The sequence below is a fragment of the Myxine glutinosa genome, chromosome 11 (assembly GCF_964187855.1).
Source record: "Myxine glutinosa chromosome 11, kmMyxGlut1.1, whole genome shotgun sequence".
NCBI classification, from domain to species: Eukaryota; Metazoa; Chordata; class Myxini; order Myxiniformes; family Myxinidae; genus Myxine; species Myxine glutinosa.
In genome coordinates this window covers 95,854,517-95,998,695 of record NC_136271.1, presented here as the reverse complement: position 1 = coordinate 95,998,695, position 144,179 = coordinate 95,854,517, and the positions used below count along the sequence as shown (strand labels likewise).

General features: G+C 45.3%; 2 protein-coding genes across 3 annotated transcripts in view; both read right to left on the bottom strand.

Moving 5' to 3' along the window:
- Positions 1-28,602: 28,602 nt before the first annotated feature.
- On the bottom strand, positions 28,603-125,105 carry MSH6 (mutS homolog 6). 2 transcript variants are annotated; one of them, XM_068131454.2, is made up of 21 exons: positions 124,840-125,105; positions 123,439-123,632; positions 123,089-123,330; positions 113,198-113,401; positions 105,575-105,857; positions 105,023-105,228; positions 103,099-103,338; positions 101,756-102,037; positions 98,749-98,874; positions 92,546-92,807; positions 82,232-82,497; positions 81,724-81,933; positions 81,335-81,562; positions 75,014-75,148; positions 67,088-67,268; positions 58,883-59,157; positions 51,015-51,132; positions 50,580-50,669; positions 50,200-50,354; positions 36,859-37,061; positions 28,603-29,288 (listed from the first exon to the last, which is right to left on the bottom strand). In XM_068131454.2, the coding sequence occupies exons 1-21, from the start codon at positions 125,031-125,033 to the stop codon at positions 29,216-29,218; spliced, it is 4,167 nt and encodes a 1,388-aa protein (XP_067987555.2). In that variant the 5' UTR covers positions 125,034-125,105; the 3' UTR covers positions 28,603-29,215. The 2 variants fall into 2 exon arrangements, with proteins under 2 accessions (XP_067987555.2, XP_067987558.2); XM_068131457.2 differs by lacking the exons at positions 28,603-29,288; positions 36,859-37,061; positions 50,200-50,354 and having other exon boundaries at positions 50,619-50,727; positions 124,840-125,087.
- A 6,103-nt stretch (positions 125,106-131,208) lies between these two features.
- LOC144894200 (uncharacterized) overlaps positions 131,209-144,179 on the bottom strand; it is a 147,864-nt gene continuing 134,893 nt past the window's right edge. Inside the window, exons 10-11 of the mRNA XM_078786297.1 lie at positions 136,220-136,280; positions 131,209-131,382 (exon numbers count right to left, since the gene is read on the bottom strand). Coding sequence (XP_078642423.1) covers positions 131,209-131,382; positions 136,220-136,280 — 235 coding nt within the window. The remainder of the gene's footprint in view (positions 131,383-136,219; positions 136,281-144,179) is intronic.

Sequence of the window (144,179 nt, the reverse complement as noted above, 5' to 3'; positions counted from 1 at the left end):
CATGGTGAATTTCTACCACCGTTTCGTGCCCCGCGCTGCTCAGCTCATGCGGCCCCTTTAGGAAGCCCTCCGGGGCAAGCCGGCCAAGCATGACGTCGTCTGGTCCGCAGCCATGGACGCGGCATTCACAGGCGCAAAGCTGGCCCTCGCCGACGCAACGCTGCTGGCTCACCCAGTGCTCGACGCTCCAATCGCCCTCACTACGGACGCCTCCGACTATGCGGTGGGCGCCGTACACGAACAATGGGTGAATGGGGTTTGGCAGCCACTCGCTTTTTTTAGCCGGCAACTCCGGCCGAACGAGCTAAAATACAGCACTTTTGACCGCGAGCTCCTCGGTCTATACCTGGCCGTTCCCCATTTCCGCCACCTCCTGGAGGGCCGCCCACTCACGGCTTTCGTCGACCACAAGCCATTGGTTTACGCGATGGCCAAAGTCACGGAGCCGTGGTCGGCCCGCCAGCAGTGCCACCTCTCCGCCGTGTCAGAATTTACCACGGACATCCGACACGTCGCCGGAAAAGACAACGCCGTGGCCGACTGTCTTTCTCGGGCCAGCGCGAACGCGGTCCACCTCGGCGTGGACTTCGCGCTTATGGCGGCCGACCAGACCACCGACACCAAGGTGCAAGCCCTCCGGGCGGCGGACACGGGCCTCCGCCTGGCCGACGTCCCCTTCACGGACACTGTCCTGCTCTGCGACGTCTCCCAAGGCCAGCCTCGCCCCATCGTGCCCGTTACCTGGCAGCGCCGCGTTTTCGCCTCCCTCCACGGCCTTTCCCACCCGGGCCGGAAAGCTTCCCAGAAGCTGGTGTCGGCGCGTTTTGTCTGGCACGGACTTCGACGGGACGTCCGCGATTGGGCCAACGCCTGCACGGCCTGCCAGCGGGCCAAGGTCCACCGCTACACCCAGGCCCCGCTGGCACCTTTCACCATGCCCGAACGGCGTTTCAACCACGTCAACGTGGACCTGGTGGGCCCCCTTCCCCCATCACGAGGTTTCACACACCTGCTCACCATGGTGGACAGGACCACCAGGTGGCCGGAGGCCGTTCCCCTCGTTTCCACCACCACCGCCGACGTGGCGCAGGCTTTCATCGCCACCTGGGTCGCCCGCTTCGGCGCGCCGGCGGACATCTCTTCGGACCGCGGTCCGCAGTTCACCTCCGAGCTGTGGGGCGCGGTCGCCCGCAACCTGGGGGTCAAGCTCCACCATACCACGGCCTACCACCCCCAAGCCAATGGGTTGTGCGAGCGTTTTCACCGCTCTATGAAGGCCGCGCTCATGGCCGGCCTTGAGGACGGCGGTTGGGCCGACCGACTGCCGTGGGTCCTTTTGGGCCTCCGCACGGCCCCCAAGGAGGACCTCCGGGCGTCCACCGCCGAGCTCGTCCACGGCCAGCCGCTACGCGTCCCGGGCGAGTTCGTGCCCGACGCTACCAGTCCCTGGTCCGTGGCTCGCCAGCGCTCGGAACTCCAGGAGGCCGCCCAACGGTTTGCCCCCGTGCCAACGTCCCACCACGGTGGCCCCCAGTCCTACGTCCCCCCAGCGCTTCGCACAGCGGAGTACATTTTTGTGCGTCATGACGCACACCGGGGGCCACTCTGGCCGCCGTACGACGGACCCTTCCGGGTCCTGCGACGGGACGACAAGTCTTTCGTCATCGACGTCGGCGGCAGGTCGGACCGGATTTAGGTGGACCGCCTCAAGCCGGCGCACGTGGACGTCGACCAACCACCACGGTTGGCCTTTCCTCCGCGGTGAGGCCGCCCCCATGCACGGTTCCCCCCGCTCGACCACCCACCACCACACCATACCCCCCCTCCCCCCACGACCCTCCAGGGGTCGCTTCGGCCGGGTCATCAGGACCCCCCTTAAATTGACCCTGCCGGTGCAAGTCGATTCTGGGGGGGCGCGTGTTGCGGTTGCCGCTGAACATACACAATCGCCTTGCACCTGCCGGGGATGCAACCGGGGAGTGATCGCTGTGCCGGGCTCACCCAGACCGCCCGGAGACGCTCAGTCTCGCCTTTCCCGGGCATGTCCGGACTCACCTTTCCCGGGCTCGCCCAGACACGTTCAGTCTCGCCTTTCCCGGGCATGTCCAGACTTGCCTTTCCCGGGCTCGCCGGGCCGCCCGGAGACGCTCAGTCTCGCCTTTCCCGGGCATGTCCAGACTTGCCTTTCCCGGGCTCGCCCGGGCACGCCCACTCTCGCCGCGTTTGATTGCATGTATATATTGCCGCCCGATAAACGGGCTTTTCAGAGTACCCGAGTTTGGTTTTGTGGAATAAAGAAACTCGGATGAATTTCCGTGTTTTATCGCGTCAATCCTTTTAACTCGCAGAGGAGCACAGCTCCTTCAGTACAAGCTAATGCGACCACTCATTCTTCTGGGAAGAATCCCGTGCACATGCTGGTCACACTTATAACTCACCTAAGTCTTTATAAGTTCATCAAATACTGACACCGCGATTGACATTCGCTGAGGTAAATGTTGATATCTCTTCTGAGTTAAAAATATATATATATATATATATAAAACAGTTTTAAAGCATTATACGTATCAATCGATACATTTTATGAAACGGGGAAACCGAATACACACTTTGGTGGTTTAAAAATGACAGAATGTCTTTTTTAGAAAAGAAAAAAAAAGAACCTTGAAGACGATGCTGCTTAAAAAATACACCGCTCTAACGCATAACCACGAGTTTAAACTACATTTACAACAAATATGAAAACTATTTTCATATCACAATGTTAAATATAGAATATATAGAAGATAATGTAAAAAAAAAATGAGCCCTATCTTCCAATGGTAAACAATCCTTCAAAAAATTCCTGGATCCGGAATAATATCCTGAGCTTCACCAAAAACTAATCAATTCTTCCTTATCCCAAGGGCAATCATCCCACCAACTTTCATCCAAATCCGTTCAGAACTTTTCCAGATATCTTGTTCACAAACACACGAACACACACACACGGACACGATCGAATGCATTACTCCCTGGCGGGAGTAATTAAATAATAAAAATAAAATAAACAAATAATAATATCTTGAATATATATATATATATCTGTATATATAAATAAATAAAATATATATATTATATTGACAAATAATAATTTTAATAAAGACCTGGCGCTTCTGTGAGTATTGTGAGCGTCAGATTCCTGTGGATCTTGTGAACATCCCTCGTAAATCCAGGATCTTATCACTTCATCCAAAGCAACCTTTCGCCCTTGCAGACTGTTCGCCAAAAATACCGACGGAGGAGTCTGTCGTCAGCTTATTGCATCAGAGTCATCAATCTATAACTTCTGCAAACATCATTACACCGCATTGGTGACACCTCCCTAAAATCGTGAGACAGAGATTGATATAATGTGCTGCTGATGATTTATATGTCCTGTAAACCATGCACATTATTTCAACGTTTGATTGCTACTGTGCGACGGTTTCTGCCCGACGCCAAAGCAGCAGAAAGTTGGAAACACCACGCGTGGGGAAAAGTGCGGTTAACACGGGTAACACAGTGAGAGCCTCCAATTAGGGATAACATGGACCGTGAGATCAACGAGCAAGCGTGTTCGCTCTCAAAACTTGGCCTCGTGTTAATGTCTCAAGCACTTACTCTGCCGCACCCGTGGGTATGCTCCGGAGCCAATAAGCACCTGTCCTTCGTGCCTCCAAAATTCACTCGATCAGCCAGGTGCCCTCCAGGCACAGCGATGCCTCTTTCGCTCGTTCACGTGAAAACGCATCAATCGAGCTCATCGAGTGCAGATTAAAAACCTATTGGCACTTGCTGGTGCCAAACTGCGTGCTCGTGCTCTGTGTGAAAACGAAGCCACCTCCGGCTCCTTCGACGTCACACTGCAGCGTTGCAGCAAAATCACCTGCAGAGAGAGAGGGAGAGAGGGAGAGACGGAGAGAGAGCAAACTTGGCCTTTTCATTCTTCTGCCCTGGCTATCCAAATATTTACTATTAGCCATTAGGTAGCTGTGGGTCCTGAAGCTCACCTGAATCAGGAGCAATAATCACTCAAACCCCCCAGTCTCCCTTCGACCTTGATTTTTTTTATTTTAATGCCGTGAACAAACCTTGTTACATCATAGGAACAAACTTTGGTACAATATGGGAACAAACTTTGGTATAATATATGAACAAACTTTGGTACAATATGGGAACAAACTTTGGTATAATATATGAACAAACTTTGGTACAATATGGGAACAAACTTTGGTATAATATGGGAACAAACTTTGGTACAATATGGGAACAAACTTTGGTATAATATATGAACAAACTTTGGTACAATATGGGAACAAACTTTGGTACATCATGGGAACAAACTTTGGTACAATATGGGAACAAACTTTGGTACAATATGGGAACAAACTTTGGTATAATATGTGAACAAACTTTGGTATAATATGTGAACAAACTTTGGTACAATATGGGAACAAACTTTGGTATAATATATGAACAAACTTTGGTACAATATGGGAACAAACTTTGGTACATCATGGGAACAAACTTTGGTACAATATGGGAACAAACTTTGGTACAATATGGGAACAAACTTTGGTACAATATGGGAACAAACTTTGGTATAATATATGAACAAACTTTGGTACAATATGGGAACAAACTTTGGTATAATATGTGAACAAACTTTGGTACAATATGGGAACAAACTTTGGTATAATATATGAACAAACTTTGGTACAATATGGGAACAAACTTTGGTACAATATGGGAACAAACTTTGGTACATCATGGGAACAAACTTTGGTACATCATGGGATCAAACTTTGGTACATCATGGGCACAAACTTTGGTACAATATGGGAACAAACTTTGGTACATCATGGGATCAAACTTTGGTACATCATGGGCACAAACTTTGGTACAATATGGGAACAAACTTTGGTACATCATTGGAACAAACTTTGGTGCATCATGGGCACAAACTTTGGTACAATAATGGAACAAACATTGGTACATCATGGGAACAAACTTTGGTACAATATGGGAACAAACTTTGGTACATCATGGGAACAAACTTTGGTACAATATGGGAACAAACTTTGGTATAATATGGGAACAAACTTTGGTACATCATGGGAACAAACTTTGGTACAATATGGGAACAAACTTTGGTATAATATGGGAACAAACTTTGGTACATCAAGGGAACAAACTTTGGTACAATATGGGAACAAACTTTGGTATAATATGGGAACAAACTTTGGTACATCATGGGCACAAACTTTGGTAGATGAAGGTTGTGGTCAAGCTTCATCAACATTGTGTGTGTAGTTTTGGAGAAGAGAGTACATACCAATTTGGGGGGTCGAAAACCCCCTGTAGACCCTCTCAATGAGTGAAGATTTTGATGGGGTCAATAAACCTTTGTTAGACATCAGATATGAAGCTTTTGGCCAAGTCTTCAAGCAGCCATCAATCATCTGGACTGGTCTCCCATCTCTACTGCCTCTGACATCAACTCATCCTGGGAATTCTTCCAAAGTAAATTGCTCTCTCTCTCATGCACAGATTTATCCCATCTCGTCTTCAGTTGTCATACCCTTCCTCTCGTCCATGGTACACGGAATCTTGTGGTGAGGCTGTTGCCCAGAAACAACTTGCCTTCGCCTCCTGGAAAGCAAATCCAACGGAAGGAAATCTCATTTCCTTTCACAAAGCCCGGAGCAAGTGTGTGTCCACCCTCAGGAGAGCCAGGAAACAATATCTCTCCACACTCAAGACCGAACTCTCTTACCTGTGTGGAAATGTAACTCATTGATTGTAACTCAGTATAACTCATTGGTTGGAAGCAGGTACTAGCAGGTGGTTGTAAGAATGTCAGGAATGTATCTCGCTCTGTCGAAGCTGGGAGTCCTTTTGTCCACCTTTATTACGACCCCGGGCTAACACACATTCCCAAGCCCGCACTATTTGTTTTTGGACATCGGGATGCAAAGAGGGTGAAGAACCTCCCCAGCAGGGAGGCGGTTGTGGATGACCAAGGAGCTTCAGCGCACGGAGGATTAACATTCAGCGCACGGAGGATTAACTCCAATTTGCCCATATAACCAAGAGCAAACTTTGAGTCAGGAGGACTTGCCACGAGAACATCTGCCGGACGGACGAACGAGTATGCAACGGGAAAGCAGCGCCAGGAGAGCACCGGCCAATGAGGAAGAACCAACGACTTGAATTACTAAATTCGTTATGGTATTGTAGTTCCTTATTATATTGAAACAAGTGAACTAGTAGTTAATAAAGTCTTGATCTTTTGTAAACCTGTTTCCGGTCATTGGAGTCCTGTGAGTCATACACGAAATTCTTCCACAATATGGAGGCACCGCTGAAATTTCGAGTGGACGTCGCCAAGGTGAGCATGTAAGCATGACGTCTTGGGGATCTGTCCATTATGAAATATGAATTCTGAAGATGGAGGATTTGGTGTGTGGGACTTGCATTCCGTAGGTAATCCAAGGAGTGTAAAAGTATTTTTGTCACGACCGTCCAAGGTAAAAGTCACGGATGGAACGGTTTAAATGATTCTATTATTCGTGTGCTTGCATATGCGTACGGTATACGCTGGGTGTTAAGAGCCTTACTCTGGTCTGCGGGCAAGTCGGCTCATGAAGTGCACCATGAGGCGATTTGTTTGCCGGGTCGGTAAGGTTCAGTAAGGTCCGTACACGTGTACAATCGTGTACACCCGTTTTAAATAGAGAATTTTTTTTTCAGTTTTCCCGCCATAACTAAAACTCGTTCGATTTTTTTTTGACGAAATTTGCTAGATAAATAGCATGGGTGACACGGATTAAATGATTTTATGATTATGAATTAATGAGAAAATGATTTTATATTTAAATATAAAAATTGATCTGCTTGGTGTTAGTTTAAGGGCTGTTCCAAATTTATCTTGATTATGAGACAAAAACAGCAGAATGGGAATCAACAGACAATGGAACAGCTCGCGACGAGTGTTTGTGGGTGACAACCACCCTCTGGTCGAGGCTCATAGAAGGGGTGATGCTTACTGATTCGGCACGCTTAAAATAGGTGTTAATGGTTTAGGAATGTTTAGAGGTCATTGCAATGTGATAATAACTTGCTGTTGGAACTTGTTGGAACTTGTTGTTGGAACTTGTTGTTGGAACTTGTTGTTGGAACTTGCTGTTGGAACTTGTTGTTGGAACTTGCTGTTGGAACTTGTTGTTGGAACTTGCTGTTGGAACTTGCTGTTGGAACTTGCTGTTGGAACTTGTTGGAACTTGTTGTTGGAACTTGTTGTTGGAACTTGTTGTTGGAACTTGCTGTTGGAACTTGTTGGAACTTGTTGTTGGAACTTGTTGTTGGAACTTGTTGTTGGAACTTGCTGTTGGAACTTGTTGTTGGAACTTGTTGGAACTTGTTGTTGGAACTTGTTGTTGGAACTTGTTGTTGGAACTTGTTGTTGGAACTTGTTGTTGGAACTTGCTGTTGGAACTTGCTGTTGGAACTTGCTGTTGGAACTTGTTGGAACTTGTTGTTGGAACTTGTTGTTGGAACTTGTTGTTGGAACTTGTTGTTGGAACTTGTTGTTGGAACTTGCTGTTGGAACTTGCTGTTGGAACTTGTTGGAACTTGTTGTTGGACCTTGTTGTTGGAACTTGTTGTTGGAACTTGTTGTTGGAACTTGTTGTTGGAACTTGCTGTTGGAACTTGTTGGAACTTGTTGTTGGAACTTGTTGTTGGAACTTGCTGTTGGAACTTGTTGTTGGAACTTGTTGTTGGAACTTGTTGTTGGAACTTGTTGTTGGAACTTGTTGTTGGAACTTGCTGTTGGAACTTGTTGGAACTTGCTGTTGGAACTTGCTGTTGGAACTTGTTGGAACTTGTTGTTGGAACTTGTTGTTGGAACTTGTTGTTGGAACTTGTTGTTGGAACTTGTTGTTGGAACTTGTTGTTGGAACTTGCTGTTGGAACTTGTTGGAACTTGTTGTTGGAACTTGTTGTTGGAACTTGTTGTTGGAACTTGCTGTTGGAACTTGTTGTTGGAACTTGTTGGAACTTGTTGTTGGAACTTGTTGTTGGAACTTGTTGTTGGAACTTGTTGTTGGAACTTGCTGTTGGAACTTGCTGTTGGAACTTGTTGGAACTTGTTGTTGGAACTTGTTGTTGGAACTTGTTGGAACTTGTTGGAACTTGTTGTTGGAACTTGTTGTTGGAACTTGCTGTTGGAACTTGCTGTTGGAACTTGTTGTTGGAACTTGTTGTTGGAACTTGCTGTTGGAACTTGTTGTTGGAACTTGTTGTTGGAACTTGTTGTTGGAACTTGTTGTTGGAACTTGCTGTTGGAACTTGTTGTTGGAACTTGTTGGAACTTGTTGTTGGAACTTGTTGTTGGAACTTGTTGTTGGAACTTGTTGTTGGAACTTGCTGTTGGAACTTGTTGTTGGAACTTGTTGTTGGAACTTGTTGTTGGAACTTGTTGTTGGAACTTGTTGTTGGAACTTGCTGTTGGAACTTGTTGTTGGAACTTGCTGTTGGAACTTGTTGTTGGAACTTGTTGTTGGAACTTGCTGTTGGAACTTGTTGTTGGAACTTGTTGTTGGAACTTGTTGTTGGAACTTGTTGTTGGAACTTGCTGTTGGAACTTGTTGTTGGAACTTGTTGGAACTTGCTGTTGGAACTTGTTGTTGGAACTTGTTGGAACTTGCTGTTGGAACTTGTTGTTGGAACTTGTTGTTGGAACTTGTTGTTGGAACTTGTTGTTGGAACTTGCTGTTGGAACTTGTTGTTGGAACTTGTTGGAACTTGTTGTTGGAACTTGTTGTTGGAACTTGTTGTTGGAACTTGCTGTTGGAACTTGTTGTTGGAACTTGCTGTTGGAACTTGTTGTTGGAACTTGTTGGAACTTGCTGTTGGAACTTGTTGTTGGAACTTGTTGTTGGAACTTGTTGTTGGAACTTGTTGTTGGAACTTGCTGTTGGAACTTGTTGTTGGAACTTGTTGGAACTTGTTGTTGGAACTTGTTGTTGGAACTTGTTGTTGGAACTTGCTGTTGGAACTTGTTGTTGGAACTTGTTGTTGGAACTTGTTGTTGGAACTTGTTGTTGGAACTTGCTGTTGGAACTTGTTGGAACTTGTTGTTGGAACTTGTTGTTGGAACTTGTTGTTGGAACTTGCTGTTGGAACTTGTTGTTGGAACTTGTTGGAACTTGCTGTTGGAACTTGTTGTTGGAACTTGTTGTTGGAACTTGTTGTTGGAACTTGTTGTTGGAACTTGTTGTTGGAACTTGTTGGAACTTGTTGTTGGAACTTGTTGTTGGAACTTGTTGTTGGAACTTGCTGTTGGAACTTGTTGTTGGAACTTGTTGTTGGAACTTGCTGTTGGAACTTGTTGTTGGAACTTGTTGTTGGAACTTGTTGTTGGAACTTGTTGTTGGAACTTGCTGTTGGAACTTGTTGTTGGAACTTGTTGTTGGAATGTTTTGGGGACATTCGAATGTCAAGTGAATCGAATGAGAATTCAGGAATTATTTCATTATTAACGATTAATGAAGTACTTATTTAATTAATTACATTTCTTATTACATTACAGTAATTACATTACAGTAATTACCTGAGGTAATTACAGTAATTACAGTTCCGGTAATTACAGTAATTACAGTAATCATTACAGTAATTGCAGTAATCTTATTACAGTAATTACATTACATTAACTCAGGCACCTTTTGAGTAAGGAAGCTGATATTTGGACATGACACTGACCGAGTGATATGGCTGTCAAGGAAAAATTTGATTTATTGATTAATCATTTAATAAATTAACTCGTTGATTTATAAATGACTTATTTAATTAAAAGTCCTCAGAGACACATCTTCGGATGAAATACTTGCAGATTGGTTATGCTATGAGCCAATTGATTAAGGAAAATATTTTGTGATGGCCATATTGGCAATTTCATGGCCATATTCGTGGCAATTCAGTTAGTGCCACTGCACCTTTAAAATGCATCCCTGCGTTCATTTTTCGATCGATTGAGTTGAAATTTTGAACAATCGGATCTGGACTGTCGTTGTTAACGACTCTAGCACGCACTCGTCCAATCAGGATGGAGCGGTATGGTCCCCGGATCATCACTGCCCGCAGTTTTAATTAATTTTACTTTTTCTCTTGGGCATATAATTTTGAAGACATGCATGTCATGATAGAGGAAATGTTTGTTCTGTTAAACGGAATAAATGTTGTTTATTTGTGTGGGTGTCTATTTTTGAGTATTTTGGATATATTTTCACGACTAATTCCAGTTATCGTCCTGCAAAAGGTCTGCTCGTTCTTTTCCTTTGAGTCGTAAATTCCTGTTGAATTCTCATTAAAAAGCGGAATTAAGTACGCTGTGTGATGATGGAGATCCTTGATGACGAATCAGGAATAGTGAATGAGCAGACAAATATCACGGATGGTACACCAGATAGGGAAAATGTAGATGAAACCCCTTTTGCTCAGGTGCTGTGTAGCGCTGCACAAAGATCCATATGAGCGGGGCCTGTGTGCTGTGTAATTAGTACACAAAGAACCAATTACTAGGGTGCTGAATAAACACAAAGATCCATTTTTGGAGCTGGTTCTCCCGGTGCTGTGATTTATTCAAAGAACCAAAATCTTGTAAGAATTAAGATATGATTTGTCGACATCATAAATACTTTAATATATGTAACGATTTTTGTCACGATCATCCTGCAAAAGGTCTGCTCGTTCTTTTCCTTTGAGTCGTAAAATCCTGTTGAATTCTCATTAGAATGCGGAATTAAGTACGCTGTGTGATGATGGAGATCCTTGATGACGAATCAGGAATAGTGAATGAGCAAACAAATATCACGGATGCTGCGGCTGGAGCAGGGGAAGCGATTTTTGAATTGTTCAGTGATTATTCGATATTGTTATGACTTATTGTCAATAGGTATACTAAGTGGCCATGAGGTAGCCTGTTGCTATGTACAGTTTTATTCTATTGTTGATTATACCACATAGCTGTGGTGATAAAGGAAATGTTCGTTTTAAATAGATGATTTATGATAGGACCATGACTATAAAATCATGATGATTATTATGAATGATATCATAGGGTTCAAATGCAGAATGCTGCATGAACTTGGGAAAGAACTTTCAAGCCCTATGGGATAAATTGGGTATTACAAGCGATGGAGTTTCAAAATTTAGCATGATTGAAGAAATTTTACAGTCTTATTTCAGGAGTTTTACGAAATTTATATTGCCAAGAGATTTTGGGTACTATTAAAAGAAAAATGATGAGATATTTTTCCCAATGAACTTTAATATCTGCCATCCATTTTGGCTGTCTCACGAATGAAGGATGAGTTGCCTTTAGTGGTTGCAAAGAAAATTTGTGGAGACCAGGCAAAATGGGGAAATATGTCAGATATGACCCTAGGACAGGACGGTGATTCATCAATTGACATGAGGTACGAACCAGAGGTGACGACCGATGAGTCGATCTCAGTCAATGGATGGACCTGTCCTGACATCATTGGGGAAAGGGCTTATGCAAGGAGTCATTCAAAATGATTAATTTGATTTATTGATGAATATTGATGAATTAATTGAAATTGAATAATTGATTGAATTGTTAATTGATTGAATCTAATTGATTGAATTTAATTGCATAAATTGAACTGAATAAATTGAATTGAATATATTGATTGTTTGATTGATGAAAATGCGGTCTCAAGAAAGAAGCTTTGATATCTTTGCGAGATATTATCAATGTGGAGACAACCTGGGAAAATTGAGCAAGGTGGTGAGTTTATATACAGATATATATGTGCGGTTACCATTGTGTGATTTCCCCGTCAAACAGAGCGGACACCTGAGGATTCACCCACTTCATACTGACCCTCCGGCTCATCTGCAAATACTGATCTGTGAGATTGGATTGTGCAAAAGCCACAGCTGAGGGAGATTCTCTGGAAATCACCGTGCGAACAGGTGGAGAGATCCTTCCTGGAGGTACGAGTGAAGCTTTAGAGGAACCTGGAACAAGCTACAACACATCCAAAGCTACTTTGATAAAAGGCAGAATGGGAAATGGAGCCTGCAAGAACACACAAGGACAACCAGAGATTCCACAAAAAGTTACTTGTACACATCATATGTACGACCGTTATGGTGCCGAAGCTATAAGGCAGGTCGAGAATTGGTATTTGTGGACAAAGGGACATGATGAGGAGTTTCCAAGAGATGGTACATTTGAGCGAAGTCGATTGGAAAGATTGGAACAAAGATTGAAAGCCAGGAAGAGACAGAATCTAACGGTAGACTGGCTTGCATTCCATCTTTGGGATGGTGAATCCAGACAACGGGAACAGCAAGAACGGATAACGGAACTAGAACTTAAAATAAAAAGGATACAGGATACAGTGGAGGAGACAAATGCACAACTGCCCTCGAAATTAGGAATGAAAGTCACAGTTGTCCCATCTGATTTCCAGTTGTCTCCCCAAAAAGGACGGTACAGAGAATTTTTTCGTGTTTCAGGAGATAACGAGAGATTGCAGTGGCAACTCAGGGATGTAGAGATGCAGCCCAGCAATACAAGTGCACAGGCGCACAGATCAGACAACGACAGAAACCGGTGTTTCGAGTGTGGAAAGATGGGACATTGGAGAAGAAGATGTCCGTATGTCAACAGGAAGACAAGGTCATGGGGCAAACCAAGATCAAGGGTACCAGTGCTTACCGGTACCTCAGACAATGATTAGGCCTTCATTGCTGCAAATCCCAAATGATGATTGGCCTCAACAGATTCGATTACTGGACAAACATGAACAACTGTCAATGATTCTTGTGTCTGAAAAGTTTTCAGAGCAAGAATGATTCATTTTTCTTTTTGCTTGTTAACAAATTAATAATTAATTGATCAAATGCCAAAATTGGATCTTCTATTTTGGGCACAGCAATTTTAAATTTACAAAGTTTGGAACAATTGCGTTGCAATTGTTGGCAAACCAAGTAACAAGAGTCACATGATGATCAGGTGGGAATTTCGGACTATTGTTCCGCACGATTGATAGGTCAATGGTCGACTGACATGCAAATGGGTGTGTAGTCAAAATTTGGATAGATTATTGTGAAGGCAGAAAGGGTAATTTCAATTTGACATCATAAGGGTTTTCTAAGAATGGACTTTTGGTTTATTTGTCTATAAGCATTTTGAATTTGATTGACAAATTTTATGAAATTGAAATAAAATTGACACCCATCTGATCTGTAAATAATGGTTCCAACGCAAACAAATATGCATAATGCATGTGTGTGTGTGTTTTTGTGTATCAATCTTACAAGATTGTTGACACCGACAGTGTGCCTGTCTGGAAATGGATAGTTATATGTGGATGGGATTGGGATATGTGGATGGGATTGAATATCCAGAGAATCCGTAAAATAAAATAGAAATATAATTTGATTATGAACATTATCTCTTTTGTCAAGGGAAATGGAATATAAAAAAATTTGATGTGCTGGGTTATGAGCAGCCATTAATTAATAGTAAAATTGTGAGTAATTTTGGGATTCCATTTTTGATAGAATGTATATGAGAATAACATCTATTTATGGATATGAGCTTCATAAAAGGAAATGAGGAAGTACAAAATCATCCAAATTTGGGAGAGGTCTTACACTGACTTCCCAGAATACTCTGCTCATGGATTTTATATATAAAAACTTGAATTTTATCAGCATATAAATTGTGCTGTATGTATGGATGTGTTTTAGGCATAGATGATATGGGAAAAGAGTAAAGAAAATTTTGCTGGTTTGAACTATTGTGGGTTTTTCAGTTCTGGAGTTTAAACAAAGTCACTGGTTAACAGATGAGAAAGGATAGTAAATAAATTATTCTCTGCTGGGCAAATTAAGTACGATATTACTAAGACTTATGAGAGCTATTGTTCCGCCTTACAGCAGTGGAAAATTATTGGAAAAAATTAGATCCAACATAATGAATCTATAAAAGAATGTGATAGGGATAATATCCTCAATTTGTACTAATTATTTGATTGTGGGTAAAGGAATTAAGTCATCGTAGTGGATTGTTAACAGCAGCCTGAAAATGTCCTGAGAGTGTGCATCCATGTAATCAGAAATCCCAGATTTGTTTTTACAAACAACATTTTGGTAGAGGTCTTGTGTGGAACACTTCCTTGGTAGATAAAAACGGTACTGCATGCTGGCAGCCACTTTTGCGGCCAGTTAGGCCAAACAAATTGAGAGGAAATTGTAGTTAAATACGTAAGTTACACATGGCTATTTGTAAAAAAGGAAATTTGTTGAGATGGGAAACATTTTTTCGAAGGTTTATTAAGGTGTTATAATATGACATGTGGCAAGGCAAACTATTGGATGGGAAAATTAGATCTGGCTATAGAATAAATTTATTGACCCCTTGAAGTTAATCCTTCGAGTCATTGTTTCACTGGCATTTTTGTTCAAATTGGAAATAGTTTGGTAGAGCTTTGGTTAAAACCTTTGGTTGCGGTATCTTGGAACGAATTGATAAACCATAGGAGATTGATAAGAATAGAAACAAATATGGACCCAAAATAGAAAGTTGGATTCATGCCTCTCATTGCAAGCAAGCACATGGGGCTAAGGTGGACGATCCCACAGAAAATGAGGCTGCACCTAGCAGCCCAGCAGAACATTCAGTGGTAGAAAAATGATAGTCATGATTTACAGTCATTTGAATTACATTTTAACACCCCTTGCATTGATAAACATTACATTTTCAACATGTGATATTCCTACTTGGAATAGTGACATTTATTTGCCTACATGACATACAATTACCTGCTGATATTAATACAGCATGAGTGAAAAAAAAAAAAAATGTATCACAACTACACTCATGATCAGGGGATTGAGTTCAACCCCGGGAGATCGGGGGATCAGGGTAAGACAAATAATCTGATTATGTTACATATTAAGGGATTTTCTTTATTTACCTTTTAGGAAGCTTGTTAGTTTGGTATATAATGTTAAATGTCATCGACATATAACTATGTCATAGATATGAATATATACAAGGAGTAGCAGACTTGTTTGTTGGTTTAGTAGTTATATTGGCAATTGTTTTAGTGGTGGCTTGCTTGAAAGCCTTAGTGACGGTGTGTTTGAATAAGGTAACCAACAACACGATGATAACACATGAAGTGACAAATGAGGAAAGAAATGTGGAACCAGAAAAGGAAGACTTTTATGGCGACATAAACAGTAGAATTAAGATAATGGCATAACGACAATGTTATGAGTTGTGTCAATTACAATATCAATGAACTCATATCACCACGAGTGACACACTGTTAAAAAAAAAAAAAAAAAAAAAAAAAAAAAAGAGAGAAAAGAAAAAGTGGAGAGGAATTATGGTAATAATACATTATGCTTAATTTGTTGGTTTGGGAAAATTGTTGTTGGGAATTAGGTATTCCCGTTTGTGATTGTAATCATATACAATGCTATTCTTAGTTTAGTAATAAAATACATACCTGATTGAATATTATTTGTGTGACGCATATAAATGAATATAACTTTTTGTGTTAAGGAAAAACAACAAATTGTTGAATGTGAAACTGTCGGAAGATATACATGATTATGCTGATTTCATGGTAAGATGTACCCTATCTGATTCAGTGTGTGCGGAAAGCAGATTCAGATATGACTGAGCATAAGGATAAGACGAGATCACATTTTGGAGGGATTGCTAACGGAATTGGGAAGAAGAAAGAAAGAAAATTTGTGGCTAAAAAATGAAGTTAATCGTGGCATACACCCTCTTTCTCAAAGAATGATGAAGACATTCTCCCGTGTAACTTGGAGATGAATGCTTACCTTCACCAAGGAAATGTATGTGACCATCTGCCTGGATCACACTGCAACATATGAAAGAAAGGCGATCACTTACTCTTGTTCGAAGGCTTGGAACATTCATCACATCAGAAGTTGCAGGACAACGACATTTTACCTGCAACCTCTGTGAAATGCGGGAACATATGTTATTACTTCACCAACTTGCGGGGAGCCAGCATGGAGCTGCAAACAAATGGCTGTGCCTTTTCACAACAGCTGTGCACAATTCCGCTGGTTGCTCATGGTATGGACCATGGATGACCTGAACACCATGGTCCCAACATCATTGTGGATGCATCCGGCATCCCTGTTCCACATCTTGCTGGCCAATCAACGTCACACCAATACTTGCTGCCCACTCATAATGAGGGAAGAGGCAAGTCGACTACAACTGGGCGAAGGCCTTGTTCAGGAATTACTATGGTTTACAGCAAAAGTGGCAAGAATGCTACATGGAGAGCAGGGTCAGTCTATGACTCCGCACTGTTACCACAACAGCGAAATCCTACACGAAGTAGTGCAGGTGTTATGAAGACAGAAAATGTTTCATACCTGGATTCAAACACAAGTGATCAGCCCTTCCTTTCAAACAAAGAGTCAACATTTGTGTGGAGGCAAACGTTTTTGCCAGATGTTGCAGATGCTTTATGAAGTGAAATTGTTGTATCTTGGTGATGGTGAAGTGTTGTTTTGAAAAGATATTTGGGATGCAAATGCAATAGATTGAACAATATGGAAGGAGTCAATGACCAACGAAATGTTTTGTGATTCTTGCAGGATGACGGTGTATGCCCAAGGGAATGTAATTACCAAAGTTGTGGTTTGAGTACTTGTATTGATATTTACTTATACTTGTATTGATATTTACTTGTAGTGATTGATATTTACTTATACTTGTATTGATATTTACTTGTAGTGATTGATTATTTACTTATACTTGTATTGATATTTACTTGTAGTGATTGATTATTTACTTATACTTGTATTGATGTTTACTTTTAGTGATTGATTGTTTACTTTTATTGATGTTTAGATTAATGGTTAATATAAACAAAAACAAAAAGATGAGGGAATTGTGGAAATGTAACTCATTGATTGTAACTCAGTATAACTCATTGGTTGGAAGCAGGTACTAGCAGGTGGTTGTAAGAATGTCAGGAATGTATCTCGCTCTGTCGAAGCTGGGAGTCCTTTTGTCCACCTTTATTACGACCCCGGGCTAACACACATTCCCAAGCCCGCACTATTTGTTTTTGGACATCGGGATGCAAAGAGGGTGAAGAACCTCCCCAGCAGGGAGGCGGTTGTGGATGACCAAGGAGCTTCAGCGCACGGAGGATTAACATTCAGCGCACGGAGGATTAACTCCAATTTGCCCATATAACCAAGAGCAAACTTTGAGTCAGGAGGACTTGCCACGAGAACATCTGCCGGACGGACGAACGAGTATGCAACGGGAAAGCAGCGCCAGGAGAGCACCGGCCAATGAGGAAGAACCAACGACTTGAATTACTAAATTCGTTATGGTATTGTAGTTCCTTATTATATTGAAACAAGTGAACTAGTAGTTAATAAAGTCTTGATCTTTTGTAAACCTGTTTCCGGTCATTGGAGTCCTGTGAGTCATACACGAAATTCTTCCACACCTGTCTCCCTCTTCCAAATCCTGGTGGCGTCTGGTCAAATCTGGTTCTGGTGTTTGTTCCCCCTCCATCCCCTCCCTTACCTCAAACGGCTACACGGCTGAATCCGCTCGTGAAAAAGCTGAATGCCTCAACTCTGTGTTTGCCTCTAAATCTTGTGTCCCAAACCCATCCCTCTCTGTACCCACTGTTATTCTGACTAGTTATGCTGACTAGTTATGCTGACTGTTATGCTGACTAGTTGTGCTGACTAGTTATGCTGATTGTTATGCTGACTAGTTATGCTGACTGTTATGCTGACTAGTTATGCTGACTAGTTATGATGACTGGTTATGCTGACTAGTTATGCTGACTAGTTATGCTGACTAGTTATGTTAGTTATTCTTATATCCAGCCCCAAATCGAATCAATTCTTCCTTGTCACACACTCAACCTGTCTACCAAGTTGCGTCCAAATCTGTCCACAACTTTTTGAGATATCCTGTTCACAGACCATACAAACAGACACTGGTAATTACATTATCAATTTCACATGTTTTTTGTGGCAGAAAATGTTAGTTGTTAGGGTTAGCCTAACAGGTAACTAACAGGTAGCTCAAAACCTTGCACGAATTCTCAAGTACCTACACCCAAAATTTAGGACCTCCAGCAGCTACCGTTCAGCCGCGAAAGATTAACGTACAAACAAACAAAAACACACAAAAATACTTTTAAAATATTTCAAACAGTTGTTGACGGATTATGACAAAACTTGGTGGATGAGTTGGTCAGGTGACAAGAACAAGCCAAGCCAAGGTAGATTTTGGTTTAGGTCCAGATCCAGATCCGGCCTATCAGTGGATACAAACTGTAAACTATTCAATACGGTGGAGGTATGCTCTCTTCCGAGTGCCTTACTAGTTTCTCCCGTGAATACATGGCTACCTTAAAGACGTGTAGCCTGTAAAGGTCATTCAATCAAAATTGAATTCTCATCATCGAATAAAGCGCATGGAATTACTTTCCATCCATCAAGATGTCTGCACCATGGAACAAGCCAGTGCTTTCTGTGCTAACAAGTGCATCATTAACTATTTATATCTACTGATGCAAGTGTTGGTGGAATGTTTTCCACTCAGGTCTGTGATGATGCAGATGCTCAGAGGAAACTTCCCTTCAAACATTTGACTGGGCCTGTCATTTTCACGATTGCACAATTGTAGCTCAACTTAATGAAGATGATAAAGTGAAGATTGGTTCAGGTCCAGATCCAGATCCGGCCTATCAGTGGAATACAAGACGTAAACTGTTCACCTGGTGGAGGTATGCGCTCCACCCAATGCCATTCCAGTTATTACGTAACATTAAGAGATATCAGTGCACTTTTACATGACCAATAAGCCTCCGTCCACATTAAGTCTTTGCTTACTCAAAATTTTACCTAAAACCTCAAGACCATTTGACCTCAATATCTAATCTGGACATATGTATCATGATACGTGCACTTAGTTTTGTTAAAATCCCATAACCAATGGTATCACATTAACAGGAGTTTTCGTGCGGCCTCTGACCCTTGGCCTTTTAGTAACACTAGCAGGGTACCTTTTCAACGCTCATAGATGTCTCACCTCAAATGAGCAATTTTTAGGACTATGTATTGGGAGAAACCTGGTGTTGGCTTAGCGGTTAGGGTGCCGGCTTGGGGATCCTGGGTTCGAAACCTGGTCGATCGCTGAATTAACACCAGGGGGGTTGACCCAGCCTGTCATCCCTCCGAGGTCGGCAAATTGAGTACCAGTTCACTGGTAATTCCCTGTGTGTCGCAAGAGGTGACTAACAGGGTTGGCGGCAGTAAGGGCATCCGGCCATAAAACATTGCTTCAAAAAGGGGACGACGGTGCCCGAAAAAGGCCAACCCCTGCTCTGCAGGGAAAAATGGCCTCTAAAGGTGGTATTGGGAGAAACATGAATAATAATAATAATAATAATAATGCATTTATTTTATATAGCGCTTTTCAGGGAGCCCAAAGACGCTTTGACAGAGTGCAAAACATAATGCATAGCATAATGCATAGCAATGCAATACAACATAAAGTTATGATGTGGATCGTGGTACATGTTTACCTGAAAGACAATGGCGGTCCTCTTAGATTAGAAGAAGAACTATTGTTAGTGATTTAAAATGTATTTGTCTGCACAGCATGATACTTGTGAAATCCAAAAACAATGGTTGCCATGGAAACGATGGTTGCACAATGGTTGCAAATCATTTGGTAATTTTGAAATTTGACCTATCAAGTGTTTTATATGATTGAATACTGTGCATAACAAATTTTGTTTATACATTTTCTAATTGTGGCCGACAGTCGTGGCCAAAAATATTGGCACCCTTGCACTTTTTTCAAATAACTCACAATTTTCTCGAAAAATAAGTTGAAATTAACAAAAGTATTTGGTCTCCACAATTCTTTATTTCACTGTTAATATTACAGAACCTTTGTTTTTGATTCAGAGTTTAATATATCCTTTTAAATCAGAAAATAAAAAGAAATGGCATTGACAACATTATTGACAGCCTCGACTTAATATTTGGTAGCAAAGACTTTGGACAAAATAACTGCAGTCAAGCGCTTCCTGTAGCCATGAATGAGTTTCCTGCACCTCTCTACTGGCAGTTTGGCCTACTCTTCGTGTGCAAACTGCTCCAGTTCCCCCAGATTTGAAGGGTGCCTTCTCCCAACTGCTGCTTTCAGATCTCCCCACAGATGGTCAATGGGATTTAGATTTGGACTCATTGCTGGTCACTTCAGAACAGTCCAGTGTTTTGTCTTGAACCATTCCTGGTTGCTTGTTGAAGTGTGTTTGGGGTCATTGTCCTTCTGCAAGACCCATGACCTTCGACGGAGACCCAGCTTTCTGACACTGGGTTCAACATTGTGCTCCAAAATGCCTTGGTAATCTCCTGATCTCATGATGCCATGCACACATTCAAGGTACCCAGTGCCAGAGGCAGCACAACAACCCCAAAACATGACTGAACCTCCTCCATCTTTGACTGCAGGGAAGGTGTTATTTTCTTTGAAGGCTTCATTTTGTTTTCTGTAAACATAGAGATGATGTGCTTTACTAAAAGCTCTAATTTGGTCTCATCTGTCCACTGGACATTCTCACAGAAGGATTTTGGATTGTTCAGGTGTGTTTTGGCAAACTCCAGTTGGGCTTTCTTAGCAGTGGGGTCCTCCTGGGTCTCCTACCATTGAACCCCCTTTCATTGAGCTGGCAACAGATGGTGCGAGTTGAAACTGTGTTACCTTGTGTCTGAAGGTCAGCTTGAATCTGTTTGGCAGTTGATCAAGGTGCTTTCCCCACAATTCTAACAAGCCTTTGCTGCAATCTTCGATCAAGTTTTCTCTTGCGGCCACGTCCAGGGAAATTGGCTATAGTGCCATGGGCCTTAAACTTCCTGATACCATTGGGTACGGTGAACACATGAACATCAGGGTTTCTGGAGATGGACTTGTAGCCTTGAGATTGTCCATGCTTGACTACAATCTTGTGTCTGACCTCCTCAGACAATTCTCTAGTTTTCTTTCTTTTCTCCATGCTCATTGTGTTACACACAGTGACACGAAACAGCAGAATGACTCCTTTTCTCTGTTCAAACTGGTTGAATGAGTGATTTTTTTTATATTGCAGGCACCTGCAACTCACCACAGGTGAGTTCAATTCCAAAGTAAAGGAGAATCACCTGCTTTAAATCGAATTATTTCTAACAACTTCTAAAAGGTGCCAATAATATTGTTACGTTTGTGGGGGGCGGGGGGGGGGGGTAGGCAATACCTTAATCCAGGTAGAATTGTACAAGTGGTGTGCTCCGACTGTCATGAAGAAGAAGAAGAAGAAACCTCATGTATCACAGGTAGGAAATTTGGTTAGCACACAACATATGTCCTGCACACAACATATGTCCACTCTACTTCTGACCAATACTTCCACCACTTCTCCTGATCTCCGTCATTGTCCCTACATTCCACGTCCCAAACCTCAGAAACCGATCTCCACGTCGGGCATCAGACGTTTCATCGTCATAAATGGAGTGATTTCCACCCTTGCTTCGATCGGGTTCCCCACCTTGAGTTTTGACGAGAGGGAGTGGGGTCCCCCACGGGGTACTTCGGGCTGCACCCTGCCCATATGTAGTTGTAATTGTCCTGGTTCTCTTTTTGAGGCAATGCTTTTATGAGGGGATGCCCTTCCTGACGCCAACCCTTTTAGTCGCCTCTTACGACATGCAGGGATACTGTGTACCTATTCTAAACCGGGGTACACACGTTTGTTGTGGTGAGCATACAATACAAAATAGTATAATTACATACAATTATATAATAATGTTATAATTACATTATTATGTCCATACATATTACATAACAAACTGCAACGTAGATGAATATAATCTGATTAATAATTCATGAACTTCAAAAATAATGAACATAAATCACTGGCAACTATTGTTGCCAGTTGGCTTCAATGGGTTAAGATGGAAAAAAAACAAAAAAAAACGTACCCTATTATTAATAGTTATTATTATTCGGGAGCGCGGTGGCCGAGTGAGTTCGACCACACGTGTTGGGTTGACCACGCCAGGAGAGAAACTTTAGAGGCCATGAGCAACCTCTAAATATGATTTGATCACTGAAAATTTACCAAGAGTGTTTTCTGATGGGATCAAAGAAAACCAGACCCTAAGACCTAAAATTATGAAACATTCGGTTTTTAGTGCCACCCTAATGTACACAAATGCATTACACAAAGCCACGCGTGCCAGCCTCCAAGAGAGTTTTCCTTTCAAAGCTCATGTTTGCTCATGTTCGACGGAGCAGTCAAAATGCGTGGAACGCTCTGCAACAAATACAGTATTGATAATCATGGCGAGAGGTGATATTGCATCGCTGTGACAATTGCACGTTTGTTGGCCGTTATTTTCACGGCCTATGCCTGTAAATCGTCGGGCAAAATGTACGACAAATCGATGGATGAAACACAGTCCCCGCGATCCAATTAAATGCGTTGATTTGAAATCGCCGTTAATGCTGCAAATGCGCGAAAATGAAAATTTACGCGCGTGGTGGACGGTCGTTAAAATGGATTTGCACGGACGTCCATTGTGACGATCCTGGATCCAGATCGCTGGAAAACGACCGTGACCTTTTCCTGCACCACGAGAGCAAACTCGCCAATCGGGTAACGGAATTAAAAAACCAAAAAAAAAAAAAAAAAAAACTGGAGGCAAAACCAGCCGGAGCAAGCTCGCGCTTTCAATTACCAAAAGTCCATTTAAAATCTTCCGCGAACAGAGAACCTCAAACAGACCGCAATAGTAATTGGAGTTGTGCGAGGTAATACATCACCAAGGCCAACAAAAGCAGGAGGGTGCTGATAAACTGTTTCTACTACATCACCTGGTGATTCCGAATTCCCGCCCTTCCATTGAAAGTGTTAATTGTACCGTGGCTCAATAAAGTCAGGCCGTTCCTTTCTGGCAACTGCGACACAAGTGGGGGGGACGGAAAAAACTTCAAGATTAATGTGGACAATTCAAGACTCGTTTCTTTATGGACTCTTTCAATGCACCATGGATTTCGGGGCACCGTGGGCTCCTCGGAACCTTATCAGCCGTATGCTCGACATCTCGCTTACATTTGGTGATGTGCGACAAGTATCAATTCGCTCCTAAAGACGCCTTTTCCAGGACAATACATTTCCATTGATCGAGTGCATCTTTGTAGTTGGTGAGTCTTATTTGCTGGACTCCTTTATATTCACTTCGCAGTTGAAGGCCTTTGTAGCGGTTGTTTCGTTCCCAGAGCGTCTGTGCTTCTGCCAATGACACTGGAAACAAATCCACTGCTCGTGTCAATTATAAATCGTTGCTAACCCGTAATTCACCATGTTAAAGCTATACCAAGGTGTGATAATTAACTAGGAAGAAAAGATGTTTCGTGTTGTACGGTTCATTAAACTCAAATAGCATGTTAGCTGTTTGGTCAGATGGTAAAAAGACTCGTCTCTTCACCGGTTGATATGGGTTCCATCACCATGGCTGCTCATTCTCACCGACCCGTACAAGTTGAATGTGGTGAGCATGCCAAACACCACTCAGAATAACTTAAGAAAGGCCTTCATCTGGCAGTGGAGTGGTTCAAGCCGAGTTACGTTTTTTTATCCCCACACATATTGAGAAAAATGGGGGCATTGTAATCGGCTCCGTACGTCTGTCTGTCTGTCTGTCGTGCCATCTCTCTTGAATAGTTGTGCAGAAATTCACCAAACTTGGTCATGATGATCACCATATGGCACGAAATTGCAAGAGCAGTATCATTTTTGGCCCCGCACCCTGGAACAAGCTTAAAAGGTCAAAAACAGAAAAATGCAATTTCAGGCACATTTTGAAGCGATTTAAGTGAAAATTTGCATATGCAATCAACATTGGAAGACGCATGAAATATCTGACGGTTTTTAAAAAAAAAATTTGGATACAGGATCGAGGCTCGTGAAAGAGCTAACATTAATCACACAAAAAGTCAAACCGACACATAAAACACAAAATAAGAGGAGCGGTAGACAAGATGGGGAGAGAGGGGGAAGGACAAAAACACATTTGAGAGCAGGGACATCGAGAGAACTGTGGGAGAGAGAGGGCTTGGGGGGAGGTGGGAGGGGTATAAAACATATGGACACTGCAAGGACTTCCAGGAACGAAGTTGGAATTTCAAAAAAGTGGATCTGGGGTGAATTAGCGGGGGTAGAGAAGATCAAGGTTTTGGATGGGGGAAAATAAGAGATGGTGGTGAACAGCTGTTTTAAAGACCTGGAGGGAGGAGTTGAATTGAAGGGAGTGGGGGAGTTTGTTCCAGAGGCGGGAGAAAAGGGGAATGAAAGAGTGAAAGTCACCAGAGAGTCTTGATTTTGGCAGTTTAACCAGAAGAGGGTTGCTGGCAGATCTTGTGCGACCTGAAGGAATATTTGGGGGACAGAGCACAGAGAGAGCTGGGTGAGCAAGGCCGGAGAGGAGTCGGTAGAAGACAGAAAGACCACCAACCTGCCTGCGGTGAGTGAGTGAAAGGCCCTCGGAGTTAGCTTCATTGCAGGAGATTCCAATGATTCTGAAAGCTTTTGTTTCAACAGCGTGAAGCCGAGTTAGGTGTGAGGCAGGAGCACCGGCCGAGAGAGGGGAACAGTATTCCATTGAGCTGCGGATGAAAGCCTTGTATGTGGTGAGGAGCTCAGGTGTGCCAAGGAAGGACTTCGCATGACGGAGGATGCCCAGTCGGCGACTGGCTTTGGAGGCCAGCTTGGAAATGTGGTTTTCCCAAGAAAGATCATGGCAGATACTGAGACCCAAAAGCTTGAGCGACAGAACTTCTTGGAGAGGATTGTTGAGAAAGTAGATGGGAGGGTTTCACAGTCGGTCTTTTTGGAGAGACATTGTAAGAGTGTGAGATTTGTCAGGATTGAAAGACATGTTCCACTTGTTTGACCAGTCTGTGATTTTGTCCAGATCTGTAGCGAGTGAGGAGGCTGCAGACTGCCGATCTGAGGGATGAGGAATGGAGCGGCAGAGAGTGGAGTCATCAGCAAAGAGATAGAGAGGATTTTCCAGAGAGTCGGAGAAATCATAAATTAAGACCAGAAAAAGCACAGGGCCCAGAACACTACCTTGTGGAACTCCAGCCAGAACAGGAAGGGGAGATGAGAGAAATCCATTCAGGGCCACACGTTGACTATGACCAGAGAGGAAGTCTGCAAGCCATGCATGGAGATTTCCATGGATACCATAGGAGGAGAGTTTGGTGAGCAGAGCTGGGTGCCAGCCCATATCGAAGGCACATGATATGTCAAGGGAGATGGGTCTGATTTCCTGTTTGACATTGAGGACCTCCATCCATTGTTGAGACAGCAGAAGCAGCATGTCCAGAGTAGAATGACCTGGTCTGAATCCAAATTGATGATCGGAGATCAAGCCATTGGAGAAGAGAAAGGATTTGATATCCGAAGTAATTATGGATTCCATGACTTTGCTGATAATTGGGAGCAGGTTGATTGGTCTGTAGTTGCAAGGATCTGATTTTGCACCTTTTTGTGTAAAGTGGTAATGTTTGCTGATTTCCAAGATGATGGCAGATGACCTTGAACAAAAGAGTGTGAAAAGAACAGAGAGAGGGTGAGACAGAGCGGAAGAGCAGGATTTTAGGACCCGTGGGCTGATGCCGTCAGGTCCAGTTGCAGAATCAGAGTCGAGGTTTGACAAAAACTTCTCCACCTTGTCAGGAGAGAAGGACACAGAGTCCAGGAGCAGTTGGGGGAGGTGGGAACAGAGAGAGATGGGTTGGGGACACAAGATTTTGAGGCAAACACGGAGTTTAGGCATTCAGCTTTGTCACGTGCGGTGTCACGTGCGGTGTCAACTGTGTAGCCATTTGAGGTGAGTGAGAGGATGGAGGGGGAACAAACACCAGAAACGGATTTGACCAGACGCCACCAGGATTTGGAGGAAGGAGACAGGTTTGAGAGGTCATTCTTGAGTGTGGAGAGAGTGCTTCCTGACACTCCTGAGGGTAGACACACACTTGTTCCGAGCTTGGTGGAAGGAACTGAGATTGCCTTCAGTTGGATTTGCCTTCCAAGAGGCAAAGGCAAGTTGTTTCAGGGCAACTGCCTCACCACAAGATTCAGTGTACCATGGCTGGGAGGAAGAGTAAACATATGGACACTGAGGGATTTTTTTGATTTTTTGAATTCATGCCCCCGGGGGGATGGGGACTTAAGATTACAGGGATCAAAACGAAAAAAAGATTTAACAAACTCAAAATTCAATGTTGGGTTAATACTGGTGACACTTTTTGCAATCTTTCAACTTTGCTTTTGGTGGAAGCGTGGGGATTTGCGATGGTGCGCCATCAACTTCGCTCTCGTTATCTTTTTACCTGCGACATGTCGCAGGTCGACAAGAGCTCCACATGGCTGTTGTTGTTGTGGTTCTTGTTGGGGTCGAATTTTGAAATGAGCACCCATTGGTTGAACAGCTGCCAGACACCACCCACATTTGTCACTCGACTCCACCCACCATGGAACCCAGATGAAAAAACATGGCCACCATCTTGGTGGGCCTAAGACATCATGCCTGCAGGTACACTGCCGGGTTTTGATGAGTCAGATTTCCGTTGGCTTCGTTTGGGTCGAGTGTTACTCACAATGAGAGACCCCAAAAAATCTAATCAATGTTGAATAAAAATTACGTAATTTTTGAACGACCCCATATTCGGTTAAACTATCCGTGACCATGTGACGAATCAGCTCATTCCGATATAACCGAGGTAGAGGCTGTCATCATGGATGAGAGGTGTTGAGTTAATCTTTTAATCGTGCATTAAACGTTTCCAAATCACGCTGCTCATCTTTTAAGAGTGCTTTAAATGCGTGTTTCCCAATCGGCCCGTTAGCGGATTTTGCAGCATGTTTTGATCACAGTGCGGTCATTCTTGTTTAAACACGTGATGGAGAGAAAAATTAAGAGAAAGATGCAATCACGTGGATGAAAATGTAGATTAATTATGAGGAATTAATGAAAGGTGCTCACATTAGCAAGTTGAATAAGGACCTGATTCAAAGTACAGAAGTACTGAAGTACTGAAGTACTGAACTCTTAACCAAAGTTGAGCAGACATCATACCAGGAGAAACTTTTTCTTCAAAAGGAAAATATCTTAAAGCAAAAGGACCTTTTCAAAATGGACTCAACTGGTAATCTCAGCATCAATAAACAAACAGGAAGACGTCATGCAGAGCAGGATACTTGCAAAATCCACCCCTCCCACCCAAAAAGGGTTGCCATGGATACATTAAATTGTCAATTTAATTAAGATTATCATTGCCGATCATAATCAAAGCTCGGGTCAATCGGATTAAAATTGATGATTTTTCAGGTGAAAATTGATTATTTTAGACGTGTGACCTAAAGTTGATATTTGACCTCAAAAATGGTTGGTTTCTCAATTCAGTGACTCAATTTACAAATGCTATTCAATTTTCAAGTCAATCAGATTTAAAATGGCGATTTTAGACATTTGACCTCCAGGTGACCTTTGACCTCAAAATCAATAGGCTTCCTCTTTTGTGATGACCTCTACAACTCAGTGAAGTTTCATGACGATCGGTTGAGCATTGTGACCGGTAGGCCGGTGACAAACAGACAGACCTTTTTTTTTTTTTTGTATACTGAATCGAGGCTCGTGAAAGAGCGAAGACAGACCGACCAACAGACAGAATAACAAACGCAACCGACCAATATACTTGAAAAATCCTCGATTTTGCAAGTAATAATAATCAGTGAAGGGGTGTTTCCTTATAACTCGGATGCTTCACATTAGTTTGTCACCAAACAACATCCAATTACGCTCGATGTCCATGCATTCCCAACCATAACGGGTGTACAGCGCCATCTATAGATTCCTCCGACTTCCACATGAGAACAGCCACAATGCACCCCGTCATATAATTGTCCATTTTATGCAATGCACCTGGTTGTACAAATAGTAAAATTTCGTTCTCCCAAGGACAAGTAGAAGAACCACCTTTAGAGGCCATTTTTCCCCGCAGAGCAGGGGTTGGCCTTTTTCGGGCACCATGGTCCCCTTTTTGAAGCGATGTTTTACGGCCTGATGCCCTTCCTGCTGCCAACCCTGTTAGTCGCCTCCTGCGACACACAGGGAATTACCAGTGAACTGGTACTCAATTTGCCGACCTCGGAAGGATGACAGGCTGAGTCAACCCCCCTGGCGTTAATTCAGCGATCGACCGGGATTCGAACCCAGGATCCTAGGATCCCAGGATCCCAGGCCGGCACCCTAACCGCTAAGCCAACACCAGGCTAACCAACCTTGTCCCAAGGACAAGTAGATCAGAGGCAAATCAATCCTTGCAAATGTAAAAGCAAATGACAACTACACTTGCTTTATTTAAAGTAAAGACACCAAGTGCTATCCCGAGACGCCAAACTGTTAAGTTTATTGCAGACAGGAACTGATACAATTGAAGTGTCGTGAGTAGTGCAAACAATTTGAAACACTCCAAAGTGACAAGTGAAACAGTCCGACGACAAAATGCGGTGGGTGAAGATCATGAAAGATAGCACAGAGCGTTTGGCTACATTTTACTCTCAATTAGCAAATGACGTATGAGCATGCCTCGTTCTAAATGGCTGAAAAAAATGGAATATAAAAGAGGAAAAAATAACAATTCAAAAATCGAACATGATCATTTGCTTTGATCACAGTTTGTTGTTAAGTAAAAGTAGCCAAGCTAGGACATTGGCTCAGGAACATAGATACCGAACATAAACAGATATGACAGGCCTGCAGACTTTAGCACAGCCAAATGATAACTATACAAACCACGTACATGAAAGGACTACAGTCAACAATAACGTTCAACACTTGAATGATGAATCTGCATAAACTCGAGAGATACAAAAGCGGCACGACGAGTCAATAAGGAAACGGCATCGTACGTCCAGGAAGCGATGATCTGTCCACGGGAGTTTGAGGGAGTGGGCGAGAGAAGCTGCAACGGGCGGCACATGGAGCTTGTTCATGGTTAGATTAGCAATTTCAGCAAAGCTGCCACGGCCTGCACACTGATTTCCTCCCTTGGCTTGGTATAGAGTTGCCTGGAAAAGAGCACGGAGCAATATCCACGCACGAATCCCAAGTCAGGAAATCACAACATGTGTTGCTTTCTTTTAGAATGGAACAAATATGAATGAAAATTGATCATGAATCACAAAATCTTGTACACAAGGAAGAGATTGCAGGAAGTTAAAAAAAAAAAAAACTTTTTTTAAAACGTTGACGTATTATTTTTCAAAGTTCCGTTCAATTCCATCTGCAAGCTCAAACATTGATCAGCAACGAGAAGCAGAGGGATGACTGATTTATCCATTAGCGACAAAACTTTTTTTGTATTTTTTAAATAAAACCATACCGGGATGAAATCTAAAAATCAACCAAACAAGGTAGGAATGACATTTCACTTATGTTGTGGGATTGTGATAGAACAATGTCAAAAGATGTTGTGATGGTAACCCACAAGAGGATTGTGGTGTCGTATTGTGGCGTCGTATTGTGGCGTCGTATTGTGGCGTCGTATTGTGGCGTCGTATTGTGGCGTCGTATTGTGGCGTCGTATTGTGGCGTCGTGTTGTGGCGTCGTGTTGTGGCGTCGTGTTGTGGCGTCGTGTTGTGGTGTCGTGTTGTGGTGTCGTGTTGTGGTGTCGTGTTGTGGGGTCGTGTTGTGGGGTCGTGTTGTGGGGTCGTGTTGTGGTGTCGTGTTGTGGTGTCGTATTGTGGTGTCGTATTGTGGTGTCGTATTGTGGTGTCGTATTGTGGTGTCGTATTGTGGTGTCGTATTGTGGTGTCGTATTGTGGTGTCGTATTGTGGTGTCGTATTGTGGTGTCGTATTGTGGTGTCGTATTGTGGTGTCGTATTGTGGTGTCGTATTGTGGTGTCGTATTGTGGTGTCATATTGTGGTGAGGTATTGTGGTGTCGTGTTGTGGTGAGGTATTGTGGTGTCATGTTGTGGTGAGGTATTGTGGTGTCGTGTTGTGGTGAGGTATTGTGGTGTCGTGTTGTGGTGAGGTATTGTGGTGTCGTGTTGTGGTGAGGTATAGTGGTGTCATGTTGTGGTGAGGTATAGTAGTGTCGTGTTGTGGTAAGGTATTGTGGTGTCGTGTTGTGGTGAGGTATTGTGTGTGGTGTGTTGTGGTGAGGTATTGTGGTGTCGTGTTGTGGTAAGGTATTGTGGTGTCCTGGTGTGGAGGTATTGTGGTGTGTTGTGGTAAGGTATTGTGGTGTCCTGGTGTGGTGAGGTATTGTGGTGTCGTGTTGTGGTGAGGTATTGTGGTGTGTTGTGGTGAGGTATTGTGGTGTCGTGTTGTGGTAAGGTATTGTGGTGTCCTGGTGTGGTGAGGTATTGTGGTGTCGTGTTGTGGTAAGGTATTGTGGTGTCCTAGTGTGGTGAGGTATTGTGGTGTCAAATTGTGGTAAGGTATTGTGGTGTCATGTTGTGGTGTCGTATTGTGGTATCATGTTGTGGTGTTGTATTGTGGTGTGTTGTGGTGAGGTATTGTGGTGTCGTGTTGTAATGAGGTATTGTGGTGTCCTGGTGTGGTGAGGTATTGTGGTGTCGTGTTGTGGTGAGGTATTGTGGTGTGTTGTGGTGAGGTATTGTGGTGTCGTTTTGTGGTGAGGTATTGTGGTGTGTTGTGGTGAGGTATTGTGGTGTCGTGTTGTGGTGAGGTATTGTGGTGTGTTGTGGTGAGGTATTGTGGTGTCGTGTTGTGGTGTCGTATTGTGGTGTCGTGTTGTGGTGAGGTATTGTGGTGTGTTGTGGTGCGGTATTGTGGTGTCGTGTTGTGGTGAGGTATTGTGGCGTGTTGTGGTGAGGTATTGTGGTGTCATGTTGTGGTGTCGTATTGTGGTGTCGTGTTGTGGTGAGGTGTTGTGGTGAGGTATTGTGGTGTCGTGTTGTGGTGAGGTATTGTGGTGTGTTGTGGTGAGGTATTGTGGTGTCGTATTGTGGTGTCATGTTGGGGTGTCGTATTGTGGTGTCGTATTGTGGTGTCGTATTGTGGTGTCGTGTTGTGGTAAGGTATTGTGGTGTCATGTTGTGGTGTCGTATTGTGGTGTCGTGTTGTGGTGAGGTATTGTGGTGTGTTGTGGTGAGGTATTGTGGTGTCGTGTTGTGGTGAGGTATTGTGGTGTGTTGTGGTGAGGTATTGTGGTGTCATGTTGTGGTGTCGTATTGTGGTGTCGTATTGTGGTGTCGTATTGTGGTGTCGTATTGTGGTGTCATGTTGTGGTGTCGTATTGTGGTGTCGTGTTGTAATGAGGTATTGTGGTGTCATTCGTACCTTGTTTGGTTGTTTCTTTGCATATCCTCCCTCCAAGATTAAATGTTATTTTATTTTTACGTTTTTTTTCCTCGTTTCTGTAGTTTCTCGAGAGGGAATATATATAAGAGTTCATGAAGAACGCAAAGTACACGTACACCGATCAGTGAGATAGTATGCAGACAAGTGTGCATCACCCACTGGAGCGGCATCGTTTTCAGGGGTCCAGACTCTAGAGTTTAGAAGATGGCCACACCTGGCTTCACCATCGCTGGACAAGGCAATTTAGAGCTTCCCTCCCATCCGCCAAAAGGGAGATTACGTAATGCTTAATTGTCGTTCTCCCAGGGAGTCGGAATGAGCAGACAATCAGACAGGATTGATTAAACCTGAAAACACATCGCAGAAACTGGAAAAATGAAATGTAATGCATGAGTAAAGATTCATACTGACGAGTGTGTCATGCGAGGTGTGCAGAGTGAGCGAGTAGAACACAGGTAGTGACTGAATGCAGAAATTTGAAGGAAGTAGAACAAGGAAAGTTAAAGACAGAAATGGAGGCACACCATCAAGAGTGCAGAATAAAAATAGAACAATCTTCAATATAACAGACATAAAACAAACAAATAGACTTGCGGTTCTGGTCTCTGAGCTGCGGATATGTGATTTTCGCCTCTGCCAAATTCCTCAAGGATAAGTCTTTCCCAGTCATTTTTGTTGTGTTTTTGTTGTTTATTTTGTCATCTCCATGTTTGCTGTGTGCTCTGAATTAGGTTTTGTTTTAAAGTTTGTGCCAATTTGTGAGTGTTCGTCAAATTTTTTGTACCGGATTATTTGAGGCCTACCTTTTCCAAGTTTGAGTCCACATTCACTTTTTATTGTCTTTTCTCTCTACCACCTTCAGCCCTCTGGTTTTCTCCTCAATCCCTTTACCTCTCCTTCAATTCCTCCCAATTATAGCCCGTTATTGCCTCCAAAAAAAAAAAAAAAGTTTCTTTTGGTGAGGTATTGAGGTGTCAAAAAAAAAAAGAAACCATCCCGGCTCGACACTCACCTTGAGTCAACCCCGCCTCTAACGTTTTCAAACCTATCAATTGTATTCCACCCCCCTCAAATCTCAAGAAACACAGTTTGTAATATAAATGTTTGATTTTCATTAATCGTTAAAAACTTTCAAACCCTCCCCCCCTCACCCCAGCCCTCCCATTCAAAACTCCCCTCTGACCCCTCTTCCTCAAAGTTGCCTCTTAACTCACCCAGAAAGCTGCAGCCTCCCCCCTTCCTCTCTCTTCCGACTCATTCATCCACCTCCTCCAATCTTCTACTTCCCCTGCACAACACCAACCCCTCATATTACTCCTCACTGTACCTTATCCCATCACCATCTACCTTTTGTCCTGCTTCTCCTCAACCTGCCCTCTCTCCTTGCTCTTCTGCAAACTCCGACACACTGTCAACTGCTCTCCCTACCTCCTCTTCTACCTTCTTTTACCCTACCCCACCCCTCCCCACTTCTGTACCCGATGCTCCCCCTCTCTCTTCATTAACGGTATGGACCTCAAACATCCAGCGCCTTCGCTCAAACCTGACTGATCTCTCCATACAGGTTGCTTCTGACAATCCAGACTTGATCTGCTCAACAGAAACTTTCCTCCTTCAAGATGTCTCTGATTCCTTAGTATCTCTCCCTGGTTACTCCCTCCTCCGGTATGATAGACCTGAGCCTCGTCCTGGTGGCAGAATTACACTGTACATAAAACTATTTCTCTCTCCGTGTACAGCTCTTACACCTCCCAACCCCATGGGTACCTCTGGCTGCGGCTTCCTATCCGCTCCCACTTTTGTTCATATGTGTTCTGTACCGTTCACCAAACAGTGATGACTCCATCTACATCTCGCTGTCTAACAACATGGACCAACTTCTATCAACTTATCCAAACTCTCTCTTCCTCATATGTGGCGACTTCAACTGTCATCGTGCCAGCTGGCTGGGTCGTGTTCCTCTCTCACCAGCCATGGCACCTCAGCAAAGGACTTCTGCGACTCATTGGGACTGACAACAACAACAACAACAACATGCATTTTAAGGCCATTTTCCCTGCTAGAGCAGGGGTTCGCCTTGCGGTCCCCATGACAATCTTCTCCATTTTTCCCTATTTTCTGCACATCTCCTTGTTAACCCCCTTGCCCGCATTTCTTCTTCCACCATCTTTAGCCAAGTCTTTCTCGGTCTTCCCCGTCCTCTACTTCCTTCTACATTAATTTCCATCACTCTTCTCAACCAGTCACTTTAACCTTCCTCAACACGTGACCAAACCATCTCAACCTGTTCCTCTTCACAGCATCAATCACAGGCAATATTCCCATCATCTTTCGCAATTCATCATTTGTCTTCCTCTCTCTCAAAGATACTCCGCACATCCATCGAACCATGCACATTTCCACCCTTTCCAGCCTTCGTTGCTGCTCTACGTTCAATACCCATGTCTCGCTCCCATAAATCATAACACTTCTCACACGTGCAGAATACACCTTTCCCTTCAGCTTCAGCGACACTCTCCTCCTCATCAGCACGCTACTCAGTTCCCGAAACTTCTTCCATGCACATCTCACTCGAGCAACCGTTGCCGAATCTGATCCACCTTCTCCATTCAGCATGTCTCCGAGGTAGCAAAATGTTTTCACACCTTCCAGCTTCACGCCGTCTCCAAGATCGAACTCAACATTTACTCCATCTGCAGCTCCCTCTGTGCACACCTTACATTTGAATGTAGCTGCCACACTGGTAAATGACCCTCTCAGACCACTACATTTTTGATGAACCCACTCAGCGCACATTGTACATTGAATGGAGTTCACTCCGACACCCTTCCTGCACACAGCACACGGCCACTTCCCAGTTCTTTCCACCTCACCACATGCTTTACCACTTGCCATCACCTTCGTCTTTCCGATATTCACCTTCAGACCTTTTGTCTCCATACATTCCTTCCACTTGTTCATCTTTTCCTTCAGTCCATCCATACTTTCCGCAAACAACACCAGATCATATGCATACAACAACTCCCACGGTAAACCCTCCTTTACGTTCTGAGCCAGCACCTCCATCACAGCTACAAATAGTAGTAGACTTAGTACCGACCCCTGATGCACTCCCACCTTCACCTCAAACTCACCACTGTTCCCGTCCTTCGTCCTTACAGCTGTGCGCGCTCTTTTGTACATTGCCATCACTACTCTGATCAACCATTCCTCCACTCCTAACTTCCTCAATGCCCATGTCAATACTTTGCGTGGAACCCTATCGAATGCTTTCTCCAGATCAACAAACCCAAAAAACAACTTCTTCCTCTTCTCCATGTACTTCTCCTGCAACTGCCTCACAATGAAAAGCGCATCTGTCGTTCCTCTTCCTGGCATAAATCCAAACTGCATTTCGTCGATCTTCACTTTCTTCCTTATCCTCCTCTCCAACACCCTTTCCAATACCTTCATTCCATGCTCCAATAACTTTATCGCTCGGTACGAGCCACACTCCAGAGGGTCGCCTTTCCCCTTGTATAGAGGGACGAGGGTACTCAGTTCCCAATCCACTGGAATGCGGCCTTCTTTCACCACCAGATTACAGATCTCTGTCATTCTCTTCACACCCCAACTTCCTGCTGCCTTCAACATATATCCTACAACTCCCGTCGGCCCTCCTGCTTTTCCACTCTTCATTGCTTTTATCGCTTCCTCAACTTCCTTCTCAGTTATCTTCTCTGCCGGTCCTAAAACTGGGTTACTCTCTATGTTGCCATCCCATTCATTCTCTGTATTCAACAGCATTCCCATATATCTTTTCCATCTTCCTTTAATTCCATCTGGGTCGACAACTATTTGTCCCACTTCATCCTTCAAGCAACTCACCCCCCCCCCCCCCCCCCCCCCATCACATCACACCTCTCTTTCGCTATGTGCTTTGCAATCCTGAATACTGCTTTCTGACCCTCTTCCGAATCCAAGCGTTCTCCGAACATTTTCCTACATGCCTCCTGCGCCTTTGCTACCTCTTTCTTTGCAGCCTTCCTGGCTGCCTTATAACTTTCATGCTCTGCTGTTTCTGCTCCCGTACCCTTCGCCTTCTGCCACTCCTTGAACTTCTTCCTCTTCTCGTCAAACCTCTTTCCAACTTCATCATCCCACCACCATGTTTCCGAGTCCCTCGGTGGTCCTTTTGTCCATCCACATACCTCACCAACGGCTCCCAACAGACTCGCTTTCATTAACATCCAACCACTTTCAAGCTCAACCACATCATCCTCTACCCTACTCAGCCTCTCTTTTAATGCCTCCCTTACTGTCACCTCTTTCAACCTCCAGACCTTCATTCTTGGTTGGTACTTCACCCGCCGAGCTCTCCTCGCACCTTTCACCCTTATGTCGCAGACAACCAAGTGGTGCTGTGAAACAGCCTCATCCCCCGGGATCACCTTTGTGTCCCGGAGGTGCCCCCTATCTCGCCTATGCACCATCAGGTAGTCGACGGTTGTCGTCGACCCACCTGACGTGTATGTAACAAGCTTATTATCCTCTTTCTGGAACTGAGTATTAGAAATCAACAAATCAGCTTTGTTCCAGATTTGACAGCTTTGACACAATCTGTCAATTTCCTGACCCGGATCTCAGTCAATGGAGTATTTTCTCTTCTGGACATGGTTATGACAAACTTCCCTGCAAACGTCTGCTGCTCTTCTTCTGCTCCAATCGGTTCTTCTGATCATTTCCTTGTTAAAGTGGACATTTCTCTGGCCATTCTCAGAGAGCCTCCTCGGTGACTACGAGTCTGGCATTTCACGCAGGCTGACTGGCACGGTCTTCAAGCAGCCATCAATCATCTGGACTGGTCTCCCATCTCTACTGCTTCTGGGAATTCTATCAACTCACCCTGTCAACTGTTTCTGGGAATTCTATCAAATCATCCTGGGAATTCTTCCAAAGTAAACTACTCTCTCTCATGCACAGATTTATCCCATCTCGTCTTCAGTTGTCATACCCTTCCTTCCATCCATGGTACACTGAAGCTTGTGGTGAGGCTGTTGCCATGAAGCAACTTGCCTTCACCTCATGGAAGGCTAATCCAACTGAAGGTAATCTCAGTTCCTTCCACAAAGCTCGAACAAATGTGTGTCTACCCTCAGGAGAGCCAGGAAACAATATCTCTCTACTCTCTGAAAACATGTGTGTGCATGTAATCCTTCACATGTGCTGAAAACATGCATGCGAATGTAATCCTTCACATGTGCTGAAAACATGCATCGACATTTGACAAACTGCTGTGACCAGAGCAAGTCCTGTTTTCTGCTTACCGGAAAAAACGTAGAGCGTTGGTTGAGCGTTCAAACTCCTGGGCCTTGTGGTGGCCCTGCTTGATGACCTCATCAGGCAGACCTGCGAGTCGTGCGGCATTGAAACCGTAACTCTTTGGGCAGGCACCCCCAACGAACTTGTAAAGAAAAGTGATCGTTTCCTGGCTTGGATCCTCATCATTCTCATTTTCAACCATACAGGCCTGCAGAAAAGAAAACAAGGAAGACGTTGCTCATTGCAAACCTTAGAGAGGAACAGAGATAGATAACTATGACACAATCAGTAGAGCGCAGAACTCCGCCAGGCTGAACAGTTTACATTTTCTATCCCACTGATAGGCCCAATCTGGATCTGGATCTTCACCAAAATCTAATCGGCTCGTTCTTGCCGCCTTTCCAACTCATCCACCTAGTTTTGTCATAACCGTCCATAACCTTTTGAACTATCATGCTCTATATCGTTTTGGTGCTATCTCTCAATGGTGAAGAATCACTTAAAATTATAGGATTCGCATGCAGATCCAGAAACAGATCTTCACCGAAATTTTATCAATTTGGACTTATCACACAAACAAACTGTCCACAAAGTTTCATCTGAATCCATCCATAAAATTTTGAGATATCCTGTCAGCAGACAGACAGACAGACAGACAAACAGACAGGGGTGAAAACATAATCGCCTCCCATCGTCAGTGATGGAGATAAAAATCCTTTATTTTTCCTATGGAATTTTTCCTACAGATAGACAAACTACAGACATTTTTCCTACAGGCACACAAACAAACAGGGGTGAAAACATAATCTCCTCCCATCGTCGGTGACGGAGATTTTTTAAAATCCTTTCTTTTTCCTATGGAATCAATTGGTTGTTCTCTCATTGTAAAAGATTACATTGTGCCATAGAAATACATCGAGATATACAGCATCCTCCATAAGTATAAGAACAGTGAAGGCACATGTACTATTATTGCTGCATGTATATAGCACGTCAAGCCTGGTGTTGGCTTAGCGGTTAGGGTGCCGGCTTGGGATCCTAGGATCCTGGGTTTGAATCCCGGTCGATCGCTGAATTAACGCCAGGGGGGTTGACTCAGCCTGTCATCCTTCCGGGGTCGGCAAATTGAGTACCAGCTTGCTGGGATGAATGATCACGGTGTGTACCCCGATTTAGAATAGGTACACCGTATTCCTGCGCATCGTAAGAGCGTGACCAAGCGTTGGCGTCAGGAAGGGCATCCAGCCATAAAAAAAAACATTGCCTCAAACAGGGAACCATGATTGTCATGGGGCCCGCAAGGCTAACCCCCGCTCTAGCGGGGAAAATGGCCTTAAAACGATCATTCATTCATTCATTTCTAATGGCCTCTAAAGGTGGTTATATATATTTATATTCATTTCATTTGTATATAGCACATCACTGGATCAGCACGTCACATCGACCTTGGACGACTCCTCAGCACCACCCCGACACACACCACTGTGTGTGCTACGGAATGAGGTGTTTTTAAGGCGGCCATAGAGAGCAAATCCTGCCACCAACCTCCTTGAGAGAGGACCCAGTACCCTGGTACTAATTTCACCGGCCTTGGAAGGCTGAACAGGCTGAGTCAACCCCACCTGGTATAAATTCAACAGCTGAACGGGATTCAAACTCGGGACCTTATGGGATCCCAAGCCCGCCGCCCTAACCATTAGGCCAACACCAGGTATATATTGTTGTGGATATGAGAATGTTGTTTTTTTTATTGTTGTGTAATGAATTGTTGTAAAATGTCACCCTCCTTCCTGCATTTGTTGTTGTATAAAGGTCAAAGGGCGTTCCCGTAGTTAATTCCATAAAGCATACACGCAGGACACCATATCTCCCTGTTCAGTAGTTATATCCTTATTATGTGTATTAGTGTAAGGCTGTGTCTTCCATTAATTTAAATACTCCATTGCACCAAGTGAAATAAGAGTAGATTCCCTTCACCTTCCCCTTCCAACAATTGCCAACTGTTCCCTCCGCGACTCCATTCGCCACGAGGTCGGCTCGGAGAAGAAGGGGGAGGAGCTGCCGAATCCTGGGCGTGCCCGCCCATCGTCATCAAGGGCAGAGCCAGAGGGCCGTGCCGACCAATCAGGGCCGAGGCGAGCTCACCGATGGGCGTGTTCTAGAGGCCGGCGGCTTGATTTGCCCGCGGGGTTATAAAGAGCGTGCGCGGAAGCCGTGGACAAGAAGTGCGCGAGGAGGGAAGAGAAGCGAGAAGGAAGCCTTGAGACAAGTGCGACAGAAGCGCGGGGGAAGCCTTTAAAGAGAAGTGCGCACGAGGGCGAAGCAAGAGAGGAACGTCCTGAGAGAGATACGTCCTAAGATATACGTCCAAAGAGATACATGCAGAGATACGTGCGACGATCAAGTGCAAGCGAGTCAGAGCGGCGAAGTGCGAAGTGCCAAGTAGGGCAAGTGCCGAGTGCGCAGTGCCAAGTGCAAGAGAGTTCAAAGGAGCAGCTTTGGAGAGCGCACGGTGCACCGGAGGGGCTTCGCCGTGCAGTATTGGAACCGCGGCTGTTTTGGCGATCCCAGCTCGGGTATTGACGGCGGCTATCCGCTTCCGGCCCGACCGATCCCCGCTGAACCTTCCTCCCCCGCCAAGCCATTCCTCCTTCCGATCCTTCATGCCTGCAAATTCCCAATTCGTGTGAGTCCGTCTTTCGTTTGTTCTGTCCAGGGTTCGAAGTAAGACTGCCATAGATAAGCTAAGTTTCACTGTGTCCGCTTCTTCTTCTTCTGTTTTTATTTTATTATCCTTCCTTCTCCTTGGTTTATTTGATTGTGTAAATAGTAGGAATAAATTTAGTAGCATTTCCAACCTTTTTGCTTTGGTGTTCTTCTTCTTCACATCCTTCGCTTTAGTCTTTTCCCCATTGAATATCTGTGGCGCGATTCGGCCAACGTTCAGGAATCGGGTTAGTCGGGTAACTGTTCGGGCGCGGCGGCCATCCGCTCGGCAAACAACATCCTCGCCGCGGTCCCGTAACAATATGTATATAGTCTACTCAAGAAATCTGGATTTGAGATCAAAATATGAATATGAGGTAAGAGTACAGGTCAGCTATTATTTATTGGTATTTCTACACATATATGTTTTACCATTGTAGAACAATAACACTTTTTATGTTCAGTCCCCCCATTTTAATGAAGCATGTCGAAAACAATGTCGTCTTAAACATCGTCTTAAACAAGAAAGAACAATCAGAGATTGTAGACCTTCGCCAGGAAGTGTTTTTAGTGGTTTTTAAAGGTTTTTGTGCAAATAAAATATGGCGGCCGAACCACGCGACCGATGACGTCATCGTTTGTTTTTTTTCACCACCAATTTATCCCGAGATGATGCTCAATAAAATTCATCTTGATCGGATGAAGTTTTGTACTTGTCAAATCATGACATCGTAATGGAGGCACCTATGACATCATCATAAACGTGTTATTCCCCATGGAGAGTTCTTTACAATGAGCCAGGTCTCAATTTTTTTCTATACAGCGCTTTCCGAGATATAGAGGTGCAAAGTTTTTCGGTTTTTCCAAGACAGCGCCCGCACCACGTGGCCTATGACGTCATAATTATCATGAAAAAAAATTCTACAGGAGGAGGCGCAGCTATGGGGAAAAATTTCCTGTGAATCGGACCAACGGCTGCAGAGAAAATCATTTTTATTATGTGCGGACAAACAGACAGACAAACAAACTCAAATGCAATACCCTTAATCGCGAGGGTAACAATGGCCTAGTTATGTCTTAAACAATGGCATTCAAAAATGATGATGAAGTAACATTCATTCCATCACGAAAGAAAGTTAGTTCCATGATATACTAGAACAGCACTCGGTAGAGCACATACCTCCGCCTGGTGAACAGTTTGTTTTGCATCCCACTCAACGGCCGGATCTGGATTCGGACCTGAACCGATATCGAATCGGCTTATTCTTGTCACCAAACTGACTCATCCATCAAATTTATTCATAACTCGTCCAGAACTTATTAAAATATGTTAAATATCGCTTTTCGCCTGATCTCTCAATGGCGAAGAATCATTTCAAAAATTAAATAATTCTCATATCAGCAGTATAATCCTGCCGATTGTAAGGCAGATCAGAAACCCGTATCCCCCACCCCCTTGCCTCCAAACCGAAACTGACAACCCAAAACAGGAAATGACTCACCACAAACCGGAAATGTTCGAATTATTTATTTATTTATTTCAAATTTCTAAAGTTTCAGATTTTCCAAAAAAATTGATTTTCAAAAATTTTCAATTTACAATTTTTCCCGATTTTCTAAAAATGTCTAAAATGTTTTAAATTTCCGATTTGTTATTTTTCTCGATTTCTTGATTTCCGTATTTCTACATATGGCGCAAAGGACAGACTCCCACATCCCCTCTTGTTTCTCAAAACAGTAAATTTTTAACCGAAACAGCATAGTTAAAAATTTTGAAAATAATATATTGTAGTGTTTGTGAACATTTGTGAATGTGAAAGGTTGATGATGGTGAAAATGATGATTGGAATGCTCTTGGTGAACGTCATCTTTTTGATGATGGTGAAAATGATGATTGGAATGCTCTTGGTGAACATCATCTTGGTGAACGTCATATCCACATGCACAGGATATGCTCTGCAGGTTGGTCAGAGCGATGAAGAGAAGGACAAGTTCTGGTGTGCAATAGAGAAGCTGATGGAAAATGTGAAAGATGAGGAAGTTGTTGTGGTCAGAGGACACCTAAATGGACATGTGGCAAGGAGTATGGACGGTTTTGAGGGAGTTCATGGGGGTTACGGATATGGTGTGAGAAATGGAGAAGGTGAAAGGATTTTGGAGTTTGCTGATGGAGCTGATTTGTTGATTTGTAATACTCAGTTCCAGAAAGAGGATAATAAGCTTGTTACATACACGTCAGGTGGGTCGACGACAACCGTTGACTACCTGATGGTGCGTAGGCGAGATAGGGGGCACCTCCGGGATACAAAGGTGATCCCGGGGGAGGAGGCTGTTTCACAGCACCACTTGGTTGTCTGCGACATAAGGGTGAAAAGGTGCGAGGAGAGCTTGGCGGGTGAAGTAACAACCGAGAATGAAGGTGTGGAGGTTGAAAGAGGTGACAGTAAGGGAGGCATTAAAAGAGAGGCTGAGTAGGGTAGAGGATGATGTGGTTGAGCTAGAAAGTGGTTGGATGTCAATGAAAGCTAGTCTGTTGGGAGCCGTTGGTGAGGTATGTGGATGGACAAAAGGACCACCAAGGCACTCGGATACATTGTGGTGGGATGATGAAATTGGAAAGAAGATTGACGAGAAGAGGAAGAAGTTCAAGGAGTGGCAGAAGGCGAAGAGTATGGGGGCAGAAAAGGCAGAACATGAAAGTTATAAGACAGCCCAGGAGGCTGCAAAGAAAGAGGTAGCAAAGGCGCAGGAGACATGGCGGAAAATGTTCGGAGAACGCTTGGATTCGGAAGAGGGTCAGAGAGCGGTATTCAGGATTGCAAAGCAGATAGCGAAAGAGAGGTGTGATGTGATGGGGGTGAGTTGCTTGAAGGATGAAGTGGGACAAATCGTTGTGGACCCAGATGGAATAAAAGGAAGATGGAAGAGATATATGGAAATACTGTTTAATGCAGAGAATGAATGGGATGGCAACATCGAGAGTAACCTAGTTTTAGGACCGGCAGAGAAGATAACCGAGAAGGGAGTTGAGGAAGCGACAAAAGCAATGAAGAGTAGAAAAGCGGGAGGGCCGACGGGAGTTGTGGGAGATATGTTGAAGGCAGCAGGAAATTGGGGTGTGAAGAGAATGACAGAGATCTGTAATCTGGTGGTGAAAGAAGGCCGCATTCCAGTGGATTGGGAACTGAGTACACTCGTCCCTCTATATAAGGGGAATGGTGACCATCTGGACTGTGGCTCATATCGAGCGATAAAGTTATTGGAGCATGGAATGAAGGTATTGGAAAGGGTGTTGGAGAGGAGGATGAGGAAGAAAGTTAAGACTGACGAAATGCAGTTTGGATTTATGCCAGGAAGAGGAACGACAGACGCACTTTTTATTGTGAGGCAGTTGCAGGAGAAGTACATGGAGAAGAGGAAGAAGTTGTTTCTTGGGTTTGTTGATCTGGAGAAAGCATTCGATAGGGTTCCACGTGAAGTAGTGACATGGGCATTGAGGAAGTTAGGAGTGGAGGAATGGTTGATCAGAGTAGTGATGGCAATGTACAAAAGAGCATGCACAGCTGTAAGGATGAAGGACGGGAACAGTGGTGAGTTTGAGGTGAAGGTGGGAGTGCATCAGGGGTCGGTACAAAGTCCACTACTATTTGTAGCTGTGATGGAGGTGCTGGCTCGGAACGGAAAGGAGGGTTTACCGTGGGAGTTGTTGTATGCAGATGATCTGGTGTTGATTGCAGAAAGTATGGATGAACTGAAGGAGATGAACAAGTGGAAGGAATGTATGGAGACAAAAGGTCTGAAGGTGAATATCAGAAAAACAAAGGTGATGGCAAGTGGTAAAGCATGTGGTGATGTGGAAAGAACTGGGAAGTGGCCGTGTGCTGTGTGCAGGAAGGGTGTCGGAGTGAATTCCATTCAATGTACAATGTGCGCTGAGTGGGTTCATCAAAAATGTAGTGGTTTGAGAGGGTCATTAGCCAGTGTGGCAGCTACATTCAAATGTAAGGTGTGCACAGAGGGAGCTGCAGATGGAGGAAATGTTGAGTTGGATCGTGGAGACGGCGTGAAGCTGGAAGGTGTGAAAACATTTTGTTACCTAGGAGACATGCTGAATGGAGAAGGTGGATCAGACGCGGCAACGGTTGCTCGAGTGAGACGTGCATGGAAGAAGTTTCGGGACCTGAGTGGCGTGCTGACGAGGAGGGGAGTGTCGTTGAAGCTGAAGGGAAAGGTGTATGCTGCATGTGTGAGAAGTGTTATGATTTATGGGAGCGAGACATGCATAATAAACAGTTAGCCTTGCGTTAGCTTCGCGGTCGCCATGACAATCTTCTCCATTTTGCCATATTTTCTGCATCTCTCCTTGTTAACCCCCTTGCCTGCATTTCTTCTTCCACCATCGTTAGCCAAGTCTTTCTCCTTCTTCCCCGTCCTCGACTTCCTTCTTCATTCATTTCCATCACTCTTCTCAACCAGTCACTTTCATCCTTCCTCAACACATGACCAAACCATCTCAACCTCTTCCTCTTCATAGCATCAATCACATGCTCTATTCCCATCATCTTTCGCAATTCATCATTTGTCTTCCTCTCTCTCAACGATACTCCGCACATCCACCAAACCATTCGCATTTCCACCCTTTCCAGCCTTCGTTGCTGCTCTATGTTCATTAACCATGTCTCGCTCCCATAAATCATAACACTTCTCACACATGCAGCATACACCTTTCCCTTCAGCTTCAACGACACTCCCCTCCTCATCAGCATGCCACTCAGTTCCCGAAACTTCTTCCATGCACATATGCGGATAATATGCTCCATCTTGAGAAACCCGAAGTTGTTTTACCTTAGCATTATGACACAACGCATTCTTCTTATCAGTCACAGTATCTCCATCGGGTTTCTTAAAAATGAGCCAAAGGTACCGAGGTTTTCCTTGAAGAACACCCAAATTCCAATTGTGAGTGATTTTGTCCATTTTAACATGTTGGCATCCTCTTTTAAGGTACGTTACATTTAGGGGGGTCTTTGAGTTAAGTGTTCTATTCAACATCTCTTCCGTTTTAAGACTGGGACTATATTCGCTGATCTACCAACATAGATCATTAATAACAAATTTATTGTCATCACCGAGAGCATTAGCAACCCCAAAAAACAATCTATTTTCATTAACATTCCTTTGTAGTTGAAATCTAATTTTAAGTCCATACAGAACTTTATCATAATCACAAAATCCAAATATACCTTTAAGGGGTACAGCTACGGTAAAACTATGCTCTGTTTTGTTACCCTCATTATACATTGTCTTCCTTCGTATTTGACCAGGGTCATGGTTTTTCCCCGTTGACATATCGGGCATAAAACCTTCATTCAACACACCCCCTACCAATGCTATCACTATACGAATATAGCGTAAATTTCATCATTTCAGCTGGAGCAGAAACATAATCAATCACTTCCACTTCTTGCATTCCAATATACAAACTAATACTCTCAAACATTTTCCAGAAGAAATCATTTACGGGTGTAATGTTTGTGCCAGCGGCCGTCTTAGTGAATTAAAATTTACACAACAAGAAACTATCGGCAAGGTTCAAGTAAGCTTGTTGATTATTTATCTCAAAACTTTTTGTTCCATTCGTATTCGAATCTGTTCCTGTTAGGGCATTTACCTTAAATAATCTTCTTTTTTTAGTAGAGTTGGAAATGATAATCGTATCATCCAAATCATAAATACTGTTGATGGCCTCCATCTTTAGATATTAACAATATTTTTTTAAAAACATCAAAATATAATAAACTAGAGGTTCCAGGGAACCTGAATTCAATTGGTCGATATCAATATGGTTAGAATATGCATAATAGAACCACAAACTATATAGTTTATATGTGCTAAAAATATATGACAAAAATTGATTTTTCAATATGGCTGCCCTGCCGCGCCCATTTTTGGGCGTGCAACGCCCAAATGCAATCCCAAACTAGTTTTTATCTTAAAGATGCTGCATAACAAGTTTCATCTAATTCCATCAATATTTGTGACTTTTAGAGCGTAGACGTCAAATTGTTTACAGACGACAGACAGACAGACAGACGACGGACGATGGACACTGGGTGTCGACAAAAACTCAGCTGGACATAGTCCAGTTGAGTTAATAAATTGATTATATTTACGCATAATACAAATAAAATATTTAAAACTTTTGAAACCCTGACGCAGTGACCAAAGTACCTTAATTATTTCTTGTTTTTGTTGTGGAGTTAGTCCAGTTTTACTTTTTCTAATTTCTTTGATCGCTTGTAATTTATGCGACTTCTTTTGGGCGTCTTTTATACTCTTTACAGCACCCGCTACATTTCCCACGGCAGAAGCGGTTGAACCAAGTAGATCTTTATGTTTGAGAATAGTTGAACCAATACCCATTAGACTAGACTAGAGTATCAATTACCCCATCTCCTTTATTTCTAAATTGATCTCCTACACCACATTGTCTCTCAGGTTTATAGTAACCTCTCCCAAGAAACATACCCTCACCCCTATAGTACGGTGAAAGATATATACCTCTTCCATTATAGTATAGTGAAAGATACATACCTTCCCCAATCCCACCTCCAGCTGTTTTACCAGCATCTTTCGTAATGATTTTATAGTTTCTTAACTCATGTTTTGGTACAACAACCATCATGTTTTTATTCTAAGTAGAATAAAAAACTTTTAACATTTTAGTTTTAATTTTTTCAATTTATTCGCTTTGATTTTTTGTTCTAGTCGAGAATAATTAGTGTCTGGCGGCCAAAACAATTTTTCAAAACATAATTTATATTTCATTGAAAATTTTGATGGAATTAAAAATTCCCCGCTCGATGTTAACATAACCTCCCCTCTTTCCCGAGTAAATACAAGACCTATTTCTCCAAACACCAACTCTTGCAAGGTTTTCTTTTTATCTTGTTCGCTCGTGTTAAAACTACATTCTAGAAAAAACGGTTGGAGGTTCATTTGTTAATAACTTTATATTCCTCAAATAATTTTTTCAATTATTTACTTTACTTGAGTAGTCTAATTCTGATGGATATAAGTTCACCATTGAAAGAAACCAACCGATGATCCTGATCGGTTATCTTAAAATTTACTTTAGAAATGGTTTTTCCTGAGACGAGAAAATGGGAGAGATTCCTTGGTTCCATATTAAATTTAACCCCTATTGGGACTGAGTAAGCGCTGAATGAAAATATTGTATTTGATTTTGCTCCATCGTCATAAGCATCATCAACCAAATCACAGTTAATCAACACCAAATTTATACCTGAGGCTATGCCAACGGCATTATCACTGTAAAACATATTATTATCTTCAAGCTTTTTTGTGGATAAACCTAACATCTCTCGGAATGAATTAGTAATCGTGAAATCTATTTTTAAGTCTAATAGTTGATTTTGATTTTGTTTTTTCATACGTATTTCAATATTTTTTGGTTCATCACCTTTTTCTTTCATAACGCGTGAAATTTCTAAACATAGTCCAGGAATCTCGTAAGCTCTGGGGGGTACTTCTATAGTTTTATATCCACTTCCCGGATTATAACTAAACTTGTTATTTTTTTCCGTGATATTAAACAAGGTATTATAGGTTTCCATAGCCAATAACGCCGCTTCATGTTCTTTTGTAGGATCAAGTTGTAGCGGGTATAGGAATGATTTTGTAAAATCACTCTTTCTAAAATCAAATCTAAGAGTTGTGTTTCTCATTTTATTATATGTGAGATAAAATATCTTTGTGTTGACATTTATTCATTATTTTCCTATTCATCAGCTGATCTAGAATGGCTGATGTTTCATTAAAACAATTGTTGTTTCCCACCTCCTGACTGCCTGACAGCAGTAATAATCTATTAACTAATTGTGACGAGTCACTCGGAAGAAAACTAGCACCCGAACCAAGCTTGCTTAAAGCAGTAAGAATATCTATTTCCTTCGCATTCTTCTTACCTTTACTAACAACAGAACCCCCATAATCAAGCACGCTGAGTAAATCAATATATACCCTATCTTCCACATTTTCCATATCAAGTGGTTTCTCAAAATATTCTGAATCGGCATACCCCGCTTTTGTGAGAAGAAACATTAATCTGGAAGTTAATCTAATAGGAGGTCTGTCAGGACTTAATGTCAAGTTTTCATTAACTATTCGTACCGTTTCGTTAACAAGGTAAAACTCATTTCCTTTTCCTTTATAAATGAGACCTGTTTTGGTTTTTGAACCCGGTGAATATTCGCTGTTTGGAATAGCGTTCACAACATATTTAGGACGTTGATTTATCTCCTCAAGTTGTTGGCATGCTTCTGTGCCTCTATAAGTCCTTGCTCTTGATCCGCTAGTTCCTCCAACTCTCGCAACCCCTGATGTTGTTTGGGAGTATATGTTATCGGGGGAACTTGATCCGATAGGTCAATCAAATCATGCGTCTCTTGATGATGTTTGGGGGTATATGTTATCGCGGGAACTTGATCCGATAGGTCAATCAAATCATGCGTCTCTTGATGATGTTTGGGGGTATATGTTATCGCGGGAAGTTGAAACGAACCCGCCTTTTGTTCGGCAGATTTTAAAAGAGGTTGAAAAACTTCTCTTGTTTTCTTTCAAATACGTCTTCACCCGTTAGTTTCTGTCTCCATTTCTTCTTTATCCCCTCCTGTTGCTTAACAACTTTTGAAAGCAATTGATTATATTCCTTAAATTTTCTTGCTCGTTCTTCAGCATTCATTTTATTGAACTGAGAAAATTATTGGTTATTATATCATCTTCTTTAACAACGATATATTTATATTTTTCAGCCGTGTGTTTCATATGCCCCTCAAATTCCTTTTTACTACATAATGTAGAACAATTATCGCTCCAAAAATTATTTATATCTATTGCATTTAGTTTGAATAAAATAAAAGTATTAGCATTGTTTCTTATTAAGCGGCGAAGAAGTTGAAAGTATGACTATAAATAAATAAATAACCACCTTTAGAGGCCATTTTTCCCCGCAAGCGGGGGTTGGCCTTTTTCGGGCACCGTGGTTGTTGTTGTTTTTTGGTCCCCTTTTTGAAGCAATGTTTTACGGCCAGATGCCCTTCCTGACGCCAACCCTTTTTGCCGCCTTTAACGACAAACAGGGAATTACCAGTGAACTGGTACTCAATTAGCCGACCTCGGAAGGATGACAGGCTGAGTCAACCCCCCTGGCGTTAATTCAGCAATCGACCGGGATTCAAACCCAGGATCCTAGGATCCTAAGCCGGCACCCGAGCCGCTAGCCCAACACCAGGGTTCTATGACTGACTGAGATAAATACAATTACAGGAAGAATGTCGCCCCCTTTTATAGTAACTATTCATAACCGTTTGATGTCTCTCATTAACACAATCGTCAAAGATGACGAGGTTCTTTTTTGTTTCATCTAAATCTTGGGGTAAAGGGATATCATCCGCATTATCAGTGAGAATACAAGTTATAGGTATAAACGATGTGGGTTCTGATTTCTTTTTACCTTTTTGAGGTGTATCACAAAACAGTTGTATTAGATCTTCAATGTTGAACTTATTTAGTTTGTGTTGAAGCCTAAATAACCCGACTATATCTTCTTTGTTAAGATCCACATTAAAAACCTGTGATAGTAGTTCGTACTCTGGTTGAAAATTTGATTTTGTGAAAATTATTAAATTTTCATAATCTAAAAAATCTGGAGTAAGGAGCATCTTTAAAAGCAAACGGGTTTTCCCACATCCACTTGAACCAACTATTAGACATCTTAATGAATTGGGGAGGTTCTCATGATTATTAAATTTTATCATACTTTCCCAAACGGGTAAAAAAAATCATCCATTTTATATAGGTTTGAAAATATATAGCGTTTAATCATTCACCCTGTGTGTTATCCCTATTATAATTATGTATACATATTAGAACCAACCGTCTCGTTGAGTTGAATATATCTTGAAATATTTTGAAAATGGGTTCATCCGTTTTATAATCCCCAACAAAATTTTTTTTTTTTTTTTTTTCGCAAACACGACAATATATTTATTTTCAAATTTTTTAACTATACAGTATAGGTTAAAAATTTACTGTTTTGAAAAACAAGAGGAGATGTGGGAGGCTGTCCTTTGCGCCATATGTAGAAATTCGGAAATCAAGAAAAATAACAAATCGGAAATTTTAAACATTTTGGGAAATTTTGGGATAATCGGGAAAAATGGTAAATTGAAAATTTTTGAAAATGATTTTTTTTTTGAAAATCTGAAATTTTAGAAATTTGGAATAAATAAATAAATAAATAATTCGAACACTTCCGGTTTGTGGTGAGTCACTTCCTGTTTTGGGTTGAGTCAATTTCGGTTTGGAGGCAAGGGGGGGATATGGGGTTTCTGATCGACCTTACAATCGGCAGGATTATATTACTCATATCCGAATCCATATTCAGATATTCACCAAAATCGAATCGATTCGTCCTTGTCAAACACCCAACCGGTCCACAAAGTTTCTTCCAAATCCGTCCATAACTTTTTTCCGCTGGATCCTCACCATGTGGCCAAGAAAACCTCACCACGTGGCCAAGAAAACCTCACCAGGTGGCCAAGAAAACCTCTGCTCACCATGTGGCCAAGGCGAACAGTGGTGCTCTTCGCAAAGTCCTCAACCAGTGAGTGGTAATGGGTGGAGAAGAGGGTGCGGCAGCCAATACGCTCAGCCAGCTCATGAACAACTGCACTGGCAATCGCCGTGCCATCGTACGTCGCCGTACCACGCCCTGCCACACCAAAAGCACAAAATCGGAGGCCGACGACATAAACAGTTTAATCTCACTACAGATTCCAATGGTGCAACACGACTGAACCCTTACCAATTCAGAGAAATGCTCAACTACCTTTACAAAGGAACTTTCTGCGCCAACAAATCCATTTTTAGCATTGGGTATTTCATACGTGGTCATAACATGGTTAAGTAGAGATATTAACGTTACAAAGCCACTTGCCAAGCTCGTCGAGCAGTACAAGGGAGTGTGTCGTGGCATGGCGTAGAATACTCGAAGTCTCACTCATCTCCACGAAGAATGTGCTCTCCCCTGAGTACACATAGATCGTTTCATCAGGCCGCATGTCCCAGGACTCTTAGCTCTCGATCTACACTCAGTCCGATTGAAACATAACCTGCTGACATTCATTCAGCTTACCTAACTCAACTGCAATCGATTTATGAGCAAATGACGAAGTACATTGTTTTTTTAATTTACAGGAAATCACAAATTTAATTCTACATAAATTGCAATATCCATAAAAATAAATAAACGTTATAAAAGGGCTGCATATCCCAGAGAAGAGCACAAGAAAAAACACAGTGCCCAAAACTTGAATGGCACAGGAATGTTTGTTGGCCGAACTGCTAATATTTTGAGGTCAACTTCACAGACCAGCCATGATGCGGTCAGAGGCTCCAAGGCGTGTAAACACTCTATCGACCGGGGAAATGAAACAGCTCTCAGCTGGAACAAAGCATCCCAGTTGTGCCAACACTACAGTGAGACCGGCCTGCAGACAAGAAGACAAGACAAGCAAATAAAGCGTTAAAATTAACACTGTATGCTGGAAGGGATAAAATATGAGCACATGTATTCAATTTGAAGAACGTAAACACAAGCAAAGCCAGTTGAGATCAAGTTGTATGACAAAGCAAGTTCTTCAACTTAAAGTTGAGTAAAGTTGTCTTGCATAACACGGCCCTTTTCATTAAACGCCATAAGGAAAATTTTCACACATCTGGTTACTAGAAATCCAAACGTTCGATAATGTCTTCATCGTCAATTTCTATATAATACCTTTTACTATGAGAAGTGATTCTTCACCATTGAGAGTTAGGCCCAAAAACGATATATCGCAGAATATCTGAAAACGTTGTGGACAGATTATGACAACTTGGTTGATGGGTTGGGTAGGTGACGATAACAAGCCAATTTGATTTTGGTTCAGGTCCGGATCCAGATCCGGCCAATCGGTAGGATACAAAATGTAAACTGTTCAGCCTGGTGGAGGTATGCGCTCTACCGAGTGGTGTTCGAGTGTTCCTCTTTTTTGTACAAAGGTCAAGGTTCATGGAGAAGCTGAAGGTCAAAATGCAGCAGGTTTCATATACGGTGATTGCAATTTCACCACCACACAATACAATTCAGTTCCTTTGCTTCCCCAAGTTGCCATTAAACATTCTTAGGTAAAATGCCAGGGGCATAGAAAAGGCACCTTTATATAAGGGCATGTGCCATGTGGGAAAGTAGAGAAAAGAAGGGACATTCCATAGCTTATAGAAAAGTAATGCTCCAGAAATGTTCATATAAAGGGGCGCCAATTTGATTCATACACCTGCATGAAGAAGTGAATGTATTTTATTTGCCAGATGTAGGGCGCCCCTTTATATGAACTTTTCTAGAGCATTACTTGGTTCCTCCTAAGTACACAAGGGTAGTCCAGCATGCACCCGAGATTTTTTGAATGTCCCTTCTTTTCTGTTCGACATTTTCTACAAGCAATGTAATGTCCCTTCTTTTCTATTCTTTGCCACATGACACATACCCTTACATAAAGGGGCCTTTTCTATGCCCCTGGCATTTTCCACAAGATACATTTTAAATACAAACAAAATGCATTTGTTCATCATACAAGACTTTATTCAAGACGATATGAAAGACTTGAAAAAGTAAGAGGAAAGAATATTCAATCCAGATGGGATTCGAACATACACTCCCCAGCTTAGGAGTCTGATGCTTTATCCATTAGACCATTGAGCCAGAACATTTGATTTGGGTAACAACATTTTGAAGAGTGATAAAGTATGTATATATTTTTATATATTTATTTATGGATATATATTTATGTATACATTTAGTTTTAAAGCAAAAACAATAGCACTTAGGTGGAATTTGTATCGAAAGCCATTAGCTAGACCTATTGGCCGATGTATATTCCAAGTTTCAGCCAGTTTCAATGTAAAGCCCTTGAGATATGAGCGCCAACACATTTTGGGTGGACGGATGGACGGCCAGACACAAACGTGATTTTGAGGGTTTTCTAAATAAAACTCAAGAATGCAGAAACAGACGTTGCTGAAATTTGGAAAATATTACCTCAATGTACAAAGCATTTACATCTGAAACTTGCAGCCAATTTCGTCCAGTAGAAGCCGAGAAACGTATTTTCAGACCCCATGGTAAAGATGCATACAGAGAAACGATCCCTTATATAAAAGGAGGGGCGCTTTGCGCCTCCCTTTGATTCACCAGATGACATATCGGGTACAAACCCGTTATGTGTTACAAATTCCCTTTCTTTCTTTTCCCTAACCTCCCTAACTCTCTCTCATACTCTCACCACATACAACCACATTACAGACGGTGAAGGTGACAACAACGTATGTAGTTTTTAAACACGCTGAGCGGGAATGACCGCTGGGTGGGAAAACTCATTAAGGAGGAAGTCTGAGAAGAATCAGATTCTGAGATGGTTGACAGCAGAGGAGGTGTTGGCTGGTGAGCGCCCCAATGAGGACGCGCTGTTGCATGTCAAGGGCAAGCCATGACCTTTGCTTCCAGGAACTACACCTCCTGTGAAGTTTGATCCACCAAGTCTCCGCCCGGCTCAAGCAACTTAAAAAGCAGAATGCCAGACCATGAGCTGCTGTTGAAACGCAATGGGAACCTAGGGATGACCTGCCTGCCTGTTCATGCCATAGAAGAGTGACCATCGTTGCAGTCTGCGCTGGAGCCAGGCCAAGTTATGCTGAAATCAGGACGAGCTACGCCAGACAGCGCTGGATGAACGGGCAAAGATTGGTCGAGCATGAGGCAGAGGCGCAAGAGCGAATGAGCCAAGAGGTCCCTAGCGCGGGGCGATAGCTCCACTAATGACGTACACCTCTGCTTATTGCTTTCCCTACATAATTCCTAATTTGTCTACCTTGACTCAAAAAGAGCACCACAATTGTGAAGAGCTGTCGATGATTTGCATCTTCTTGACTCTTCCGGGCAAGGTTTTAGATTCTTAATTCACACGATTCCCCGAAAGCCGACATAACCCACGCTGTCTAACTCGCACTCACACCCTTCTGCCTTACCCCTACTTTTTCCTCATTTGCTTCCCGTTTCAGGATTGGCACACGTCCATCGTCCATCGATGTGTGCAGGGGTGAGTCAAAGGCAAAACCAACGCCTTGCTCTACTTCCTTATCTTCTTCCCTTTTTATCTACGTTTCCTCGGTATATGACACTCCACCAGGTCCTGTGTGGAGTTACTTAAAGGTCCACAGACACAGAAAATCATGTTAGGTTTCATGAATAGATATGGCTTCACTTAACTCGTAATCGTTATGTTTTTCTTGAATAAATATCTTGGATTGTATTGGTGTTTGGTGTCCTTCAACGCTCGATTGGCCCCACCCCATCCCCACCCCCAAAACGGCGATTTGATTACGTCTTATCCCGTGACCCACCACAGGTCATCTTCAGGATACTTTTGCTGCTTGACTTGTGTTTACATGTGGCCACATGTTTTCCCACAAGATCCAGCTGTAAGCAAAATATCGACAGCCAAGGAAAAACTGACAAAAGGAACGTGGTGTGGCCTAACACAGCCTCAAGTGTCATTTGCAGCGCACATTTTAAAGATGATCTGTATGCGTCTGTGTACACGCTGCATCGTGCCGTGTACATGCTGAGTCATGTCCGTGCTGAGTCGTGCCCGTGCTGCATTTCCTCTGGAGTAATCTAACTGATTTATTCATTAATTAAAAATCCCAATCCCAAAACTAGGGATCTCAATCTGCCCCCGACCTCCATTACTGATTTTGACATTTTCTTGTTGATTGTATGTATTTATCTTCAAAAGTTCGTTCAAAATTACATAAATGAACTTTCTATTCCTATTTGTTATCTTTGTATTCCTCGAGGGGCAGAGCGTTGCCCACAGGGCAAAGGGGAGGAGCTGAAAGATGCAAGGGTACGTGGAGTTCTGAGGAGGAAGGGGCATATTCTGCATCTTTGCCCGTTTCCAGGAGAAAAGAGGGAGGGGCCTGTACCTCTCGGTTTGGTACACTCAGAGGAGCGGGGACAGTTCTAAAGAGATTCCAGAAAGTCTGAGGAGAACGCAAGAGTATTGCGCCGAGTCTAAAGAGATCTCACAGAGTTCCAAGATGAGAGGAGAGCTTTAAAGGGGTCATCCTGCCTGCTTTCCGACGCCCTGTGCCTGCTGTTCTTATCTGCCTGTTCGTTGTCCTGCCCGTCACATCATCCCTCCTCATCATCTGCTCATGGCTGCTTGGCATCCATCCACCCCCCCCCCCCCCCACCCCCCACCTCACTCCTCTCCCCCGCTACCAACAGAGATAAGTCACCCGGTTTTGTACTTTTCCCCATCTGTGATTGTGTCCGGTGCGTGGCACCAGAGACAACACAACAACATGCATTTTAAGGTAATTTTCCCTGCAAGAGCGGAGGTTAGCCTTGCGGTCCCCATGACAATCTTCTCCATTTTGCCCTATATTGTGCATCTCTCCTTGTTAACCCCCTTGCCCGAATTTCTTCTTCCACCATCTTTAGCCAAGTCTTTCTCGGTCTTCCCCGTCCTCTACTTCCTTCTACATTCATTTCCATCACTCTTCTCAACCAGTCACTTTCATCCTTCCTCAACACATGACCAAACCATCTCAACCTGTTCCTCTTCACAGCATCAATCACAGGCTCCATTCCCATCATCTTTCGCAATTCATCATTTGTCTTCCTCTCTCTCAACAATACTCTGCACATCCACCGAACCATTCGCATTTCCACCCTTCGTTGCTGCTCTACGTTCATTACCCATGTCTCGCTCCCATAAATCATAACACTTCTCTCACATGCAGCATACACCTTTCCCTTCAGCTTCAACGACACTCCCCTCCTCATCAGCACGCCACTCAATTCCCGAAACTTCTTCCATGCACATCTCACTCAAGCAACCGTTGCAGACTCTGATCCACCTTCTCCATTCAGCATGTCTCCGAGGTGGCAAAATGTTTTCACACCTTCCAGCTTCACGCCGTCTCCAAGATCCAACTCAACATTTCCTCCATCTGCAGCTCCCTCTGTGCACACCTTACATTTGAATGTAGCTGCCACACTGGTTAATGACCCTCTCAGACCACTACATTTTTGATGAACCCACTCAGCGCACATTATACATTGAATGTAGTTCACTCCGCCACCCTTCCTGCAAACAGCACATGGCCACTTCCCAGTTCTTTGCATCTCACCACATGCTTTACCACTTGCCATCACCTTCGTCTTTCCGATATTCACCTTCAGACCTCTTGTCTCCATACATTCCTTCCACTTGTACATCTTTTCCTTCAGTCCATCCATACTTTCCGCAATCAACACCAGATCATCTGCAAACAACAACTCCCACGGTAAACCCTCCTTTCCGTTCTGAGCCAGCACCTCCATCACAGCTACAAATAGTAGTAGACTTAGTACCGACCCCTGATGCACTCCCACCTTCACCTCAAACTCACCACTGTTCCCGTCCTTCGTCCTTACAGCTGTGTGCGCTCTTTTGTACATTGCCATCACTACTCTGATCAACCATTCCTCCACGCCGAACTTCCTCAGGGCCCATGTCAATACTTTGCGTGGAACCCTATCGAATGCTTTCTCCAGATCAACAAACCCAAGAAACAACTTCTTCCTCTTTTCCATGTACTTCTCCTGCAACTGCCTCACAATAAAGAGCGGGTCTGTCGTTCGTCTTCCTGGCATAAATCCAAACTGCATTTCGTCGATCTTCACTTTCTTACTTATCCTCCTCTCCAACACCCTTTCCAATACCTTCATTCCATGCTCCAATAACTTTATCGCTCGGTATGAGCCACACTCCAGAGGGTCACCTTTCCCCTTGTATAGAGGGACGAGGGTACTCGGTTCCCAATCCACTGGAATGCGGCCTTCTTTCACCACCAGATTACAGATCTCTGTCATTCTCTTTCCACCCCAACTTCCTGCTGCCTTCAACATATCTCCCACAACTCCCGTCGGCCCTCCCGCTTTTCTACTCTTCATTGCTTTTATCGCTTTAGTCCCTGGTGTTGGGCTAGCGGCTAGGGTGCCGGCTTAGGATCCTAGGATCCTGGGTTCGAATCCTGGTCAATCGCTGAATTAACGCCAGGGGGGTTGACTCAGCCTGTCATCCTTCCGCGGTCGGCAAATTGAGTACCAGTTCACTGGTAATTCCCTGCTTGTCGTTAAAGGCGGCAAAAAGGGTTGGCGTCAGGAAGGGCATCCGGCCGTAAAACATTGCTTCAAAAAGGGGACCGAAAAACAACAACAACCACAGTTCCCGAAAAAGGCCAACCCCCGCTTGCGGGGAAAAATGGCCTCTAAAGGTGGGGTTTTTTAAATATTTTTTATTGCTTTTATCGCTTCCTCAACTTCTTTCTCAGTTATCTTCTCTGCCGGTCCTAAAACTGGGTTACTCTCTATGTTGCCATCCCATTCATTCTCTCTATTCAACAGCATTTCCATATATCTCTTCCATCTTCCTTTAATTCCATCTGGGTCTGCAACGATTTTTCCCACTTCATCCTTCAAGCAACTCACCCCCATCACATCACACCTCTCTTTCGCTGTCTGCTTTGCAATCCTAAATACCACTCTCTGACCCTCTTCCGAATCCAAGCGTTCTCCGAACATTTTCCTACATGCCTCCTGCGCCTTTGCTACCTCTTTCTTTGCAGCCTTCTGGGCTGCCTTATAACTTTGCTTTTTCTGCTCCCGTACCCTTTGCCTTCTGCCACTCCTTAAACTTCTTCCTCTTCTCGTCAATCCTCTTTCCAACTTCATCATCCCACCACCATGTTTCTGAGTGCCTCGGTGGTCCTTTTGTCCATCCACATACCTCACCAACGGCTCCCAACAGTATCTTTCATTGACATCCAACCACTTTCAAGCTCAACCACGTCATCCTCTACCCTACTCAGCCTCTCTTTTAATGCCTCCCTTACCGTCACCTCTTTCAACCTCCACACCTTCATTCTCGGTTGGTACTTCACCCGCCGAGCTCTCCTCGCACCTTTCTCCCTTATGTCGCAGACAACCAAGTGGTGCTGTGAAACAGCCTCCTCCTCCAGGATCACCTTTGTGTCCCGGAGGTGCCCCCTCTCTCGCCTACGCACCAGCAGGTAGTCGACGGTTGTCGTCGACCCACCTGACGTGTATGTAACAAGCTTATTATCCTCTTTCTGGAACCGAGTATTACAAATCAACAAATCAGCTCCATCAGCAAACTCCAAAATCCTTTCACCTTCTCCATTTCTCACACCATATCCGTAACCCCCATGAACTCCCTCAAAACTGTCCATACTCCTTCCCTTATGTCCATTTAGGTCTCCTCCTACCACAACAACTTCCTGATCTTTCACGTTTTCCATCAGCTTCTCCATCGCACACCAGAACTTGTCCTTGCGTGACACCAGAGGTTTGTAGTTATTTTGTATAAAATTATTTTTGAATTCAATTTTCCCTGTTTTTGTCGTGTTTTGGAAATAAACCCGTTTGGTTTTAAAAGAGATAAGGAGCCTCGTGATTCTTCTCCGTCCAGCACGTGAGCGTAAAGTCCGCCATAATTCACTGTCTGGGGGAGTTAAAGTCTGTTTGGCCCATCCGTTCAGAGGCGGTGTTCATCACCCTGAACACAACTGTATGTATGTATGTATGTATGTATGTATGTATGTATGTATGTATGTATGTATGACGAAAACTTCAAAATTGATCACCTGGTGTTTTACATCAAAAAAATTTATAGTGTGGTCCAGAAAGGCAAAATGTGGTTAAAGTATGTTCCAAAATATTTTTGAGGTGTAGTGTGCCCATAAAAATGATCAATAGGCGTAAATTTTACATTTTTTGCATTTTATAGCACAAAAACCCCAATGTTTTTCCAGAAAGGCCAAACATGGTTACAGTATGTCCCAATTTTGTTTTCAAGTGTACAGTGTGTTCCCGAAGAAAGTTTCACTTTGTGGAAATATCACCACTTTAAATTGTCCACCGTCGGTGGACCGATATGGGCACTCCCACGTGGAGGGCAGAAGATTCTGGGATATACAATTGTCTTGTAAGGGAAGCTGGAGAACAAGTTTACTCATATAAGGATACATTCCAGCAAAAATATAAAAACAAATTATAAAGTACAAAGTCAAAAAGGAACAATAAGAAAAAAAGCAAAAAGCACAGTCCGAAAGAATGGAGAAATGAGCTCTTGCCTGTCGCATCAGCGTCGACTTCCCTCCCATGTTAGGCCCTGAGACGAGGACGCAACGTGCAGGGCCTAGGCCTTTGTCTGCATCCTCCATGCCAATCAAGATATCATTTGGAATAAAATCATCCCCAAATGCACCACGGAACACACAGGGGTGCCGGGACTCTCGCAGCTCGAGCCATGGCGTCCCATCTTCAGGGAGTTTAACAATGGGCCTGCACATGGAGCCTCCTACCATTCCACCACCCTGGCTGTAGTTGGCCAGGCTCAACAGAACATCTGCAGGAACAAGAGAAGGTATAAAGGCTGTGGGGGGTTAAAGCCATCAAATGGGTAATTTTACTTTCAAATAAGGGCTCCAAAGTTGATGTTTGTTTATCACTGGATGATTTTAGCAAAGGAAAGTGATAAAACGCTCTCAAAGGCCACTGCTAACAAACCAGACATCATCTATTTAAGAGAATCTTTCCTCGCGCACGACGTCCCCGACTCCTTTGTGTCTCTCCCCGGTTATTACCTCCTCCGATTTGATTGGCCTGAACCACGCCCCAGTGGCGGAGTTGCACTTTACATCAACAACTCGATTTCTCACTGCCCTTATAATGACCTTGCACCTCCCAACCTCCAGGAATACCTCTGGCTGTCACTTCCCCTCCTCTACCACCTCTTGTTCATCTGTGTGTGGTGTCATCCTCCTAACAGAGATGACTCAATCTACATCTCTCTCAGACAACATGGTGTTACGGATTCGTCACTTCCGCTGTTGTGGTTTTCCTCCACTTGAAAGATTTCTGATTCTATGTACTATTATTGTCTTCCAAAGGTTTATTGTTTATGAACAGTTATTAAAAGTTTAAAAGGTTACCTTAAAATGATACAGGAACCCGAACCGGAAGACAAGGAGGTGAAGAGGAGGAGGCAATGAGAAAAGTCGGAGAAGAAGCTGGTTGCTTTGCGTTCTGGATCGAACGTTGTCGAGCAAGAGACACGAGTGAACTTTGGGTTTCCTGGAAATGGATTCCGCGATAGAGTTGTTATCGCTGTGACTGATCAAACCTGCGTGTCAGGTTGGCGTTGGATTCGGAGGAACCATCGTCGTGTGATTACGTCTCAAGTACGAGCCGTCCGCCATTTTGACTCATGCGCTTCGCGCGTCGAGCAATCTTTCCTTGCTTCGTCAACCGTTTCCACCGCGTTCAGACATATCTGTGGTGTGTGTGTGCACCGAGGCTTCTGACGATTACTTTGTGGCTCGCCGCCCATTAACAGTGAAAGTTCGTACCTGGAGGGGGCCTTTGGATTTCCCAGTCGCCGTGAGTGCGCCGTTGTGCCACTTTAACCACGTGACCCTTTTCTCCACTTTGGGCCGCGTGCGCCTTGGTGCCGTTTTGGGCGGAGTGTCTGTGCCTGCCCTCGGAACGAGATTCTGGTTTTGAGTCGACATCGTTCCGTTGATCACTGGAGGAGACCAACTCTGAGCTCGAAGACGGGAATATAGAGACATTGGGGAAGGTTCTTTCCACTCACTTGGAACACTGAGTTACCTTATGCATGCTAGCTGATGGAATAGAGAGTACACTCTTAATTGTCATTTGTGGTAATGTTATTCCTGTGTGTTTATAATATATCATTGCTTTGTTATACCCATTGGTGTGGTTTCCTTATTGATTTCGACACGGAGTAGTATATATTTTTCTGCCGTGATTCCTCCCGGGGTTCGGAGGTATACCGAGACCAGGAGGTCGGGGAGGAACACGTAACAATGGACACACTTTTATCCAGTCATCCCAACTCTCTCTTTCTCATATGTGATGATTTCAATTGTCACCATGCAAATTGTAACTGGCTGTTGGTACCTCTCTCACCAGCCATGGCATTACAGCAAAGAACTTCTGTGACTCCATGAGACCGACTCAATCTGTATACTTTCCAACCCAGATTTCTCCTAATGGCAAATCCTTCCTTCTGGACTTGGTGATGACTAACTTTCCCACAAATGTCTCCTGTTCTTCCACTGCCCCAATTGGTTCATGCAATCATATGCTTATGAAAGTCAATATCTCTCTGGCTATTCTTCGATATTCTTAGACTCAATGCTGATGAGTCTCACATTCCATTTTAGCAGATTGGCAGGGAGTGCAAGCAGCCATCTCTCTTCAGGACTGTTCGCCCATATCGACTTCCCTTGATGTTAACTCAGCCAGGGAGTTCGTACACACCATTCTGCTCCCTCTCATGCACAGATTCATCCAATGTCATCTTCAATTATCCTACCCTTCTTCCCATCCATGAATCCTGTGGTGAGGCAGTTGCTCTGAAGCAACTTGCCTTCTCTTCCTGTCACTCATGAACGTCTGACTTACGAAGTAACCTCCATAATATACCATTACCGGGGGACCCCGCTATTCGCCGGTTTCGCTATTCGTGGGGGATACGTTCCTGGAAAATCCGCCAATAGCGAAACCCGTGAATAGCGGGGCATTGTTTCAATGGAAAAAGGGGGGATATGTTCCAGTCGCAAAGATTCGCGCAGAGAGGAACAAACCACGAATGGCGAGGCAAAATCTGCAAATGGAGAGGCAAATCCCACGAATGTCGACAAAAATCAGCGAAGGTCGATGAAAATCCCCGTGACATTGTTTCAATGGGGAAAAGGGGATACGTTATAGGTTCCTGGCGGTTCCTGATTCACAGAGGAAAATTTTTAAAGTTTAAAATGTTTGACAGCAAATGCACAAGTTTGCAGTCACAAAAAAAAAGTGCTAAAATTAAAAAAACAAAAAAAACAACAACACCAGCTACCATTTCCAATTTACTGAAGGAATGTGATTACAGTTTATCAGAAGTGCTTAACCAGGTTAACCATACCGCACCATGAAAGAAAAAAAAAAAAACACAACAGAATCATGTAACGTTAAAAAAAAAATTATTTTGCAAGCACATGCAACTTTCAAATAATGATGATGCTGCTCATGAAGATGATGATGATTAATTAAAATCCCATGAATTCCTCGAACTCTGAGGATGACCCAAATTATAGTCCTGGAACATCGGGCACTGAGGGAGAGGCAGCAGTTGAGGGTGTTAGTGAGGACGCTGGTGAGGACATTGAGAGGGCTGAATGAGAGGGTGCTGATGGTCTTGAAGTGGAGGGAGCAGGGCTGAAGAAATAGGTAATGGAGAGCTGCCTGCAAGATTGCCGCAGGTTTCGATGCAGCTCTTTGTAGGGGAGAAGCAAATCATCCAAGCCCCTCTTGAACTTGAGGTACCTCTCCATGACTGGGTCAGCATCTTCCAACTTGTCAACAAGCACCCGCATGCCATGCAGCAACTCACCCAGGAACTGGACTGTGAGGTTAGAACTCGGCACCTCTTCCTCATCATTGCCTGCCTCCTCCTCCTCCTCCTCGGAAACCGTTATAATGGCCTCCAACTCCTCATCAGTGAGGTTGTCGTCATGTGAGGCAATGCGATCCTCCAACTCCTCAGGCTGCATGTCATCAAATCCTTCCCCTCACAACTGCCAAGCCAACCCAACAATCACATGCCTCTCCTCCATGTTATCGGGAAAGCCAGTAAAGTTTCTGACTGCCTGTGGCCACAGGTTGTGCAGCACGCATTGATGGTGGAGGTTCTCACCTCATCTAGCGATTCCTTGACGGCGCCGATGCAGTGGGCAATGTTGAAATCCTACCAACACAACACTGCCCGACGGTGAGCCCCGGGTAGGAAGCCATCACATCCAAAATGTGGCGTAAGGTGCGACGGGTGTAATACGTTTTACACGTTGAAATCACACCTTGGTCGAGTGGCTGGATGAGGGAGGTGGTGTTGGACGGCAGGAAGATCACCTCGACGTTCGGGTGAGCCACGTCCAGGTACGCGGAGTGGCCAGGAGTGTTGTCCAGGAACAAGAGAACCTTGAACGCAAGGTTTTTGTCCACTATGTCCCTCTCCACCTGAGGGAGAAACAATTATGGAACCAGTCCAGGAAGACTGCTGCCATCACCCAGGCTTTCCTCTTGGCCCTCCTAAACACGGGCAGAGTTTGCTTGTTCTTGCCGTTGAGAGCACACAGCTTCAGGGAACGGTACATCAGGGGTTTCAGCATGGTGGGTGGGTGGTTCGTGTGCAGCCACCCGGCTGCTGGTTGCCTCATTTCTCTGTGGGCGCGTCTGCCGCTGATGCAATGGCTCTCCCTTAACCAGTTATCTGGTACTCATTTTGCCGACCTCGGAAGGATGACAGGCTGTCAACCCCACCTGGCGTTAATTAAACGGGATTCAAACTCAGGACCTTAGGAACCCAAGCCCGCCACCCTAACCATTAGGCCAACACCAGGTGATAGCATGAAGTCCAATTTTGCATTTGCACAGAGGAGAAGAGATACCCGGTCCTTGGCAGACTTGAATCCCGATGCTGTCTCCTGATCTTCGAGATGAAAGTTTTTGTGGACATCTTTTTCCAGAAAAGGCCGGTAGAGCCTAGGCATTTAGGATGTAGGATTGCGAGCATTGTGGGTAGTTGCGGGAGGTACTCTGCCCATTGTTTGTGGGGGATGTTATCGGATGATACCGTATTGAGCCTATCTGTTAATTTCAATTATAGATTAAAGGGGAACGGACATGAGTATAGACATCAAATGCTTAAGATTAATTAATTGTAGCAACAAAAAAGATTAAGTTTGGCGCAAAAATTGTTGCTCTAGCATGCGTGAATCGTGAGATATCCGAGTTTTAAAATGCCAATAGCAGACGATTTCTCTCGCGCCAGCATCTCGCGATAATCTGCCCTCCACGATGTGACGTCATCGGAGGAAGCTGATGTGACTGCGCAATAGTAAACAATGGCAGACACCGACTCCGATAGTTGAGTAAGTCTGGATATCAGCGATATTTCTGACCAATCTGATGCGGAAAATGAAGAGAAAGTTAATAATCTTGGGGAATCACACTCGATTCTCCCATACAGATTCGAACCATACCGTCCAGAGAGTGAAGAAGAGAAATCGTCGGACACAGACACAATGGCGATCGATTTTGATCTCGGGCGCCTCCAAAATACTGAATGGTATTCATTTTTATCTCTTTTTTAATTGAAAAAGTTTCTTTTTCTGGTCAATGGAATACATAACTAATATTTAATTAATGTTCGGTGCCATGAGGCAAGAAATGGATAGAAACACAGAAACGAAATACGACTTTATTGACTTAGTGCAGCACTGCAGGTGTATCAGTTGTAAATGTATCATTATAGCACTCTCTATAATGCAAGCAATCTCTGTGTGTCTGTCTGTGTGTATGTCTGTGACCGCTGTTTCTCGACAACCACTGGTCCGATCTAAGTGAAACTTGCCAGGTATATTGCTGGGGATCTGAGGATGTGCCTTTTCAAGGTTTGCTATTAATCGGACAAGTGGTTACCAAGTTATGGCCATTTATTTAGCAAACACATACGTTTTGTACGTGAATGAAGGAACAGCGAAGGACGAGAGCGAAGGAACGGCGAAGGACGAGAGCGAAGACCGAAGGAACGATGCAAGTTTTAATTTTTCTTTGCACGTGCGGTCAAGCGACAGCGAAGGAACCGCGTGTGTTTGTTGTTTCTGCCTCGCGGTTTGAAAATTGAATACTTGGCCATTATAACTAATTTGCGATTAATCGTAACTGTGATATGCGAACTTCCGGACAGCGAGGCCTTATTTTTGGTACGTACGTCAACGTACGTATGTCCACGTACTTACCTCCCCGCACTAGCAGCAGCCACACAACGACTGGGCGAACAGCGAAGGACGAGAGCGAAGGAACGGCGAAGGACGAGAGCTAAGACCGAAGGAATGATGCAAGTTTTAATTTTTCTTTGCACGTACGGTCAAGCGACGGCGAAGGAACCGCGTGTGTTTGTTGTTTCTGCCTCGCGGTTTGAAAATTGAATACTTAGCCATTAAAACTAATTTGCGATTAATCGTAACTGCGATATGCGAACTTCCGGACAGTGAGGCCTTATTTTTGGTACGTACGTCAACGTACGTATGTCCACGTACTTACCTCCCCGCATGTACGGGCACGCACTAGCAGCAGCCACACAACGACTGGGCGAACAGCGAAGGACGAGAGCGAGGGAACGGCGAAGGACGAGAGCGAAGACCGAAGGAACGATGCAAATTTTAATTTTTCTTTGCACGTACGGTCAAGCGACAACGAAGAAACCGCGTGTGTTTGTTGTTTCTGCCTCACAATTTGAAAATTGAATACTTGGCCATTAAAACTAATTTGCGATTAATCGTAACTGCGATATGCGAACTTCCGGACAGTGAGGCCTTATTTTTGGTACGTACGTCAACGTACGTATGTCCACGTACTTACCTCCCCGCACATACGGGCACACACTAGCAGCAGCCACACAACGACTGGGCATGATTCCAACTGATCGTAACGAAAACAAAGCGATGTTCTGATCGTCACGAAGCCACCAAGGCTTTAAGAACGAAAAACTGGGTTACTTCGCAAACGTCATTTCCGGTTTGCGGTTTTGACAAAACTGATTTTGCTTGTTCGGCGATATTTTGACAAATTCTAATAAAACCGCGAGGGATATTTGTGAAATGAACTCAATAGAAGTGTTTAAGATATGTTTATGTTTCGAAATCTGCAAAGTTGTTTTGGTCGTGTCCGTTCTCCTTTAAATGAAGCATTTGCATTCTATAATTCGCAGGGTTGACATGTTTTCGTCGCTGATGGAACATCCCCAAAAGTATTTTCATTGTGTAAGATCTTTGATGATACTTTAACGTAAATTCCAACCTGTAATCGATTTAATGAAGCGTTTGCATTCTACAATTCACTGAGTTGACTTGTTTACACATCTGGTGGGATATCCCGCAAAGCTCGCTCATAGTGCGGCTAAAATTCGCCGCGAAAGCTATGAAAACGCAAAGCACACAGCAGTGCATGTACAAAAATTTACTGTATTGTATAAACAGGTCATGCTCGCGGCTTGTATAAGTTTTTTGGTTTTTTTTGCGTACGGCCAGCTGCTTTTTGCATGGCCAGTGAAGCATGGGTTTTATAAATGTGTCAAGCTGGCGGCTCATGAAATTTTTTTGTGCCCCTGAAAAACCACAAATTCACCGGACATGGCCGCGAATAGGGGGGGGGGGGGGGGGGGGAAACAGCGATTTTGCAGAGCATGGCCACGAATAATAAAAAAAAAAACACGAATTCACGGGACATGGCCGCGAATAGGGGAAAAAAAAAACCGCGATTTTGTGGAGCACAGCCGCGAATAGAAAAAAAAACACAAATTCACGGGACATGGCCACGAATAGGGGGAAAACACCGCGATTTTGTCGAGCACGTCCACGAATAATAATAAAAAAAACACGAATTCACGGGACATGGCCGCGAATAGGGGGGAAAACCCGCGATTTTGTGGAGCACGTCCATGAATAATAATAAAAACCACGAATTTGCGGTACATTTTTCTGCGAATAGAGAAACACGTTACATTTTATCAACCGTGAATATGCGGATTCTGCGAAAAGCGGAACCGTGAATAGCGGGGTCCGACTGTATTTTCTAATAACCGAGATACGAGAGACTCATATTTGCAAACCAAACATCGTAAGCAGAGCAACTCGGGACTAGTTGGTTCGGCGGCACGTGAATCATTCTTCGACGAGTTGTATGGAGTCTGAGCATCACGTGGTCAACACTTCACAGCATCTGGTGTACTGTACTGTACTATTTGGATCCATTTTGTTTACGCACATTTTTGCGTTTATCGTGACATTACAACGAACCATGATCATGGCTGATAAACGTATTGCTCGTGATTAGTCATTCTCATTTTATGTTTATTATTTTCGTCATGTTTGTTGTCAGTCATTCTCGACGAGATTAATTATGTTTGAAATAGATTTTCTTTCAGCGTTTCAGCTGAATCATGTTAAATAGGTTTTCTTGGCTTGATTGTAGAACCGAACCTATTTATAACACTTGGTCTATGGGAAATTGAGTTCTGACTTACGAACGTCTGACTTCAGAACGATTTTTCGGAATGCTTTGCGTCTGGGACCCACTGGACAGTATTTTTGTACAAACGCATTCACAAAACGATAAAAGCATATCGCGGAGGTGGAACGTTGTGTCAGAAATCAAACATTTTCAGAAATTAGGAGACATCAAACATCAATTTTTTTAAGGCTTACCAAGCACAGAGACACATTCGACGGCCGCAATCCACCGCTGGTAGCTACTATCGAAGTGAGAGAACAATCGACGCATGCAGTCGTTCTGCAGTGCAGTCCTGCGTTCTTCTGCTGCTGTTAGCTTTCCAAGCAGCCGTTCTATCTTCGGTGTCCAGTAGCGTTTACAACCTTTTTTGGTACTCTGAGCAAGCACAAACAAAAACAGAATTATAAAGCATTTCCATCAGAGTGTAACCAAAGTTCGAGCATCCAGTACACTCAAGATTCGTTCCGTCCACAAATAACCTTGTAATTGATGCAAAAGGACAATGTCATCTCTCCAATGTCCTCACCTTGCATGCGAGATGCGAGTGTAGTGGTGTGAGAGTTACACGAGCACTCACAACACGTACCAACACAGCTGAGTGTGCTCAATGAAAACCCGGCAGGCCCCCTCGTTGAAAACAGCAATCACTTTTTTAATCAACCACATGCAGCCATGACGTAAATAATCCACACTCCCAGAACGCCCGCTCCTATTTGTTGAAACCCAGCTCAAAGCTCATTGGTGAGTTTCAATACTCAGTATCACAGAATACGACGTCCCTCCCCACCTTAGTGGTACACACAACTTTTGCTGTAAGATGATTGGCCAACAAAAAACAACAACAACACACTATTATTACCAATCCTTTTTGAACCTATTCTGGATGGATATTACTTCAAACAGTTTGTAGATTTTGTCATTCTACACGTTATCATACTACAATACAGTCAAATTCAAGCACAACTAACTTGTGATAATATTGTCTTCACTGGACAACAAAACAGAAATATTTCAACACAAACAAAATCATCCGAAAAAAACCCAAAAGCACGAGAAGGAAGAAACCAAAGTGATCATTGGCTTTGAGAACTTTCCCTTTGGCAATGTTCATGACTTCTGTTTCAGTTTGTTGTACTAAATTTGAAAACTAGTTGGTGACCTAGTCTTTCAGTTATTGAGGCTTCTTTCGTGCTCTCTGGGATCGTTGTTCTGACTCAAGATTGTCTGCTGAAGTGTCTTCTTCAGAGTCTTGTGGTTCTTTTCCTCCTCTTCCATTCCAATTCAAATCAGGCCTTTGCTGGGAGATCTCCTGGAAAGACATCTTTGGGACTATCTTGAAGAAAGAGGAGTTCCTGGTAATCTGCTCGTCTACTCTTCATGAAGACACCGGGAGATCTTTAATGTTCGCCAAATAATGCCAACAGAAACTGAGTATTGAAACTAGCCAATTAGGTTTGACCTGGGTTTCAATACTCAGTATCACAGAATACCACAACGAGGACTGTGCAACAACACGAACGTGGACATTTTATTGCAGAACATGTAAAATCAGATCAGTGGTGGAAATGTGCAAACATCAAACAGTCCAAAACAAGGAGGCCTTGAATGGCCCAAGCAGCCAGCTTGACGTCAAGCAGAGCAAGATGCGAGATTGTGTTGAATGCCTGAGATAGTTACGTGGAAAGGGTCTTGTCCTATTATTTGAGATTTACAGTTTCCAAATGTTACTGAGAGAAAAGCAATAGTATGTCCAGACTGGTCAGAGATCAGTCGGTTCGAATACAACAACACAACATGCATTTTAAGGCCATTTTCCCTGCTAGAGCGGGGGTTAGCCTTGCGGTCCCCATGACAATATTCTCCATTTTGCCATATTTTAAGCATCTCTCCTTGTTAACCCCCTTGCCCGCATTTCTTTTTCCACCATCTTTAGCCAAGTCTTTCTCGGTCTTCCCCGTCCTCGACTTCCTTCTACATTCATTTCCATCACTCTTCTCAACCAGTCACTTTCATCCTTCCTCAACACATGACCAAACCATCTCAACCTGTTCCTCTTTACAGCATCAATCACAGGCTCTATTCCCATCATCTTTCGCAATTCATCATTTGTCTTCCTCTCTCTCAACGGCACTCCACACATCCACCGAACCATTCGCATATCCACCCTTTCCAGCCTTCGTTGCTGCTCGACATTCCTGACCCGTCTCGCTCCCATAAATCATAACACTTCTCACACATGCAGCATACACCTTTCCCTTCAGCTTCAACGACACTCCCCTCCGCATCAGCACGCCACTCAGTTCCCGAAACTTCTTCCATGCACATCTCAATCTAGCAACCGTTGCCGAGTCTGATCCACCTTCTCCATTCAGCATGTCTCCGAGGTAGCAAAATATTTTCACACCTTCCAGCTTCACGCCGTCTCCAAGATCCAACTCAACATTTCCTCCATCTGCAGCTCCCTCTGTGCACACCTTACATTTGAAGGTAGCTGCCACACTGGTTAATGATCCTCTCAGACCACTACATTTTTGATGAACCCACTCAGCGCACATTGTACATTGAATAGAGTTCACTCCGACACCCTTCCTGCACACAGCACAGGGCCACTTCCCAGTTCTTTCCACCTCACCACATGCTTTACCACTTGCCATCACCTTCGTCTTTCCTATATTCACCTTCAGACCTTTTGTCTCCATACATTCCTTCCACTTGTTCATCTATTCCTTCAGTCCATCCATACTTTCCGCAATCAACACCAGATCATCTGCATACAACAACTCCCACGGTAAACCCTCCTTTACGGTCTGAGCCAGCACCTCCATCACAGCTACAAATAGTAGTGGACTTAGTACCGACCCCTGATGCACTCCCACCTTCACCTCAAACTCACCACTGTTCCCGTCCTTCGTCCTTACAGCTGTGCGCGCTCTTTTGTACATTGCCATCACAACTCTGATCAACCATTCCTCCACTTCTAACTTCCTCAATGCCCATGTCAATACTTCGCGTGGAACCCTATCGAATGCTTTCTCCAGATCAACAAACCCAAGACACAACTTCTTCCTCTTCTCCATGTACTTCTCCTGCAACTGCCTCACAATAAAGAGCGCGTCTGTCGTTCCTCTTCCTGGCATAAATCCAAACTGCATTTTTTTTTTTTTTTTTTTTTTTGTATACTGAATCGAGGCTCGTGAAAGAGCTAACATTTACTTCACAAACAAATCAACCAGACAAACAAAATATATAAAAAGAGGGAGCGGAAAACAAGATGGGGAGAGAAGGGGAAGCACACAAACACAACATTTGAGAGCAGGGAGATGTGTGGAAGGGAGAGGGCTTGGGGGGAGGAGGCGTGGGAAGGGGGGGGGGGGGGGGGAGGAGAAGTATAAAACACAAGGACACCAAGGACTTCCAGGACAGAAGTTGGTATTTCAAAAAAGTGGATTTGGGGTGAAATTAGCGGGGGTAGAAAAGATCAAGGTTTTGGATGGGGGAAGATAAGAGATGGTGGTGAACAGCTGTTTTAAAGACCTGGAGGGTGGAGTGGGATTGAAGAGAGTGAGGGAGTTTGTTCCAGAGGTGGGAGAAAAGAGGAATTAAGGAGTGAAGGTGAGCAGAGAGTCTTGATTTTGGCAGTTTGACCATACGAGGGTTGCAGGCAGATCTTGTGCGACCTGTAGGAATATTTGCGGGACAGAGCCCAGAGAGAGCTGGGGGGGCAAGGCCAGAGAGGAGTCGGTAGAAGACGGAAAGACCACCAACCTGCCTGCGGTGAGTGAGTGAGAGGCCCTTGGAGTTAGCTTCATCGCGGGAGATTCCAACGATTCTGAATGCTTTGGTTTCAACAGCGTGAAGACGAGCTAGGTGTGAGGCAGGAGCACCAGCCCAGAGGGGAGAGCAGTATTCCATTGAGCTGCGGATGAAATTTTTTCGATCTCGATCTTCATTTCGTCGATCATTTCGTCGATCTTCACCTTCTTCCTTATCCTCCTCTCCAACACCCTTTCCAATACCTTCATTCCATGCTCCAATAACTTTATCGCTTGGTACGAGCCACACTCCAGAGGGTCACCTTTCCCATTGTATAGAGGGATGAGGGTACTCAGTTCCCAATCCACTGGAATGCGACCTTCTTTCACCACCAAATTACAGATCTTTGCCATTCTCTTCACACCCCAACTTCCTGCTGCCTTCAACATATCTCCCACAACTCCCGTCGGCCCTCCCGCTTTTCTACTCTTCATTGCTTTTATCGCTTCCTCAACTTCCTTCTCAGTTATCTTCTCTGCCGGTCCTAAAACTGGGTTACTCTCTATGTTGCCATCCCATTCATTCTCTGTATTCAACAGCATTTCCATATACCTTTTCCATCTTCCTTTAATTCCATCTGGGTCCACAACGATTTGTCCCACTTCATCCTTCAAGCAACTCACCCCCATCACATCACACCTCTCTTTCGCTATCTGCTTTGCAATCCTGAATACCGCTCTCTGACCCTCTTCCGAATCCAAGCGTTCTCCGAACATTTTCCTACATGTCTCCTGTGCCTTTGCAACCTTTCTTTGCAGCCTTCTTGGCTGCCTTATAACTTTCATGCTCTGCTTTTTCTGCTCCCGTACCCTTCGCCTTCTGCCACTCCTTGAACTTCTTCCTCTTCTCGTCAATCCTCTTTCCAACTTCATCATCCCACCACGAGTGCCTCGGTGGTCCTTTTGTCCATCTACATACCTCACCAACGGCTCCCAACAGACTATCTTTCATTGACATCCAACCACGTTCAAGCTCAACCACATCATCCTCTACCCGACTCAGCCTCTCTTTTAATGCCTCCCTTACTGTCACCTCTTTCAACCTCCACACCTTCATTCTCGGTTGGTACTTTACCCGCCGAGCTCTCCTCGCACCTTTCACCCTTATGTCGCAGACAACCAAGTGGTGCTGTGAAACAGCCTCCTCCCCCGGGATCACCTTTGTGTCCCGGAGGTGCCCCCGATCTCGCCTACGCACCATCAGGTAGGACGATGGAGGACAAGTTCCACACCAGAACTTGTCCTCTTCATCGCTCCGACCAACCTGCGGAGCATATCCCGAGATGACGTTCACCAAGAGCTTTCCAATCATCATTTTCACCATCATCAACCTTTCACTCACTCTCGTCACACTCATCACACTGTCTACAAACTCCTCAGAAAACAGGACACCAACACCATTCACGCCCTCCGGGCACCCTTGCCACACAAACTTGTATTTCTGTCCCTGCCTACCCTTCACCATTCTCACACCACTTCCCTTCCATCTCGTCTCTTGCACACAACATATGTCCACTCTTCTTCTGATCAATACTTCCACCACTTCTCCTGATCTCCCTGTCATTGTCCCGACATTCCATGTCCCAAACCTCAGAAACCGATCTCCACTTCGGGCTGTACCCTGCCCATATGTAGTTGTAATTGTCATGGTTCTCTTTTTGAGGCAATGTTTTTATGGCCGGATGCCCTTCCTGACGCCAACCCTCTTCGTCGCCTCTTACGACACGCAGGGATACGGTGTACCTATTCTAACCAGGGTACACACCGTAATAGATAAGAATAGATGAGGAAAGACAACGTCAGCAGCGATGATAGATTCCATGAGTTTGCTCGGAATTAGAAGGAAGGTTAATGACCCAAACCTGAGAGGATATATTTCTTCAGGTATCTCGTGGTTGAGAGCGATATCTGCTGCCTTGCAGGAAGATGAGAAGTGGCTAACGAAGGAGGAAAAAATTTAAAGAGAGCAGACAAGGAAGAGGCAGGAACAGCTGTGCAAGATTTGAGAACATGGATACCGAGGACATCTTCACCCGTCGCCGATAACGAGACAAGGCGAGACAGAACTCTCTCTACATCTTAGCGCATGAATAAAAGAGTATGGAAGACAGTGGGTACAAGGCAGATGCCCACATGTGGAACCAACTTCCACATTCTCTCCAATCTCATTCTTCCCTCCAAATGTTCAAGACTGCTGTTCATCACCATCTCAGATCATCATCCCCCATCCAAATCCAGGATCTTTTCTTCACCTGTTTACCTCCCTGCCCCCCCCCCTCCCGCCCACTCTCCCCCACCCCTAGCCCATATCCTTCCAAGTTTCAAGTTTTCCCTTCCTGAGAGTTAGCGGCTGTATCCATCTTTTCCACCTCATGCACCCTCCCTTGTCCCTCACTCCTCCCCACACCTATTATTTGTCCAAGTCTATATATTTTACTGTTCCTTTTGTCCTGTTGCGTACTAGTCCATTGAGTGTTCTAGCTCTCCCACAAGGCTGGACTTTCCATACAATTTCGGGTTGGGTGTACAGAACAGGACGGGTTGGGTGTACGAGATACAGAGGCAAACACAGAGTTGAAACATTCTCCTTGTCCAGAAGGGAATTGAGGAAGGGGATAGAGAATGAGTGTATGCCAGAGACTGACTTAACAAGTTCCATCAGAACTTTGAGAAAGGAGCCTGGTTGGAAAGTTCGGCCTTGAAATGAGCAAGGCGATGTTTTCCGGCTTAATTGCTGTGAGCCTCCTGGAGTGACCTAAAGTTGCCCTCACTCCGGTTAGCCTTCGATGTTGAGAAAGCAAGCGGCTTGACTGCAACTGCCTCACCACAGGACTCAGTGTACCAGTGCCGACAAGATTGAATAAATGTGTGCATGAAAGAAAGTTTTCCCATATCGAATGAATATCAGATGTTGTGGAGATGGCAGCCCAATCCTTTTATGAGAGAGCAATTTACTGTCCCTGCTAGTTGGCCAATGCAAACAACCAGGTTCTGTGACATTGAGGTTATTCCATAACAATAGCCAGAAAGATATGGGCTTTGACAAGAACATAGTCCGAAGAGCCATTAGTAGCAGAGGAAAAACTCGGGAGGTAGGTTGGACATTTTTCTCATGTCGGAAGATTTTCATGATGGATTGAACCCACAGTCAGAGAAAGCCTTAGCTACAATTCCATGGTTGGTTGTTGCAGAAAACTTCAACCAACCAGCTGGTGATGCCACGATGACACAGTCAAGATCATTGCAGATAACAGAGTTGTGATGGATGGTTATAAGTTGACCAAGTGAATATAACCACCTTTAGGTTAGAGTTGACCAAGTGAATGCTCCTTAAAAATCATCTGAAACCAGCATTCACATCAAAACGTGGTGGACTACTCACTACCAGTGTTTTGCTGCAGCATGACAATGCTCGGCCCCATACCGCCCACGCTACAGCTGCAACCAGAGGACCTGCATTTTAAATGTCTTCCTCATCCACCCTACTCGCCAGACCTCACCCCTTCGGGTTACCACATCTTTGGGCCACTTAAAGAGGCCCTCAGTGGAACCACTTTCCGATCCGACGAAGAGGTCCAAGAGGCGGTGCAGGAATGGCTCCACAAGCAGCCAAAATATTTTTTTCTAGAGGAATCCAGGCCTTAGTAAAAAGTGCTGGAAAAAATGCATTTAACGCAATGGAGATTATGTTGAAAAATAACAGTTGTTACACACATACATGCAATAAACAAGTTGTGAAAAATATTTTAAGGTTACTTATTGCCTGCCCCTCGTATATACCTGTCTGTGCATACACAATGCAGATCATGTGTTTAAAGAACATAAACATGGATGAGAATGAAGTAAAAATGACTACGCAGTACATGCCTAAGTTTAACCAAAAAATAAAAATAAAAACCCACCTTTCGAAGCCATTTTTCCCCGCAGAGCAGGGGTTGGCCTTTTCGGGCACTGCGGCCCCTTTTTGAAGCAATGTTTTATGGCCGGATGCCCTTCCCGTCACTAACCCTGTTTGTCGCCTCTTGCGACACACAGGTAATTACCAGTGAACTGGTACTCAATTTGCCGACCTCGGAAGGATGACAGGCTGAGTCAACCCCCCCTGGTGTTAATTCAGCGATCGACCGGGATACAAACCCAGGATCCTCGAATCCCAAGCCGGCACCCTAACCGCTAATCCAACACCAGGCTAACTAACAAACCCAAGTTTAACCAAACAACGTCAAAAATTATCACGTAGACCTTAGTCCAACTAGCATTCTGCCTTAGATTTATCGTTGGTGTCCCCTCAGCCAAATGCCAGCTTACCTTCAGTTGGTACTCATCGGGCACTGGACCCAAAAGGGTACCGTCGGGCACTTCAAGCTGAAAGCGGTTACGTCCAGTGCCCCAATAATGCAGTTTTCGACATCCAATGTGTTTGCCCTGTCTTTCCAAGTAATCCTGGTCCCAATGAAAGGTCAAGATTAATTGAAATCGCCAATGTCAAAGATTCATGCATATTATTTCATAACCAAAGAGGGATGCATGATGAGGATTCATTTAAGCAATCAAAAGTGTGTGCAAAGTTTACAAATGTGCTGAAGTAGGAGGCATTTTCATCAATAAACAAGTAAATTCAACTTGTTAATCTAAATTACATGCGTACCTCAATAAAAAAGGGTAATTTCTGCTCAGAGGAACCATGTTAAATCATACAACCACACAATAAAAGAGCAGTCATTTGAAAAACTCAGCATAAATATTGATGTCACAATATTCCTCGTCATCCAGATCTTGAAAAATCTCACAATTCCCTATTATCGGGATCATGAAAAATCTCACAATTCCCTATCATCGGGATCATGAAAAATCTCACAATTCCCTATTCTCGGGATCATGAAAAATCTCACAATTCCCTATCATCGGGATCATGAAAAATCTCACAATTCCCTATTATCGGGATCATGAAAAATCTCACAATTCCCTATCATCGGGATCATGAAAAATCTCACAATTCCCGATCATCGGGATCGTGAACAATCTCACAATTCCCCATCATCGTGATCAAGAAAAATCTCACGCAATTCCCTGTCGTCCAGCTAATGAAAAATCTCATGAGATTCCCTGCCGTCGGAATCATGACAAATCCCATGAGATTCCCTGCCATCAGGGAATGAAAATTCTTGTGAGATTTCCAATTGCTGGTATCATTTAAAATCTCAAAGTTTTCATTAACGTAATGAGAAATCTGGTGAGATATCCCATCCAGATATGTAATCAATGCAGAACCTCACAAACTTTGTGAGAGAGAATAGAAGAAAAGTGATTTGGAACAGAGTAGTTGGAAACGATTTTTCGAAAGCAAAACGGTACTGGTGTCCACTGCAAGGTTGCAAAACATTGGAGAAGAAAATGCTAGATATATATATATATATATATATATATATATATATAAAGATATATATATATATATATATATATATATATATATATATATATATATATATACATACATCTATATATATATACATACATCTATATATATATACATACATCTATATATATATATATACATACATCTATATCTATATATATATATATATATATATATATATATATATATATATATATATATATATATATATATATATATATATATATATATATATATATATATATACAGAAACTGAAGGAAATCTTCTTCAACAAGATCAGCACTCTTCGACATCGCGATGTCGACCAATTTGCCTCCACCCACATTATCACATCATTATAATACTTGTACCAAGTTTGACTTAGATCCCTTCAGCTGTTAAGTTATCAACAACAACAACAACAACAACAACAACAACAGGCATTTTAAGGCCATTTTCCCTGCAAGAGCGGGGGTTAGCCTTGCGGTCCCCATGGCAATCTTCTCCATTTTGCCCAATTTTCTGCATCTCCCCTTGTGTTAACCCCCTTGCCCGCATTTCTTCTTCGACCATCTTCAGCAAAGTCTTTCTCAGTCTTCCCCATCCTCTTCTTCCTTCTACATTCATTGCCATCACTCTTCTCAAACAGTCACTTTCATTCTCCCTCAACACATCACCAAACCATCTCAAACTGTTTCTCTTCCCAGCATCCATCACAGGCTCCATTCCCATCATCTTTCGCAATTCATCATTTGTCTTCCTCTCTCTCAACGATACTCCGCACATCCACTGAACCATTCGCATTTCCACCCTTTCCAGCCTTCATTGCTGCTCTACATTCATCACCCAAGTCTCGCTCCCAAAAATCATAACACTTCTGTTCATAACATAACACTTCTGTTAAGTTATCACAGTAACAAAATTATTTTTTACTGAACATGATGTTTGACCTCTTGACCCCAATATCTCAGTTCATGTTTACATCATGATAATAATTGTACCAAGTTTGATTTAAATCTTTTCAGCTGTTCTAAAGTTATCACATTTTTAACTGACATGAACTCTGACCTTTGATGCTGAAATCCAATCAATTAATGTTTGCATCAAATAAACGTATACCAAGTTTGTTAAAAATCCCATCACTAGTTCACAAGTTAGCCCAGTATCATAATTTTTACTTAACATGACCTTCGACCTCTTGATAAAAAAATCAAATCAGTTGATTTTTGCATTATCTATAATGATACCAAGTTTGGTGAAAAAAAATCCCATGACTGGTTCGATAACAGAATTTTTACCTCATGGGGTGTCTGACATTTGACCTCTTGACCCAAAAAATCCAGTTAGTTAATCTTTACATCATTAGGCATACCTGTACCAAGTTTGATTTAGATCCCTTCTGCAGTTCTCAAATTATAAACCTATTACAGACGCGAACATTTGACCTTTCACCTCTTGACCCCAAAATGAAACGAGAACGGCACTCGGTCGAGTGCATACCTCTGCCAGGCTGAACAGTTTATTTTGTATCCCACTGACAGGCCGGATCTGGATTTGGACCTGAACCAAAATCCAATCAGCTTGTTCTCATTACCTAACCAACTCATCCACCTAGTTTAGTCATAACTCGTCCATAACTTTTTCAAATATCATGTTATTTATCACTTTTCGCCCAAACTCTCAATGGTGAAGAATTATTTAAAAATCAAATAAATCTCGTATCCGAATCCATATTCGGATCTTCACCAAAATCGAAACGATTAGTCCTCGTCACACACCCAACCTGCTTAACCAAGTTTTGCCCAAATCCATCCATAACATTTTGAGATATCATGCTATGGCCCTATCACCCAATGGTGAAGAATTACTTAAAATATTGTTACGAATTTGGGTGGTGATACATGTAGAGCAGAGTAGATCTGAGTAGGTAACATGCTTCGACCGTCACGATAGGGAATCTACCTGTAATAAGTTCTGTGTGTGTCGGCGTTTGTCGGGTTAAGATGTACGATTGTGAATCTATCAGGAGATTTGTGTGTTAGTTAGTGTAGGGAATAATGAGTAGAGCCCTTGTATGTCTCACCTGGTAGTCAAACCTTTGTCCATTTTGGCACTGCACACCACTCAAACATTAGTTATGACCTTTAGTACAACACTAAATGACACCCTTCCCCCTGACATGACTTAGGAAGAAATCGGGCTAAAACACCGCCACAATTGGCCGCCACCATTTACACCTCCGAGAGGCCTACCCGCCTCGCATAGCACGTGCTGTGACCAAGGAATAGGGACGAGAGTTGGGGTGACGCAGTGGGCATGACCTGAGTGAGCTGGCGAGTCGGGGGAGGCTCTGATTGGCAGAGCATTGCGCCAATGCTGACGTCATCGGCCAGAGATATTAACGAGGGCAGGATGCCATTTCGGGCAGTGGAGAGTTGAGCCGAGAGTGAGGAGTGAGATCTGAGTCAAGAGTTCATGTGCACAGTGGCCATTGCGCAGTTGAGAAGATCTGACCCAGAGCAGTTGGATTCCTGGCCGTGCAGAGAGAGAGCCCGAGTTGTGTTGGCAGTTGAGCCATAGGGAGTTGCTGAACGCCAGTTTGCCGAACGCCATTGGGCAGTCGAGTCGATACGAGGAGTTGTCTTCAGCAGCCCGGTCGAGTCGTTCAGAGATCCCGACCCGAGTTGGGCTGAGGTGTAGCCCGAGTGGAGCGGTGCTGGTGCTTTTGGAGCTTGGTGCACGGACCTCGTTGGAGGCGAGAGGATCGGAGCTTGGAGCAGGACCTCGTGGTGTGCGGTCGGGCCGGGCGGGGCGGTGCTGGACAGCAGCGGAAGAAGACGACAAGACAAGCTAAGCCGAGCTCTACGTGTACATTTTACAAGACGTGTTTCTTTCTTTAATTCATCTCCCTCGTCTCGTGTCTGATATCTGGTGTGTGTGGGATCCCAATTTAGTTACCTTGGGTTTATAGTCACATTTTCCTGTCCCTGCCTGTTATTCAATAAACCCTTGCATTACTTTTTGTATATAATACCTGAATGCAGTTTACCGGGCGATTGATTTGATAGTTAAGGCTGCGGGGACTTGCGCTGCTTCCCTTCATTCCGAGCGCTTAGGGGTTTTAGATTTTGGAATCCGCCATTGAGTTTCCGACTCTGAGTTAAAGCCTTCGTGATCAGAATCTGCGATCGCCTGATATAAATTTCGGCGGTTGCGCGACAATATTATAGTAGCCAGATCCGAATCCAGATCTTCACCAAAATCTAATCATTTCGTCCTTGTCATGTACGCCACCTCTGTGCCAAATTTCGTCCGAATCCGTCCACAACATTTTGAGATATCTTGTTCACAAACAAACAAACAAGCAGACAGACAGACATGGGTGAAAACATAACCTCCATCCACCTTTGGTGGTGGAGGTAATCAGTTCATTTTTGCATCATAATACTTACCTGTACCAACTTTGGTTAAAATTCCATCACTGGTTCACAAGTTGGCACGGTAAAAGTATTTTACCTAACATGACCTGATGACCCCAAAACCTAACTGGAACGGCGCTCAGTGGAGAGCATAACTCCGCCAGGTGAACAGTTTACGTTTTGTATCCCAGAGTAGATCGGAAAATCACAATACAGAATCACATATAATCAAAATCATCCGTCCACAACTTTTTGAGATATCCTGCTTTGTATTGTTTTTGGCCCTTTCTCACAATGGTGAAGAATCACTTTAAAAAATTATACAAGCCGGATCCGGATCTTCACCCAAAATTGAATCATTTCGTCCTTGTCACACACATAACCTGTCCACCAAGTTTCGTCCAAATCCATGCATAACTTTTTGAGATATCCTGCTGTATATGTTGGTTTTAGCCTTATCTCTCAATGGTGAAGAACAACTTAAAAAATTAAATAATTCTCATATCTGAATCCATATTCAGATCTTCACCAAAATCTTATCCATTTTTCCTTGTCACAGGCACAACCTGTCCACCAAGTTTTGTCCAAATCCGTCCACAACTTTTTGAGATATCTTGTTCACAAAGAAACAGACAGACAGACGGGTGAAAACAAAACCTCCATCCACATATGGTGGCGGAGGGAATCAGTTCATCTTTACCTTATTATACATACCTGCACCAAGTATGACTCGGATCCCTTCAGCTGTTCTCAAGTTATCGTGGTAATGAAAATCTATCACAGACGGACGGACGGACAACTGGACGGACAACCCAAAAACATAATGCCTCTGGCAACTTCGTCGGCGGAGGCATAAGAAAGAGATTTATTGCATTGTCCAAAAGGTTATGAAAGCACCATTCACTGAAGAGGCTAGACCAAGCGTTCAATGATGCGCAACAGCAAAAATACAGTCAAGAGGAAATGTTGCTGAGGAGAACAACTTAAAACTAGAACGGCACTCTTCGATGTCGCGACGTCGAATCATTATAATACTTGTACCAAGTTTGATTTAAATCCCTTCAGCTGTTCTCAAGTATCACATGTTTACCTGACATGACCTCTGACCTTTGAACTTTAATGCTGAAATCTAATCAGTTCATCTTTTCATCAAAATATACATACTTGTAACAAGTTTGGTCAAAATCCCATCACTGGTTCACAAGTTATCACAGTAACAGAATTTTTACCTAACAGAACTTCTGACCTTTGACCCAATAATCTAACCCGTTTATCTTTATGTCATTATACATAGTTTTACTAAGTTTGACTTGGTTCCCTTCAGCCGTTCTCCAGTTATAAACCCATTACAGACTCTGACCTTTGACCTCTTCACCCCAAAATCAAATCATTTCATCTTTGCATCATTCAGTGATCGGACCAAACACTATATATCATGATGTTTCAAAAAGTTGGGGACGACTTATGGCAAAACTAGGTTGACGAGTTGGTTGGGCAACAAGAACAAGCCGATTAGATTTTGGTTCAGGTCCGAATCCAGATCTGGCCTACCAGTGGGATACAAAACATAAACTGTTCAACCTGGCAGAGATATGCTCTCCACCAAGTGCCATTGAAGTTAAATTTATTATTATTTTTAGCTTAATAATTTTAAATGACAGTGCATTTTAAACCTGCGAGATAAAGATAAATAAAGATGGTAATTATGTCGATGGGGCATAAACAAACACACCATATACCGGTTGATTGGGAAGGACAAACAAAATGAAGACCACGGCCACAAAATTGTTGAACAACATGTGATATGTGCATACCATTAATTTCTGTGTGATATCCTTTACGTCAGCCATGGCCTGGTCATATTCAGGGTCGAAGCCTGGTTTGGGTTCAATGTCACCTCTGCAGCGTGCCTTCGTGTGGTCAAAGGCACTGTTCCAGTACTTCAGATCATCAGTCAGCTCTGGAAATAGGCCATCGCTCTCTTCCCCAGCCACAGCTGCCACACGGCGGAGCAAACGAGATCTGAACCCAGATAAGCAGTCCTGCAACATGGCCACAACCAATGGAAATAACAGCACCTTTTTATGCTCAATAAATAAATAAATACACATCAATTTACATTGCGGCCTTCAACTTTCACATTCTGCAGAGAAGCCTGTCAGTAACAGCATCAATGACACCCAGTTTTAGCATCATATCCCACCTTCAGGGTGTACACAGCCTGCTGAGCAGTTTGAAACCCATCAATAGTTGCTAGGAAATCAGCAATTTTTCGCCGGCTGTACTCTTTCTCCTCGTAGAAGATCGCTCGACTGTCCGGGTCACTGCTACCACCTCTTGGACGGAGCCCAATGCTGTGTATTTTGCTCAGAAGTCGCTCAAGATCCGGGAGCTTTCGTAGAAGCTCCTTCACCTGCATTTAAGAAAATGGTTAAACAAAGATTGCATTCAATTAATTGGTGTTTAATGGGGAGGGAGCGGGAGGAGGGATGGGGCAGAGATCCTTATGAGATATCCTTAACATATAGCATAGGGTATGCAATAACTTTTCTTCTGTTAATTTTTCATTCATTGAATGATATCTTTCCGAAACATCTTTTTAAAAGTATTAAAAACAATTTTTACATCGAGATAATAAATAATTATGTGACAGCCACTCAAATACAAGTGCAGAGAAATGAAATGCCAGTGCAGAGACTTGCACTGCACACCTTCGTCACTTGCTCAGAGATAGCCATTAGGTCTTCCAAGGCATCAAGACGATCATTGATGCTGTCGGGACAGCATAAAGGTGCAACAAGCCACTGTCGCAGAAGACGTTTGCCAAAGGGTGTTGCACAAGAGTCAAGACGCTCCAACAAGGTACCTTCAGTTGTGCCAGTTGTGCAGTTGCGAAGAACGTCAAGATTGGCTAGGGTCAAGCCATCCAAAATCAAATGCCGGCCCAAAAACTGTGAAGGCTTGCTGTCTCTATCATCTATAAAGCCAATCAAAGCAAAAAAAGCAAAGATAACAGTGGCATGAGCAATTCAAGTCCCTTGTACAATTGGTGTAAATACAAACAACAACAACATGCATTTTAAAGGCCATTTTCCCTGCTAGAGCGGGGGTTAGCCTTGCGGTCCCCATGACAATCTTCTCCATTTTGCCCTATTTTCTGCATCTCTCCTCCTTGTTAACCCCCTTGCCCGCATTTCTTCTTCCACCATCTTTAGCAAAGTCTTTCTCGGTCTTCCCCGTCCTCTGCTTCCTTCTACATTCATTTCCACCACTCTTCTCAACCAGTCACTTTCATCCTTCCTCAACACATGACCAAACCATCTCAACCTGTTCCTCTTCACAGCATCAATCACAGGCTCTATTCCCATCATCTTTCGCAATTCATCATTTGTCTTCCTCTCTCTCAACGATACTCCGCACATCCGTCGAACCATTCGCATTTCCACCCTTTCCAACCTTCGTTGCTGCTCTACGTTCATTACCCATGTCTCGCTCCCATAAATCATAACACTTCTCACACATGCAGCATACACCTTTCCCTTCAGCTTCAACGACACTCCCCTCATCATCAGCACGCCACTCAGTTACCGAAACTTCTTCCATGCACATCTCACTCGAGCAACCATTGCCGAGTCTGATCCACCTTCTCCATTCAGCATGTCTCCGAGGTAGCAAAATGTTTTCACACCTTCCAGCTTCACGCCGTCTCCAAGATCCAACTCAACATTTCCTCCATCTGCAGCTCCCTCTGTGCACACCTTACATTTGAATGTAGCTGCCACACTGGTGTAAATAAGTGGATCTTTTAGACAAGTTGGGAAATAAAATTGGTATGGAAGGGGGGCTTACACCAGTTCGTCCTAGCCCATTGGGCCTCTCTGTTCACATGGTAGCAGTCCCCCAACAACAAAACTCAATTTTATAGGCGCCCGACATATTGAGTCAACTTTAGTGCAGCCTTGTTCTTCACGCAACCCTCTTGGGTCTCAAGTGTGGTAACGTTGTTGCAGTTGGCTAATGGAAAAATATACATTTAGATGTACAGTCATGTGAAAAAGTAAGTACACCCCATGTAAAGTTTTGACTTTTTCAACATATTTCAACATACAGCTATTTGATCTTCATTTCAACAATATTGATAAAGGTGATATAATAACAAATATCATGAAACATTTACATTTTGTAGTCCATTGTATAATTTAAATAAACATAAATGCAAATTTCACATGTGGAAAAAGTAAGTACACCCTTACATTTATCACTACTTCAAATACCTAAAATTAGAATCAGGTGCACCAGCTCAGGTGCAAATGATTAGAACATCGTCAGAGAGGATCATGGAGGAACCTGTCTTATTTAAACCTCAGACAATTAGCTTGGTTTGCTCTTTGTTGTTGAAGTGCGATAGCCACCTTGGTGTCCTTGCGTTTTATACCTATCCTGCCTCCCCCCAGGCCCTCTCCCTCCAAAAACATCTCCCGATGTCCCTGCTCTCAAATGTTGTGTTTGTGTGCTTCCTCCCCTTTTCTCCCCATCTTGTCGACCGCTCCCCTTTTCATATACTTTGTTTGCTTGTTTGTTTGATTTGTTTGTTTGATAAATGTTAGCTCTTTCACAAGCCACGACTCTGTACACAAAAAAAAAAATGTGCGGCGTCTCCATGCAGAGATCAAAAGAGCTCTCCGAGGCCTTCAGAAAGAAGGTTATAGATGCCTACGAGTCTGGGAAGGGATTTTAAAAGATCTCCAAACAATTTGAAATCAATCATTCGACTGTCCGGAAGATCAACTACAAGTGGAGAAGATTCCAAACAACTGCCAGCTTGTTCAGGCCAGGCCGCCCCAGCAAGTTCAGCCCGAGAGCAGACCGCAAGATGCTGAAAGAAGTCTCTAAGAACCCCAGAATGTCATCACGGGACCTACAGGTAGCTCTTGCCACGGTTGATGTCAAAGTGCACGAGTCTACCAATAGAAAGAGGCTGCACAAATTTGAGCTACATGGGAGGTGTGCCAGGAGGAAACCTTTGCTGTCCAGAAAGAACATCAGGGCAAGACTAAAGTTTGCCAATGAACACCTAGGCAAAGACCAGCACTTCTGGAACAATGTGCTCTGGACAGATGAGTCAAAGGTCGAGCTATTTGGCCACATTACCAGAAGACATGTTTGGCGAAAACCAAAGACAGCATTTGACCACAAGAACCTGATACCAACTGCAAAGCATGGTGGTGGAAATATTATGGTTTGGGGCAGCTTTGCTGCATCAGGGCCTGGGCAGCTCACCATCATATAATCCACAATTAATTCTTCATTGTACCAGAGGGTGCTTGAGGATAATGTGAGGCCATCTGTCGGAAAGTTGAAGCTCAACCGAAGGTGGACCTTGCAACATGACAATGACCCTAAACATACCAGTAAATCCACCAAGGAATGGCTGAAAAGAAAGAAATGGAGGGTTCTGGAATGGCCAAGTCAAAGCCCAGATATAAATCCCATCAAGATGCTGTGGGGGGATTTGAAACGAGCTGTGCATGCAAGAAACCCCTCAAACATCGCACAGCTGAAAGAATTCTGCATGGAGTGGGCAAAAAATTCTCCCAGTCGATGTCAGAGACCGGTAGACAGTTATAAGAAATGCCTACTTGAGGTTGTTTCTGCCAAAGGGGGCAATACCACCTATAAGAGCCAAGGGCGTACTTACTTTTTCCACATGCGAAATTTGCATTTATGTTTATTTAAATTATACAATTGACTACAAAATGTTAATGTTTCATGATATTTGTTATATTATATCACCTTTATCTATCAATATTGTTGAAATGAAGATCAAATAGCTGTATGTTGAAATATGTTGAAAAAGTCAAAACTTTACATGGGGTGTACTTACTTTTTCACATGAATGTAGATCTTGTCAGGCTTATACGCTTGTGATAAAAGGGAATAAACCATTGTTGTTTGTTGTTCCAACACAATGTACTTTGGAACGATGAAGGTGACCAACCACCTCACACTAATACTGGGGTTCTTAACCTGGGGTATCCATACCCCTTTGGGGTATGGGGACCAAAATCTGGGGGTATGGTACTCAAAACTGTTTTGTTTCTTCGTTAACAAGCAAAGAAATAAATAGGGATTAAATCCTAATGAATTTCTGTCCAGTTTTGTTCCTAATTATCCATACTAGCGTGACTCGGCGCACTCCGTGCACCTCACCACACGTTGTTTCAGAGGGGTAAGCATGTTTGACCATTTCGGTGTCTTTTGGGTCCTCATCCTGTTTTGGGTCTTCAGGGTCTTTTGGATCCTCTGGGCCTTTAAGGGTGTTTTGGGTCTTTGAGGTGTATTGGGTCTTCAAGGTCTTTTGGGTCTTTGGTGTCGTCAGAGGTTTTTGGTTCTTTAGGGTCTTTTGGTTCTTCTTGGTCTTTGGGTCTTTTTGGGTCTTCGGGGTATTTTGGGTCTTGGTGGTCTGAAGGGTCTTGGGGGAATTAAAGGGTCGTCAAAGGTCTGAGGGGTCTCAGCAGTCTTAACGCAATTAAGAGGTAATTTTCAGAGGGTGGTAATTTTTTTTGAAGAAGAAGAAGACGTTTTCGTCGCATATAAACATAGCGACAAAACAACATAACGACATAACCATATACGTTTGCTCTATTATAATAAGATGTAAAACTAAGCCATTGAGATATTTTGAAGTCACGCTGGAACCTAATGGGACTGGTAATCAGGCACGGATTCCCGAACTTGGCCCATTTTCTGGGTAATGTTACCAATTTTCATCCAAAAAAATAGGCAATTAAAGTAAAAACACCCTTCAGAATGCACCACAGAGCACCGATAAATCAGAACAAGAGGTTCCAGGGAACCTGAACTCAACTGGTCTACATCAATATGGTTAGAATATGCATAATAGACCCACAAACTATGTAGTTCTCTGTGCTAAAAATATATGACAAAAATTACTTTTTCAATATGGCCGCCCTGCCACGCCCATTTTTGGGCGTGCAACGCCCAAATGCAATCCCAAACTAGTTTATGTCTTAAAGATGCTGCATAACAAGTTTCATCAAATTTCATCAATATTTGTGACTTTTAGAGTGAAGACGTCAAATTGTTTCCAGACGACAGACAGACAGAGACGGACGACAGACACTGGGTGTCGACAAAACCTCAGCTGGACATAGTCCAGTTGAGTTTAAAAAAATTATAGGGGGACATGCCCCCAGACCACCCTAGCTATGCGCACATTCGGTGCGCCTTGGACAGTCGGCAGTCTGGCGAAGGGGGTATGGGGACATCGTGGGCAATCTGTTGGCAGTCTTGACAGGGAAAAAGCTTAAGAACCCCTGCTCTAATAAAACTGTGGCCTCATTTGCCAGATGCTGGAGGATGACAAAATGACTACAACGGAACCCATGTTTGCCTGCATTGAAGCACTGTGCAACGAACTACTGCGTAATGAATGGCATACCGTGCAACTCACCAATCCCCCGGCGTGAAAGTTGGCATTGTAGATATGGTAACACGTGGGCAAGAACTGCTGGGTCGAGTCATGCAGAGCAATAGCCATGCATGGACACGTGCCCAGCTGACCGCTGTGGCCCACCAAGGCTATGCCCAAGAGTATTTGGGGTGTGATGATACAGCCGAAGAAATCAACATCCTACAAGATGAGCGTGCCGACCGGATTTATACCCAGCGTTTCGTCTTCTTGTTGTCCAAGGTTGTGTTGCATTTGATGGACCAATGCCTGTCGTTTTTCCGAGCTGTAGCTTTAGTCTCAAGAAGGGCTAGCTCCCTCTTGCACGAGGCAACAGACACCTCTGAGAACACAACAGAGTGAGCACCGACGTAACCATTTAGATATGTCTATGTCATAGGGTATGCCCCGGTAAAAAAGGGAATAAATTGTTGTTGTTCTGACAATTTGACGAAAGTTACACAACGGCCGAGAAATACACAAGTGTGGAAGACCTCATTACCGAGGCGTCCAGAAGTATGCCTTTCATATCCACAGATGCTTGTTCTCCTCTAACGCACTTGCCGTAGCCCAACTGCAAGCCAACCCATCCCTTGCTCGAACAGCCAATACTGCTACGGACACTACAACTTGGTACCACCATGCCTAAAATCAACGTCATGTACGTTGCCTTTGAGCGAGCCCCCGCAGTCTCGGATTCCAAAAGCAAGTCCACATAGAGAGCCGAGACATTCTTCGCAAGGCTCTCCCCCTCTATACTCAGCACACCCTTTTTTGCAAGCCACTCGAGCCTTATGCTGGCAACAGAAGTAGTACATACTCTGTTGCCATCTCAACACGTTGGACGAATGCTTTGCTGCACTGCATATGTTTGCTATGTCCTTTTCCAAGGCTGCTGGGTGAAAACATGGTAGCCTAGCTTGCAAGCACATCGATATGTTCTCACTCCTTCGGTCGTCGTCCCAGCTGTTCCCGTCGTCCAAACTACAGTTCCGACAAAGAAACATAGGTGCTATATTTCTCCAGTTTGGGTGTGCTTGCAACATTGCTGCAGGCACCCACGACTGCAACAACAAGCAACACGAGCCTTGTGCATGCTCGCAAATCTACTCCATGTATTGGGGACCTCGGTATCATTTTTCCCACTCACGCCGTATTGCTGCCCGGTGTTCCCGCAGATGTAGAGCACTGTTCACGATCTCGATAGATTGCTTCTTTGTTGTAGTCGCAGTGACCAGTGGAGAACAAGCAGCCCAGATTGCTGCGAGCACCTTCCATACCACCAGTGCACCAAGACCCCTCGGCAGGCCTGCTCGACCATTTTCCCCACTCATTGTAGAGTGGGCCATGTGTCCCGAACCTCCTCTGCAACTTCTTCAAGTTCTTCTTGATGCTCCTGCAACTGTGCCCCCAGCAGTAGGCTATCCACTCCCGTTTCAGCTGCTTTGGATGCTTCCAGGTGCACAAGTGCATTGGGGGGAGGGGTGGGGGAGAGGGGGAGCTGCCACATGGCGAGTTGTATATCATTGCACGTATCCACCAGACCACCCACCCAGTCTTCCAGACCACCCAAAAAGGCATATAAATCTGCAACGGTTGGTATAGTTGCAGCTGTTCCCATAGGCGGTCAAACGGTTCCAGCAGCGGGACCACCAGATATGGAAGGTTGCAACGTTGTGCTGGTCCTGCCTCCCGCCAAATCATGTAGAGCTGCGAAGAGCCTATCCCGAAACACTTTTTGGCTTCTGCTGCCGAAACGTGGTCATGGAGGGCCTGGATTTCCTGGATATGGCCCAAGGACAGTTCTGTTTTGGGTAGCATCATTTTTCTTAGGTGTGCCCACTACCACTATATCCCAATGTTGCCCACAAATGTCCAATATAAGGTTCCGCGATGTACCAGTATGTACCAGGAAAGTGCTTTGGCAGTATTTGGTTTTGGTGTTTCTCAAGCAAATGTACTCATTTGCTGTGGCATTGCTCGAGCAAAACTTCGTTTGCTTTGGCAGTACTTGCACGCATCGGGACGAAAGTGGAGCGTTGCTGCTCACTCCTGCAGCCAATGATGTGTTTGTTCCTGCAGCTTTGTTGCAATTGATACAGTGGAGTTGCATTCCTGTAGAGTCCACCGGTGGTCCTTGCACTGTCGTCCCGACTTACTGGGCACTCTTGCAGCAGCTGCATTTCGCTATGGATACGTTGGCTGCGGCCATGACCGCTTCCAGCTCTCATATGCTCGAATGCCTGTTGCTTGCGGTTCTCGCAGAGCACTTCGAGGTTTTCTTGGGCGATCTGACACATATCTCCTTCCAGACCCTCTATGGTTTCGATGTCTGCTGCGTGTTCTTCTTTCAGCTCTGTGATATGTTGCATGCATGTGCGTAGGTCGGCTATATCCTGTCGTTGTTCCATCAGAGCAGGCTTGGGAGCCGGCCGCTCTTCATGGTCCAGCTGAACAGGTGTCTCTAGCCCTTGGCAAATACAATAGATACAAGTTTGTCCTACCCCCAACGCACACACTACTATATACCACCTTTAGAGGCCATTAAACTATTTAGAGGCACACACTACTATATGTGGAGGGAAAAAACTGTTAAGCTCATAACGAGAGGTTAACAGTGAACTGTCTACTTCGCTTTACAATGTCTACTTCGCTTTACACTTTACATATGACCCTCAAACTGTCAATGAACATAACGTTGTGAAAATAGGAAGTTATATTTGTTTTCCCTCTGAACAAACTCATGGACTACAGTTCCAGCTGGAATTTGTAAAATGCTTAACCCCTCATACACATAAACCTTCCTTGCATCCAATTAAACAATGAATGTTTAGGCATTCAATATTCACAAATAGGGCTAACAGGGTGGCCTAGAGGTACGCACACGTGCATCGAGGCTGTCTAGCCTGGGTTCGATTCTTGACCCAGCTATAAACTGTTAGCCCAATGTTTCACAGGCAAGGTGATTCATCAATGTGTGTGCCATCCCTCAGATGGACGTATAACTTGGTGTTCTGTCTGCTGGCATTAGTTGGTGGGCGTTAAAGATCCCATGGTATCCTTCACGTAGAGTAGGCTAGCTAGCGCCGGCACCATGGCCAAATTACAAATTCCTGCACTAACTACTGCTGAGAAGGCAATGGCAAACCACCCAGTGTAACACTTGCTCAGGAAGCTGCTTCACTAGGAAACAGATGCTCTGTGAAGAATATGGGACATCAGAGAGAGATTCACAAATTAAAAAAACAAGCTATTTCATATCCTCAACTCTAAAATAATTAATTGACATCAAGCACTGGAACAGATGGTGTTGAACAGAACAGAACAGAACCCTGGTGTTGGGCTAGCGGCTAGGGTGCCAGCTTAGGATCCCAGGATCCTGGGTTCGAATCCCGGTCGATCGCTGAATTAACGCCAGGGGGGTTGACTCAGCCTGTCATCCTTCCGAGGTCAGCTAATTGAGTACCAGTTCACTGGTAATTCCCTGTTTGTCGTTAAAGGCGGCAAAAAGGGTTGGCGGCAGGAAGGGCATCTGGCCGTAAAACATTGCTTCAAAAAGGGGACCGAAAAACAACAACAACCACGGTTCCCGAAAAAGGCCAACCCCTGCTTTGCGGGGAAAAATGGCCTCTAAAGGTGGTTATTATATTAAGCACTGGAACAGATCACCAGAGGACCTGGGTTAGATTTCTGGTCTGGGCGTGTAATTTACCCACATATGTCAATTAAATATTTACATTCCTGTTCATTTATATACAATTGTGTTCTTCGCCCCCAGTTGTATAATATAATAGAGGACATGGATTTGTCCCCCCCCCACCCCCACCCCCATTGGAGAAAGACCCTTTCGTTTTCAGGCCGTTGGTGCTCCTATGGTTGGCAGCGAGTGCCCCGGAAGCATTGACGGAAAGAGAGTGGCAATCATATGTGTGGAAAAAATTGCATGCTCAGTCAGGGTCGCCCAGGTACAGTGAAACCTTGACTTACGAGTGCACCAACTTACGAGTTTTCCGAGATACGAGCCGTCGCTCGGGCGGTTTTTTGCTTTGAGATGCGAGCCGAGATCTGAGTTACGAGCTTACGCCACCCGCCACCAGGTGGGTTCCGGTCACGTGGTTATCTTGCCGTGCAAGCATCTCTGCCGTATATCGCTGCTGCTTTGTTTTCGCATTTTGGTTATTTTGGAAAATTTCTTAGTTTTAACCATGGGTCCTAAGAAATTGAGTGCCAAGGGCAGTACTGAGAAGAAGAAGAGGATGATGTGCTTGGATATAAAACACGCAATCGTCGAAAAACATGGAGGAGGTGTGCGTGTTGTCGACTTGGTGAGGCAGTACGATCGTAGTACTTCTACGATATGTACGATTTTGAAGCAGAAGGAGTCGATAAAGGCTATAACGCCAGCCAAGGGCGTTACGATTATTTCAAAGCTCCGGACCTCTATCCATGAAGAGATGGAGAAGTTGTTTGTGTGGTTGACGGAGAAGCAGCTCGCAGGAGATACCGTGACCGAGCGCATCATGTGTGACTGTGAGAAGGCACGAGACGTGTACGGGGATTTGGTGCAGCAGACGGCGGGAACATCAACGGACAAGGCATCGGAAGTCATTCAAAGCCAGTCGGGGATGGTTTGATAATTTTAAGAAGAGGACCGGCATTCACTCCGTCGTCAGGCATGGTGAGGCAGCAAGCTCGGATGTGAAGGCAGCTGAAGATTTTATTATAACTTTTGCCGAACTGATAGAAGCCGAACGATACATCCCCCAGCAAATCTTCAACTGTGACGAGACAGGGCTCTTCTGGAAAAAGATGCCGAGGAGGACGTATATAACGGCAGAGGAGAAGAGCATGCCAGGCCACAACTTGTTCAGAGTGCCGGCGATAGCTCGCCTTCTCTTTGTGGAAAACACGGTGAGATCCTTAACATCCAACAACTAATGGGACGCAAACGGGGCGCCCAGTTTAGCGGTACACACATTGATGAATCACCCTGCCTGTGATTCACCCATGACGGGTTATAGCTGGGTCGGGATTCAAACCCAGGCTGGACAGTTTAGAGTCAAGTGTGCGTACCTCCAGTCCAGGCCATCCTGCCAACTTGTATGCTGCATACAGGTGAAATATAAAGCGCGAGATATTTTTATATATACTGTATATTTAAAAAAAATTTGGTGTGGTTTTTGGCGGGCTGGAACGGATTAATAGCATTTCAATGCATTTTAATGGGGAAATTTAATTTGAGAAACGAGCAAATTGAATTACGAGCTCGGTCACAGAACGAATTAAACTCGTAAGTCAAGGTTTCACTGTAGCTCAGATGGCAGAGCACTGGAACGGGTTTCCAGAGGACCTGGATTCGATTCCTGGTTTGGGCGTGTAATTTTCCCACATATATCAATTAATCTTTAACTTTTATAAACATTGATGTGATCACCTATTATCTGTAAATTCACACACCAATTGTTTGAGCGTCGAAACAAGATTTACTGTATATCCATCACATTGCAGATCAAGCATAAGATTTTTTTTAAAGATTGCATTTGTAATATCTCACCTCGACAACTTGTGATATCAGGCGGCAAGTAACGTTCAAAATTGCCCATTGAGAGCAACTCTCGATCAACGAGGCATTTCCGCAGGTAGAAAATACAGGCACCAAGTGCTGACAGCATCAACTCACAGTCCTCAGCTGGACTCAAGCCCAGGGTATCACTGCCAGCAGTCATTTCCTGCAAAACTGGAGGTAGCCCACCAGGCTTGGCATCTCCTGATTCAACTTGCTTCTTCTCACCAAAATATTCCTCTTCAGCGAGAATCTTTGGGTGGAAGTGAAAGGTGTGTTTTCTGACATCAACATTGTTCATTGTATGTGGAGAACTGGTGAAAGTTGAAGTTCAAAAGCACTCAAAAACTAGGTATCTGCGATCACAAAGCGATCACCAAGGGTAAGCTACCCCTGGCACCTGTAATCCAATGATGGCCATAATTGACTTTCTACATTCAGGGATATAATGTAAATAAAGAAAATGTGTCCCCATCTACGAGTACAATCTATCCATAAAACTCAACATCATGAAAATTGGAGGAAAACTATTCAAATTATGATCAAAAAGGTGCTTTTTGTTGATGAGGTCACAATCTGTAAAAGGTAGGTCAAGGACACTAATCAAATATCAGGTGCACAATTTCAGTACAGGTATACTATTATGATGCAAGAACACCTTCGAAGGCCAAGCAGTCTGAGATTCCGCAATGTCAAAATTGAGCAATGACTTAAAACACGTATTTTTCAGACCGCCATTTGGCCTTGAGCTTTAATCCGGAGCGGTGTGATGTAAATTAAATGTGCATCTGCCTTCCTCTAGGCCCGTGGTTCTTAACCTGGGTTTGACCAAAACCCAGGGGTTCAGTGAGCCAGTCTCAGGGGTTCGGCGGAGGTCCGCCGAAACACATTGCAATTTTTTATTTTTTTATTTTTTAAAGTTTTGTATCAATTTTGAATCTATGTGCAATTACGCTTATTATTAATATTATTATTATTTTGCTATGTATGTTACGAATTAATGGAAATGTTATTTGTAATTGTATTCCCATCCCATTCATGGTTTCTCTGGTCTATGTTTAAGATAAGTTGTTTCACACTGACTGTAGTAAGTTGAATCAATGCGCAACTTGCTAATTATTCTGTTGATGGTGCTTACTTGCTTACTTACTTACTGGATTTTGGACTTTGCAGGTGTTCGGAAATTCCAGTGAATAGCCTCAATTAGCTTGCCGTATGCCGTGCGTCATTGGTCGCGCCTTACTTTGGAGTTACTGATTAATTGAAAAGTAAGTTGGAAATGTTTGTGGATATGCAGGGCGGGTTCAGAGTTATTTTAAAGTCAAAAGTGGACGGTGATTATAAAATATGATTGAATTACTCAGAAAATTAGGTGGAGGTGATATAACTCCTTTGGTCGCAATTCAAAACTAACAATTTGCAGTTTTCTATGTAATATTATAATGGGATTTGAGGTGACAGAGTTGAGTAGATAATAAACCCCATCATCGTAACGATAAGTTATGTTTTCTTCATTAAAATTTCTCAGTTTTCAGAGGGGTACTGATTATATTTAAGCATGTTCCTTTTTAATTTTTGTCATATAATTATTTGCCCGAACTCAATTAAGATCAGTTTGTTACTTTTTTTTTTTTTTTTGCAGTATGTCGAGCAAAAAAAGGAAGTGGTCGGAGGATTACGTGCGGTACGGGTTCACGTCTTTGACGGAACGGGACGGAAGTCAGCGTCCTCAATGCATGCTTTGCAATGTCAAGTTGAGCAACTCCAGCCTAGCACCAGCAAAACTACGGGAACACTTCAAAAAACTGCACGGCGAGGGGCAGTACAAAGACGCAACACTGGATGAATTCAAATTGAAGAGAGTCCGATTCGACGCAAGTGCTACCTTGTCCTCTCTCGGCTTCGTTCCAATTGACAAACCGATCCTCACCGCGTCGTATGAAGTTGCGTACCTGATCGCAAAGCAGGGCAAACCGCACACTGTTGGCGAGACACTCATCAAACTGGCCGCGTTGAAGATGGCCAACATCATGCTGGGAAAAGCTACTGAAAACAAGTCGTCTCTCGTTCCACACTCAAATGACACCATCAGATGCAGAATCGACGACATGAGCGACGACATGAGCGACGACATCCTCACCCAGGTAGTTGCAGATTTAGTCGAGAGCCCGACAAAATTCAGCCTTCAACTCGACGAGACCACCGACGTTTCGAATTTGAGCCAGCTCATCTTATTTGTGCGTTATGTCAAAGGAGACGAGATCAAGGAAGACTTTCTGTTCTGCAAGCCTCTCACAACAACAACGAAAGCAGCTGACAGGAAGAAGCTTGTGGACGACTTCTTCAGAAGCAACGGCCTCTCATGGAACATGGTGTCTGCAGTTTGCTCGGACGGAGCTCCAGCCATGCTGCGATGCAACTCCGGTTTTGGAGCGCTGGTGAAGGCCGATGCACCACACATCATCGTCACGCACTGCATCCTGCACAGACACGCGCTGGCATAAAAAACCCTGCCTCCAAAACTGGCTACTGTTCTGAAAATCGTCGTTGAAACTGTGAATTACGTGCGAAGCCATGCTTTGAATCATCGCATCTTCAAAGAGCTGTGCAATGAAATCGGCTCTGAATTCAAAGTCCATCTCTACCACTCTAACGTTTGATGGTTACCACGAGGGAAGGTAGTGAGCCGTGTTTTTGCCTTGAGTGTAGAATTAGCCCTGTTTTTGCGAGAACACCAGCATTGCCATGCAACGCACTTCCAAGAGTCAGAGTTCATCCTCGCCTTGGCGTACTTGGCTGACATCTTCGACGCACTCAATCATCTCAATTGCCAGATGCAGGGCGGTGGAGTGAATGTCATCGAATTTGAAGAAAAGCTGAGCACTTTCCGAAAAAGTTACCGTTGTGGAGGCGGCGAACAGAGAACGACAATTTCGCGAACTTTCGCAAAACTGGTGGACATCAAAACAAAGAAAAGGAGCAGGCTTGCATGCGAAAATAATTTGAGGGTGGCCCTTGCAAAAACAAAACCACGCATTTCCCAGATCGCCTCCTGAAAATAAGACCAGAAAACGCATTAAGATGCAATTCTTCTTATTTTTTTGGTCAAATTTGAGGGGTTCCGCGAGTGTTCAGTGGGTTTCGTTAGGGTTCGGCGCCTTTAAAAAGGTTAAGAACCACTGCTCTAGGCTATCTAGGGAGAGCAATTTCGTTCTGATCGGACAAACATAAGTCGAGTTGTGGTGAAAAGTGTTTAAATATCTATAATTGGGGCATGACCTACAATATTAATAATAATAATAATAATAATTCATTTATTTTGTATAGCGCTTTTCAAGAAGCCCAAAGGCGCTTTGACAGAGTGGAAAACATAATGCATAACAATACATGAAAACAACTATTGCAAAAAGACAAGAATCAATAGGGAAATATTTAAAGCAAAAGGAGGGAGAAGGAGAAGAGATAGTCAGGGGTTAAATGCTGTGGGTTGAATGTTGAATGCAGTGTTGAACAGGTGGGTCTTTAGTGATGTTTTGAATGTGGTGAGTGAGGAGGAGTCTCTGATGGTGTGAGGTAGTGAGTTCCAGAGGGTGGGAGCAGCGATGGAGAAGGCCCTGTCCCCCCAGGATCCGAATTTGGTCCGGATGGAGGGGGTCAGGAGGTTGGTACCAGCAGAGCGGAGGTTGCGGGTGGGAGTGTGTCTGGAGAGGAGGTCAGCCAGGTAGGATGGGGCCAGGTTATGAAGGGCTTTGTATGTCAAGAGGATTTTGTACTTGATTCTCTGGGGGTTGGGGAGCCAGTGAAGCTTGTAAAGGACGGGGGTGATGTGGTCACGGGTCCGGGAATGGGTGAGTAGACGGGCAGCGGAGTTCTGAATGTATTGGAGTTTATTGGTGATTGTTGAGGGTGAACCATAGAGGAGGCTATTGCAGTAGTCCAGACGGGAGGTGATGAAGGCGTGGATGAGGGTTTCTGCAGCCGTGGAGGAGAGGGATGAGCGGAGAGGGGCAATGTTTTTCAGGTGAAAGAAGGCTGACTTTGTGATCTGTTTAGTGTATTTGTCGGAGAGGGTTTGGTCAAAGATGACGCCAAGATTCCGGATGTGAGGGGAGGTGGATACTGGGATACCGTCGATGTTGAGGGCAAAGTTATGGGTGGATTTTGTGAGCGTTTTTGGGCCAATGATGATTATTTCAGATTTATCACAGTTAAGCTTGAGGAAGTTGATTTGAAGCCAGGATTTTATTTCAGTGATGCAGTTTGTCAGGATAGAGTGGGTGTCGGTGGAGACGGACTTGGTGGAGATGAAAAGCTGGATGTCATCGGCGAAGCAGTGGAATTGGAGACCATGACGGTGGATTAAGTGACCGAGGGGGGACAGGTAAAGGATGAAGAGGAGGGGGCCACGAACTGAACCTTGGGGGACACCTTGGGGGAGGGGAGCAGTGGGAGATTTGCAGTTATTGATGGAGATGAACTGGCGTCTGTCACAGAGGTATGATTTAATCCAAGAGAGGGCAGTGTCGGTAACGTTAAAGGTGGATTCAAGCCGGGTGAGGAGGATGGTGTGATCGATGGTGTCAAAGGCGGCGCTGAGGTCGAGGAGGATGAGAATGTTGAGGTTGCCAGCGTCAGAGGAGAGGAGAAGGTCGTTGGTGATTTTGAGGAGAGCAGTTTCAGTACTGTGGTTGGAGCGGAATCCGGATTGGAATGTTTCATACAGGTTATTGGCAGAGAGGTGATGTTTGAGTTGAGTGGCTACAGCGCGTTCCAAAACTTTTGACAGAAAGGGTAGGTTGGAGATGGGTCTGAAGTTGTTTAGGGTGTCAGGGTTTAGACCAGGTTTTTTTTAGAATGGGGGTAACAGCAGCAATTTTGAGGGAAGGTGGGACGATGCCTGTAGACAGGGAGGAGTTTATTGTTGCAATGATAAGTGGAGAGAGAGCAGGGAGGGAGGCCTTGACAAAGCTGGAGGGGTTGGGGTCAAGAGTGCAGGTGGCAGTTTTCATTCCTATGATGAGTTCAGAGAGGTCAGTAAGGGAGATTGGGGAGAACCGAGACAGGGGATGGCAGGACAAGGGGGGGCAGGTGGTTGGAGGGGGAGCGGGTGCGGCGGTGGTCAAGCTGTTGTAGATGTTGTCAATTTTGCTTTGGAAGAATGAAAGGAAGGAGATGCAGTTGTCAACTGTGAATGACTGGGTGGTGGTGTTCAGGGGCCGGAGGAGTTTGTTTATTGTCGAGAAGAGTACTTTTGGGTTTCCGGAGCCAGAGTGGATAATTTGAGAGTAGTAGGCGGAGCGGGCGCGGGAGAGGGCATCTTTGTAGTGTTGTAGGTGGGACAAGTCAAGTCAAGGACAAGAACATATGTCAACCCACCTATTTTTTATTCCCTTTTTACACTCGCCAGAGGAGAGGGTATTGCATTTGCGTCCGTTTGGCTGTCTGTATGTCTGTCTTTGTCTGTTTGTCCACACAGAATAAATATTATTTTCTCTGCAACCATTGGTCCGATTGACAGGAATTTTTTCCCATAGCTGCGCCTCCTCCTGCATATTTTTTTTAATGATAATTATGATGCCTTAGCTCACGTGGTATGGGCGTCATCTTGGAAAAACCGAAAAACTTTGCATCTCTATCTCCGAAAGCGCTGCATAGACAAAATTGAGACATGGCTCATTGCAAAGAACTCTCCATGTGGAATAACATATGTTAATGATGATGTCATAGGTGCCTCCATTATGACGCCATAATTCGACAAGTACAAAACTTCTTGAACGCCATCTAGGGATAAATTAATGGAGGGGGAAAAAATGACGATGACGTCATCGGTCACGTGGTTCGGCCGCCATATTTGTTTCAACAGAAAAGCCATTAAAAACCACTAAAACACGTCCTGGTGAGGGTCTACAATCTCCGATTGCTCTTTCTTGTTTATTATGTCAGAAGGAATAATTAAATGTATCGACAAAAGTAATACAATTTGTTTTTGCGAGGTAAAGCTTTTTCTTTTTTGTTTTGTAGGTTTTGTGTCTCAAACTAAATCCCTATTACAAATCAATGGAAAACAGTACAAAATAACCAATAATTGGCTTTTCATCCATGTGGTTTATGAGCAGTTGAATTTCACCCCTCTGACAATATAAGTTGCTCGCACAGGTAACCACCAAGAATGTTGCATATTGAGAGTCGCTCACCTTCAATGTCTTGCTAGAATCCCAAAATTGGGACCCTGTAACCAGCTGTTCTTGCAGGGCAGATGCCAAGGTGATGTGGATGATCTTTTGCGTCTCTGTGGACAGACCTCCACGTTCGATCAAAACCTACAAAAGATGTGATGCGTAGTTCACAAATAAAGTTCACCAGATGAACCCTTCCAGCGATAAGCATGACTGCAACTGTCCATGAAATAATTTTCCCTCAATGTTCAAAACTTTAATAATCCGTCAAATGTAAAAACCAAAGTCAGGATTTGTGGATCAAAGCGACTTATGGATTGACAAAACGAGAAACAAATTCCGAGTTCAACCAGTAGATGCAATTGCCACTCAAATAACTGACCCCATCAAGTCAAATCCCACAAATAACTGACCCCATCAAGTCAATCCCCCAAATAACTCACCCCATCAAGTCAATCCACCAAATAACTGACCCATCAAGGCAATCCCCTGAATAACTGACCCCATCAAGTCAATCCCCCAAATAACTGACCCCATCAAGTCAATCCCCCAAATAACTGACCCCATCGTCAATCCCCCAAATAACTGACCCCTTCAAATAAATCCCACAAATAACTGACCCCATCAGTTCAATCCCCCAAATAACTGACCCCACGAGGTCAATCCCCCAAATAACTGACCCATCAAGTCAATCCCCCAAATAACTGACCCCATCGTCAATACCCCAAATAACTGACCCGATCAGGTCAATCCCCCAAATAACTGACCGCATCAAGTCAATCCCCCAAATAACTCACCCCATCAAGTCAATCCGCCAAATAACTGACCCATCAAGTCAATCCCCTGAATAACTGACCCCATCAAGTCAATCCCCCAAATAACTGACCCAATCAAGTCAATCCCCCAAAAAACTGACCCCATCAAGTCAATCCCCCAAATAACTGACCCCATCAGGTCAATCCCCCAAATAACTGACCCCATCGTCAATCCCCCAAATAACTGACCCCATCAAGTCAATCCCCCAAATAACTGACCCCATCAAGTCAATCCCCCAAATAACTGACCTGATCAAGTCAATCCCCCAAATAACTGAGCCCATCAAGTAAATCCCCCAAATAACTGACCACATCAAGTAAATCCCCCCAAATAACTGACCCCATCAAATCAATCCCCCAAATAACTGACCCAATCAAGCAAATCCCCCAAATAACTGACCCCATCAAGTCAATCCCCAAATAAATGACCCGATCAAGTCAATCCCCCAAATAACTGACACGATCAAGTCAATCCCCCAAATAACTGACCGCATCGTCAATCCCCCAAAGAACTCACCCCATCAAGTCAATCCACCAAATAACTGACCCATCAAGTCAATCTCCCAAATAACTGACCCCATCAAGTAAATCCCCCAAATAACTGACCCCATCAGGTCAATCCCCCAAATAACTGACCCCATCAAGTCAATCCCCCAAATAACTGATCCATCAGGTCAATCCCCCAAATAATTGACCCCATCAAGTCAATCCACCAAACAACTGACCCGATCAAGCAAATCCCAGAAATAACTGACCCCATACAGTCCATTTGATCAGCATTAGAAGTTTTATATACAATCCATTCCAAAGCCAAAATCGTTTGGAACACAAGTACATTTTCACAAGGCACATTTAATTAGCGTCTTTGGAAGCAGCGAACCAAGACCATCTTGTTGATGTCATTATACATGGCAGGTATCAATTATAGAGACGTCTTTCAGTCAAATAACCATGCGACAAAACGCCACCACCACCACGCCACACTTCGTTACAGATGGAGAAGTACCACAAGGACATTTATTTCACGTGAACATTGACGTTGTCTTTGCTAAATGTGCAAATACTAAGAGAAAGGACTGCTGTCAGGAGTCTCTGACATTGGAAAATGTTTTTTTTACGTCCGAGCCCACAGGGCAAAGCCGTCTAAAACAGTGTTTGTCTGTCCGTATGTCCCCTCAAATGTACACCAATCAGAGCTGAGGATCTGGTCACATAACAGGGGTGATGTGATGTCATTACGGCAGCCGACTTCACACACCGCCATTTTGATTCCAATTTCGTTCAGGCCCAACGTATCGTCGAACCTGCATCACAATCGCCATGCTCTACCTTTACGTTTTTCATTCAGTGTGAAACACAAACAACCCGATTGTTAAAATGATCATCAAATATCGAAAGCATCGGCATTACAGGTCTTCCCACGACACAGTGCTTGTCGGCCTTAGGCTTCATTGCTCACCTTCAGGCCGCTTCAGACAAATTAGCCCAGGTTTCTTAATACAGTGGCATTGTTTTAGTTATGATAATAGTGGCGTTAATACTAAAATTATAAGAGAGGGGGTGGGGCGTTGATGACGTGTTATGCAGCTGGTGGAATACCTTGCAAAGCTGTTCACAGTGTGAATGGCGGGATATCCAGCGAAACAATATTTACCATCTGTGGGATATCTCGAGAAGCATGCAACGAAACAATGTTTACGTATGAACGGCAGGATATCCTGCAAAAACCGTGAAAACGTAAAGCACAGAGCCGCGAATGTAGAAGCAGGTCCTGCTCGCTGCTCGTCGAAGATTTTTTTGCGTATGTGCAGCTGCTTTGTGCAAGGCTGGTGAAAGATGGGTTTTATACTGTGTCATGCTTGCGGATCATGAAAAAAAAAATTGCGCCTGCGAAAAACCACGAATACACGGGGCATAGGGCCGCAAATAGAGAAGCAGGTCGCAATTTATGAAACAGGTAACACATAGAGTATTTCAAAAAGGCAAGGATATTTAATAGTTTGTCAAAAAGCTAATATTCCAACATGTCCACCAATAAATTATTTGAAGCCTCAACAGGCTTTCAATTTATTCCTCAACTAGCAATTTCCATGCTCTTCATTACTCTGCAAAAACAGTCAACTCAGTAAATTACACTTTTGGGGTAAGCATTAATTAAAGTACCAGGTTAAAAGGTGAGAAAACGGTAATCAAAACAAATGCAGCATTACCTGCACAGGAACATGGTGAGCAATCAGAGTCCGGAAACGTGAGCAATGTCGGTCATCGGCAAACTCTCCAAGGCAAAACCGTCCCACTGAGGAATCGACAAAGCAAATGCCAAAGCGTCGAACAGCAGGTCCCTCCTGACCGTATTCTCCGGTGTCCACAGACAATTCCTTTTCTTTGACAGCAAGCAAGAAGCGGCTATCGGATTCACCGAGGGTGCCATCCACTACGCTGCACGTTTGCGTGCCTTTGGTGATAATTCGACAGACCTCACGTCGAACAACCTGCAGGCACATGGATAAAATGCCTGGGTGGCTTGTCATGTGGTACACGGAACAAATTTACATTACCCGGAAAGATTGCGCATCAGATCATCTGGATGGCAGGGGAGGTAGTGCTTATCCGGAAGGCAGGGGGGAATGCATAATGATGTATACACATGTCTTCCTACATATTTTTAGAGCCTGGTGTTCGCTTAGTGGTTAGGGTGCCGGCTTGGGATCCTCGGATCCTGGATTCAAATACCGGTCGATCGCTGAATTAACGCCAGGTGGGTTGACTCAGCCTGTCATCCTTCCGAGGTCGGCAAATTGAGTACCAGTTCACTCATAATTCCCTGTGTGTCGCAAGAGGCGAATAACAGGGTTGGCGGTAGGAGGAGCATCTGGCCAGAAAATATTGCTTCAAAAAGGGGCCCATGGTGCCCGAAAAAGGCCAACCCCTGCTCTGCGGGGAAAAATGGCCTCTAAAGGTGGTTCTTCCTACATTCCTAATCATTATTTTATTCATCCTCATTCGAACAATCCAATTCTTACCCGTTTGCAAAGCAAATATATAGATGCCCCCTTGGTTTGAGACGTTGATCACTGAAGTTCTTGATTATGTATAATCCCATTAGACTGACATTGTCGGGAACTCCAATGGCTGTCAGCACGATGTAAATTGATGGTCACATGACCAGGTTAACTTTTCCAAGCAGGATTGTTTTAGGGTTTGCACTCTCTGACAGTTTCCTGTCTCACCCCATGCCTGGTAGCTATTGCTCGATTTATACAGCAGTTACCCTGTTTAAACCTCTCACACCCTCCACCAACACAATCCCTCCCCAGTAATACTGCAGTACCAAGTAACCCAATGGGAGAGAGCGGTCAACCACGCCCCATTATCAGCATCCACTCCTGCCCCTATAATAATATACAGTCAAAGGTTGAAGCACATATATCAATTTTGTCAGAGGAAACAGCTGCTAGTGGCAAAACTGATAAACGACTACACAAATATGATGACAAATTACTCACCGACTATAATGCAGCATCTCAATAAAAACAAAGTCCAGTAGCCCTACCTTGTCAAACTTGCTCGGTGCTCGGGCCATATTGCGACAGCGAGCTTCCATCATTTCTGGGGTTTCTGTCTGCTCTACACGAGCAACCTTGTAGCCTTTCTGTACTAGGCCAGCAGCATAACGAGCAAGAGATGCCTCGGGAAAGCCTGAGTGGGCCCAGGCACCCTTCATAAAAAGCAGGCCTAGTTCCTCCACTCCAACAACTGCATCCATGTGGTACAGCTCATAGAACTTGCCGACCTGCAACACAAAGTCTCAAACATCAGAACAGCAACTGCAAAAGCTCTCTTATAAATCCTGACTTTCTGAAAGCATCATAATCATAAAATCAGCTTTATGATTACATTTAAACAGGGTCATCTCAAAAGTTTGATCATGCCACTTGCAACTTAGGATTAGGACGCCACCAGGAATATATGGAGCTTTGAGGACAACATACTGTAGCGCTCATTCAGGTCTGCCTTCCACGAGATGCTTGGAGGACAATTTTGCTGTTGTCAACAAAATATTGGTTCAAAGTGAATGCAATCACGACCAAATTCAAGGAAATTATACAAGGTCGGAAGTACCCATCAACTTGGATGCTCACGAAATTGCTGAGGATTTGGAGAAACGAAAGGTGATGGACAACTTTTTTTTTGAATACTGAATCGAGGCTCGTGAAAGAGCTAAAAAGACTTGGCGCAACACACTCGCATCAAGGAGAAACTGAATCTTCTTGCTCTGTACCAAGATTGTCTGGGGTAGTTTTACCTCCACCACAGAAGATGGACGGAGGTTGTGTTCTCACTCCAATCTGTTTGTTTGTCTGCTGTCTGTCTGTGATTGTGAGCAGGATATCTCAAAATGTTATGAATGAGAAAAATGTTTCCATGCAAGAAGGTGACAGCAGGAAGTGGTGGAGGAGATGGTTACTTTTAACCCTTTCATTATGAAAAATTAATTATTCACAAGCCTTCTGAAAAGTTAATCAACGGAAAAAATGTATTGCCAAATTGTGCAGTCGCCAGCACAGTGTTTTGGGAACGGATCCTTCATTGTCACGAATGAAGACCTTCGTTAAGCCACCAGCAGCCCGAAATGAAACCATTCGTTGTAGAAAACCTTCGCTATTCGAACGTTCGTTGAGCAAGAGATACCTGTATAACACAATATCTCAATAAGTTGTGGACACATTCAGACGAAACTTAGTGGACAGGTTGTGCGTGTGACGAGCCAAAACAACGAACCAGAACTGTGGACTTGCAGTAGCAGGGAAAGGACTGAACTTTCTGAATGTGAAAAAAAGCCCAATGGCAGCAATGAAGTATCAAGGTGTTTCTCTATTTTGCAAACATATTGAAATTACACAAAACTGGACAGTTCTGCAGTGTGTAATAGTGAATAGAGACTTCTATCACAGCAGTTTTCGCGACTTCTCTGGAAAGCCCCTGGAAGAGATGCAGATCAAGGCCTCACTATCTGCCATAACCCTTCATGGGAGGATCATATCACCATCAAAGGTCAGTTGCCATCTGTGTATTCTCCGTGGAGCTCAGGCAATCATGAGCCGCACCGAGCCCATGATGATGTACAAGGCTTTCATAGGGTGCTCCATGGAGTGCGGCTCCTCACTCGGGGCTGGTGCTCCTGCTTTCCACCATGTTCATCTTGAGGATCCTGCTTCCCACCTTGCTCATCCAGGGGGCAGGGCCAAAATTGATACTGCTCTCCATGTGGTGATCACAACGACCAAGTTTAATGAATTTATGCACAACCATTTAGGAGGAGATAACGTGACGGACAGATATAGCTAATTCCAATATCACCCCATTTTTTAAAGCATGGGGATAATAGTAAACGTCAAGATGAGCAGCACTGGCTGTCTATGAGAAAGAACAACATCATATTTGATTGCCAAAAGCAGTTAGAAAATGTTCTACACCTTATAGAAAATGATCGTGTCAAACATGGTCGCCTTGATCTCCCACCAACGCCTCACTCCTGGCGTGCACTCATGAAGATATCTCTCCGGAACATACAGCGTGGTCTGGTCAAAGTCTGGGTGATCCAATTTCTGGCGCTTTGCATCCATCCGCTTGTCTTTCTTGAGCCAATCAAGGGTCTCGTGGTTCCATGTCTTGTGATCATCTGACTCGACCCAAATGAGGGAGAAAAAAAAACAAAACAGAATTCTCAATTTTCAATCTTCTACTTTAAAACATTGCATGAATGAGCAAACAAACAATTACAGCCAAGTATCCGTCAGTCTCTGACTCCCATCACACAGATGGAGGCCCGTGAAGGAGCTAATTATAAAGCTTCATTTAAAAATCTACGAAACACAGGGAAACAGCAAAGTGAGACAACTAGTTGATAATCTGAGCATGAAAAGTGATGGTCGTTTTAAGATCAAGACAGAAAAAATCTTCAGGCCTACTTTCAGAGCCCCAATTAAGGACGAAAGTTAAAAGATAAAACAAAACGTGATACCAACCTCTCCCTCCATTGGCCACGGTACTATTTCCCTTCTCCTTGGTGTCCAGTGCTCCAGATTTAAGGAGAGTATTATTTGCCTTGTTCTGTTGTGATGAGCATGGTGACATCTGAATTTTCAATCTCTGTCCTGGAACTTGGTCACCTCCTCCAGAGACCTTAGAACTGGCAGTAGCATGCTTGCCCTTCCTGCGCTTCTCTTTTACAGGCGAGTCGGGTTCAGACTCTTTATCTGAGCTGTTCTCCTCTGCTCCACTGTGGCTGCCGCTCTCACTACCCGTTTCCTGGTGCAGAAGGATATCAGTTATTTCGTTCATTCCTCTTTAGTTTGCATCAGTAGTTACTTCAATGCAATTGACAATGATACCATATATTAAACCCATCATTTATCATGCCAAGAACAGTGATGATTCTGAATGGAACATCACGCAAATATAATGAAAGCTCCGTTTTATTTATTTTCATGTCCCGTATTTATTTATTTATTTTTATTTTTTTTTAAACAGAGTGTTGGTGCTACCAATGTAATTTATTGGCAGGGGTTATACTGGATGGTTTGCCATTGCCTTCCCTGAATTATTTGTCCGCGCTCTATCCTTTTAAATGCTGAACGCTAAGAAAGGAAGAAGCACATACCATTTTTGAAGTTTTTGTTATGACTTGGCCGGGGATTGAACCACTGACCTCCCAGACCCAAAGCGGACGTTCTCACCATTGCGCCATTGAATCTGGTGCCTATCATGCTTTGATATTAAAAAGGCAGCTGAGAAAGGACAGAAGCAAGACTTTAATAATCATCATCATCATGTACTGCCATACGCAGAGCATTGGTGCTGCCAAAGCAGTTACTTGGCTAAAATCCTGGTTGGGTCGCAACTCCAACTCAGGAAGTCAGGGCAGCAATTGGAAAATTGGAATTTGGCCATGGAGCTCGTCCACTCTTCGCGAAGGACACCACGGGATCGCCATCATGCACCAACTCATGCCGGCAGATGGGACGCCCAGTTTAACATCAACCCGAGGAATGTCACACACACATCGATGAATCGCCCTGCCTATGAAATACCGGGATGAAAGTTTATAGCTGGAACGGGATTCAATCCCAGGCTCTACAGCTTGGAAGCGATTGTGCGTAAAGTCTTTAATACTTGCACAAAAAGAGTGAATATGCACACTCGAGGTCAACTACATATTATTACGGTTTTTAGAACCTTCACATGTAAATTTAGTAGTAAATTCCCTTATAAATAACCCCTGTGTACATGTCCCCTTAATTGGCTGTTAATTAAAGATTGCACCTTAGTTAGTCCATGTACAACACGTAGGACACTTTAGGATCTCTCTACAGTTATATCATTATTCTGTATTCCAGGTAAGGCTGTGTTCCCAATAGTGTGACCCTACGTTGCATCAATCAAATAAGATAGATCCCCTTTCAATTTTCCCCAATCGTCTCCCACTCTTCAAGTGCAGTAGCGGTAAGGCAGTGTTCACTGCCAATAACAGTTGAGCTGTTTCGTTGGCATTACACCGCCAAAACTCCATTGCCCACGAGGCCAAGATCGGAGAAGAAGGGGGAAGGAACCGCCAGAGCACGGGCGTGGCACCACCTAGTCATCAAAGGTGGAGCCAGAGAGCCCTTAACGACCAACCAGGGCTCGGTGGGCATGGCTTGATAGGACGTGGCAAGAAACATCTAGAGTTCGAGAGGGTTCCAAGGGCGTGGATATAAAACCCTTGGCGTGAGGCCCCCACGAGAGACGAGTGAGAAGGTAGAGACGCGGGAGGAGGTGCAAGAGACGCATGAGAAGGGAGCACGAGATAAGTGTTGGAGATGCATGAGAAAGGAGCGCTGGAGAGAGACGCGCTGACGATCGGGTTCCTGCTGAACAAAGAGCGAGGGCGTGCACGTGGGCCACCAACGGTGTGCCGCGATCCTCCCTGCCCACCAGTTCTGTGGACCGTCTGCCCTTCTCATCCTTCCCGCCATTCCTGCCTGAAAACCCCATTAGTGTACGTGAGTTTGTTCTGTTTGTCTTGTCCCTGGGTATAAGTAAGTGTTTAAGAATTGCCCTGTGTATCTTCTTCTTCTTCTTCTTCTTCTGTATATTGCTTTCACTTCTCCTTTGGTTTCTTTGGTTTTGTATAATAATTAATAAATCCCTGTTCCTTCTTATTCTCTGGTTTCTTTCTCGTCCAATCGCTTTAGTGATTTCCCCATTGAGTACCTGTGGCGCGATTTCGGCCGAACCGCTTACAATCGGGTTTAGTCTTTTGTTAACGGCCCACGTCGCGGCTCGCTTCGCTCAGCGCAATCCATCAATTACGCTGCGGCCCGGGCGGGAGTATTTCCTCGCATACCGGAAGGCGCTGGTACTTAGGTCATAGGAAGGATTGGCCTACTACCCTATTCAGCGCTGACCGGGTGTGACGTCATACCCCCAGGACCGGTCGGACGGCCAGCTTAACAAGACAAGGGGATTAACCCCCCCTCCCACCCCCCTTGCTAACGGGAGTGCCGTCCCCCGGATCCATAACAATATTAAGAACAATAACGGCACTTGGTAGAGAGCATACCTCCACCAGGCTGAACAGTTTACATTTTGTAATCCACAAACAGACCAGATCTGGATCTGGATCTTCACCAAAATCTAATCAATTCGTCCTTGTCACACACTCAACATGTCCACCAAATTTCGCCCAAATCCATCCTAACTTTTTGAGATAACCTTCTCACAGACGGACAAAAACGACAAACAGACAGGGGTGAAAACATAACCTCCATCATCCTTCGGTGGCAGAGATAACTAGAAAGAGCAATCAAGGATTGCGGAACCTCGCCAGGACTTATTGTCTGTTGTTTTATAGCACGTATTTTATAGATGTACTCACATTCTATTTGTACATAGTTTCCAGAGGTACTCGGTTGAAAAAAGATAACGTATAAAAATTGTGGTCTTCGTTGCCACATTATGTGCGGATAAACAAATAACCAGACAGACAAACAAACAAACAAACAAGAAGACGTCATGCAGAGCACAATACTTGCAAAATCCACCCCTCCCCAAAATAAAAAGTTGCAGTGCATACATGAAATTGTCAATGTCATCAAGACTAAAATTGAAGATCTAAATCAAAGATCGGGTCAATCGGATTAAATTGATTATTTTGCAGATGAAAATTGATATTAGAAGTTTGACATTGAGTTGACCTTTGACCTTTTGACCTCAAAAATTGTTGGTTTCCCAATTCTGTGATGCACTATGTAATTGCTGTTTCATTTCCAAGTTAATAGGATGAAAATTGAGGATTTTCCAGATGAAAATTGATTTTAGAAGCTTGACCTTGAGTTGACCCTTGACCTTTTGACCTCAAAAATAGTTGGTTTCCCAATTCAGTGACTCAATATGCAAATGCATTCAATCTTCAAATCAATCGGATGAAAAATGACAATTTTAGAAATTTGACCGAAAGATGACCTTTGACCTCAAAATCAATAGGCTTCTTCCTCATGACAAACTCTATCATCTGGTGACATTTTGTGAAGATCGGTTTAAAATTGTGACCTGTAGGTGACTGATAGACAAACAAGTACAGATACATTCAAAGTACACCACCCCCATGACAAATAATTAAATATCCTGCAGCGCGGCATTGCCGGGGCGCCTCTGGCGCCCGGCAATACCGCAGTGCAGCTCATAGAGACTGCATTGGGAGGGAGAGGTGTACAATCATTGATTGATTAATTGCATCATTAACATCAATAAAAGACGATCACAAAATATTTTCTTAATCAATTGGCTAATAGCATAACTAAACCACGAGTGCTTCATCCGAAGATGTATCTTTTAGAAATTTCATGAAATAGGTCATTAATGAAAAATTAAATAACTAATTGATTAATCAATAAATAATTAATCGATTAAATGATTAATCAATAAATCAAAAATATCCTTTATAGTCACATTACCTGGTCACTGTCATGTCCAAATATTAGCTTCCTAGCTCAAAAGGTGCCTGAGATATTGCCCAGATGAGAAAGAAAATAAATAAATGATTAATAATGAAAATAAATAAATAACAATCATTAAAAAATTAAATTATTAATCAATTCGGTCATAGAACACAAAAACCACCACGATTTCATCAGAATCTGTAACTTAAAAACAAAAAAAATTTTTTAGTCATTAATCATTTGGTCATTGGCATGTCCAAATATCAGCTTCCGAACTCAAAAGGTGCCTGAGTTAATGGTCAGAAGAGAAAGGAAATTTGATTCATTAAATAAGTACTTAATAAATCGCGAATAATTAAATAACTCCTGAATTAATTGATCAATCAAAAAACAAAAAATACCGTTTTTGACAAAGGACTTGCTCACTATTGTGCCAAAATTTCAGCTTCCTAGCTCAAAGGATGGCTGAGATATCGCCCGGACAAACAAGAAAACAAACAAACAAACAAGAAAACAAGAAAACAAACAAACAACCAGAGTGAAAACTGAGTAGTGTACTCCCTTTCAGCGTGCGTCACTGCTGAGCCCCCTTCGGTGCCCGGCAATGACGTTTTGCAATGCCTGGAGATGGCAGAGGAAAGGAGCGGTGTACAACAAGTACAGATACATTCAAAGTACACCGCCCCCATGCCAAATAATTAAATATCCTACAGCGCGGCATTGCCGGGGCGCCTCAGGCGCCCGGCAATACCGCTGTGCAGCTCATTGAGATTGCATTGGGAAGGAGAGGTGTACAATAATTGATCGATTAATTGCATAAGTAAAATCAATAAAAGATTTTCATAAAATATTTTCTAAATCAATTGGCTAATAGCAGAATGAAACCACTCGTGCTTCATCCGAAGATGTATCTTTTAGAAATTTCATTAAGTCATTACCGCTGTGCAGTAATGATTGATTAATTATTGATTAATAAAATTATTGCAGTAATGATTAATAAATAAAATAAAAAAATTAATTCATTAATCAATAAATAATTAATCGATTAAATGATTAATCAATAAATCAAAAATATCCTTTATAGTGACATTGCTTGGTCACTGTCATGTCCAAATATTAGCTGCCTCGCTCAAAAGGTGACTGAGATATTGCCCAGATGAGAAAGAAAATTAATAAATCATTAATAATGAAAATAAATAACTAATAATCATAAAAAAATTAAATAGTTAATCAATTGGCTTAGAGAATACATAAACCACCACCATTTCATCCGAATCTGTAACTTAAAAAATAAAAATTAATTAAGTCATTCATCGAATAATTAAATAATTAATCGATTAATTAATTAATCAATAAATCAAAAATACCCTTTACAGCCAAATCACTTGGTCATTGTCATGTCCAAATATCAGCTTCCTAGCTCAAAAGGTGCCTGAGATATTGGCCAGATGAAAAATAAAATAAATAAATAATTAATAATGAAAATAAATAAATAATAATCATGAAAAAAATGAAATAGTTAATCAATTTGCGAATAGAACACGTAAACCACCACCACTTCATCAGAATCTGTAACTTAAAAAAAAAAAATTCAGTCATTAATTGAATAATTAAATAATTAGTCGCTTCATTGATTAATTGATTAATCAAAAATAGCCTTTGCAGCCAAATCACTTGGTCATTGGCATGTCCAAATATCATCTTCCTAACTCAAAAGGTGCCTGAGACAATGGCCAGAGGAGAAAGGAAATGTCCAAGTACAGGCAGTCCCCGGGTTAGGAACACCCGACTTACGAACGCCCGTACTTACGTACGTACCGACCTCCGCAAAGCCTATTATTTAAAAAAATCAAGGTTTTTTCTTTTTCTTTTTTTGTATACAAGATCGAGGCTCATGAAAGAGCTAACATAAATCACACAAAAAGTCAAACCGACACATAAAACACAAAATAAGGGGAGCGGTAGACAAGATGGGGAGAGAGGGGGAAGGACACAAACACAACATTTGAGAGCAGGGACATCGAGAACAATCTTATATTCACAAAAATACCAACGGGGAGAGGGCCTAGACCTAGAGGGACAACCACGAGTCACGTGGACAGGGCAAAAGGTGGAAGGCAAGGAGATTAGTTACATACAATGGTTCGTACGAATGAACGGGCGGACTATTTTGCGCGACGCTCAAAAGACTGCACATTTTCAGCGGTTTGTCGTCTCGAGGGAGAACGCCACGACGTCGTTGCCATTTTAAGTCGGATCGCGTAAGCACTGATGTGTGCGTTGTGTTTTGACTTAAAATTTTTGTGTGTTTACCCTCATAATCATGGCTCCAAAGCGTAAATCTGATGCAAGTGATGGTGATGCATCGAAGAAAAGGAAAACGATCACGACTGAAACGAAAGTGGAAATCATAAAGCGATCGGAGAGAGGTGAAACGCCAACAAACATTGGAAAAGCGTGAGGCCACAGTCGGTCAACGATCGGGACAATTATAAAGGACAAGGGGAGAGTAATGGAACATGTAAAAGGCTCTGTCCCAATGAAAGCGACAATTATCATGAAGCAACGCAGTGGTTTAATTCCCGAAATGGAAAGGCTATTGGTAATTTGGTTCGCGGATTAAAATCATCGTAATATACCTTTAATCATTATCTTTTCTTTTCTGTCTAAACAGTTTAAGAAATGCTTCTTGAATGTTTTTTATACTGATCGATGTTTTAGGTAAATATACGAGTCGTATACTATATACCGAGACAAACATTTGACTAATCGACGCCAGATGTGAACCGTACGTAACTGTTCCGACTTACATACAAATTCGACTTGCAGACAGACTTAAAAACGGAACTCGTTCGTAACCCGGGGACTGCCTGTACTTAATTAATCGCTAATAATTAAATAACTCATCAATTAATTGATTAATCAAAAAACAAAAAATAACGTTTTTGACAAAGTACTTGCTCACTATTGTGCCGAAATTTCAGCTTCCTAGCTCAAAGAATGGCTGAGACGTCGCCTGGACAAACAAGAAAGAAAACAAAAACAAACAAGAAAGAAAACAAACAAACAAACAAGAAAGAAAACAAACAACCAGAGTGAAAACTGAGTACTCCCTTTCAGCGTGCGTCACTGCTGAGCCCCATTCGGTGCCCGGCAATGATGATATGCAGCACCTGAAGATGGCATAGGAAAGGAGCGGTGTACAACAGACAAAGACAGACAGACAGAATAATGCACAAGAACAAACAATATACTTGAAAAATCTTCAATTTTGCAAGTAACAAACAGAAAGACAGACAAACTGACACAAATGCAATACCCTCTCGTCTGGCGAGGGTGATCATGCATTCAAGTATATTCGTTATGCAAGTACAACTTATTTATGTTATGGGCGACCAGTCGGTACAACGATATGAATTTCCTTTAAATATTACATCGTCAAGACAAACATCTCGTGGCATGAAGTCGATCTCAATCAAAATACATAAATCGATTGTGAATGTCAAGCTAGCGGACAACGCAACAACGTAACAGTGGTTTCAACAAGTGGTCAAGTTGTCAAGTCAACAGTGGTCAAGTGCGGTGAAGTAACAAGTTTCAACAGTGGTCAAGCAACAAGTTTTCAATAAGTTTTCAACAGTGGTCAAGCAACAAGTTTCGGTTTCCTACCGCATTTTCCTCTTCTGGGTTAAAGTCATCAGCAGATTCTTCACAGCTGTCACTCCCGGAGCAAGAGTCAATTATGCGCCGCCGCTTTGTGTGCCGTTTCTCTGGAATCTGCGGACTGCTCATATGCCGCTTTTTTTGCAGGACCCTCTCAGATGTCACTCCATTGTCACTCTTTCCTTCAGTGGTTACAGTTTCTCCATCAACCTGTGTGACAACAACCGGAATAGCAATCACGAGTCTTCATTCCACCGCGTTTTCTTTTTTGCTTCCTTAAAATGCCACACACACAACACAAAGCAATATGAGGATTGATTGAAAAGCAATACAGTACTTGGAAAAACCGCCTCACTTAGCAGCGCTACGTTCATCGAGCACAGGGCCACGAGTGTTAAATAGTCAAAGATAAAGCAGAGCCAGTGGAAAGATGTCCAGGCATATACGAAGGTGACCCAAAAAGCAATGCCTTGTATATTATTTCCTGTCCCTTCAGAATTGCGTACAAGAGAGCAGCAGAAAATAAATCCTGATGAAACTTTCACATTTTCAGCCGTCAATGTACGAGTTTCAATGGAATCTACCAGAGGCAAGGAGATGTGCAGGAGTAGATGCCATCTTGGACAAGTGACGTTTGTGCTCGGGAGGCAGCGATTGTCAAATAAAAAATAAAAAACCTCAGATTTCCAGCCAGTTCGTCTTCTAAATAATTGGTAAGGTTACGTGGACAGAGATTTGGATATGATGATGATGTAAAAAAAAATGCGGTTCAAAAATGATTACTAGTTTTGGAAAGAATGCACACACCGATTACAATACTCCACTGTTCCTTGAGGTATGAGCGAGAATAACCAGAGATAACAGATTCAATTACTATTATGAACTAAATGTACAACAACAATCCAAACAGAAAAGCGACGCAGATTTAAATTCATGTTGTCGCGGCCCACATCTGTTTAAAATGCACGATATTTAAAATGAGAAAAGTTGTTTTTTAAATGTTGTCAGAATGATGTGCCGTGGTTCAGCTCACACCTGCAATGTGAAAACTGCTTCACTTTATCTAACAAGGTAGACAAGACATATCCATAATAACTAGAACAGCACTCAGTGGAGAGCATACCTCCGCCAGGTGCACAGTTTACGTTTTGCATCCCAGAGTAGACCAGAAAATTACAATACCGAATCACATTTAATCAAAATAATCTGTTCACAACTTTTTGAGATATCCTGCTATGTATCGTTTTTGGCCCCATCTCCCAATGGTGAAGAATCACTTTAAAAATTCTGCTAGGCTAGGCGGATCCGGATCCGGATCTTCACCAAAATTGAATCGATTTTTCCTCGTCACACACACAACCTGACCACCAACTTTGGTCCAAATCCATCCATAACTCTGAGATATCCTGCTATATTTTAGTTTTAACCCTATCACTCAATGGTGAAGAATCAATCTAAAATTAAACAATTTTCGTATCCAAATCCATATTCAATCTTCACCAAAATTGAATCCAATCGTCCTCGTCACACACCCAACATCTCCACCAATTTTCATCCAAATCCGTCGACAACTTGTTGAGATATCCTACTATGTATTGTTTTTAACCCGATCTCCCAATGGTGTAGAATCACTTAAAAAATTCTCGTAGCCGGATCGGAATCCGGATCTTCACCGAAATCTAATCATTTCATCCTTGTGACATACACTACCTCTATGCCAAATTTCGTCCAAATCCATCCACAACCTTTTGCGATATCTTCTTCACAAAGAAACAAAGAAACAGACAGACAGACAGGGGTGAAAACATAACCTCCATCCACCTTTGGTGGCGGAGGTAATAAAAGACAGAGTGTGTGCGTGTGTTTGTGTCTCTTCCATAACTCCAAAACCATGAAACCTTGTGGCCCAAAACTTTGCATGCATACTAAGGGAACTCCAAGGGAATGTATGAATGAAAACCGAGTGTTTGGGTAAATTTAAACACCCCTTTAGTGAAATTTCTTGTTGCTCGATCTGCCTTGAAGCCTGGGCAGTTTCGGGCCCTGCTTGAGGAGATGGACAGTGCGTTCAAGGACATTCCGCATGTTACGGAGTCCTCTACAATCTCCTGATCTCGGTCACCTCCGAACTACGAGAGGAGCCCCGGCAGAAAGATATATTACCCCGTGTTGAAAAACAATAGTGAAACCACACCGATGATTAAAAATGAACAAAACTGTATTAGAAATCACACACAGGAATAACGGTATAACAGATGGCCATTAAGAGTGCACTATATATATATATATATATATATATATATATATATATATATATATATATATATATATATATATATACAGTGAAACCTTGACTTACGATTGCACCAACTTACGAGTTTTCCGAGATACGAGCCGTCGCTCGGGCGGTTTTTTGCTTTGAGATGCGAGCCGAGATCTGAGTTACGAGCTTACGCCACCCGCCACTAGGTGGCCCAACGAGCGTTCCGGTCACGTGGTTATCTTGCCGTGCAAGCATCTCTGCCGTATATCGCTGCTGCTTTGTTTTTGCATGTTGGTTATTTTGGAAAATTTCTTAGTTTTAACCATGGGTCCTAAGAAATTGAGTGCCAAGGGCAGTACTGAGAAGAAGAAGAGGATGATGTGCTTGGATATAAAACACGCAATCGTCGAAAAACATGAGCGAGGTGTGCGTGTTGTCGACTTGGCGAGGCAGTACGATCGTAGCAGTACGATTGAAACATTTTGAAAGGGAGGAAGAAACAAACCTCGTTGGACAGGTTTTTATTGAAACGCCCTGCAAGTGAAAGTGAGGAAAGTGTGGCGAAAAAGGCAAAAGTCATCTCCTCCACCTCCGCCAGCATCTTCGTCTGATCTTCAAGGTAAATACACTTAATAAAACCAGTTTATTTCTTTACATTGTGGCGGACACGGAAGCTCACTGGCGTGGTGACATCATTCCGCGCACCAAGTGGGCGGCGGCCACGCCGAGGGGTAGGCGTGGCCTCAGGATATACACCGGGCGCGCAGCCCGGAGTGCGCCAGTGTTACAGTGAGCTCTTGAATAAAGACTCTGACAAATTACCACGTTGTCCGCTTCCTCCTTGTTTACAAGCAGCGCGCGTAACGCCGCTTATTATGTACAGTATATACGAGGTCGTGCTTGTTTATACATTATTTGTTATTTATAAAGTACATTTTTCTTATTTAAAAACACGTAACAAAAAAAATTGGTGTGGTTTTTTGGCGGGCTGGAACGGATTAATAGCATTTCAATGCATTTTAACGGGGAAATTTAATTTGAGAAACGAGCAAATTGAGTTACGAGCTCGGTCACAGAACGAATTAAACTCGTAAGTCAAGGTTTCACTGTATATATATACACACACACACACACACACATCTATCTCAGTGTTTACCCTGGATAAGAATAGGTACGCCGTATCCCTGCGTGTCGTAAGAGGCGACTAAGAGGGTTGGCATCAGGAAGGGCATCCGGCCATAAAAACATTGCCTTAAAAAGAGAACCATGACAATTACAACTACATGTGGGTAGGGTACATCCCGAAGTGGAGATCGGTTTCTGAGGTTTGGGACATGGAATGTAGGGACAATGACAGGGAGATTAGGAGAAGTGGTGGAAGCATTGGTCAGAAGAGTGGACATATGTTGTGTGCAAGAGACAAGATGGAAGGGAAGTGGTGTGAGAATGGTGAAGGGTAGGCAGGGACAGAAATACAAGTTTGTGTGGCAAGGGTGCCTGGAGGGCATGAATGGTGTTGGTGTCCTGTTTTCTGAGGAGTTTGTAGACAGTGTGGTGAGTGTGACTAGAGTGAGTGATAGGTTGATGATGGTGAAAATGATTATTGGAAAGCTCTTGGTGAACGTCATCTCGGGATATGCTCCGCAGGTTGGTCGAAGCGATGAAGAGAAGGACAAGTTCTGGTGTGCGATAGAGAAGCTGATGGAAAACGTGAAAGATGAGGAGGTTGTTGTGGTAGGAGACCTAAATGGACATGTGGGAAGGAGTATGGATGGTTTTGACGGAGTTCATGGGGGTTACGTATATGGTGTGAGAAATGGAGAAGGTGAAAGGATTTTGGAGTTTGCTGATGGAGCTGATTTGTTGATTTGTAATACTCAGTTCCAGAAAGAGGATAATAAGCTTGTTACATACACGTCAGGTGGGTCGACGACAACCGTTGACTACCTGATGGTGCGTAGGCGAGATAGGGGGCACCTCCGGGACACAAAGGTGATCCCGGGGGAGGAGGCTGTTTCACAGCACCACTTGGTTGTCTGCGACGTAAGGGTGAAAGGTGCGAGGAGAGCTCGGCGGGTGAAGTACCAACCGAGAATGAAGATGTGGAGGTTGAAAGAGGTGACAGTAAGGGAGGCATTAAAAGAGAGGCTGAGTAGGGTCGAGGATGATGTGGTTGAGCTTGAAAGTGGTTGGATGTCAATTAAAGCTAGTCTGTTGGGAGCCGTTGGTGAGGTATGTGGATGGACAAAAGGACCACCGAGGCACTCGGAAACATGGTGGTGGGATGATGAAGTTGGAAAGAGGCTTGACGAGAAGAGGAAGAAGTTCAAGGAGTGGCAGAAGGCGAAGGGTACGGGAGCAGAAGCAGCAGAGCATGAAAGTTATAAGGCAGCCAGGAAGGCTGCAAAGAAAGAGGTGACAAAGGCGCAGGAGGCATGTAGGAAAATGTTCGGAGAACGCTTGGATTCGGAAGAGGGTCAGAAAGCAGTATTCAGGATTGCAAAGCAGATAGCGAAAGAGAGGTGTGATGTGATGGGGGTGAGTTGCTTGAAGGATGAAGTGGGACAAATCGTTGTCGACCCAGATGGAATTAAAGGAAGATGCAAAAGATATATGGAAATGCTGTTGAATACAGAGACTGAATGGGATGGCAACATAGAGAGTAACCCAGTTTTAGGACCGGCAGAGAAGATAACTGAGAAGGAAGTTGAGGAAGCGATAAAAGCAATGAAGGGTAGAAAAGCGGGAGGGCCGACGGGAGTTGTGGGAGATATGTTGAAGGCAGCAGGAAGTTGGGGTGTGAAGAGAATGACAGAGATCTGTAATCTGGTGGTGAAAGAAGGCCGCATTCCAGTGGATTGGGAACCGAGTACCCTCGTCCCTCTATACAAGGGGAAAGGTGACCCTCTGGAGTGTGGATCGTACCGAGCGATAAAGTTATTGGAGCATGGAATGAAGGTATTGGAAAGGGTGTTGGAGAGGAGGATAAGTAAGAAAGTGAAGATCGACGAAATGCAGTTTGGATTCATGCCAGGAAGAGGATCGACACACGCGCTTTTCATTGTGAGGCAGTTGCAGGAGAAGTACATGGAGAAGAGGAAGAAGTTGTTTCTTGGGTTTGTTGATCTGGAGAAAGCATTCGATCGGGTTCCACGCAAAGTATTGACATGGGCATTGAGGAAGTTAGGAGTGGAGGCATGGTTGATCAGAGTAGTGATGGCAATGTACAAAGGAGCGCGCACCCACAGCTGTAAGGACGAAGGACGGGAACAGTGGTGAGTTTGAGGTGAAGGTGGGAGTGCATCAGGGGTCGGTATTAAGTCCACTACTATTTGTAGCTGTGATGGAGGTGCTGGCTCAGAACATAAAGGAGGGTTTACCGTGGGAGTTGTTGTATGCAGATGATCTGGTGTTGATTGCGGAAAGTATGGATGGACTGAAGGAAAAGATGAACACGTGGAAGGAATGTGTGGAGACAAAAGTTCTGAAGGTGAATATCGGAAAGACGAAGGTGATGGCAAGTGGTAAAGCATGTGGTGAGGTGGAAAGAACTGGGAAGTGGCCCTGTGCTGTGTGTAGGAAGGGTGTCGGAGTGAACTCCATTCAGTGTACAATGTGCGCTGAGTGGGTTCATCAAAAATGTAGTGGTCTGAGAGGGTCATTAACCAGTGTGGCAGCTACATTCAAATGTAAGGTGTGCACAGAGGGAGCTGCAGATGGAGGAAATGTTGAGTTGGATCTTGGAGACAGCGTGAAGCTGGAAGGTGTGAAAACATTTTGCTACCTCGGAGACATGCTGAATGGAGAAGGTGGATTAGACTCGGCAACGGTTGCTCGAGTGAGATGTGCATGGAAGAAGTTTCTGGAATTGAGTGGCGTGCTGATGATGAGGGGAGTGTCGTTGAAGCTGAAGGGAAAGGTGTATGCTGCATGTGTGAGAAGTGTTATGATTTATGGGAGCGAGACATGGGTAATGAACGTAGAGCAGCAACGAAGGTTGGAAAGGGTGGAAATGCGAATGGTTCGACGGATGTGCAGAGTATCGTTGAGAGAGAGGAAGACAAATGATGAATTGCGAAAGATGATGGGAATAGAGCCTGTGATTGATGCTGTGAAGAGGAACAGGTTGAGATGGTTTGGTCATGTGTTGAGGAAGGATGAAAGTGACTGGTTGAGAAGTGTGATGGAAATGAATGTAGAAGGAAGTAGAAGATGGGGAAGACCGAGAAAGACTTGGCTAAAGATGGTGGAAGAAGAAATGCGGGCAAGGGGGTTAACAAGGAGAGACGCAGAAAATAGGGCAAAATGGAGAAGATTGTCATGGGGACCGCAAGGCTGACCCCCGCTCTGTCTAGCAGGGAAAATGGCCTTTTAAAATGCATGTTGTTGTTGTTGTATATATATATATATACATCTTATATAAAGTCAGGTAACTCAATGCGCGGCCCACGAGTGAAAGGACACTCCTCAATGTCTCTATAACTTTTCCCAAGGCGAATGTGATTCACTCCAGCGGTCGATAGAACGAAATCCGGTCGAAGCCCGAATCTCGCTCTCCAGTCGATATCCGAAGCGCGTACAGTTGACAATGGGGATCGCCCGCCGAAACTGTACAACAGCGCCCTTCACCGCTCACTCAGCGAACCGCAACGTAATTGGAGACAAAGCGGTCGCACACACACATCCCCGACAAACGTTAGGATGTTGGGATGAAGATGACACGAGGCAAAACCTCTGTAGGTGTCAGAAGCACGGGGTTCAATGGCCGACGGCCCTTACTTGAGCCGATGCGACCAAGCGTGGATTCGTCGAAATCTCAGCGCCTGAATCTGACTACGCAGATTTTCCCCGCCAGCGATAATTCCTGTCGCCGGATGTCCCTTCAAGGAACTCAAAATTCCCTCGCCACTGTCGGTAGACCTTGCTCGTTACGGAGCGCTGACGTCACGCCTTCTTCTCCGACTTTGCTGGTGCCGCTTCCTCCTCTTCATCTCTTTGTCTTCCGGTTCGGTTTCCTGTTTCACTTACAGTTATCCTTTTTAACTTTTGATAACCGTTCGTGAATAATAAACCTTTTGAAAATAATAATAATACATAATATCAGAAACATGTCCAGTGGGTGAAAACCACCCCAGCGGAAGTGACGAATCCGTAACACGCATCACAACAATGTGCGTTGGCTCAGCCGTGGAAAGGTTTTGGCACACACACACCTTGTGGACTGTCTTGATGCAATCCCGATCTTTTTGTCAGAAAAAGGTCAAAACTACCCAGAACTGGTTGATGACAAATGGGTCGCGCAACGCATGTTTCTAAATCACATCACCGCGCATCTAAACTAACTCGACATCCGTCTACCGGCTACAGGCCAAACTGCTGTGGGTCTTTTGAGTCATCGAGGGCATTTCCTGTGAAACTTGCCGTTTTTTTTCTCTGGACATTGACCCCTCAACTTTCCGCTATTTCCAACATTTTAAAGAACTACCGACACATCGCACCGTCAGTGTTTCCGAGATTGGAATGCAAAAACTCGCATCGGAAGTTTCTGTCAGATTTCACAATTTCCAACGTCTGTGTCCGATGTTCTCCTTTCGAATTAAACCAGACATCTTTGATACCAGCGACATGGATTTCAGTGAATGGGTGTTGAGGATTATTTTGAAATGCAGCTTCCTGAGTTACAATGCTCAGTCATATCGACCTCGAAGTATAGGGAACTGCAGCGCATACTTGAGGCTACCGAGAGAGATCACAGGGTCTCTATCCTGACCTGTTGGAAGTCCCTGCCTGTGAAATTTGACTGTTTGAATAAAGTGGCATTTTCACTGATCTTCGTATTTTGATCTACATACCTCTGTGAAGAGATATTTTCCCATATGAAGTCAGTTCTCTGTCCCTCCTGGTGCCGGTTAACACCTGAACACTCAGAGGCTTGTGTGCTGCTTAAAGTATAAAACTACGAGCCCGACATTGGATAACTGAGCAAGGGAAAGCAATGTAAAGGATCACACTAAATGGTAAGATCTGCCTTTTAATTTACTTTTTAATGAAGCTACTAAAATGTAAAATTGCAATGCAGTTCAGTAAATAAAGGTAAATAAGTTAACTCTTGGCATGCCACTTGTAAAAGGTTGCCGAACATTGATCTCGACTGTGACTTTAAAGGGGGTTGAGTGCGAATAATGAGGGTGGGGGTGGTGTGGGAGAAGGCAGCGGTTAGGTGGGATGATGGAGGGGAATGGGTGGGGTGGGAGAAGAGGGAGGTGGGTGAGTGGGAGGTGATGGGAAGAGGGAGGGGGTGGGAGTCCGGAGGGAAAGGGGGTGGGAGTCCGGAGGGAAAGGGGGTGGGAGTCCGGAGGGAAGGGGGGGGGTGGGCGTCCGGAGGGAAGGGGGGGTGGGCGTCCGGAGGGAAGGGGGGGTGGGCGTCTGGAGGGGTTAGCATGGGTAGAGGGTTGGTTGAGAGGCTGGAGGGGGTGGGTGAGAGAAGGTGGGAGGAGGGAGGGGAAGGGGAGTGGTGGAAGAAGGTAGGGGATGGATGGGATGAGAGAGGGGAATGGGTGGGGTGAGCATCTGGAGGGGGTGGGGTGGGAGTGTGGAGGGAGGCGAGTGAGTGGAAGGTGATGGGAAGAGGGATGGGTTGGGGCGGGGTGAGAGTCCGGAAGGAAGGGGGGTGGGGTGGGAGTCTGGAGGGGAACGGGTGGGTGTCTGGAGGAGGTGGGATGGGTAAAGGGTTGGCAGTCTGGAGGAGGTCAGATGGGTAAAGGGTTGGCAGTCTGGAGGAGGTCGGATGGGTAAAGGGTTGGCAGTCTGGAGGAGGTCGGATGGGTAAAGGGTTGGCAGTCTGGAGGAGGTCGGATGGGTAAAGGGTTGGCAGTCTGGAGGGGAATGGGTGGGTGCCTGGAGGAGGTCGGATGGGTAAAGGGTTGGCAGTCTGGAGGAGGTGGGCAAGAGAAGGTGGGAGGAAGGAGTTTAACGGGTGTGGTGGGAGAAAGCAGGGGATGGGTGGGATGAGGAAGGGGAAAGGGTGGGAAGAGGGACCGCAACCAAGGGTATCTTTGCTAAGACATAGTAAGAATGAAGAATTAGCCTGGCTGGTGCTCGGTGCAAAGGTATAACAAGAGAAGAAACCAACAGGACTTTGATTGAGGTATGTTAACTGCTGTGGGAAACAAGGAGAACATGACGTTTTCTTTGCCTCATATGGCAAGTAGCACACCTCGATCAACGTCATGTTTCTTTCATATAATCCCATAATGAGAACAAATCCAGCAGGGCTGGAATATGTGAGCACCATATTCTAGATCGTCTGCCCAACTTCTGACGTGATGAAATCACCAAACATTCATGACCAAAAAACAGTTTCATCGATAACGGCAAAGGAAGGAAATTAGGTCGAAGCTGCATTTCGTCCTCTGCTGAGATTATGCTTCAGAATGTGATGGATGCAATGGGTATACCCATTATGTACCCGGGTACCAGTTCAGAACTAATATCACCAGTCTCCAGACATGGAAAGTGCAGCTAAATAGCTCAAGATCAGTGTGATCAGCTGGTAAACTAAAAGTTTTCCCAGCATGCCCCAAAACTACACACCATTCCATTAGCTTCAAAACATTAACCATGGATGTAGATACCTCCATGGTCGGAACATTGCAATTGCCATCTTCCTTGGTGCCATTTCCCAAAGTGGAAGCCTCATCACCGTCGTTATGTTCACCGGACTCATCGTCGTCAGACAGCTCGGTGCTGACGGGTATCTCAAAACGCTTCTTCCGAGGCAGAGCAATCGCAGAATCGGCCTGCTTGAGGGACTGCCGCAACCCAGGCGCTGAGCTGAAGAACGGGCCACCTCGTTGAGCAGATTTTATTGTTGAGCCTGGTGCCAATGCAGATACAACAATCAAAGACCTGTCCATTTGGCGTCTACGGTCAAGGAAAAGTGCAAAAGGGGCACGCACAATCCAGGATGCTGTCCAAAAAATACCTTCGTAAGGCTTGCAAGCGTTCGAGAGGACCCAGCCACGTGTCACTGGTTCACCAAAGAAGTGCACGTGAACACGCTGCTGCTGGTCTCGCACACGAATGTGAGAGCCCGACACAGGATGTGAACACACCATGCTTGGCCACCATGGGTGCCCTTCCAATCTGGCCCATACCAAGTCTCCTGGAAAAAAAACACTGACAAAGCCACAAGCTCTCAGAATGTATTGACAATCCAATTATTTCCTTCGACTTATGGCAACATTATCCCGAAGCGAATGCAAACGGACGCCATTCCATGTGATAAATCAAAAAAAATTACATTTAAACATTTCTCATATCAAGATTCGGATCTTCACCAAAAATCATATAAATTCGTCCTTGTCACACACCCAACCTGTCCACCAAGTTTTGGCCGGATCTGTCAATACATGCTTTTGAGACATCATGCTCACAGACAAATAAACAGAACAAGCGTTACACCTCGGTCTCCCGTCGGTGAAGAGATGCGAGTTGACAAAGTCGAAGACGCAAGGCGGCCATCTTGGATTTTGACGTGGTGACCCAATTTTCAATCGCGTTCTTCCTTATGCCGAGATACACCCACACACCAGATTACACGTCAGTAGTTCGTTTATTGAACTGATTTATTGAACTGGGCCTCCAACCCTCCTCTCTTTCTCCTCCGGCCCGCCTCCGCTTCTCCTCCGGCCCGCCTCCGCTTCTCCTCCGGCCCGCCTCCGCTTCTCCTCCGGCCCGCCTCCGCTTCTCCTCCGGCCCGCGTCCCCTTCTCCTCCGGCCCGCCTCCCCTTCTCCTCCGGCCCGCCTCCCCTTCTCCTCCGGCCCGCCTCCCCTTCTCCTCCGGCCCGCCTCCCCTTCCCCTCCGGCCCGCCTCCCCTTCCCCTCCGGCCCGCCTCCCTCACTCATCTCCTCACTCTGCGCCTCTCCTCACTCTGCCCCTCCATCACTCTGCGCCTCCATCACTCTGCACCTCTCCTCACTCAGCGCCTCTCCTCACTCCTCCCTCCGCTCCACCTCTCCTCCCTCCGCTCCACATCTCCTCCCTCCGCTCCACCTCTCCTCCCTCCGCTCCACCTCTCCTCCCTCCGCTCCACCTCCCCTCCCTCCGCTCCACCTCTCCTCCCTCCGCTCCACATCTCCTCCCTCCGCTCCACATCTCCTCCCTCCGCTCCACCCTCCGCTCCACCTCTCCTCCCTCATCCCTCTGCTTCACCCCTTATGACTATGTTAATGTTATGATTTATCCCCTCCAAGTCATACTGTACTAACTACTATCAACGATGAATATCATGCATTAACGTTAAACTTGTGTTTCACAATGAATCCTTATAAATAAATACCGCGGCCAATGTTAATGTATACGCGAGTCGCCACATCCACCTACCTTGTGTTGGACACACGACGTTCTTTGCGTCCTTCCTCGCGTTTCACTTTTGCCTTCTTCTCAGCTCTTGTCGTCAATTCAGAAACCGCCGGGACCTGTGTTTGAACCTCGGTCGAGTCGGTCGGCGGCTTCTTGGGTCCTGGGGTTGTTGGCACCTTCGAGAAATATTTTAACAAAGTATTCTTTTGCGCCATGACACGCACACGAGATTTCCCGCCTCAGACACCAACCAACCAACCAACCAACCAACCAACCAGGACTGCAGTGCGTGATTACGTCATACGTTTATACTTTCATCCTCTCTTGTTCCGCCAGGGCTTCGACTATATACAATTTAAAGTCGAAATCAATATCCGTTTTTGAATTTTACTCCGAATAATGTACAAATTACCGCTAGATATTGAATGAGCGGAAAGCCATCCCCATTCCATTTGAAAAAAAATATCACACACCGCCCAAGTGTGTGGACGCGACTTTGCATTACATCCGGGTAGCAAGTAGCAACAGCCGTCGCCATTTTAGCGCGGTGAAAACAACCCCTTAACAACGCTTTGAACGCCATTGCTGATGATGCTATTCGTGTAATCACCTCCGTCCGCCATTGAAGATGTATGCAGATTATGTTTTCACCCCTGTCTGTCTGTCTGTGAAAAAGATATCTCAAAAAGGTGTGGACGGATTCGGACAAAATTTGGTGGACAGGTAGTGCATGTGACAATGAAGAATCGATTCGATTTTGGTGAAGATCCGGATCCAGGTCCGACCGATCAGGATACAAGACATAAACTGTTCAACTTGGCGGAGATATGCGCTCTTCCGAATGTTGTCGTTTTTGTTGTGTAGTTCGCACAAATGTCGTTTAATCACCTGTAAAATCACACACACCGACGGCACATTTCCTTGACGTTGAACATTGAAATGGAGTTTGAATTGACGTTGTGCAGCAGCAGCACCATCATTATTCTTGTAAAAAGCTTTGATAGCGAAAGCGCGTTATTCACCCGACCAGTTCCACATGATCACTCAAGTGTTTTGCCTGCAAAAAATAAAACGTAATTCGTAAAAACATAAAAATGCAAGTTATGTACTTCAATATCATGAATGAATTTTATATTTTGAAATTGTAGCGTGGTGCTACGCACGCAACTTGTTTACCAACGAAGGTAAGCCACAACGCGTAGGGTCAAAAGAGTCTTTATTCAACAGCTCAAACTATAGCACTCACGTGCTCGGGGCTGCGCGACCCGTGTATATCCCGAGGCCACGCCTACCCCTCGGGCGTGGCCGACACCCTCTTGGTGCGCGGAATGATGTCACCGCGCCAGCGAGCCATCGTGTCCGCCACACGCGCCCCCCCAGAATTCCCGTGCACCTGAAAGGCAAACGGATGACCTGGCCGAAGCACCCTCTGGCGGCTGGCGGCGTCTGGGATGCCGGGATGTCATCTGGGATGCCCCCGGCGGCACCTGGGATGGGTGCAGGCCCAGGGGGGGGGGGGCGTGCCGGCGGGGCTAGGCAGTGCCGGAGGTCCGCCCGCCCGGGGGCGGCCCCGACGCGGGGGCCGAGCCACTGGCGGGGGGTGGTCCACGTCGAGGTGGGCCGGCTTGAGGCGGTCCACGGAAACGCAGTCAGGAGTACCGCCGATGTCGAGGGTGAAGTGTTTCGCCCCGGTCTCCAGCACGCGGAAGGGCCCATCGTACGGGGGCCGCAGCGGTGTCCGGTGGGCGTCGTGGCGGACGAACACGTACTCCGCCGTGCGAAGCTCCGGGGCGACGTGCGCTGGCGGGCGCCCGTGGTGCGCCGTCGGCACTGGGGCGAACCTCCGGGCGGTCTCCTGCAGTGCGGAGCGCTGCTGCGCCACGGACCATGGTGCCGTGGAGTCAGGGAGGAACTCGCCCGGCACCCGCAGCGGTTGTCCGAAGACCAACTCCGCCGCGGATGCGCGCAGGTCGTCCTTGGGCGCCGTCCAGAGGCCCAGCAGGACCCAGGGGAGCCTGTCAACCCAGCCGCCATCGTGGAGGGTGGCCCGGAGCGCGGCCTTCAAGGAGCGGTGGAAGCGCTCGCACAGGCCGTTGGCCTGGGGGTGGTAGGCCGTGATGTGGTGCAGCTGGACGCCGAGCCCCCGCGCGACCGCCCCCCAGAGCTCCGAGGTGAACTGGGGGCCGCGGTCGGACGAGATGTCCGAGGGGGCGACGAACCGGGCAACCCAGGTGGCGATGAACGCCTGCGCAATGTCCGCCGCCGTCGTTGCCGCCAAAGGCATGACCTCCGGCCACCGGGTGGTGCGGTCCACCATGGTGAGGATGTGGGTGAAACCCCGCAAGGGGGGGCAGAGGTCCCACCATGTCCACGTGAACGTGGTCGAACCGACGTTCGGGCACCGTGAACGGGGCCAACGGGGCCAGGGTGTGGCGGTGCACCTTCGCGCGCTGGCACGTGAGGCATGTCCTGGTCCAATCGCGGACGGCCTTCCGGAGGCCATGCCAGACGAACTTGTCGGAGACCAGCCTCTGGGAGGCCTTCGTGCCCGGGTGGGACAGGCCGTGGATGGCGTCAAAAACCTGGCGCTGCCAGCCCGCGGGCACGATGGGGCGAGGCCGCCCGAGGGAGACGTCGCACAAGAGGGCCGTGCCCGCGCCATCGAACGGCACCTCGGTGACGCGGAGGCCCGTGACGGCAGTCCGCAAGGCCTGGACGTCGGGGTCGGCAGTCTTGTCCGCCGCCATCCGGGCATAGTCGATCCCAAGGTCGACCGCGTGGGTGACGGACCGGGAAAGGCAATCCGCCACCGGGTTGTCCTTTTCCGCGACGTGCCGGATGTCCGTCGTGTACTCGGACACGGCCGAGAGGTGACGCTGCTGCCGGGCCGACCATGGCTCGGCGACCTTGGCCATCGCGAAGACCAGGGGCTTGTGGTTGACGAAGGCCGTGAACGAACGGCCCTCGAGCAGATGGCGGAAGTGCCGGACCGCCAGGTGGAGCCCGAGCAACTCGCGGTCGAAGGTGCTGTACCGGCGTTCGTGCGGGCGAAGCTGCCGGCTGAAAAACGCCAGCGGTTGCCAAGCACCACGCACCCATTGCTCGTGCACCGCGCCCACCGCGTAGTCCGACGCGTCGGTGGTGAGGGCGATCGGTGCATCGAGCGCCGGGTGCGCGAGCATGGTGGCGTCAGCCAAGGCGAGCTTCGCGCCCGCGAACGAAGCGTCCATCTGCTCGGTCCAAAAACGTCACCTTTGCCCGGCTTCCCCCGGAGGGCCTCGTGCAGGGGGCGCAGGAGCTGGGCGACGCAGGGCAGGAAACGGTGGTAAAGGTTCACCATGCCCAGGAACTCCTGGAGCCCCCTGATCGTGCGGGGGCGCGGAAACCCCTTGCCCGCCTCCACCTTTGCCGGTAAGGGGTTGGCCCCGTGCCTGGTGACGCGGTGCCCCAAAAAGTAGATTTCGGCGTCGCCGAACCGGCACTTGGCGGGGTTTACGATCAGGCCATGCTGGCCCAGGCATTCGAAGAGTGTGCGGAGGTGGCGGAGGTGCTCTTCGCGGGACGCGCTTGCGACGAGGATGTCGTCCAGGTAGATGTAAACGCAATCCAAGTCGTGCAAGACACTGTCCATCAACCGTTGCAACGCCTGAGCCGCATTCTTCAACCCGAAGGGCATCCGAAGAAACTCGAAGAGGCCGAATGGTGTAATGACAGCCGTCTTCCGTATGTCCTCCGGCCTGACGGGGACCTGGTGGTATCCGCGGATGAGGTCCACCTTAGAAAAGAAGGACCGGGCGGAAAAGTCCTGAATGTGAGGGACCGGGTAGCGGTCGGGGGTGGTGGCATCGTTGAGGCGGCGATAGTCTCTGCACGGCTGCCATCCCCTGCCGGGCTTCGGCACTATGTGCAGTGGCGACGCCCAAGCGCTCTTGGAGCGCCGTACGATGCCCAGCCGCTCCAGCGTAGCGAACTCCGCCTTCGCCACCGCGAGCTTCGTCGGCTCGAGGCGGCGTGCCCGGGCGTAGACCGGTGGCCCGAAGGTGGGGATGTGATGTTCCACCCCGTGCTTGACGGCTACCGCCGAGAAGGTGGGCCGCGTGAGGGCCGGGAAGCTGGCGAGGAGGCGGGTGAACTCGTCCGCTGCCGGAAGCATACAGACCAACCTCGCCGGGACCGAACCGCACAGCAAGCCGCTTGGCGAGCCGCTCGGTGAGCCGCTCAGGGAGCTGCCCAACAAACTGCTCAGGGCGCAAGCAAGCGAGCTGAACGTTTCGGCCTGGACGAGGCTTCACGTCCTTCAACAACCCGTTTGCACATAGGAAGTCCGCACCGAGCAATGCCATGGGCATGCTGGCGGTTACGAACATCCATTGAAAGCGTTGCCCTCCGAACCGCCGGGAGAGGCAGTGCTTCCCGAATGTGCGTATGGGTGTACCGTTGGCTGCAAGCAACGCGGGGCCCCGGCCCGCGGTTCGCTTGTCGGATGTGGAGGCGGGGATAACGCTCACCTGTGCGCCTGTGTCGCAGAGGAAGTGACGCCCGGCCAAGGTGTCCGTGACAAAAAGGAGGCTGCCGGAAAGGCCGACGCTCAAAGCCGCTAACGAGCGCCGGCCCGGGAGTTTCCCGACTTGCCAAACGAGCACGGCAGGCAACAATTCCTAGCCTTGTGGCCAAACCTGGTGTGGAAACGGCACCAGGTTTGCGGCGGAGGCGGAGGCCGCGGCTTTCGCGGTGGTGGTGGGCGGGGCGTGGCGGCGGCCACGAGGTGTGCATCGGCATCAGCCACGGGATCCACGAGGTGTGCATCAGCATCAGCCTCGGGATCCGCGACGGCCGCACCGAAACTCGCCCGCGTGTCACAAGCCGCGAAAAACTTGTCGGCCTCGACGGCCAGAGCGCGGGGTTCCTTTATTTTGGAACCGGCCAACGCGAGGCATACCTGTGCCGGTAGCTGGCGTAGAAAGAGCACCCGGAATAAAAAATACGGGGCTTTGTCACCCAGCAGCGAAAGCATGTAGTCCATCCGGACCGATGGTCGTGTGTCGCCGAGTTCGGGCAGGTCCAGGAGGCGGTCCGCCCACTCGCACTCCGTGAGGCCGAACGTGGCGATGAGGAGACGCTTGAGCGCCTCGTACCTGTGGTTGGCCGGTGGGTTCCGCAGGACGGACACAACTCGGGCTGCTGTGCCGGGCCCGAGGGCGGCGATGACGTGGTAATAACGCGTCTCATCCGCCGTTACGCCTCGAAGTTGGAACTGTGCCTCAGCCTGCACGAACCATACTTCGGCCTGAGCTTCCCAAAACTCAGGGAGCTTCACCGCTACCGCGTTGTTGGCCATGGCGCATTCTGTGGTCAGCGACGGCTGAACGAAAAGGGGTCACCAATGTAGCGTGGTGCTATGCACGCAACTTGTTTGCCAACTAAGGTAAGCCACAACGCGTCGGGTCAAAAGAGTCTTTATTCAATAGCTCAAACTGTAGCACTGACGTGCTCGGGGCTGCACGCCCCGTGTATATCCCGAGGCCACGCCTACCCCTCGGGCATGGCCGACACCCTCTTGGTGCGCGGTATGATGTCACCGCGCCAGCGAGCCATCGTGTCCGCCACAAAATGCAATTTATTTCCTTCACACGAATTTCAAAAATGACCATATTTCTGGCTCACACTGTGGATGTGTATGTATATATATATATATATATATATATATATATATATATATATATATATATATATATATATATATATATATATATATATATATATATATATATATATATATATATATATATACATAAATATATATATAAAAATATAAATATATATGTCGGGAGGGTAGTGATATGTGGAGCCAGCTACATCTGAATAGGTAACGTGCTTCGTCTGTCACGGTAAGGAATCTGCCCTGTAATAAGTTTCATGTGTATGCGTTTTGTCGGTTAAGATGTATACATGTGAACATACCAGGATGTTCGAGTGATAGGTAGTATAGGGATTTAAAGATAAAGCCCCTGGCTGGCACACCTGGTAGCCAAACCTTTGTCCCGTATGGCAATGCACTCATTTAGACACTTAGTTTGGCTCTTTATTGCAACACTAAATAATTCCCTTCCCTGACATGACTTTGGAAGACGAACAGGCAAGGGGGGCCGGCTCGGGGTGCCGCCGCGTGGGCCGCGGCCAGCTTCATCTCCGCTGGGCCCCGCGTAGCACGCTACACGCACGAGTTATGACCATGCTACATGCTACGTGCTATGACCACGCTACGATCCTGTGATTGGTCAGCACGCTAGGCGCGAACCTCCAGCCAACGAGTGCGAGAGGCGCGAAGCTTCAAGGTTCAGTGGAAGTCGCTGGTTGGTAGCACGCCAAGGCTGACGTCACCGCCGGAGGTTATAAGGAGGGCGCGCCGAACTCTGCGCGCAGATTCCTGGCCCTGGCAGTCCCGGTATGATCCCGAGTTGAGTAGCGTCCTGTCCCTGGTTGAGTTGGCTCGCAGTCTTGGCCCTGGTTGAGTAGGCTTGTGAGTAGCAGCGCAAACACTAAGCGCAGTTCGCAGTCCTGTCCCTGGTCGAGTGGAGAGTTACAGCTTCAGCAGCTTTAGTCCCGGCCGGCAGCCCGAGTTGAGTCCGACCCCGAGTTGAGTCCGATCCCGAGTTGAGATGAGTCCGAGCCCGAGTGGAGTTCACTTGCTTCTTGTAACCCTGCGTTGGACTTTCGGTCCTCCACACCCCACCGGGCCTTCACGGTGCTGTGGTGCTGGAGCGAGGGGCCTCTTGGTGTACAGCGGAGATTGAAGACGACAAGACCAGATAAGACCGAGCTCCACATATATTGTTTTTTTTTGTATACAGAATCGAGGCTCGTGAAAGAGCTAACAATTATTTCACAAACGAATCAAACAGACAAACAAAATATATCAAAAGAGGGAGCGGTAGACAAGATGGGGAGAGAAGGGGAAGCACACAAACACAACATTTGAGAGCAGGGACATCGGGAGATGTATGGGAGGGAGAGGGCTTGGGGGGAGAAGGCGTGGGAAGGGGGTGGGTGGGAGAAGTATAAAACACAAGGACACCAAGGACTTCCAGGACAGAAGTTGGTATTTCAAAAAAGTGGATTTGTGGTGAAATTAGCGGGGGTTGAAAAGATCAAGGTTTTGGATGGGGGAAGATAAGAGATGGTGGAGAACAGCTGTTTTAAAGACCTGGAGGGTGGAGTGGGATGGAAGAGAGTGAGGGAGTTTATTCCAGAGGCGGGAAAAAAGAGGAATGAAGGAGTGAAGGTGAGCAGAGAGTCTTGATTTTGGCAGTTTAACCATAAGAGGGTTGCAGGCAGATCTTGTGCGACCTGTCGGAATATTTGGGGGACAGAGCCCAGAGAAAGCTGGGGGGGGGGGGGGGGGCAAGGCCGGACCAACCTGCCTGCGGTGAGTGAGTGAAAGGCCCTTGGAGTTAGCTTCATCGGGGGAGTTTCCAATGATTCTGAACGCTTTGGTTTCAACAGCGTGAAGACGAGCTAGGTGTGAGGCAGGAGCACCAGCCCAGAGGGGAGAGCAGTATTCCATTGAGCTGCGGATGAAAGCCTTGTATGTGGTGAGGAGCTCAGGTGTGCCAAGGAAGGACTTCGCACGACGGAGGATGCCCAGTCAGCGACTGGCTTTGGAGGCCAGATTTGAAATGTGGTTTTCCCAGGAAAGATCATGGCAGATAGTGAGACCCAAAATCTTGAGTGACTTCTGGAGAGGATTATTAAGAAAGTGGATGGGAGGGTTGTCCAGTCGGTCTTTTCGGAGAGACATCGTAAGAGTGTGAGATTTGTCAGGATTGAAAGACATGTTCCACTTGTTTGCCCAGTCTGTGATTTTGTCCAGGACTGCAGAGAGTGAGGAGGCTGCAGACTGCCGATCGGAGGGATGAGGAATGGAGCGACAGAGAGTAGAGTCATCAGCAAAGCGATAGAGAGGATTTTCAAGAGAGTCAGGGAGATCATTGATGAAGACCAGAAAAAGCACAGGGCCCAGAACACTGCCTTGGGGAACTCCAGCCTGAACAGGAAGAGGAGATGAGAGAAACCCATTCAGGGCCACACGTTGACTACGACTAGAGAGGAAGTCCACCAGCCATGCGTGGAGATTTCCATGGATACCAAAGGAGGAGAGTTTGGTGAGCAGAGCGGGGTGCCAGACCGTATCGAAGGCACTTGATATGTCAAGGGAGACTGCTCTAATTTCCTGTTTGGCATTAAAGACCTCCATCCATTGTTGAGAAAGCAGAAGCAGCATGTCCAGAGTGGAGTGTCCAGGTCTGAAACCAAATTGATGATCAGAGATCAAGCCATTGGAGAAGAGGAAAGATTTCATATCCGAAGCAATGATGGATTCCATGACTTTGCTGATAATTGGGAGAAGGCTGATTTGTCTGTAGTTGTAGGATCTGTTTTTGCACCTTTTTTGTGCAAAGCGGTGATGTTGGCTGATTTCCAAGCAGATGGCAGATGTTACATAACAATTACAATTAATTCACAATTACATAACGGACGTGTTATTTTGGTTGTTGTTTTCCCTCGTCTGTATTCGAAGTCGGTGTGTGGGATCCCAATCTAGGATTTAGTACATTTTGTTATCGGCGCGTGCTTTTCCTGTCCTTGCCTTTATTTGTAATAAACCCTTATATTATTTTCCATTCCCTGCTAAACCTGTGTTCGCTTGTGATCATTAATTCCCCGCAGGATCGAAGCTGCCGTCGGCGCGCTCCAGGTAAGCTTTTACCGCAGCTCCCACTTTCCTTCTTCCTCCCGCGCGACCATAGCAAAATCCGTATTGGCCGTCGCTTCAATTAAAGCCGTTTTCGGTCCATCCGCGAGCCTCTAGTATTAACCAGAGGCTACGCACGCCAACTGGTAGTCAGTAGTGGGATTGAACCCTAAAAAAAATTGGTGCCAGAGTGGAGAATTTGAACGCAAAATTTTTCTAGTCCGAGGCGAAAATTTTATATAGTCGATTGGGCGTACGAAGTGCGATATCGCGTCTTCGGGAAATTTAAATTCGGTTTTTGAGATAGAATCCATGCGGGGTAGCGATCTTCTCTCGACGGAGGAGAAGGTGAGCGGTATGGAGGAAGGGAGGATGGAAGATGGGGATATCAGTGGGAGTGAGTCGGAAGTAGTGGGGGTAAGAGGGTAGTGGTGGAGCTTCCCCCGCTGCTATCAAGACGGACCCGATGGATTTCCAGGCCAGCCTTGACAAACTTATGGGGGAAATGAGTGAACAAAGGAGGAGAGAATTTAAAGTCTGGTTAAAAACACCATTGGATGCTGAACTGGCAGCTCAATTCATAAAATTACATTGTGGCGGGCACATGGGGCAATAATTCCGCGCACCAGTGGGTGGCGCGAGCGCCCAGGCGGGGACCGAGCGGCCACACCCGGGGACTAGGCGTGGCCTCGGTACATATATGCGGGCTCGAAGTTCGAGCCCGCCCAGTGCTGCAGTTCGAGCTTTCGTAATAAAGACTCCTTTGGTTTTAACAAACGCGTTGTGGCCTCCCACTTTGGGAAGCAAGTTGTGTGCGCAGCACCACACTTCACTGGTGACCCCGATTGGTTCAGCCGTTGCTGACCACCGAGCATGCCATGGCCAACAACACAGTCGCGGTAAAACTCCCAGAGTTTTGGGAAGCACAGGCCGACGTGTGGTTCGTGCAGGCCGAAGCGCAATTTCAGCTTCGAGGCATAACGGCGGACGAGACCCGTTACTACCACGTGGTCGGCGCCCTCGGGCCCGGCACTGCCGCCCGAGTCGTGTCCATCCTGCGGCACCCGCCGGCCGACCACAAGTACAGGGTGCTCAAACGTCTCCTCATCGCCACGTTCGGCCTCATGGAGATCGAACAGGCGGACCGCCTCCTGGACCTTCCCAAACTCGGCGACACACGACCATCCATGTGGATGGATTATATGCTGTCGCTGCTGGGTGACCAAGCCCCGGATTTCTTATTCCGGGTGCTTTTTCTACGCCAGCTACCTCTACAGGTACGCCTCGCGCTGGCCGGTTCCGAAATAAGGGAACCCCGCGCCCTGGCCGTAGAGGCCGACAAGTTCTTCGCGGCTTGCGACACGCGGTCGAGTTACGGTGCTGCCGTCGTGGATCCCGGGGCAGAGGCTACAGTGTCCCTCTTGGACGCTGCCGCGCCCCGCCCACCACCACCGCCGCCGAGAACACCGCGGCTGCCGCGGCCACCGCCGCCGCAAGCCTGGTGCTATTTCTACGCCAGCTTCGGCCACAAGGCTAAGAAGTGTTGCCCGCCGTGCTCGTTTGACAAGTCAGGAAACGACCGGGCCGGCGCTCTTTAGCGGCCCTGAGCATCGGCCATTCCGGCAGCCTCCTATTAATCACGGACAACTTGTCCGGGCGCCGTTTCCTCTGCGATACAGGAGCGCAGGTAAGCGTCATCCCAGCCTACACATCCGACAAGCGAACCGCGGGCCGGGGCGGCGTGTTGCTTGCCGCCAACGGTACACCCACCCGCACATTCGGGAAACGCTGCCTCTCCCTGCGGTTCAGAGGGCAGAGCTTTCAATGGTTGTTCGTGACCGCCAGCGTGCCAATGGCATTGCTCGGTGCGGACTTCCTATGTGCGCATGGGTTGTTGGTCGACGTGAAGCGCAGACGGCTCGTCCAGGCGCTAATGCTGTAAAGCGCCATGAGGGTCGTTTACTCTGCTTGATGGGGCTATATAAGACTCCTTTATTATTATTATTATTATAATCTAATAAACACATTCCAGTGAAGGCTCTTACATTTCCTTGAATCAGGATTCCCACCGACAATACACCTTTGTGCAAGGAAGGACAGGTGCTCTCACATTCAAGGCTAAATGAGCACGATGACCAGAGCATCACCCACAACAGAGTGCTGATGATCAACCCGAAATAAAATTACGGCAAAACTTCCAGAATTCACAACCAATTTCCACAACTGACGTTTCACTTACGACAGCATCTCGAGAAGCATGATGACAGGTATTTCAACTGACTTGTGATTATTTTATAGCAAAATGTAAATTTGAGTTTTTGTTCCTCTTGGAATCGAGATATCAGAATTTTTCCACCGACTCACCAGTGGATTCAAAGAATTCCTGCTCGAATATCCGACTCTCCAAAATTTTAGCCGAGTCAATGCCTTCATAATTTCAGCAAGATTTATTCGGAAAGCATAAAGTTGCGTGGACCTGTTGATAAATTATAATTGGCCCAGTACACTCAATATTGCTGTGATGACAAATCAAACACACAATGCGAAAATAAGGCCTTGCATTAATGTTCGAGGTTATGTAAAAAATTATCGAAACTGTGATATAAATAAATCCTTGTGACATAGTTATTGGACAACCATTCGACTTACCTGAATAGCCCGAAGCTTGAAAAGAAAGTCAATGAAAACCATGTCAATATCCTCATAGACCCTGGGAACAGACATGTAACAATACATTAGACACAACCAACCACTTGCTGTGATTGTTACCAACAAATTAATATGTATATATATATATATATATATATATATATATATTGTGAGAAACCCCCGGTGAAACCACCTTTGTTCTCACCCAAATGAGTGCCCCGCCCACCACTGACGTAACCTCCTGGAAGCCTCACGCGATTGGGAGGCGAGTCGGGACGTGATTGGTGGAGGGTCAGAGAGCGCGGCCGCCATCTGATGAGACGGACGCAGCTCGGAGGTTCGAGGCCTCGAGGCGAGGGGACTTTCGTTACGCCTCACGACAGCGAGTTGTGCTGATCGTTTATAGTTATGGATTGTACGAGTGAGTGATTCCGGAAGAGAACGAGTGATTCCCGGAGATCGTAGATTGGAACTGTGAGTCCTATATTGCCTGCTTCGTGTTGGAGCTCCTGGCCGACCGTTCCTGGCGGCCTTGTGTGGTATTCCATCCTGGTATCCTTGGAGTCCCGGAGCTCGTCGATTGGAGCCGCGAGGATCTTACCTGCGTCTCGTGGGAGCGTCTGTGGCCGACCGTTCCTGCAGGCTTGTGCAGCCTATTCCATTTGTTACCTTTCAGGGTTTTTGTGATCGAGCCAATAAAGCATCGTGCCTTACCCCTAGAAGGCCGATTAAAACACAATTGTGTTGATTACGTCTCTTTTGTCCACTCCGTGGATTACTTGAAGCCCGGACATTTACGTCCGTATTCCGTGCTGGGATACATTCCCCAGACGGGATCGCGACAAATGGGTTGCTCGTCCTAGGATCATTCAAGTAAGAGCCATTCGATTGAGACGGGAATTCTGCAGTGGACGACATCTTCTGGCATCTGTTCATCGCCTTCTCACCAGCGGACGCCGTCTGGGAGGAACTTTCTCGCCGTAGGACGCTGTCTTGGGCAGAGAAGTGAATAGCCTCGGATCCCTCCAAACAACCGACAAAGAATAAGCGAATAGCCTCGGATCCCTCCAAACAACCGAAAAAAAAAAAAAAAAACGTGAGTATTTGTACGTGGTATTTTTCTCATTGGCAATTTGATGTGCGGGTGATATTGCGTAGTTGTGTCGTATTTCCCCAACAGAGCGTTGTGTTGGAGCGTTGTGTTGAGGTTGTGTTTTGTGCCTGGTCGTATGATAACTCGTAGCCAAGCTATGTCGACCAGGGAAGTGAGAGTTCAACCTGATCATGTTGACAGTCACGTGGGTGGCGAGGTGAGCGACGCAAGCAGCCTTGACCCGGTCACTCAACCCGAGATGTTAGGAAGCGATTCCATCATGACTAAATGCATGCGTTCGCCCTTCTGGACCGGGCTGACTCCGGTTCAACAACTTGACATGTATAACAGGGAGAATGACAGGGCAGAGGCAGAGCGTGCTGCGGCAGCAGAGAGAGAGCATGCGGCAGCAGAGAGAGAGCATGCGGCAGCAGAGAGAGAGCATGCGGCAGCAGAGAGAGAGCGTGAGAGAGAGAGAGAGCGTGCGGCAGCAGCAGAGGGAGAGCGTGCAGCAGCAGAGAGAGAGCATGCGGCAGCAGAGAGAGAGCGTGCGGCAGCAGCAGAGGGAGAGCGTGCGGCAGCAGCGAGAGAGCATGCGGCAGCAGAAGCTGAACGCGTCAGAGAGCATGAGTTGCGAATGTTGACTGAACGACTGCGGGCAGAGGGGTCTGCTGCAAGAGTCCCGGAAACTGTTCATGTTCGTTTGCCGGACTGGACGGGAGACACGAAGCCAGAAGCGTATCTGGAGATGGCGGAGAAGTTGTTGGCTGCCGGTGGCATTGATGAGAGCTTGTGGGTCGGCCATCTTGTGAGCCATCTATCTGAGAAGGCGAGGGAGGTATATGCGAGGATGGCAACCGAGGACGCAAACAAATACAGGGCATTGAAGGCCGAGATTTTGAATGCCTATGCGGTGTCCGCATGTATTTATAGGAGAAATTTTTTCAGCTGGACTCGTGAGTCCAGTCAAACCTATGAGGAACATTCGCGGGCCTTGTTGGAACAGCTGCAGAGATGGTTCAAGGGGAGCAAGGTTGAGTTACCTCAAGCGGTTGCGGAACTCCTGGTGCGTTACCGTATCGATCAACAGCTTCCGCCTGACTTAGCATTGTTTCTTGTCGACAAAGACACGGTTTCCTTGGCAGACTGCGTCAACCTTATTGATAAACATGTTTTGGCGTGCAAAATGCTGCAAGTCACGCAGTCGCTTCGTAAGACGGAGGAGTCTGCGATCAAGACCGCCCCCCGTCTGCCCGGCGGCTGGATCGAGGGGAAGGGTTCTCCGATGACCTCCACTGGGGGCGCTCGCGAGCCGCAGACCAGGGCAGGGCCCTGGTGCGATTTCTGCAAACGCGTGGGGCACGGTGAAAACCGCTGTTTCTCTAATCCCGCCAGTCCGGCCTACCGAGGCAACCCTCCTGTTAAGTCGGAGGGAGATCAGTGGAACTCATCCGCCGGGCCCTCGCACACGACGGTGGCATCGGTGACCGAGGTCACTGCCACCGGGGCTAATTCCATTCATCCACTGCATCAGGAGTATTCAGGGACAGCCTTAGTGGGTGGCCCCGATTCGATGCTGAAGTTTGAGACCAAATACCTTCGGGATACTGGGGCGACACGGTGTGTTCTCCGGGTGGGGGTAGTTCCGGCCTCTCAGATGCGTTATACCGGCGAGTATACCCTCCTTCGGGGCATTGACCGGGTTCTTGGCCGGTACCCCCTTGCCCTCCTCGAGGTCCGGAGTGACATTTTTAAGGGTCCAGTGACCTGTGTGGTAGTACCCTACTACCCTATACCCGGGGTCTCCTTGCTGATTGGCAATGATGCCATAGCCAGGGAGGAGTCATTGACTCTGACCTGTGGGGGGGTCCCTAGAGCCCAGAGTAAACAGGCGGAGAGAGTGGCGGAGTCAGACATATCTTCACTCTGGCCCGAGGAGCCTAGCGCCTCGACTCCAGTTTCCGACGGTGACGTTGCGTCAGCTGAAGTCCACCCGAGCCTCCCGTCAAGCCAACCTCAGGTGCCGTGCTCCTCAGGGACCGCTCCCGCCATGTCGCGATTCAGCAGGAACGCTAATGCTAAGGTATATGTGGGAAACCTGGGCAATGGAGCAGCGAGAGCCGAGCTAGGGAGGGTCTTCGGGCATTACGGACCACTCCGCAACGTATGGGTTGCTCGGAACCCACCTGGATTCGCGGTTGTTGAGTTTGAAGATCCACGAGATGCTGAAGATTCGGTCAGAGGCCTTGATGGAAGGTTAATTTGCGGATCGCGGGTGTGCGTCGAGATGTCGAATGGCATGTCGCGGCGGCCTCGTTTCAGACGCCCTTTGGTCCGCAGGCCGTTCGACCCGAAAGATCGATGTTACCAGTGCGGTGAAAGGGGTCATTACGCATATGACTGTCGTTCTCGACACCGGAGGAGAACCCGCCGCTCTAGGTCTCGGTCCGTTTCCCTCCTGTAACTGTTTCCCCACCTTGAGTTTGGCTCCCTTGTTTCTCTATTGTGCTTTGGGTGAAGTGTAACTCTTGTGGGGTAGATGTTAATGGGGTGTATGGTGTTTAATATTGTGTGTGAAAAAAAACAAAACAAAACTGGTTCATTGTTTACCCTGTTAACGCCTGTTAATTGCCTGTTGCGTTAATAAGTGCGTTATTGTTGCGTTATTGTGTTGCGCCATTGCGTTGCGTTGTATTGTTGCGTTGTTTCGTTATTGTTGTTAACAAGTGTTAGTAATTGTTAATTGCGTTAATTGCCTGTTAGCAATTCCCGCCATCATCTTGCCATGTGATTTGCACCTACTACAAATACTGGTTTTAAAAACGCCGTCTATTCGACGGGGTTTTTACTTAGGGGGGGAGGACTGTGAGAAACCCCCGGTGAAACCACCTTTGTTCTCACCCAAATGAGTGCCCCGCCCACCACTGACGTAACCTCCTGGAAGCCTCACGCGATTGGGAGGCGAGTCGGGACGTGATTGGTGGAGGGTCAGAGAGCGCGGCCGCCATCTGATGAGACGGACGCAGCTCGGAGGTTCGAGGCCTCGAGGCGAGGGGACTTTCGTTACGCCTCACGACAGCGAGTTGTGCTGATCGTTTATAGTTATGGATTGTACGAGTGAGTGATTCCGGAAGAGAACGAGTGATTCCCGGAGATCGTAGATTGGAACTGTGAGTCCTATATTGCCTGCTTCGTGTTGGAGCTCCTGGCCGACCGTTCCTGGCGGCCTTGTGTGGTATTCCATCCTGGTATCCTTGGAGTCCCGGAGCTCGTCGATTGGAGCCGCGAGGATCTTACCTGCGTCTCGTGGGAGCGTCTGTGGCCGACCGTTCCTGCAGGCTTGTGCAGCCTATTCCATTTGTTACCTTTCAGGGTTTTTGTGATCGAGCCAATAAAGCATCGTGCCTTACCCCTAGAAGGCCGATTAAAACACAATTGTGTTGATTACGTCTCTTTTGTCCACTCCGTGGATTACTTGAAGCCCGGACATTTACGTCCGTATTCCGTGCTGGGATACATTCCCCAGACGGGATCGCGACAATATATATATATATATATATATGTGTGTGTGTGTATGTGCGTGTATGCTGTGCGGCTGCTCGGCCATGTGTTCTGTGTTACCTCCCCAAACTCCAGTTACGGTGCCCCTCAGAGTCTCGAGAGGGAACGCGGCAGAAAGATTTGTTATTTTCAGTGTTCCAATAAACCGTCCATAAATAAACGATAAATAAACGTCCCGGTGTGACCCCGGTTTAGAATAGGTACACCGTATCCCTGCGCATCGTAAGAGGCGACCAAGGGTTGGCATCAGGAAGGGCATCCGGCCATAAAAACATTGCCTCAAACAGGGAACCATGATTGTCATGGGGGCCGCAAGGCTAAACCCCGCTCCAGCAGGGAAAATGGCCTTAAAACGATCATATATATATATATATATACATATATATATATATATATATATATATATATATATATATATATATATATATATATATATATATATATATATATATATATCGTGTTCCAATAAACCATGGTAAAACTATACCAATGCAATTGTGCAGGACAAAACAAGTCATTGTATTAACAACTCTCACATACACAAGAATAACATGCTAAAAGTACCATGAAAATATCACTTGCATCAAATGAACAATACATACGATGGATGGTACCATCATTCCCCAATGCTCTCAAAGCAATAAACTTACGATACGCCAAATGTAAGTGGAATGTAACATGAATCCACATGTTGGGTGAAGGTCGAAGTCATGCAGAACGACAAAACGACTGCCCACAAGTTCTCCATCGGATTCATATCCGGGGACATGGCAGGCCACTCCATATGCTCTACACCACGGTCAGCAAGAAAGTGTTGGATCATGCGAGCACGATGAGGCCGTGCGTGCATTGTCATCTTGGAAGACAAAGTTTCCTCGAAAGGCTGCACGAGCAAATGGAAGCAATGTTTCTTCCAGAATGGCCCTGTGCTTGAACTGGTTCAGGTTTCCATTCAGAACAACCAGGTCAGTTTTGCACCCTGCATGAAAAGCAGCCCAAACGGTCACCCCACCACCTCCAGCTTGGACTCTTGGCACTATACAATCTTTGTTGTAGGCTTCATGCACTTGTCTGCGCACTCGGACGCGGCGATCTTGACGATAAACCAGAAATCTAGACTCGTCACTGAGGATCACGTGATTCCAGTGTCCTGGCTGCCATTGACGGTGCTCTCTGGCCCACTGCAATCGGCGCTGGTGGTGTTGTCTGGTCAGGCGTGGCTTTCTCAGGGGATGCCTGGCACGATAGCCTGCTTGAACCAGTCGTTGGTTGACTAGCCTTCTGGATACAGGCACATTTGTCAGTTGCTGCCACTCAGCCCAAAGCCGATTAGCTGACTTGGTATGGCCATTGCGGACTAACCGGTGCAGCTGGTGATCATCCCTCCTTGTGGTTCTGCGGGGACGTCCTGGCCTCGGTATTGGAGTAGGGACACCCCTCTGAGCATTTTGTTTCAGGATCTTTGACACCTGACCTTGAGTGATGCCATACTGCCGAGCAATAGCACGCTGTTTCATGCCGTGATTTTGTAAAGCCACCACTACATGACAAACACTCAAACAGCATTGTCGAGTTGACGGACCATCTCCAGAGGAAGCGGCAATAACTTTTGGAGACGTGCAGCAGTTGTTTTCCACTAATACAGAACGCAACAACCCTTATATACCCGATTGTGAAGCCAATCGTCAAATGTGCCTGTCCTTACATTTTGTCACGCCACCTGTGATATAATCCTGTTGTTGACTTCTTGCTGCGACACAGTGACATGGTTCTTTAAAAAAATAAATCACCAAAGTGTAAAAGAAACTCACCAGATTGATATACTGAGGTAAGAAAGTAAACCCAAGTCAAGAAAAAAAAAATTCCATATTAAATGCCAAGTCTGTGTGTGTATATATATATATATATATATATTGTTGCGAATATGGAATTTGGCCTCCATATCCGCTTGTAAATATTCCCCTATTTTCTCCAATACTCCCCAACTTTCCCCAATCCCCCATTCCCTAGTCCCATTGCATGTAAATAACACTCAGTAGAGCCGACCTTCCCCTTATTCCCCCATTAAATGTCGTGCCCAGGTCCACCGCACCACACGTAGACCACTTTCGGACATCTTCCTAGTTATTCTTAGTCTATGTCAGTTAAGGCCTCGTTTCCATTAATTATGACTCTTCGTTGCACCAGAATGTGATTATATGGCATCAGTAGTGAGTTTAGGACCTTTCCCATACCTCCTTCCATCTTCTTCCCCAACAATTACAACAACAACAGAGGAGATGGCGGCGGAGCGGGGGAGGATGCGTCCTCACACCGGCTCGATTAGCGCCATTGACCACGCGCTCCACGGGGTTACCACGGAGGGGCTGGCTGTCAGCTCCTCCTCAAGGGCGGAGCCTGGTAACCCCCCGCACCCAATCAGAAGGGCGGACCGATTCCATCTGGGGCGGCGCTAGCGAGCCGAGGGCGTGTCACTCCCCGCCGGATATACGCGGCCACGCGCCGGATGTGACGGAGATGCGCCCCGAGCTGGAAAAAGAAGGACCTGCGAGGCTGAGAGAGAAAGGCCCGCCTGTGAAAGAACGTCCCCTCCGAGCGCTGTGAAACCTCCCGCATCTCTGGACCGGACCGGGTCGATTCTAACCTTTGAGCACAGGTGCACCTGGAGCCATCGCTACCCGCCTGTCCTTTCCATCAACCCCCGTGTGAGTCAGCCGTTGTCCCGTTTGCCTGTCGTCTGTTGGGGAATAATATAAGATTGTGTCTAAGTGCTTGTCTTTCTATGTTGTACCTCTCGTCCCTGTAATCTGACCTTCCGCACGAATATAATCTCCTCCGGAGGTCTTGAGAACCGTATCCCTGGTGTCGTCATTTTATAACCCAGCCGTGTGTCTTCTTTTCCTTATTGAGCCAGCGTGGCGCGGCTTCGTCAACGTCGAGTATAATTAATCGGTAACTTGTGCAGACGTGGTCATACCAAAACCGCTCGGTAAACTAACATCTAAGCCACGTCTGTAACAATTGGTTGTCAGGAGTTGGATTCGAACCTGGGACTAAATTTATTTAGCCCAAATTTTGGACACCAATTGTGTTAGTACGGTAACAATTGGTGTCGAGGAGTGAGATTCGGACCCGGGACTAAATTAGTTAGGCCCAAATTTTGGGAGGGAAAATCGAGCCGGAGCGCGTACGGCGCTCGACCAAATCGATCCGGAGCGCGGTCCCGCGGTTACTGCGCTCGACGAAATTATAACGGCGAAATTTCGAATTTGTGTTACGAAACTCGAATTTTGAAAGTCGCGCCAT

Bases quoted from the DNA above. Each gene is read 5' to 3' on its own strand.
- MSH6 (XM_068131454.2), bottom strand. From the start codon at position 125,033: ATGGCGCAAAAGAATACTTTGTTAAAATATTTCTCGAAGGTGCCAACA. The intron at 92,808-98,748 runs GTGAGCGACTCT...TTCCACCCAAAG, and splicing joins ATTCTAGCAAGACATTGAAG to ATTCTCGCTGAAGAGGAATA. The intron at 37,062-50,199 runs GTGAGCAGAGGT...TCTTTTCTGCAG, and splicing joins CTGTTCGCCTTGGCCACATG to GCCTGTATGGTTGAAAATGA.